This window comes from Epinephelus fuscoguttatus, linkage group LG6, assembly GCF_011397635.1.
Source record: "Epinephelus fuscoguttatus linkage group LG6, E.fuscoguttatus.final_Chr_v1".
NCBI lineage: Eukaryota > Metazoa > Chordata > Actinopteri > Perciformes > Serranidae > Epinephelus > Epinephelus fuscoguttatus.
In genome coordinates this window covers 39949199-40089455 of record NC_064757.1, presented here as the reverse complement: position 1 = coordinate 40089455, position 140257 = coordinate 39949199, and the positions used below count along the sequence as shown (strand labels likewise).

The following is a 140257-nucleotide window of genomic DNA, read 5'->3' as shown; positions in this document are numbered from 1 at the left end:
TCTTATGTTTATGTAATTCTTGAATAAAATGTGTACAAATGTTATATACAGCTGAAAAAAAGAAATGTATACACTGTATTGTTGTTGATGAAAACTAATTAAAAAATTATAGGTGGTCTGGGCCGCGCAATTTTAGGCAATTCTGAGCAACAAGAGGCAAAATAGGAAGACAACAAGAAAGTTGCCATCACAATGTACAGTTTGCATCAGTTGAGGTTTGAACTCACAACCTCTGACACCAAGAAGCATCTTCTCTCTGAGCTAATTAGCAAGTGATAACTCTTCTGTGGCTTCACAAATTGACTAAGCCAGCCACCAGGATGACAGCAGCTGTCAAGGCAGATTTCAGACTGCTGTCATAAATTCAGTTATCAAGACAGAAATCTGAAAATACACATCTTGCATTTAGACAGTGTGGAGGTGTTGTTAATTTGTTTTGAACAATGATTGATTTACTCCGTAAGTGAAAAACGGATGTGTAAAGATGCTCTATCCCCGTTGACAGCAATGGTTCACATAAGAATTTTTTGATTCTGATATTTGCCAAACATCATCTACCATGACTGCAAATTTTTTTTATTTTTTTTTTCCATGAACACTGAAAACTTATTTAGCAATAATTTGCAAGTATATGTTTACAGTACTGTTTACAGTCAAACATCTTGGTGCACTGTTGGCTCAATTTTTGGTAAATCACAAATCTCTGAGGACAGTTTGTGGAGGACTGTCTGAAGATGCTCTGAAGCAAGTTTGGTGTCAATTGAGCACAAATTGTGGGAGGAGATAGGTTTAAGAAGTTTTACATTTTTTGAAAAACAAAACAAAACAAAACAAAACAGAGTGATGGACTTCATAATTTGCAATAGGTTTAAATGTACAAAAGTTTCTCCAGTATTGGGGCTACATTTTGGTGAAAGTTGCGAAGCTGTAGCACATACGGTCAATTTGTTGTGAATTTTCAAAGTTTTGAACTTTAGACGCCTGCTGTAGCGCGACCATCAGGACTATGGGCCCCTAATAAACTCTATGAAAAAAGAATGAACATTTAGATTTAGTATTAAAATTTAATATTTAGATTAGAAAAAACATATTATTTTAACTTTCAGTATTCAGGCTTTCAGTATTTACATTAACATTTTTTTTAATGATTAGATTTTGCATTTAGGTTTAATACTAAAATCGAGTTTCCCCATACACTTAGATTTAACGTGCCTTTTTTCTACATGTAAACATACTGTTAACAGTTATATATGTGGAAGTGCATTGCATTTACTGAATTAAAATAAATAAAAAACATAAATATAAAGGCACCTTATCCTGACCCTAAGCTCACCCCGGGTGGTCAGCGGGAGCAGCCGCCAGAGCCAACGCTACACTAACACTATTCTCACCGTAATAAAAAGCAGTATCAAAAGCAAATTTTCAAGCACCTGAAGAGATGAGGAGAATAACTTGGAAACAGTAGTGGACTAAATGAGTATTTTCTCATAATTTATGCATTTTAAATTTATTGAAATAATGGTGTGGCATTCAAACAACAAAAAATAACTTAATCATATCCAATAAAGTAATTGTTATTCAGTGGTTTTACAAGCTACACTGTAAATGGTAACTTCAATAGCAATTTCGAGAATACACCAAAAAGTAAAAAATAGTTTATATTATCCCTCAAAACCAGATCTCAATTTACTTGGGCTTAAAGACACCATTTCATTTTAAAAGTAACACACATATTGATGAAAGAAACAATTTGATTAAAATGTATTTCCTTCCAAAAAACTGAACAGAACAGTCTTTGTATCATAAAATCAACTGTACCGCTTCCTGGAAAATATATAATGCTTGGCCTCTGCGTCAGCTTTCATTAGTTATTACCAGTTGAAGAAGCACCGAAATCCAATATGAGGAGGTGTGTCTTGTTTGTCCAGTGTACTGATACATGACATGTATGCTGCCATTATTTTCTATATAAACATTTATGTCAAATAAATGAATTACACATTTAAAACCCAAACAAGTGTGCAAATGTTTTTAATCAGTGTTCACTAATATGGGGAAGTCAGCATGAAGGGATTGACAAAAACAGTTTTCAACAGTAACATATTTATGGTCCCTCAGTCACACCCCACCTGTTTAGCACTTGGAGATGTGCTAACCGTCCTCCTGCTGCCAACATGGCGTGTAACTGACATCGCTGGATCCTAAGTGAATGTGTACTGAATATCCAACGTGGCAACCGATGTCAGACAGTCACACCCATCTGCAGCTTGATAAACAGAATTTGCTCACAGCTTCAGACTTCAGGTTGAATTCAGTATTATATACAAAGTCTTTTCAAAGATTTGGGAGATTAATATTGTTTCAAAGAAATACTGATCGTAGGAATATGAGCACTGCAGTAATAATAAGAAAAAAATGAGGTTAATGGTTTCTTTTTATGTGAAGTGTCAATTCATTGCTACGCCTGAAGTCTTTCCCACAGGTGTTGCAAGAATATGGCTTCTCACCTGTGTGGATTTTCATGTGGCCTATCAGGTGAGCGCTGACTCTGAAGGCTCTCCCACATATTTTGCATGTATACGGCTTCTCTCCTGTGTGAGTTCTCATGTGGAATTTTAAGGCACTGCTGACTCTGAAATCTTTCCCACATGTTTTGCACAAATACGGCCGCTCACCTGTGTGGATTCTTATATGAGCCTTCAGTAATGATGGTTGAGGGAATCTCTTCTCACAGGTGCTGCAAGAATACGGCTTCTCACCCGTGTGGGTTTTCATGTGGCCTGTCAATTGACTGCTTGATCTGAAATGCTTCCCACAGGTGTTGCAAGAGTACGGCTTCTCACCCGAATGGATTCGTATATGAGCTTTCAAATCTGATGCCCGACAGAATCTTTTCCCACAGGTGTTGCATGAATACGGTTTCTCCCCTGTGTGGATTATTATATGAGCCTTCAGTACTGACATCTGACTGAATGTTTTCCCACAGGTGTTGCAAGAATACGGCTTCTCACCTGTGTGAATTTTCAGGTGTCTCTTCAGATCTGACTTGTACTTAAAAGCCTTCTCACACATGTCACATTTGACAGACTCTTTCTCTGTGTGAGCGTCACAGTAAATCGTTGTCGTAGCAGGGTTAGACACATTGTTAGTGTGGCTGATGCTTTCGTGACCGTCACCGTGGTCACTTTCATCATAAGTAGGAGTCAACATAAAGGCGTCAGTCTCCTGCTTCAGTACAAGCAGCTCTCCCTCCTGACTGGGGCAGAGTTCCTCCTCTTCCTCTTTAATCTGTGGAGGCTCTGGGTCCTCTTGGTCAACACTGGAATTCCACTCCTGAATACAGAGCTGCTGGTCAGCGAGAACCTCCTCCTCCTTACAGACATGTTGCTGTGGGAGCTCTGGAGGGACACAGGAACAGGATACTAAGGTTACTGTGGTGGTAGCTCATATATACAGTGGTGGAAAAAAGTTTTCGGACACCCCATGCATTTGTGAAATATTGCATTAAAAATCACTCTTAGGTCTTCAAGTGCAATTTCTTTTAGTACAGTCACAGCCAAAATACTAAATAAATCCTAAAAACGCCATTAAAAACTTAAAATTGATTGGTTCCATAAAAATACATAAGAAATTTTGAGTATTGGGTCATTTTGGTACCAGTGATGAAGGTCGATCTTTTTATTAAAAGACACAATTTTTGTTGCCAAGCCTCGTGTCTACATAAAGCCAGCACATTTGAAAGTTCTTCAGACACAAAAATGGCTAAAACAAGGAACCTAACGCAGGAAACACGCCTGAAGATAAAGATTCTCAGCCAGGAAGGCTACAGCTGCCGCCAGATAGCCAGGAAGTGCAGATGCAGTCCTTCAGCAGTTGGATACACTCTGCAGAAATAGCTTGGAAGACAAACCAAGATCTGGGCGTCCAAGGGTTTCTTCAGCAAGAAATGACCGCATCCTGATCCGCATGTGCAGGCAAAACTGCCGAATGACATCACAGGAGCTTCAGCAGCAGTGGTCAAACCAAACTGGTGTCCAGTGTTCCACCCGCACTGTACGTGGCCGACTTTTAGATCATGGCTTAAGGTCCTACAAGGCTATCAAGAAGCCCCTGATCAATGAGAGACAGAGGTTAGCCCGGCGTCGTTGGGCCCAGGCACACAAGAACTGGACACCCAGGAACTGGAAGAAGATTTTGTGGTCAGATGAGTCCAGTTTCCAGCTTTATCTTCCTCCTACTAATGTGAGGGTAAGCAGAAGGCCAGGCGAAGCATTATCTCCAGCATGTACAGTACCTACTGTCAAGCATGGTGGAGGCAATATCATGGTTTGGGGATGCATGAGTGCTGCTGGTGTTGGTCATCTCACTGTCTGTGATGGCACATTGAACTCTACCAAGTATTGGACCATTCTCGAAACCCACATCCGTCGAGGTAAAAACTGGATGTTTCAACAAGATAATGCCCCTTGCCACACATCCAAGGCCAGTAGAACTTGGCTGCAGGAGCACAGTATCCAGGTCTTAGAGTGGCCAGCTCAATCCCCGGACATGAGCCCCATTGAAAATCTGTGGTGGATTATCAAAAGGTCTGTTTCAAAGCATAAACCAAAGAATTTAGAAGAATTAAAAGCAGTAATTCAAGAAGAATGGGACAAGATTACCCCTCAACAGTGTGAAAGGCTTGTGGGGAACATGCCAGCCAGGATTAGAGCTCTACTACGTGCCAATGGCAGGACTACTAAATATTAATTTGATGATGTGATGGTTTATTTATTTTTTGTTCAGTTTTGAACACATTCTCTGTTATTTGTTAACTTTGATGCCAACAATGTTGAGAACTGACATACTGAAACTGTCAAGAATTTAGTTTTGTTAGTTTTTCTTGTAAACAATAAACAAAAAAATATAATTTGTATTTGTTTGTATCTGTCTAATGCAGCCACACCTTTTGAAACACAAAAAAGATTTTTCCACAAATATTTCATGATAATATTTGAGATTGTGTAAAATTTTAAGGGTGTCCAAAAACTTTTTTCCACCACTGTATGTAGAACATAACATTCATGATGTTGCTTTGCATCTTTTCACTGTGCAGGAAAGCCTGATTCTAGCACTGACTTACATTTTAACATCAGTTTGTAACCATTCACATTTCATAGGTAACGTTCCCAACACTTAGCATTCAAGTAACAACGTAATATGTTTAAACCACTAACATCCTACATGCCATACTCCTCTGTGAGAATTCTAAAATAATAAATTTTTACACACCTGTGCTGTTTAGCTTTATATCAGGTTTCCAAAGGACATCCAACAGTCTGCGCTGACGGTCGATCTCTTCTTCGTACTCGACGATGGTTTTTTGAAAAGCTCCAAATATTTCTTGAGCAGCAGTCGTCAGTCTCTCGTTTATAAACTCTCTCAAATACTCAACTGAAGACATTGTTGCTCGGTTATAAAATAGAGTATATCTAATTTAATTTTATCTTACCTGTTCTTCTATTTAGGACAACATTCTCTCAAGCTAATTCAAAACGTCCATTTAAGCTAATGCTACCAGCGCCTTTATTGTTTACTTCCGCTGGATGTCACATTGTTAAGTTCCGGCAGCGGAAGTGGGTTAGCCTCTCGTTCCGCTTTCAGTAAGGTTTGTATGGTTGTACTTTATTTAATTAATTATAGATGTATGTATTTATTTGTTTGTTTGTTTAATAGGGATGATACAATTTAACATAGTTCCAGTACGGATTGTGAGACTGATGCGTTGCACAGGGAGTTAGCCATTGCTATTTTGCTAGCTATGCTAATTTCCAACTGTTGTCCGTAGTCGGGCTTTTTATTTTTATATAAAACCCTGTAATGTTATTTAAAATGCACAGTTTTGGACATCATAAAAGCACAATACATTATAAACACGGAAGGCACAATAAAATACATATACGTACACCTGATGTTATGAGGGTGTTGTGGCATCCTAACCTCTAGGTGGCAGTGTACATGATATAATGACAAGAGCCGAGACAGAGAGGAAGTACTTGAGGGAGAAGACTGTTGTCAAGTTCACAAGAGTTAGTGGAAACACCTCTTCCCAGAAATTATTAATTCAAATGAAGTGATAATTAAGGAAGTTTAAAATGCTCAGGAATATGTTACACCTTATTGGATTGTTACACTGATATCATTTGAATTTAGATTCAGCTGTCATTGAGAAACATACTGGAAATGTAAGAATATCAGGCAGACTGATCTTGTCCTTAAACATTTTTTTGTTGATAGCAATTGTTGCCAGTGTTTTCTGTTGTGGACAGATTAACTCAGTTTAACTCATTTTCAATATGCCAAGACTTCAGTCGATCCAAAGTCCTGGCAAAACATGTGAAACATGAAAGAAAACATAATGAATACAGTGAATTCTTGGGGTTTAATGTTTTCTAAACTAGTTGTTAAATATGCTATGTTGAATGAAAATAGCACACTTGCAATGTAAATGTACAGTATGTATTTCATTATATTCTAAAATATTGTTTAAAAAGCTTGTATGCATATTTTATAATTTTTATATAGGACTACATTTTTTACTTGATTTGATTTCAAAGCCCAGGAAAAATTAATTAATTACTTTTTAAAAAATTTATTTAAAAAAAAAAAAAGTTTGTTTTCTCCTTTTCTCAGTGGCATAAGGAAGTTAAGACAGTCCACAGTGCACACTATTATGATGGGCCCTAGTTGTATGCTATCATGCATGTATTGTCTCCACACAAATAGAGACTTGATATTGGACAACATCAACATCCAGATACATATTACCCAGCAGTCATTACTGCATATCTGACAAAAATATTAAAGAAAGTAACACATTAATCATTTAATTAAATAGTTTTTATAGTATATTCGTAGATTTTATAGCTAATATATAGAAAAAGCACATAATTTCATTGAACAAGTAACTGACTATTTAAAATAAAAAATAAAACCATGATGCAGATGGGTTTGAATTTTTGAGGACATATACAGCAGATGGCTATATAATTCTATGTATTCCTCTTTTTATCATTTATGTTTTTACACAGGTATATTTTCAAGGTGGCACTTGCAAGGGCCCGCTGTACACCCCAGGGGCCCAGTGCAATCTCACTGCCTGCACTGTCTGTATTTACACCCCTGCTTTTTCTGTTTTTGTTTTGTAAAAATTTATTATAATTATATATAAAAAATAATATAATTACTAATCACTTTCATTACATTTACTAATATTATTCTTAATATTATTATTAACAATAATAATAATAATAATAATAATAATAAATCATTTATGGAAATCATGAGTCAGGTGAGGTGTCTAAAATATAAACCCGATTTCTGATGGTCATGTTTCGGCTTTTATTGTGAAAGCTTAACCGGAAGTAGGAAGCGTTTAGCTGCTAGCTTGTTAGCGCCGGTACTCTTCTGCCCTTGACTGACCCACGTGAGTCAGTTCAGCTTCCTACAACCTCATGCTAAGCTGCTAGCTTAACGAACAAGCTAAATTAAGAGAGAAACTGACTTAAACGTCCATTAATTAACCTATTTAAGCCAAGAACCTGACCTGGCAGCCGACCCTGCTCGGCTAATATGTCCCGTCACAGTAAGTCTCTGTTGTTTTTACTGCAGCGGTGTGTCGCAGTTAGACAGATAACGTTACCGACAGGTATCCGAACAAGATGCAGCAGCAGCAGCCTGTCGCCAGGCAGGTGCGGGTTCATTCAGCAGCAGAGTTGGACATCGACACCCCGGGCAGTCTGTCAGCTTCAGTCCGCAGTGAGAATCAGCCAGTACCGCTTCTGTACCAAGGTTAGTCCCATACACAGAGGAGGGGTGGTGACTGGTAACTGTGGGGTACTTCATGTTATACTCCTGCATATGTCTACTTTACTTTATCATCCAGAGGGGGAAGAAGTACTCTGATATTATACTTAAGTAAAAGTAGCAATACCGCAGTGTAGATATGCTCTGCTACTTGTAGAAGTGCAAAAGTGTCAGCTCCAAAATATACTTAAAGCACCAAAAAAGAAATAATCATAATGCAGAATGGTCCATGCCTTAATAATGTATATGTACCTGTATAATCCAAATTACTGTTGCGATATGCTGGGTATTGTGATAAAATATAATGTGATATATTGCAATTTATTACCTTTATTTCAACTGTAAATTATGTCCTCAAAGAAGACTATGCCAACATCTGTTTTATCTAATAAGATAAAGTTTTTAGTCTGTTTATCTCACCTCAGCCATTTGTGTTGCAGCAAAATGTATCCGGAAGACTGACAAAGCAGTTGATTTATTATTCTAGTAGGCAACCTGAAGTTTAATTTGTATATGTAATATTAATGATTTATGTAAGACAAAAAATCGTGTGTGATGGCACAAAACTATCGTAATGTTATGCTGTATTGATTTTTCCCCCCACTCTTAATAATTAGTGATGCATTAATGTGTAGATCACTGTACTGTTGCACTTGGTAAATGTGGAGCTAACTGTTCCTGCATTAGAAGCACTGGTTGGTTTCTGGGTGTGTAATGCAGGGACCATTACTGTATTAACTGGGAAGATGGAGATAACAGAGGATGGGCAGCTCAGACGGTGACCAACAGCACTTACCACCTTGCCCCTTTAAGGAACCGTGTGCATGGTTTAGGGGGTTCAGTGGCATCCAGGAGGTTCAGGATGTTCTTGCTGCTACGTTTACACTCTGATTCCATCACTGCAGCTCAGAATAACACGTGACACCTGTGTGATGAGAACCAGGATACAACAGATAATATTTTATTAGTAAAATAATTCACACACTGTTAATTTGCTCCCGCTATTATAAATACTTGTCACATAGACCTCATCAGTGATTAATGAGGCTACTTTTCCACCCTTTTCTTCAGCAGCAGAAACAGTCTGGTGTCACTTCAAAGTGTTTTATGTGACATATTCAGAGTAGTTTTGTCATCATCCAACTAAACAGTAAAAAATACTCCATGCTAATGTCACATAGCCCCGTGATACCTGCACGTAATTTAAGTCTCAGCTGACGGTGTATTGTTAGATAGTATTGTCCATGTTTCTGTAATAAGATTACAGAGTATCATTTACATCCCACGCCACTGACATTTATCTGTCTCCCAGTCGCAGATTCTTTCAGTCTCCTTTCATCTCATACCATATGAAGCAGCCGAATTCATGGTTCTGATGATGTCGCTCATTACTGACACCCTGCCTCTTTCACGCTCGTGGCTGGATAGGAAAACAGAGAGTTGACTTAACTAGTTGATAACCAGCTTTGTAGTGCCAATGTAGACGGCCAATGTTAGGGTTAGTCAAACCAGATAACGAAAACATATCCTCCTCTCCAAAACAAACAGACTCTGTGATTTAAACCGGTAAACACAACAATTGCACATTGATTTTCCGAAGCTGCTCATCGTGGAGGGGCTGTGAACTACGGTGAACAACGTGAAACGAGAATGGCCCTACATAGAGCTAGTGTTTGGTTTGTCCATTCTGGGCTACTGTAGAAACATGGCGGTGCAACACGGCAATTTTAGACGAAGACCCCCGCTCCCTATGTAGATATAAACGTCTCATTCTAAGGTAACAAAAACACACTGAATCTTATTTTTAGGCGATTATACACTTAATAAAAACATACTTATTATGTTATATATGACCCTTACATTACCTTATATTACTTCGTGTTAACTGAAGGCTGGATTACAAAATACCTGGAAAAACCTAAATATTACCACTTGTCTTTCTGTGGGTGACTTGATCAGTTTACAGCACCATGTCAGTTTGTCGAATGTTTCGAAGTTTGTGGCTGAATAGTCTTATTTTACATCATGTCTTCCAGGCAGAAACACCTTGTGACGATGAGTACCCTCCGCTGCCAGCCTATCAGTCTGATGCAGAATCGGAGAAGAAGGAGGTGTACATCATGCAGGTGAGAGGTCTCCCATGGTCGTGCTCTGCTCAGGACCTCCTGCAGTTCTTCTCAGGTGAGAGTTTGGATTTGGGGGAAAATCTGAAAGTGAGTGCCATACCTCAGTATTTGGGTGTGTGCTGGTGATTCAAATAAAAATACAGTATGTAAGAATGTTAAAGGCCCTATATTTTTTACGGTGTTTTATTTGTTTAAATACAAATATTTATATCTAAGTGAAGTTTGTTGCGCCATGCCACACCACAAAAACTGCTCAGGAATGTTCCGAGGAACGAGACAAAGAGCTCAAGGCATCGACCTGGCCTCCAAATTCCTCGGATCCTGATCTGATCAAACATCTGTGGGACATGCTGGTACCCCACCTCACAACCCACAGGACTCAAAAGATCTCAAAGTAACGCCCCGATGCCAGACACCAAGGGATACCCTCCAGAGGTCCTGTGTCCATGCCTTAACAGGTCAGAGCCAAGTCTGGTCAAAGGAGCACCCACTGTGGATCAGGGGTACATCTGGGGCATCCCTCAAATGTTCGATCAGGTTGGGATCTGGGGTATTTGGAGGTCAGGTTGACGCCTTGAGCTCTTGTTCCTCGGGTCAGTTTTTGTGGTGTGACATGGTGCATTGTCCTGCTGGGGGGCCACTGCCATCAGTAAGTGCCGTTGCCACAAGGGGGGTTTATTTTGTCTGCAACGGTGTTCAGGTGGGTGGAGCGTGTCAGGTGGCATCCACATGAATGCCAGGACCCAAGGTCTCCCAGCAGAACATTACACTGTAACAAGTGGTTTTAATGTTTTGGCTGATCAGTGTAAATGCAATTTAATTGAAATCAAATTGAATTGAACTGCAAGTGTGTACAAACTTCACATATTGGATTTCGTCGCCTCAACTCGCCACCAGCCTCTGTTGGTTAGCTGCGATATTTTAGTGGTAGGAGACCACTAAATAAATGGTTGGTGGATCAACTCTTGTTCACTCCACAACTCCACCAGTTTCTCCTCCTTTTCCACCGTCCACAAGAACATGAGAACTGTATTGTTAACTGTGTTTCAGAGTGTAGGATCCGTGATGGGGTGAATGGGATCCATCTCACTGTGGACAAGATGGGGAGGCCAAACGGACAAGCCTTCATTGAGATGGAGCACGAGGAGGACGTCTGCAAAGCCCTGGAGAAACACAGACAGTACCTCGGCCCGCGCTATGTGGAAGGTTTGTCTCTTTGTATTCAGAGCCGGATGAAAAACAGATGCTGATTGGACGTTTTGACATGATGCAACAGCAGGAGAATCACAAAAATAAATGGTTCCACATAGCTGCTTCAGTTTCAGGGTCGTGCTATTGTTACTCAGACACTTGAACAGGACAGAGCTGCCGTTGATGAAATAATTGACCATAAATGAGGGCTATCAAGCCATTGTAATTGTTAAAAAAAAATCTCACGACCTGCTTGGTGTTTGTGCAGTGTATGAAGTGACAAACAATGACGCTGAAGCCATCCTGAAGAAAGTCATTCCGGCTGGACCTGATGTCGGGGTGGTGCGGCTCAGAGGTCTCCCCTTCTCCTGCAACAAGGCCGACATCGCCCAGTTCTTTTCAGGTACACTCTTCTTACCTCCACATTTACTGGAAACTCTGGATCTGTGCTGTCACCAGTGGTGGAATGTAAATAAGCACATTTACTCAAATAATTAAAGACAATTTTTTTACGCCACTACAGTTATCTGAGAGCTTTAGTTACTTTACACATGCAGATTTTTGCACCATGAAAATGTAAAAGAACAGCTGAGTGATTAATCTATTGACTATTAACTATTTTGGTTACTATTTTTCATGCAAAAATGTGAAGATTTGCTGCCAATGCTTTTGGGTGCTTTATAATTTAAAACCATTCTTAATAATGTTGAGGTTTGGACTGTTGGTTGGACAAAACAAACATTGTGAAGGTGTTACTTTGATGTCTGGGTAATTGTGAGTGGTTTCAACGTGTAGGAGAACTACAGCGGCTGACTTGAAAATGGGAATGGCTCTATCTAGAGTCAGTGTTTGGTTTGAGCAACATGGCAGTGCTGGTTACACACTAATGCTTATACACTGAACAAAAATATAAACGCACCACTTTTGTTTTTGCTCTCATTTTTCATGAGCTGAACTCAAAGATCTTAAACATTTTCTATACACACAAAAGACCATTTCCTCACAAATATTGTTCACAAATCTGTCTAAATCTGTGTTAGTGAGCACTTCTCCTTTGCCGCAATAATCCATCCCACCTCACAGTGTGGCATATCAAGATGCTGATTAGACAGCATGAATATTGCACAGGTGTGCCTTAGGCTGGCCACAATAAAAGGCCACTCTGAAATGTGCAGTTTTATCACACAGCACAATGCCACAGATGTCGCAAGTTTTGAGGGAGCGTGCAATTGGCATGCTGATTGCAGGAATGTCCACCAGAGCTGTTGCCTGTGAATTGAATGTTCATTTCTCTACCATAAGCCATCTCCAAAGGCGTTTCAGACAGTTTGGCAGTACATCCAACCGGCCTCACAACCACAGACCACGTGTAACCACACCAGCCCAGGACCTCCACATCCAGCATGTTCACCTCCAAGATCGTCTGAGACCAGCCACCCGGACAGCTGCTGCAACAATCGGTTTGCATAACCAAAGAATTTCTGCACAAACTGTCAGAAACCGTCTCAGGGAAGCTCATCTGCATGCTCGTCGTCCGGTCTTGGGGGTGAACATGCTGGATGTGGAGGCCTTGGGCTGGTGTGGTTACACGTAGTCTGCGGTTGTGAGGCCGGTTGGATGTACTGCCAATTTGTTTGAAACGCCTTTGGAGACGGCTTATGGTAGAGAAATGAACATTCAATTCACAGGCAACAGCTCTGGTGGACATTCCTGCAGTCAGCATGCCAATTGCACGCTCCCTCAAAACTTGTGACAATATTAACAAAAGGGGCATAGAGAGGGATTTTGATCTTTGAGTTCAGCTCATGAAAAATGGGAGCAAAAACAAAAGTGGTGCGTTTATATTTTTGTTCAGTGTAGAATGCATCCTGGATTAAATTCATCTGTACCTGTCTGAGTGGAGGATGAGTTCGTAAAAAATATTAACAAAAGGGGCATAGAGAGGGATTTTGATCTTTGAGTTCAGCTCATGAAAAATGGGAGCAAAAACAAAAGTGGTGCGTTTATATTTTTGTTCAGTGTAGAATGCATCCTGTGGATGTGCTGGGATGCATGGTCAGTGATGTATCCTGGGGTCATCATCAGTCTTTTCAAACAAAAGACACCCTCACCCAAGGCGACCCAGCTGGGTTAACCACGGGGCTTCCCTCCTCAGTCAGAGCCACCGAGTTGCTCTCTCTGCGGCATTGATGATATTCTTGATGACCCTCTTCTTAGCCAGCCCCACTATCCCCAGCTCTGTGAGGACCCTGCGGAGTGGCCGGCCTGCAAGGCCCAGACATCCCACCTCGACATGCTCACAGTGGGTGTTCCAGCCCTGCCTCCTGCACTGCTCCGTCAGCTCCTGATACTGGCACATTCCCACTCTTGGGTGTCATCTGTGCACTCCTCCCAGGGTACATTGAGTTCTACCATGATCACTTGTTTGGTGTAGTCAGAAAAGATGACCATGTCTGACGGAGGGTTGCTGAGGCGAGGAGGACAGTCGCTGATGTTAGTCGTGGGATGTTTTTTTCTCCAGCCTTAACAAAGGTGATGACCGTCTTTGGGAGATGGTGTTTGCTGGTGGTAATGGCTGAGGCAACCGTCTCTGCAACTGCTTTCAGCATTTGATCATGCCACCAGTGGTAGCGGCCGTCTGCAGGCGCCTTTGGGCAGCTACTTAAGATGTGATCGAGGGATCTTCTCCCACAGCACAGAGCACAAGATGGTGTTTCCCTCTTGCCCCAGATGTGGAGATTATCTGGGCTTGGTAGGCCATCGTACACATCCTGGATCAGAAATCGGACTCGGAAATAGTCTGCCCACAGGATGTTATCCCATGTGACCCTTCACTGCTCTGCAGATTCCACTTCCCACTGAAAATATAGTTATTAATATTTTATTGAATTTCTGTCCCCATATATCCTACACACTGGCCCTTTACGCTTTCATAATGTAACATATTTGTAAAATGAAATTTGCAGACAGTTTAATTTAGAGTTGGAGAGTTTGAGTCAAATGTAGTTTTTACATGACTGCTGAGGTAATCCGATGCCTAAATGGATGTTCGATTGGATTAAATTCATCTGTACCTGTCTGAGTGGAGGATGAGTTCGTAAAAAATATTAACAAAAGGGGCATAGAGAGGGATTTTGATACAAATATTCAAAAATGTTTTTTGAATGATACCACACAGGATAAAAGGTTGAAAAAAGGTTGTGTTTGTTTAATGATACAAGTGAATCCGTGTCTTTCAGGTTTGGAAATAGAGCATAATGGAATCACCATCGTGTTAGATCACAAAGGAAGAAACTCCGGAGAGGCCTTTGTGCAGTTCTCCTCAAAAACAGCAGCTGATGAAGCTCTGAAGAGAGACAGACAGCTCATTGGAAACAGGTAGGATGCTGCACACGCTCACATGAAGGCTTGTACCGACTTTACAATCAAATGTTTCTCTTATTTCTGACCGACAGAAAGTAGTTTAAAGGAACATAAGTCACTGATTTGTTTCTTCACGGGCATCTCCTTAGCTCACTTGTTGCTCACCCTGATCTGTTTGTGTTTGCAGATACATCGAGGTGTTTCCCAGCAGACTTGATGAGATTCGTTTTAGTTGGAGGCAGAAGACGAGGTCAACTTCTCTTCAAATGGGCGTCCATCAGTCGGCGAGCAGGGGGGCTGTCCCTGCCTCACAGACCAAATATGGTGAGGAGATTTTAGGGCTCATTTCATTGACTTTTTGGTTTCCTTCTTCCCCTAAAATAACAGAGTGTTCAAAGAAGAGTGATCAGGAGTGAATTATGACTGCTGTGATCAAGAAGTGTTTATATATTCCTCTTTTTTACATGTCCTTTCGGGTGGATAGCATGCATTAAAGTTTTCAATTTAAGAAATACACACCAATGAAACAAATAATGTGAAACTGTAAAATTATATTTTTAATGCTGTTTAATGCTGCTCCAATACTGTTAAATGCCTGCGCAAAAGCGTGGAACCTTGCCTTTGACTCCTCAGCCTCTCCTTCTCTCTTTCTACACCTCCCCCCTCCCTCATTCAGCTCCTTCCTCTTGACTCCTCAGCCCCCCACACACCTCCCTCTGTGAAAATGTACAAGGAACATTTTCTGAAAAAACACAAATGTCACTGCAGATGAAGTACCAGGTTGCAGTAATGGTATTAATTGTAGTTTAAATACTTCCAGTGCTGCATGATGTCCAGTTAAGTGGACAGACGATTAACAACATAAAACCAATACTTGGAAATTTTAACAACTGTATTACTCCTTACATGTTACTTGATACAAATTTTATTTATCTGCAAGGGTCTCCTCCTCCCTCAGCCCTGAGTGGTCATTACATCCACATGAGAGGACTCCCTTTCCAGGTGTCCGGGGAAGACATTGTTCAGGTAAATAATAAATTAAGATAATGCTGATAAGTTGAAGTTAGTTGTGCTGTTAGACGTCGCACTTGCACATGATTTTATACTTAATGTGTTTTTCTCTTGCAGTTCTTTTCTCCTCTGGTCGTGTCTAAGATTTTGATCGAATGCAGTCCTGAAGGGAAACCGAGCGGCGAGGCTGACATTTACTTCACCTGCCACGAGGACGCCTTGACCGCCATGTCCAGAGACAGAATGCACCTAGGTGAGACTGTCAGAGCTGGGACCAGCTGATGTCTTTGCACATTAAAGCTGGGGTAGGCAGAAATCTGGAAATCTGGAAAATTGGAAATCACACCCTCCTGCAGCTCCAGCCTCTCTGTTCTAAGCCCCTCCCACCAGACAACAGGCATATTGACACTCTTCATACGGGCACCAGGTGTTTCCCATTTATTTAATCTTCCTTCATTGTAGAGCCTCCTTTCTGTTTATCACACACACACAGTTAAAAATTAGCTAGCTAGCCCCTCATAGTCCCCCAGACTGCTTCGTCGGCAGCAACCCCAGAAATTGAGCCTCAGCCCACAGCTGTAGCTGCTTGAATTTGCCCAGTACAACCCCCCTGTCGCCGGTTGTCATCTTGGACTGGTGGCCAGTGGCAGCGCCAGTTGGAAACTGCCTGGATTCAGTTTGCTGCAGACGCTGACTTGGGGTCAGTCTCCAGAGCTGCTGCCCCTTCTCCTCCCGGTTAGGTGGTCTGTAGTGACAGGTAGTGGGGCAGAGAACAAGCTGTGATTCAAGGCTCTAGCTAACGTTAGCTACATAAACATGAACTTGGCTCTGTTTAGCAGAAGGCGAAACTATTAGCAACATATTTTCTCCATCTCTTACACGCTTCAACGATACTGACACATTGTGTTTTATGGTCAGACTCTTTTAGACTCTCTTTTTGATAAGTCCGTCTTCCTTTTTGCGGTTGCTTTGCAGTGTAGGCAGTTGCAGGATTCTCCACCACTGAATCGAGCTTTCACCATAGTGATGTGCACGCACACCTGCATTTAGAGAACAGCCGATGAAACGCCCTCTCTCTGAAATGACCTGTGATTACCAGAGTCTCCCGTCATGGGCTGGATTTTCCAAAGCCTGAAAACGGAGCCAAGAGGAGGTGCAGACGTCTAGTTTTCTCTTAATCCACTTGAATTACAATATGATCATAGTTTATGTTAGAGCCATTTCTAGCAAGTCCTAGTTTCCTATTATTCTTTGAGTCACTCTAATGCACCACCTGACCTGGCATCTCAGGAACCTTTAATTTAAGGCAGGTGTGCTGAAGCGAGTGTGGAGCGTGGAGGATGCCACAGGGTGTTAGAGTCTTTAACCGCTGTGTTTTTGGTTAATCTTAGTTTTTATTGTTTGATGAAGTCGTTTAATACCTCATTGATTTGAACTTTGTTTTTGTAAAGGCCTGTTTATTTGGGGAATGTTTTGGGATTTTTGTCAAGACAATCAGTTCATAGTGTCATCTTGCAACTCTCCTCACATCCTGCAAATCAGTCAACTCTAAAACCAACCAAAGCCCCTGTATAATCAAACTCTGAGTAGAACTAAACCAAAGACAGTGAGTTCATCATATCCCGTTCTGGCGTCTGTGGGTGGCTATTTGGAAGCTGCAGTAGTTCAGTACAGGACTTTTACCCAATGATGCCTAAATGAAACTGCCTACCCCAGCTTTATGTTATCATTGGTGTCATTATGAATAAAACCAGACAGATGAAACAAACATATGTTCATGTATTTATTTTTAAAGCATCTATAAGTGTAGAAAAAGTTGAGTCCGCACACTAGATACAGCTCCCAAGATTTAATCTGAATATCAAATTCAAATCTTGGGAGCTGTATCTAGTGTGTGGACTCAACTTTTTCTACATTGATGCCTCTTTGTGGCCCAGCACCTAAGCTAAGTCTTTTCTAGAATGTGCGTGTCCTTTTGTTCTCTAAAGCATCTATACGGCCTCAAATTTAATATCAGTCTTCATTTTCCATAATTCCCAGTCTTTCTGGTCTCTTATGACTCTGTGTTACTATATAAAAACAACAAGAGTTTCACTGAGCATTTGAACCTTCTCTTATTTTTAGGAGGAAGATACATCGAATTATTCCTGAACTCTGCACCGGACTTTGATGAAAGGAGGTGAGAAACACTGAATTACAGAATTGACAGAAAAATACCCTTATAATACTTTTATATTTCTAACTCACATTTTTAAAGCAGCTGTGCGGAACTTTTCGTTTTTGTTGATTATAGTGCCCCTTTGGTCGAAGCGGTATGACACCCACAGCCTGGTGTCGTAAAATCTCGACTGCAACCGGCAATTACCGCATGCACTTGTTTTGGAGAGCGAGAGGAAAATTATAAATGCTCTGGTGTAGCTCCGAATTTCTTATAAACTGAGGACAACTGCCTGCTGTGTATTTGTGTTCATGGTCACAGTCACAGATAATTTTGCGGCGTTTGTTGTAACGTTACTAGACAAAAGCAGTTCACATCAGCTAACGGTACATTCAGCTTGTTTATAACTTCCATGTTGTCATATATTGAAGTGAAACAACGTCTAACAAGTTGCGGTATATTCTCTAAATAAAAACAAAAATTACATACCTGTCGATTAGGAAAAGGGCCAACTCGGGATCAGTTTTAAAACCTTTCAAATCTCTCAGCTCTCTCCACTTGGTGAATGCCCGACCGAGGTTTACACTCGTTTGGGCTCGAGCCCTATCACTGTCCCGTTTAGCCTTCTTCTGTTCTTTTTCTTTTAGATGGTGCTCCTTCTTTATCCACCATGACATCGAAAGTACAACCAAGTCCTTATAGATACATCTGGTAAAACTGTTATGTGTTCAGCAATGCCCGTTGCGTACCTCTTACTCAAAGAACACTCTCTGTAAACACGGCTCTTCTTCTTCTTCTTCTCTCAATTTATTGGCGGATCGCAAACAACTTCCAGGTGCATACCACCACCTACTGTACAAGAGACTACTCCCTACTACATGTCATTTAGCCTGTTTCTTAAATCCTACTCGTAAACACGGCTCCTTCTTCTTCTATGGTTTAATGGCTGTGGGCCGCTGCAGGCGTGCAGACTTACTTCCGCCTCCAGGTGCTGTATTCTGGTTTGCTGACTTCCGCTGTGTCTGACCCGAGCCAGGCTACACTAAATAGCCATATAGAGAAAGGTTTTTTTGTCGCTGTTGGGTTCAAATAAATATGTGGATCTTCAAGGGGAGGTGATACGAACTAGGGACAGTTTTATGAATGGTAAAAAGTTCCGCACAGCTGCTTTAAGGAAATTACAAAGGAGAAATTCTGCATCTCTTAAAAACAGTTTAGTTGTCGTTTTGGTTTCTCTCAGCTGTAACACAAGAGTCGTAATTAAAACTCACCAGCTTTTTATGGAACAAACAAAAAAACACTGCAGTCTCATGGCTGCTGTCCTTTTCTTAAAGACTTGCATTTTTTTTACTGGTTTTCCCTTCTCTGAGGTTACGTTTCAGCTCCAGACGTAATCTAACATGTTGTATTTTCTCCTGCAGGTGAATGCCGCAACACAGATGCCAAACATACACACACACATAGAGGAATACTGTATTTATTTTTCAGCCTGACTTGGACATCAAACAATAAAAATTCCTGCTGTTAAAAGAAAAACTGCCTTCATTTTGTCTTTCGAACAAAGGTGAGACAACTTCTAATGAAAGGTGTATTTTAACGATTTACTTTAGTGAAGGTTATAAACGTCAAACTATGGCACAAGAGACAGCTTTGTCATGTTTCATCTTAATGCTAGCAAAGACAGAAATCAGCAGGTAATATGAAGATGACGGGTGCATAAGGGTCAAGACATTATAATGTCTCATGTTAATTTAGATATCTTTTGTTTGTTCTTCTGACATGTTATAGGACAAATTGCTTCAATAAATAAACAGAACATTTGTCCTTTGTCGTTTGTTTAGTTACTGACTCAAAATCAAAATCTCCTCTCCGACTGTGGGTTTTGTCTAATATTCCTGTTGATGATACTTTTTTTATTGACAAACAAAACATTTAAGTCCCAACAATATACCAAAAAAAACCAGTGAAGGTAAACCTGCTGTGTCCTAAGTGTGAGAGTTTGCACATTGAGAAGAAAAAACAGTTGAAATAATGTAGTCATACACTGTAAAATTTAATAAAAGTTTATTGTTGCTCTAAGAAGCATTTCCATTTCACCTGTTAATTAGCTTCAACAAGAACGACTACGTTTTATAGAGCTTCTATTCTTTCTATTCTTCATATAAATCACCAAAACACAAGAACAGCTGTTATAAAGATGCACTGATTCGCCCACTTCAAACCGGTCAGGCAGAGAGCCATGCATTTAAAAGTGCCGTCATATGTTCAGACGCCCAGAAGAAGAGATTACCCAGAGACAAGACAAGAATCTAAACATCCAAATGTTAGATTTTATGATTTAACTGCAGCACTGTTTGAGATAAACTCTGATGTGACCAAATATTTACAACCGGGAGATGATTTTAATGTTTGAGCGTTTTTGTTAACTTCTAACTAATACAGAACAAAACAGCAACAGTGAAGAAAGATTTTACCCAGAATATTAAGATGTGTAAACTTAAAGGAATAGCCTGACATTTTGGGATATGCGCTGGGAGTGTGAGCTCCGCACCAGGGAACAGTTAGTGAGAGTTGGCCTGCCTGCCCGCACACACACACACAGCAACAGGGCTGACTGTTAGCATCACACGGCTAACACTACCTAACAGCTATTAATGAGTTTAATGAATGACTCGAGCTATTGTGGTGTGAGTTTTTTGGGACTGTTTAACAGCTCTGTGTTGGATGTTAGCTGCTGCTGCTGTGTTAGCTCATGCTGACAGGGCAGATGGTGAACTGACCGGGAGGAAATTGGCTCAGAGTCTGCGCCTAACCTATGTACTACTCGAAAATGGAGGTTACTTAAAATGGCCGTCTCTAACTGATACCACTCTTCTGTCTGCACTGTAAATATGAAGCTACAGTCCCCCTCCATTTTTTTGTGGTATTTTTGTATTTCATATTTTTCTTAGTCACATCCTGACAATGTTTTTTAACCACACTCACTGTTCACCAAATATTTTTTGACGAATAATTACGTGCTCGAAGCTAAAAATAGAAGGTTGTTGCTAAAACTGGAAGATGACATGGCTGTAAAAGAATCTGCAAGTCATACATCCTCCAAGCTTGTGCAGGTGCACTGTCATAAACACCACAGACATCGTAGTATCTTAGTAGTTTCCCTGCACCTTAGTGTGTCGTTAAATTTCATAATGGCATTTGTAGCCTGTGCCGTCTCCTGGCCTCAGCACACTGCAGGATGGACAGACATGTTACCTAGGTCCACCATATAAAAATGCAGTTTCAGAACGTGTTGAAAGGTTGCACCGTCCACCAGCATCGGCTAGAAATCACAGTGCTGCTCGGGGCAGTGACGGTGCTGACCTATGGCGGGAGGGGCTGATGCTGGTGGATGGCACCCCTCCTAAACGTCCCATAGCTCCATTTCAAACATTGAGCCTCAGCAACATATCTATCCCTCCTGTTATGGACTGTGACTGGCAGCCAAACGGCGCCTCGTTACTACACAACTGATAGCTGCAGCAGGAGGAGGCAGTAAAGACGAGAGTGAGTCAAAGAGAAACTCAGTGTGATGTGTTAATTGCCGTCTCATCTGTGGTCTGATATCAGTAAACCCATCAAAGTAAGTGCCATATTGCTATTTTACAAACTACTATAGCTGCAGTCTGGTTGCTACGGTTAGAGAGAGCGTTAACCATCAAACAGGAAGTAAAACTGAGTGGAGGGGGGCTTTAAATGTACATAAAGAGTGCCTGGCTCAGTCCAGAGAGAATAAATCTGCCACCAGCACCTCTAGGCCGAGCTAGCTGTTTCCTCCTGTTTCCAGTTTTTGTGCTAAGCTAAGCTAAGCTAACTGGCTGCAGCTTCATATCAAACAGACAGACATGAGACAGGTATCAATCTTCTCATCTAATTCTACTTGAGAAAGAGAATAAGCGCAGTACCCAAAATGTCGAACAGCATTATTAACTCTCCCCTCCAGTCTGAACACCAGAGCTCGTTGATATGTTCATGAAACATCGATATCAAGATAAGAGACTAGATGAAGGATTTTGGTTATCGCCACAGTTTGATTCGTCTTTTTCTGGTCTTAAATTCTGCATTACAGTTTTACAATTTTCTTTACTCATTATTACTTCATGTATCATTCATGTTTCTGTATGTATGATTGTTTATAACAATTTTCAAGTGTATAAAAATCTTCTGACAGCACATATAGGCTTTCCTAAAATACTAACACATGCTTAATATCATAGTATAGTATTTGGTCTGAAGTGTTTGGGATATTTTTTTGTCAGTATCGCCCTGAATTAGATGCCACTTTGAGCATACAAGTGTAAAAATTCATGCTTCATTTGAGTGAAATGATGAAAACTTTAATTCATCACTGTTTACATCACACACTGATCTGTGTATGATTAACAGGTGCGTTATATTGGAGCACAGCTGTGGCTTAAACAAGTCCAGTTTTTCCTTTTTTATCTTTTAAAACTAAATTATATAAAAAATATATAATGTCAGTTGACCTTTTAATCAATAATCCACTTAGTGGACCTTGTGGAAAGTCATTTTTTTTAATGCATGAGATGATTCAAGTTGGTTTTTATATCAGCAATCTCCACTCAGGTGCCATTTTACAGCTTTGTTGAGTGCAGGTTTTCACTAAACAAATACCACAGCAGCTTAACACACACTTTCAGCCAGAGCGGGAGAACTACAGCGACACCAGTATTTGAAAAATGAAAACCTGCACCCGAACAGCGCTCACATTTGGACATTCCTAAATTAGAGTAACTAAAATATCGCAAGTCCAGGACTCGCAGGACTCCATCAGATCTTTCGTAACATCATGAAGTCAAAAAGTGCATTTTTGCAGTGCCAGTTGTACAAAATAAATGCCTCTGGTTTCCGTGTGTCTGATCATCGTGTCTTGTAGTAAAATGCGGTTTCATGTTGGCGTTGAAGCGTATTGTTGGAGTAACAGAGAGAAGCAGGCGGTACACACAGTCTCTGGGAGAATGGAGGAAGGCAACGGCAGCTCGTTGGACACACAGCTCTCACAGAAAACCCCGCTGCAGTTCTTACACTGTTTCTATAGACAGAAAAACAGGATTAGGTGATATATAACACGCTGTAACAGGAAATTAATTTACTGAGTGCAATTTAACATGATAACCAAGCCTTACTTAAAATGTGATACTCATTCTTCAAACCATACTTTTTGTGGTTTAGATTTTTACTCTTCAATTAGGCTGGAAAAAATAGATTTTAAAAGATCAAAGTCTTGACTGTTTATTGTCACTGTCCCAATGATATTTTTTGAGATAGCATACATGATGGGTGTCAGAGGGAACATCTGACGGAGTTAAAATCTTATGGAGTTGACATAAAGTTACATATTCATTAATGTCAAAGCAGTCATAGAGAGTAGCCATTTTAGTTTTCAACGTTGCTCAGTTCTCTCAATGCTAATGAACACTTTTTGATTTAGAAGGGCTACGGAGCTGACATGTTATGGTTGAGACAACCCAGTAGCAATATTATTTAACAAATTTATCAAAAAATAAAAAGTTTACCACTACTCAAGAAGCATTCCTGCCTATTTAGAAACCAGGAAGTGAGACAAGAGTCCTTATGATATAGCTAATCCCCTTTTATGCCTGATTAAATTATGTTTTTGTAGAAATCTGAAACCTGGGACACTTTAAAGGGCTAGAGTATAGCAGAACATTTTTACACCACTGTTATCAGTATGCACTGTTAGTTTTAGATTTTGGAGGCTATTAACACAATTTGAAATTGTCTAAAGTTGTGAATTGTTGTCTGAGACAAGGCGGTTTTCTGGCACATGGCAAATTAAAAAAATGAAAGCAGATCAAAATATTTTATAAATCATACTTATTTCATATATATAAATTATTTGAAAACAATATTTCACCGCCAAAACTAAATTGGTGTGTTGATTAGTTGTAATTTTAAGACTTTTTTTGGGGGGTAGGACATGATTTGTCTCAGTTCTCAAGAATGGGTTATCAAAAAATTCAATTTGTTTAAACATTTAATTTATCTTTTTTTTTTTTTTTTTTTTTTGCTTGCTTTTCCCTTTAAAAACATCTCTGTATGTTGGATCACTATAAGCTTTTGAAAACAGCCTTTTCTGATTTATAGAGACATTTAATGTTGTAAACTTTTAATAAGAGATGAGAAGATTGGAATAATTTTCCATCCTCGTACCTTTGTCTTCAGCAGGGAGTCGTCATGTTCACACAGCGTACAGATGGAGGGCTGACTGATCTCCACAAAGGACTCCTACAGAAAATCAAACAATAATATGGTCTTGATTATAGCCACTATGGGATTCATGAGACGAAATATCTAATTGATACTAATGCTACAACATTAGTTGGCTGATACAGGTGTTACTTTTCCTGTATGCACCTGGAACATTAATGAAAGAGAAAGTGATTTTTTAGTTATATTTTAAGTAAATTTTTCTCCTTTTTTTACTGCAATAAAATCATCCAATCATAAGCATATCACAGTAAAATAATTTAACGTTTATTTAGTGCATCGTAGACCTCACCTGTTCATCCTCATGGTGTGACCTTGAGGACCTTAAAAGGAAGAGAAGGGGATAAATAAATTAATTAAATACAAATATTTCCTCAGATTCTTATTTTATTTTTTCTTCTAAACACTGTCGTTCCTAAAACTTACAGGCTGGAGCTCAGACTTGTTTTATCCTCTGCTGCCGTGTTTAACTCCTCATTCTCCCTTTTGACTGACGGGGATTCTGGAGGACGCTGTTGATAAAATACACGCATATAAGCACAATGCAGACTACACCTTTACGCCATCTTTAATTCTGCACTCCTATGGCCATAGGTTTACTTTTGGTATGCTCTCTGGGTGTCTCCTCTCCCTCCGAGGAGTGCTGGACTGTCTGGATGCAGCGTCGAGATGATGCTCACTCCTGCGCTCTCGCTCCTTCCTCAGCTCCAGCTCCAGATAAGACCTGAAACAGGACAAAGAGTGCAGTGAACACAAGTTTATACTCATAACATTCATAATCATGCTTTATCTGATGACAATAGAGAAAAAGGCAAATTAAAAAGGAGAGGACTAAGATGACCTGATCTCTTCTTAAGATAAATATCCTAAAGACATAAAATACAGTAAAACTACAATTTATGCTACATGCAGCATTTTAAAAAATAAATCAGAGGGTTTTTAATTACCATAAACAAAGAGTACTAGTGATTATAAAGTTAGCGCCCTCTATAATGACCTTTGTATGTAACAACAAATATCACCCGTCTTATCCTTTAGAAGAATATACATCATATACACTTTACCTGTTCCTCCTCAGCTGCTCCACCTCCACCTGCAGACTCTCGATTTTGTCTCCAAACTCCTGTTTGAAGAGCCGGTTGGCCTCTAAAGCCAGATCCCTCTCTCTGTCAGCCTGTTTGCATCTGGTTTGGGGAGGGGGGGGTGTTACACAAACTTATGGCAAAATGAAAACTTGACGAAAAGACACATGGTTGGAAAGATAAGTAAATAAAAACACATAAAAATGACAGACCTGGGGACAGAAACTCAACGAGGACAACAGGGAAACTTTAGCCAAAGAAGATGAAGCAGGCTGTGTTTGTTTATCGTTTTATTAGCCTAATGATTACTACAGTTTACACCAATGTTATGTTCACATACAGTTCAAAATTAATAAATTAATTTTGCCCTTTGACTCCTCACTTTATCCTACTCCTGTCCTGGCCTTTGACACTTGAATGTGGATCACCGAACATTTGATACCAGCTCCCTAAACATCAGTTCAGATTCTCTTTTTTTTTATCCTGTCAGTCTCTGTTGGTTGAAAATATTCAAGCACAGTCTCCGGTAGTGGTTTTATTCTTTGGAATAACATTACAGCAAGTCCACTACCTCCCAAATATCCAGGACGTGTTCGTTAGCACATTAATCATCAGTCCATCAAATCTGAAAACTGTTCACAGTGGAATTTTGGACACCATGCCGTCTACTCGTCTTACCTCTGCCTATAAAGCATTAATGCAGTATTTTTAAGAAATGCACGGAGGCTGAGGAAGACCATGCTTGCAATTCATTTTTTTAAATGAAGTTATCTTGACAGCACAAGTTTATTAATTCATTATCTCAAGAACACAAGATAATCAAACCATTATTATCAGAAAGCAAAAGTTTGTTTCCTCTTATTACTTATAATGTTTATCAGAGATTATTAGAGTCATGCCAGTGTGCTTAGATGTAGCGATTGATTAAAGCTGAAGACGTCAGAGGAAAGAGTAGCTACCATTACTGATCAGTGCATCAGACTGTAGGTCTGGCACAGGCAGTTATGAATCAGTCCTGACAGTGATCTTGTAGGCAGAAATCAGGTGTGATAAAATTAACTTCAAACTCATTTTCAAGTTCTCCATAATCATCCCATGACCTCAAAAACAGAAAAACTGTTTTCTCGTGATAAATTCTCTCATTATTTCCAGAGAAGAGGCTGTTGTATTTCTCGAGCATCAAAGTAAATTATCATCAGAAAACAAGCTCTGTTCTCTCGAGATAACGAAATAATTACCTCGTGATCTCAAGTTAACAGCATCAAACAAATAATTGCAAGCATGGCCGTTCTTGGCTCCCGTAGAAATGCCTACCAAATAAAAGTATAAATCTGACCTGTCAGAGAACACAAGGATTTAGGGCTGCTAAAAGGATCGACTCAGTCCACACTACTCGAAGCTGATGCTGGAGAGCCACTGCAGGAGGTTGTGGGAAAATGGTTTTATTTTCAACAACAAAAGGAGCATCGTACAGAAAAGATAACATCCTAGTTTGGTTGTTTCTATATTAGGCAGGGTTGTATGTTTGTATTCAGAGTTATGAAAGTGGGGAGCTACTGCTGCAGCTGCAGCAGCTTCCCTGCTGCTGAGTTCAGGTTTCTGGCCTGCTTCACCAAATGCTTCTCACTGGTTAAATGATTAAAACAAATCATGATAATGAAAAAATAATGAAAGTGGAGGGAGAAAAATGACAAAACAAGACAATAAGATGTTTTTGTAGTTAAGTGATTCTGTGACAAAAAACTGTCTACTGTCGTAATCATTCACTGTGCCAATCATGGCTGCTGTGGGGAACTGCTCTCACCTGGTCTCCATCTGTTTTACAGTCCCTGTCATCTGGTTTATTTTCTCCTCCAGGCGAGCGATGGCTTCACTCTTCTGTTTAGAGCTGGCATCTGCGCTCTGTGGAGGATGAGCCATGTTATTCAACTGGAAACAATAACTCAGTATATATTGTTCATCTCCCTAAAAGCACCAAACTGGAAAGAGTTTGGTGCTTTTTCAATACAAGGATTCATCTGCATTAGTGTTGACTTTTATTTAGTATTAAAGGAGCTGTATGCAACATTTAGAGCATATGTGTGGTTCAGCGTCTGAGCCAGGATCGGCGGAGCTGGCTGAGCCGGCATCTAGAAACTAACAGTGCTAAAGGCCTTCGCAGATTGAGTCAGTTTTTGTCTGAAACTGTTGCACATCTAAAAATAAATAACTTCACGTTGTATCAATCTCATTTACACACTGAGTCTGAAACTTTCATCTGTCAGTACACTTTTCAAAACAGGTTAGATTTTCTGCATTTTTCACATCTGTCTGAAGCCTTTTAAGATGTTTGACCAAGACTCAGTGAGGAGAATGTGGCAGCAGGACACAAGACAGAGGAACTGGGCACACAAAATCATTTCATAACTCAGATAGCTCACTTTCAACAGGTCCGATAGTAATATTCAGGAGTATGATGATAAAGAGGAGGAGGCTGTGGAAGTCGTACAGAATGTAGAGAACAGCTCCACCCCTTCGTGCAGCTGTGGTGCCAAATGAAAGACAGGGAGGGAGTGGTGACAGCCAGATAGGTAACTCCAGCGAGAGAGGCAAAGGAGGAAATGTGTCTTCTCATTTTTTTATACTTAATTACTGCAAATTTTTACAATTAACAGAACAATAAAACACACTAGAATCAGTGTGCAAGGTTTCTGCTGGGTTTTTTTTTTTTTTTGGATGACTGATTAAAAAATGCATCCTAAAAAAACAGACTCAATGTGCAAAGGCCTTAACACAGTAACAGTGCTGACAGAGCTTATGGTGGTATCTGTCTGCGGCCATCTGATACAGAGGGATCAGTATTAAGCTGAGAATGCTTTATAACCGGTTAACAGCTTTGTGTAGTCAGGTTAAATAGCAGTCCACTTCTATTTTGGCGTATTGTGCCCAGGTACGGTACACGGTGTTCACACCAATCAAACAAACTGGACTTTGGGGTCAAGTGTACTCAGGTAAGAGCCAAAGTACCTGACGTGAAAGCCCCTCTAGGTCAGAATAGTTTCAGGCTTTAACTGTAACAGAGTTGTGAAGGTGGCTATAGACGTAAAAGTCCTTTTCTTTTTTCCCATAGACAATGTTGGATGACTGACAGTTGAGCACTTCTACAGCTTAAACTGTCATACAGTTCTTCTGGTTAAATTGTCAGTGCAAAATATTAAAAACTGTGCTCGAAAGTATCGGATTCTTTAATTCAAAAGTTAAAGGTACAATGACAGCTAACAGAGGTGAAGCTAAAGATTGATATTGAATCAACACCCTTCTGGTTTCTGGGTCAATATTGGATGAGTTCAGTCACTATGGCGCCTCTGACTGACTTCTCCTCCACAGCAATTACGGCTGAGGCTCCTGGGTATTGTAGTATTCATGAAGTGGGAATACGGAGTGAGAAAAATTACTTGCAGAACCAGCAGTGCCTCACACTTTACAAATGTGTAACTGGGACAGTTGCAGCCTCAAAATGTTGCACTCAGTTACAGGAAGTCTGTTTTTAGTTAGTTAGTTAACTGCGTGAGTTTTGCCCTCAGTCGGAGCTCACCTCGCACAAGTGACTTTTAGCTTTCGAGAGAAGATTTGACACATTAACATTCCACTGTTATTCCAAACATGACGATACTCTGAGTTTGATTCAAGTCATGTGAACAGCATATTCTGTTTGGCCTTTTTCCCAATGTAGCAATTCCGATTAAGACGTGGTAAATGTCGAGATTATTCTGGCTTTAACAGCATTCTGTGGACATGTATATACAGCACATTCTGAATATTCATCTCAATTGGGCTTATTGCCACAGGCTGCAACACACAACCTCTTGTCAATTCACGGTCAGCTCTGTGCATTGTCATGGATATGTTGTACAAAACACCAACAGTTTGCAAGGCTCAAGTAGAGATGCATGCCCAAAAGAAATCCCCAAATTTCTAGTCAGAAGAAAGACTTGGACAACAACAGGCTTATGTTTATGCGCAGATATTGCAACGCCAACCAAGGAATGAAAGAGGGATGTGTGTTCGTGTGGTCCAACAAACCCGCCACAGAAGCAAAATGGCACGAGGGATTACCACTTTTCAGCTTTTCCATAATTTGATAAACAACATGTTAAGGTACGTTATTCAGGGTATGCGTGGCTGCATGTAAATATTAGTGGAATATTCATAATTACAAGCGTGAAGAATTCCCTCCATCTCTGCTGACCACAGCTGTATCACAGTGCGCTCCTGTTCATTGTGCGCTCTATATAAATTGCCTGGATGCACGGGGAGCACTGAATACAGCTGGATATAAAGAGGAAGCATCGGAGAGCCGCGACTCATATCCTTCTGTCTCGTCCATTCATAATATATTGACTGGCCAATGAGTGATTGCCTCATTCCCTATTTCATTCATTAGTTTGTGACGCAGGGCACTCGGTTTGTGTTATGAATTGTACTGTTCATGTTGCTAAATGTAGAGAACATTAGCAGTTGTTAGAAACTGATTTCCTTTGTTCAATGAATTAATATTTATAAATGTTAATCGCGGCAGAGGTCGCCAATTAATGCACTGTTAGCACCTTGTTTCCAGCCTTTTTAATAATGTATTGGGACCACTGTTTAATGCTAATATCATGTCTTTTTGGGAACATTATGTGCCTGTAAACATAGTCAGTGTTTATTAAGGGTCACTATTAGAAAATCTAACAATTAATCAAATTAGAAAATCTAGATTTGGAGGAAAACGTCTTACAACTTGAGGCATTATGAGAATTAAGTGATGGAATCTGAAGAAAAATTTATATTGTAGCCAAACCCTTAATCACTGGACCCTCTGCCTTAACTCAGTGCAAATATTCCCTATCTTAACAGAAACAGTGATGGTAATTTCCAAAAACTTTTCATTGTGGTATTTAAAAAATAATCCACAGACTTTGTCCAGATTTTGTTCGGTAAAAATCTGCTGACATACAGGAACAGACACATTTGATGTTACAAACACAGGCTGAAATGTTTGTTCCAAGTCATTACTGAGAACTGCAGTGTATAAAAAACACAGTAAAGGCTACTTAGCACCAAAATTTCACAGATTTGACACTCTAAACAAAAAAAGCAGCAGACCAGCCCTTTCAAAATGCTTCCTGCACAGACCTGGAGTGAAGTTAAGGGATCAGAAATGCAGCCTCACCTGTGACTTGTGGCTAAGCTGTTGGTTGATGGCACGAAGGTCTTCCAGCTGCTGTCTGAGCTCCACTAGAGCGTCCTGCTTCTCACAGATGTCTTTCTCCAGCATCTTCATGGACAGCTCCATCTCCTGCTTCATCCCGATCTGCACCTCCAGCTCCTTCTCCACATCCTGCACGGAGATTGACTTTAACTTCAGATACACACCTCACGACCAGAATACCACTGACATTGATTATAGACACAGCCTGGCAACCAATCTGACACTGTCCCAATATGGAGTCAAGCACATGTGAATTTTGATAACATCTACAAATACTCTCATAATTCCGTAACAATATAAAAATCTAAACATAAGAGTAGAGGAGCATCTTTAAGACCCTGAAACGCACCAATCGAAGCAGAGTTTCCTCTTTGAGCTGCTTGCGTGTTTCACCCAGCGCTTGTCCGTCTGGTGCTGAGTCGCTTCTTGATGCCTGAAAAACAGGAACACACATTACAGGACAGAAAAAACACAAGATGTTTATTTTCATTGCAAATGTATACTGTACAAATATCTAACTCTAAAGGAACTGTAATATCCTTTGATTCACTGACACTTGGCTGAATCCTGGACAGCGTCATTCAACCAGGTCATTCGTTTTCTATACAGGGTTCCTACATTTGGAATTTCAAAATTCCATACTTTTCCATACCCTAATTTCCAGACTTCTCAGCGTTTTTTTTTTTTCCCCCTGAGAATATGCGGCATCTGAGTAAATATATCAGTGTGGTTGTGGGTTGAATGGGGGTCACAGACAGGAATACAGCGGAGGCTCATAATGCTCTGCGGCGCAAGATAACGGCTTACTGGCGACAGAGAAGTCCGACTCCATGGGAGGGCGCCGAGGGATGGTTCGCCCAGGGTGTAAAACTAGCCAGGACCGCCTCTACGTCTTCTTGTCAAAGGTGCAGTGTTGGAGTGAAACTTAATACCCGGGGGGCTGGAGGAGGGTCATGGGGCAGCGGACTGGACATACTACTTGTCAATCAGGTAAAAGGGGTGGTATGTTTTCTGAGACCTTTGCTCTCACACAAACTGTATTTGGCCCGGCATAAAACACGATCCGGATTGATTACATTGTTTTTGAAAATACCTAATTTTCTATTTTAGAAAACAGTATTTTTAGAACAGTGGTAATAGTCTGGAAAGAAAAATATTTTTCCATACTTTATTTTTCATTTTCCATACTTTTTAATACCTGGAAATTGATCAAATTTATTTCCATACTTTTCCATACTTTCCATACTTGTGTAGGAACCCTGTCTATATGCCGATCTGACAAAGCAGGGGACTCTGCCGCCACTACATTTGAGCAAGATATATCCTAGCTCATCCTCTACATGTCACAGATGTAAAACACGCACAGGGTCAGTCATTCATGATTTCTGGGAATGCAGAAAACTAAAAACATTTTTGGAAAGAGGTGCATGGATGCTAGACCCCATGTCTGCAAAAAGGATCAGCACAATATCAGATATAGCAAAGAAGTGCTCAACTCCCAACATTTAATTTGTCCAAATATTGAACAATACACTACAACTGGAACAACATCTTACATATTAAAAAATAAGGGGGAGGTCTTCTGAGAACATGGGAACCTCTTACGGATCTCTGACCATCCACTGAGCCTGCTTACTGTACATGTGCTCTGACTCTATGAAGAAATGAACCATTTCCACTGACCATTATTCTTTTTATTTCTTGACATTATTTCATTTTTTTTTATAAGTATTTCCTCCCTGTTAGTCATTACTTTTATAATTTTATCTCGTTTTTACTGTCTGTGTACTTGTTCTGGGATGTTTGTATAATGTTAAAAACAAATAAATATATTATTGAGAAAAAAAAAAGCAGGGGACTCCACCAAGAGACCAAGAGAAGTGGAGGAGGCGTGTGCTTTATTATTATTATAACTGAATTTTTGTTGTGCGTATTTTGGTCTCAACAGAGTCTTTCATGGCTTCCCAGTTGCTTCAAGGGGCACAGAATTTAATGGTTTTTACAGGATCTGGTTATGGCAAACAGTTTGTTTGTGGCGAAATTTAATAATTAAGACATGTAGAATAAAATGATTTTGATGAAATGTCTAGTTTAAGCTTAGGTTCAGTTACATTTCCTGACAGGAGAGTTTGTCACACATGATGCTTTCGAGGCTAAATGGTGATAACTGGTGTAAATGGGAGATTTCTTAAAAGAAAAATGTCCATTATTTGCATGTTTTCTTTCTTCTTAAGGTTTCAAAATTTGTAAACAGAACTGATCGGCCTGCTTTAGTGCAATTTTTATCTACTTTGTTTCATCTTGTTGTCTATTTTCTTGTCTTATTCTATTATTTTTTCTATTTTTGTCTGCATGTGAAGCATGAAAAGGGTGACAAAAACATTATCACATTGCAAGTGATTTTTCTCTTTTATCAGGAGAACTTAACAGTTAAAATGATGACGTGCTCACCTTCCTGGACTCCATCTGATACGAGCTCTCCTCCTTTACTCTCTCCACGTCTTCTTGTAAAGTGATGATCCTGTTATTTGCGACTGCGAGCTGCAGAGACAAAGGTCAGCAAACACTTCTGTAAACAAAGTAAACCAGCAGCTGTGTTGAAAGTTCAGCTGTGAACCACTCTCACCTCTTCTGTTAGCTTCGTGTTGGACTTTTCCAGAGCGTCCACCTTGGCCTGGAGGTTATTTACGGATGCACTGTAAACAGACAGAAGTGTCACATTAGTCGGCAGCTCAATAAACAGCCGAAGAAAGTGAAGAGAGACGGTGAACCGGACAAACCTTAAATGTCTGTTGAGCTCCTCCACGTAATTCTTCTGATCGAGAATTGCTGTGATCTGACCGTCACTGAAGGAGGAGGAGGAGAGGACAGAAAGCAAACATGGTTAGCTGTTAGGTGCCTTGGTTTCAATTAATACATCATTTCAATTGTTTATAATTGACATCAGCCCAATAAAGAATGTCTAATATTTTCTGTGTGAAACATCCGAATACAAATACCCCAAAAATTCTTCCTTTTTTTAGCATCTTATTGAGCCTGGAGGTTATTTCCAAACTCAGTGACATGGAGGTAATGAAACATGTATCAGTAGTCCATGTTTAAAAAAAAAATAGGATGCAGCAGATGGTACAGATATTCAACAAGAGTTACAGCGGATGAAATTTCAAATACTTTTCCTTTATCTAACATTTTAAATCACCAATAACAACCTGTCTTATACTAGTAGGGACACACGGTGACAGGAAATCAACCTGCAACTACTTTAATAATCAATTAATTGTTCAGTTTTCCAGCAAAAAATTTGGGTGTTCTTGTCTTAATGTTTTCGCAAATTGAATGTCTGTGTTTTCTGGACAAAATAACACCTTTGATGACATCATCATGAAAACTGTAACCTGCCTTTTTTTTTTTTTTACAGTTCTCTTATGTTTTGTAGACCAAACGATATATTGGGAAAATAATTAGTGGATTAATCGGTAAGTCCCGTACCAACTACCCTAATGTAACTACTGTTTTTCTTTATTAATATTTGTATTTCAATTTCTTTACTTCACTCATTTCTCCCTCACAAACTTCAACAAAAGAACAAACCGTGTCTGCTACTTAACATTAAAATAATAAGTGGCCTAATCATTGACATTGATAGCCAGTCTAGAAAAGTAGATCAGATGTCACCCACTACAATCATACTGTATTTAAGGGCTAACATAATGTATTACAATTAAAAATAAAATGACAAAAAACAAACAAACAAATAAGTTCATATATCCGTCCCTACTCCAGGCCCAGGCTGTTGACTTTACTGTGGCTACTGTTTAGTGGTTTGAGAGCAATAAAAATCACTGTGGGTAAAGATTAGACAGCAGCACTCACCCCTCTGCACTCTTACTACTGTGTCCACCATCTTTGAGGTACATTGAAAAATCAATCACCCCGACCTGCAGGAGTAATTCAAAAAGAAACAGAAAATCAATCAGAGCTGAAAAGAATGTAACATGACCACATGCTGCTCCTGGACGACCCTTACTGATGTCTGCACAACTTGTACTTTAAAACCAAACAGTTTTGTTGTGGTTCAGATACATTCAGGTCATCTCTCCAAAATTAAGCAGTCATTACAACCTCCATTTAATAAGAGGTTTGTAACTGGAGAGGTTTCACGTAGAGTAATTCTTGTTTACTAGGCTGATGACAAACTGGCAGCCTGCCAGTCCTCCCAGTTACTCTGGCTTTGTTCCCAACTTGCAAACAAATAGAGGGTAAAGCAGATTCCTGAGAAGTTATGAAAAGGCCGTCTGTGGAATTACTACAGGAACAATGATGAGGGTAAAAACCACAGTTAGATCTGCACTGTAGAGAACTTTTCTGTGTACAAAAATGGATTGATGGTTCACAGGTCTGATACTTTTGCCTCTACAAGCACTTAACTGTACATACCCCAAACTGTAAATTCAATGCTTACAGCAAATCAAACTTTATCTATATAGCACAAGTCATATATAAAATGCAGCTCCAAGTGCTGAACATAAGAGTTAGGACAAAATAAAACAGACTATAGTGTAATAAACAATAAAAGTCAGAATTATGAGGTAACAGTAAAAGTGAAGGACGGGTAAAAACACACTAGATGAAAGCCAGGTTAAAAAGGTGTGTTTTAAGTTTTCTTTTAAAGATATACACACTCTCTGCCACCCTCAGGCCCAAGATTTTACCTCTGGAACAACCAAGAGACAGCTGCCAGAGCACGTAAACCCCATACATGATTTTTTTGTAAACATTTTTTTATTGATAGAACATATGGCATTTCGTATAAAAAGAAATAATAGTTGATAAGATAATATTTGTTATAATAAAATCTAAAAAAAAACCCCTACATATGTAAAAACAAATTAATAAATCAATAAATAAATTATCAATAATAATAATAATGCAGTAAAACAAAAAATATATATAGCACACATTTAAGACTGGGTACAGCACACTATCCTCAAAGTACTTTGTGTCCTTTATCTAAGCGCATTTTCAAGACATCTTCAATGTCACCATATTTTACAAAATCCAAAAACATTTCCCCAAATATCACTTAACTCGGAAGCCCCATTTCTCACTATATAGGTGAGGTTTTCAAGAGCCAAACTTGCTGTTAAATCCTTCATAGTTCAACCAGCGTTTTCTCTTTCCTTAATATATAAATAAAACTGTCAGGAAACACGCCTAACAAGCACAGCCTAGGACTTAAAGGTAATGGGGATGAGGTCATCTGAGACACAGACTGCAGCACCGGCCTCCAAAATATTTTGATCTCAGCACACTCCCATAGGCAGAGACACAAGGTGTGTGTTGCACTTATGGCATTGGTCAGAACTATTAAGAACAAATTTGTTTCATGGATATGATGTATGTTCTTATAAACCTCCTACATATTTTTTTTAGTTTCTTGAAAGTGAAGTTACTAACCATCCTGCTGTGTTTTCAGTTATTTGAGGGACAAATCTGACTCTCACTCTTGTTTTACCCACATAAACACGAGCACTATTTTTTTCCCCGTCCTTCCACTACTCCAAAAATGTTCTTGTGTTCCTGCTCTGAGTTGTGGAAGAAGTGACAGTGAAAGCAGAATTACCTGAGAGTCCAAGTCCTCTCCCTTCATGCACAGATTGGCGTCAATGACATTTAGTCCGACGAGCAGGCCGGCGATGACAGCTCCCTCCTCCTCCATCATCAACGCATTCGGCTCATAGAATTCACTACAGAGAAGAAATGAGAGTTAGAATACTGTCACTGACCAGAAAACTGCTTTTGTTCAAGCATTTTAAATGTGCATCACGTGTTAAAACAAAAGAAACATAATCAAGACATCATTTTGATGAGGGTCTATTGAACTACCGTAATGTAGGATAGAGTATTTTGGGAGCTTGAGCCATAACAGGGACTAAAAATCATGATCTCAGCCTCTGCTTCTTTGGTTTTTGACCATAAAATTGTCCCAGTATGACAATGCATCTTTATTTTACTGTGACTTTTCCTTTTATTTTCCCCAAAACTCTGAGTGGAATATGTGTTAGGGATACAGCACATGGTCTAAGCTCAGGCTGAGGTGCCATTTTATCGTTTTGGTCAAGCTGGGAGGAAGACTACATGCACACTCATTTTATGAGGTGATTGAAATCAAATATATTTTATGGATAACATTAGATCATATCCTTGCTTCTATACCATTATTCTGGATGCCGGTAGGCCTCAACACACTGTGACACAAACACACCTGAGCAGGTCCTTTCTGTTGATGATCGTCTTCATGTAGTCAGAGAGTTTCTTCTGCATCAAGGCCAGTCGTAACCAGGCACGCCCTCTTCCTAGAGGAGTTCTGTCACCAAGCACAGGAGAGTTAGATATAAATACACTGAAAAACAACTTCTGACAATATTTACTAATCAATGGCAGAGTTAACTTTCACCAAAAGGAGTAATTCCTATGCTGTTAAATCTATTCACTGCTTTGCTTTGTGCACAAATCTTGAAAATCACATTGATAATATCATCAACATATCTAGTTGTGACTGAGTGAAATCTTCAGGGAATGGATAGAACAGACTCACTTGAGGCCAGGCAGGTCTTTTACGCTGGCGGTTATCTCTCCTGCCTCAGGCGTCAACTTCTCGACCAGCTCCAACGCCCCCCAGAATGACTTGTTCTGCCCCAGGAAGGTCTTCTTGGCTGATAATTGGGACACATTGCTTGTTGAGCTATGTAATTTTGAGGAATTTTGGTCACTGAGTCATCACACTGGGTATGATAATGAGCAACTGAAACAAACCAGGAATAACTTTTTGAGAGAATTGTACACAAGCGACCATTAAGAACATTTAATCAGCAAATTTGTCATTTTAAACCCTTTTACATGTCTTTGATTTGTTGCTGATGGATGGTGTTAGTGACTGGGAATCTTTTTAGAATTCTGGGACTGAACTGTACAAAACATTTTTGTACAGAAACCAAAGCGGTCAAGATCTTAAATTTGCATTTTCAAATTTCACAGACTCAGTGTTTCTCCTTTAGTTGCATAGGCCAGGCAACGGGAACCCCAACTGGGCCAAAAAATAAATAAAAAATGAATGCTACAAATAACACCAAATATCCATTCCATTGTTTCCCCTATACTATATACTACACCATTGTTTCCTAACTAGTAGGTCGCAGTCCAAAAAGTGGGTCGCTGTCACTTTGGGTCACTTTATTTTGTATAGTGAATTCCTGGCACAGAGCTTTTATTTTGAGGTGTCGTTTCCTGCTGTAGAGTGAGTGTCTAACAGACAGCTACCTGACAGAGACAGCCAACTAGCTTGACAACATGGCCAAACCCAAGTATGACGCTGAATGTACAGTGTGGATCTTGTACTAATGCACAAGGAGAAATCTGGACCCTGTGGTTGAACCAGTTAGGAACCACTGGGCTACACTGTATTCATTCAGCAGCAGAGCAACGCACATGTGAACTGTAGCTGTGCACAGCAAGGGTCTGTGGCCAGTTCACGTCTGTAATAACAGCAGGACAGTCCAGTGTCTGTAGGCTACCAGTTACAAATAGCTTCAGTAATAGTAAGTAAGTAGTAAGTAGTTTTTGTGTTTTTAGATAAGCCAGACTAGAGAATATTTGGGACAAACAGATCAGTGATGCTGTTTTGCCCCTTGTGTTCTTCACCACTGCTCTGGAGTGAAAATTATGGGACAAACACACCAACTAGCTCAAAAGTGAAGTATTTTCTGCTGTGAGGTGGATCAAATTTGCCAATGTGAAGAGTCGTTCATGTGAATTTCACAGAGTAACTGATATTTGGAAACGTAGTCTGACTGTTAAGCACCTCCTTCCCCTCCACCCATTCGCCAGGCCAAAGCTGTCAACCAGGGGGAAACACTGGACTTGTAAGGGTCCTGACACACCAAGCCAACGGTCTACCTTTGGTCAATATCAGGTTGTCGGTGAGCACCTGGCATGCTAGTTTTTGTGGCGTGTCTGGCACTGTTGGAATTAGTCGGGCCTTGTCTCTTTTTTTCCCCCAGCTGATTCAGCATGTTAAGTCAGCATCGGAGACAGTGGAGAGCATCGGTGTATGACATCGCTCTGACTGGCAGTTCAGGTCAGTGACCGAGTAGAGACAAAGTCAAGAGGACGTGAGATCGAAAAAATCGTTTGTGTTATTGTTCCCTAGCGCACTGTCAATATAATTTGTTCTTTCAACATCGAGTTGTGTTGTTAAGTGCTAACTGGCTAACTAGCATCTTGAATCCGTCCTGTTGGTCTTCTGGTTTTCCTGTCTGAACTGCCGCCTGCTGGTATGGAGAGTTATTTCCTCTCACGCAGGCGCATAACGTACGTGCTAGTTGGTCGTTGGCGGTTCAAGTGCGACCGGTGAAGTGAAGCGATGCAAGTCAGCCTTTGTCGTCACTACTCCTTTGATGACAGTTTGGTGTGCCTGTGCCTTAAGAGCCACCATGCGGTTTTGAGCAGATGACAGCGTGAATTAAATGCGCTGTACTTACTTTTCAACCCATGTTTCAGACAGTGCTCCATCACGACAAAGAACTGCTGGAGAGGTGCATAGTCAGAGTCCAGTGTGCGTCCGAGGTTGAGGGCGGACTCGATCAGGCCCTTGATGCTCAGTTTGGCCATGTTCATCAAGTTAAGCCTTTCAATTGCGATGGGGTCCTTGGGATCTAAGAGAAGAAAACACAGAAAAGGGTTCTTAGAGTCCTTGTAGTAATGACACTATAATGGTCGAACAGCAGGAATGACTCACGAGTTAAATGTATCGAGAGCTGTTGGGGGACAAGATACAGTGTTTTCCAGGAAGTAAAAGTAAAGTAGTTTTAATATGGAAACACAAAACGATGAGCTTGAGCTGCAAAGTTGGAAAAGAAGACATGTTATGTTTCATCTGTAAATGTGTGAAAACTAAAACTAACTCAAGGACCTAACACAGCAAAACCTTTAATACATATTTCACATAAACTGAAAACGAGTAGCTGTGAAAGAGAAATTGTTGAACTAGTAAAATCCAATACGCCAGCCTACTCCATTATTCATGTAAGTGGATAACAGACACTGAGAGACTTTCGTAGACGACTTCTACAGGGTTATGTTATCCTTCAACATTTGTTTACATTATTAATACATTCATGCATTTGGTCTGCAGTGTGCATGAACCTTAGGTAAAGAATAATCTTGACTTTTCAACACAAAATGACTGCAACTAAAAGGTAATGAATGCACAAAGTTGTTATGTTACTGCTAAAACGTTGTAAATCTACATCAGGAGTATCATTGTAATAGAAAAGCTTTCCTAATTACAAGTTACTGCAACACAAAATTTACATCCCCAGGTTATCAAACACTGAGATGAAACAGGAAAGCTGGTTCATGAGGAATATTCTCTCTTCTGGTTTCTTTAAATTGGCTTCATAGACAAGAAACAACATGACAGCCTGACATCTGATTCAGACTAAAGAGAAAACAAAGTTGAGATTTTAAGCCTGTTACAAGGAAGCATTCATGAATTCAACTGTTACATAAAAAAAGAACAAGCCGGACGTATGAAAAGGGAACTAAAATAAATGTTATGTTACTTAATTGGAATTGCAATATATGCTGCAATATTAATACAGACAACACTAAGTATTATTACTTAACCACAACATGTATTATTCTGGAGTACAATAGTTGTGTGTATATTTACTGGACCCGCTGCAATCAATCATACCGTGTCAGTCTGTACCTCTTAACTTTTCACTTACCCCATAACTTGGTCTTTAAAGACTTTATTAAGACTATTTTGTCATGTTTGCTTAAAACTGTCACTACATCTACACAGATGCAGCAGACACGTGGTCTGCAAAAAACTCATACTCCTCTGCCTACTAAAGTTGTACCAATACCGATACCGATACCAGTATCGGAAATGCCTCCGATACTGCCTAAAATGCGGTATCGGTGAGTACAGCCTATGACCAATCTGATACCACATAATGCCTCATGTCATTACGCATACGCACGCTACGGGCAAACGAAACGGAAACGGAGCAGAGTTTACAAAGCATTCTACTGTAGCCTTTAAAGTGTCTTTTTTACCACATTGTGTGGCTGCACTTTAATCTGTGTCTTGATCTGTGTCAACACTGGATAATAATAAAAAACTATGGCATTCATTCTACTATTATGTATTTATTTCTTAATATTTTACATAGAGTTTTAGGAGTTAAGACATACAACAATTCATATCCCATCCATTTTTATTTTACGCGCTGGTATCGGATCGGTACTCGGTATCAGCAGATATCTAAAGGTTCAGGGATCGGAATCGGTATCGGGAAGGAAAAAGTGGTATCGGTACATCTCTACTGCCTACTCTATTGCCTCGTAGTTCTTCTGATAGCCTTAACGCAGCTGACATTCATGTCACTGCTCATGAACCGTGGTCAAACTGCCAAATTAGACAGCGCTGATCAAATATGACTTAAGATTCTGTTACCGCATTGCCTATTTCTCTTCTCAGATGTTCTCAGTAACATATTTTAGTGTACTGTTTAGCTGTAAAATGAGAAAGTTTGTGATCCAACCGCCATGTTGGAGACAAAGCAGCGGAAACAAACCCACCCACTGGCCGGAGCAACCATTCTTATTTTACTTCTGAACATTCATTCATCTTCTAACCGCTTCGCGGGGGGGCTGGACCCTATCCCAGCTGACATCGGGCGAGAGGCAGGATACACCCTGGACAGGTCGCCAGACTATCACAGGGCTGACACATAGAGACAAACAACCATTCACACTCACATTCACACCTACGGACAATTTAGAGTCACCAATTAACCTAGTCCCCAAACTGCATGTCTTTGGACTGTGGGAGGAAGCCGGAGTGCCCGGAGAGAACCCACGCTGACACGGGGAGAACATACAAACTCCGCACAGAAGGGCTCCCACACCCGGGATCGAACCGGCAACCCTCTTGCTGTGAGGCGAGAGTGCTAACCACCACGCCACCGTGCCGCCCTACTTCTGAACAGTACACTAAAATATTTTCTGAAAACATCTGAAGCGAGACATAGGCAATGCAGTAACAGAATTCATTTTTGATGAGCGCTGCTTAGTTTGACAAGAACATTAATGATCGGCCACAGTAAATTCTAGCCAATGTCTGAGGAAGCAGTAGGAAGAGGAGGACGCACATGATTTTTTCATATTAGCCGTCACATGTACAACTGTGTGCATGTGATTACAGTTTAAGCAAACGTGACAAAAAGTTGTTTTCATAAAATTTATCAACTGTGGCTTTCAATGATTGTGTTCAGGTCTTTTTCTTTGCTTCAACTTTTATACTATATAGGTCTTATTTTATTTTTACTTCCCTATTAATCTGTACTTACTTCTGTCTTTGTGCTCCTGCACAAAAACCTGAATTTCCTCTCTGGAGATCAATAAAGGCTTATCTTACCTAAAATACTTCCAGCAAGCCTCACAGTTTAAGTTAAACAGGTAAAGTCCAGTGGTGGAAACTAGACGTGGTGTTGCAATGAAATGAAAATATCAGCATCCATGATAAGAAACAGTAATCTATCTCATCACATGGGAGGGATTTATCTTACAGAAGCATGACAAAATAAATGTTTCTGTCGGTTACAGCTCCTCTGTAGTGTCATTTCAGTGGAGCTTCAGGTTAAGGAGCTGCAGCGTTGAATTTGCCAACTGGTTGAAGGAAAGTCTTTCTCAGGAAAACCATCAACCTGCTAATCTGCTAGCTCTGTGCTGAGAGAAGGCGTGGCAAGAGATAAGGAAGAGGAAAGCAGTGCTGTAGAGTAAATCATTTGTGTCCCATCAAATTTAAAACATATTATTGCAGTGCAGCATGAATCTGCTTAAAATAGGTTACCAGTTCACTGTCATGTTTAAATATCTGGATTCAGTGGCATCTTGTCCGGTTTTGTTTCAGTAAAAAATGTGCAAATCTATTTCTGTTGTGTGTTAATGTTTTTAGGATTAAAGAAACAGACACAGAATATGATCTATCATTGATATTGATTCGATTCACCGCAAGATAATAAATTGTCACGACAAAACAAGTGGCACTTCCTGGTTGTTTTGTCGCCCAGCCCTGGCTTATTTACAAGCAGCGTCATCCTGCTGTTGACATCAACCCATCTCCCCTGAAATCCATCGTGACACAGCTCAAAACAGGACACATTACCACAGTTCACCAGATGAAATGTGTTGCGTCTGGGAACCTTGTGAATCACCACGCCCAAATAGAGTGATCACACACTGTGCCCACAGAGCTCCTCAAATGATGAGCTAATCTGTCACATTACCTTCATGGGCCGGCTCTGGGTCTGGCGTGAGGGAGATGTCGTTGAGCTCGCGGAGGCAAAGCCACTCGCCATCGACAGACACGCGAAAGTTGCAGAGATAAATGGTCTCCCGGGCGGCCTGGGTGATCTTGTCGGTGGTGGGAGTGGGGGTTTCGCTCTGAGGCGTCAGATCAGACATGATGACTCAGCTGATGCGATGCAAAACCAACACCACCGAGGGGAAAAAAGGCGAAGTAGCTTTTGTTCCAGACACCAGTGAAGGCACCAAAAAAAAAATAACAGTTTAGAGAGAAGAGGAAATGAGAGAGGATGGAAAGAGCATCAAAACAAAGAGGATAAAAGGCCAAAGACGAGGAAGGCCCCACAGCAGCTCTCAGCAGGTGTTTGAAAGGGTGCTGCTTTTCCTCCTCTTTATGCCTGCATCCTCCTCCCTTCCTTGTAACAGCTGAGTAAAATACGCTGCTGTCTTGAGAAAGGCTGCCCTGCCTTCTCCTCCTCCACCTCCTCCTCCTCTTCAAACCTCTTGTTATCCCTTTTGTGCAGACTGGGGATTTAAAATGCAAGGGAGCACCGTGCTGAAAATCACAGCCCTCCTCCGGTCAGCTTAGCACCGGTTCACTCTGATTGGACTGCCTGTGCACCGCAGTGAATGCACTGGGTGGGTGTCGACCAAGATGGCTGACAGTAGTGCTGGGTACAGCAACACATTGTCACGTGAGCAGATGGTGCATGCGTAAAAAAAGGGGGGGGTGGGGGTCCCCAGAGTATCCAGCCAATGCTAATGATGCAGCAGAGGATTCATCTGTCTCTCAAGCATCAACAGTGTCCCCTGACCTGAAACAGGGGCCTGTTATTTGACAATGCAATTATTGAGTTGGCTGCAGCAAAACAGCAGCGAGCAACAAGAGTAATAAAGCCAAAGGTCCTGGATGTAAATGCTCATTGTGTTATCTTAATTCCCACTTGGGAAAACTAGATGATGCACATCGTATAGAGTCAGAAACAAAAGACAAACACCCTTATGTTTGTACAGTTTCTACACGCCTAGTGCACAAGGACAAAATTAAAAAGCTACACTTGGTATTGATGAGAGGATATTTAGGCGATGACTTTCTGTGCTATCAGAGCAGAGGATGAGAAACATACACACAAAACAAATTTGAGGATAACTAAACAATATACCCACATTACATTTGTAATTGTGGTCAAAATGACAAAGCCAGCAGAGCACTCATTGTTCATTTCTCTCTGCTACCACAGTCACATTAACTGAGAAATTTAAGTGCCTTTGAGTGCTGAGCAGCTTCAAGAACCAGGGAAAGTTAATGTTTAAGTGCAGTCATGTTACATGTGTCCGGCTGCTTACAAACCACGTATAAATGTTTGAGAGTGTGGTACAAAAGATCTTATTAAAGTTCACCGTACCTAAAGAGACAATCAAAGGATTTCTTCAACTAATCAATTAGCAGATTTAATTAAAGAATTACTGTAGGTTAAATCACTTCATCTGAATTATTCTTACATCACAGATTAATGATAAAGGATTCCTTGAGATCTAATGCTTATTAAAGGAACACTTCATCCCCTATAAGAACAGTTACTCATCCCACGTTACTCTGATTTTGGGAAAAAAATGTTGTTTGTGACGCATGCCACCACAATGAACAAAGAATCCAAAAACTGAGAAATATCTTGATTAATTTAAGTCATGGGAGACGCATTTGATGACACCAAAACTACATCAAAACATCCTTCTACAACAATTCCTGCAGTGTAATCCAAGTCTCATTTATCCAGTTGTACCGCTAAAATTTTACAATATAAAATATTTCCACAGAAACGTGCGCGACGACTCTGTAACTGAGACAGGTCATGGGTAATACAAGTTTGGTGGGGTTAAGTATTCCTTTAAAGACCAGTGCTTGTTATTAACCAACATTTATTTTCATTACTGATAATTTGAAGATTATTTTCAAGGGCTAGACAAATAAATCATCTGATATATATTTGCTATAGCTGTATATGTCGGACAATGGCTAACACAAAATTGCAACATAAGTCTGAAGTAATTTAAAAACAGTGTCAACATCACATGCTGCTCTGCATGTCTGAATGTAATCTCATCTGTGTGTTGGTGCTTCATGTTTCTTGGATGTCTGCTTGTGCTAACATGCTGTTTGTTGTTGCTGTGTTATTGTACTGTACTGTTGTTTGTTGCTTGTTGCTTTGCATGGCTCCTGTTCTATCTTGATGATTTATAATTGCTGTAGTTTATGTTGTCTTTGTCCTGTGAATTTTATTCTTTTTTTGGTTTCAAAACATCTTGCCAAAGGACTGCAGCTGAAAATTAGCCAGCTGGCTAACACTGGCACATTTACAGAAATGTTGATTAATGTGCATTGCTCCAATAAAATTAGCAATTCAAACATAGTTTGTGCATCAGACAGTGATGGCAAGTTGTACTGCAAAACTGTAATATGTCTGTAAAAGGCTTAAAAACAAATCAAAGGGATCAGTGTCGACATTGTTGTTTATATATATTAAAAACAAATCTATATTGGCCCAAATAGCATTATCAGATGTTTTATACTCCTTGATATTGATGTAATAGTGGCCTCCAAAATCCAGTACTGATCAGGCACTGTAAAAAGTGCTGACCACAATTTCCAAGACACCAAGATGACATAATCAAATTGCATGTTCTGCCAGAGCAACAGTCCAAAACTTCAACAATATTACACTTAAAATTATATGTAATTGTGAATGGATTAAAAGCAAATCTAAGGGATCAGTGTCAACATGGTTGTTTATATGTTTTAAAAAATTACTGTCATTCCAAATATTGTTATTATATTTTAATACTCCCTGATATCGATGTAATTATTGGCCTCTAAAATCCAGTACTGGTCAGGCACTGTATAAAGTGCTGACCACAATTTCCCAGAAACCAAGATGACATAATCAAATTGCATGTTTTGCCAGAGCAACAGCTCCAGACTTCAAGGATATTCAATTTACAATTATATATACCAGTGAAAAGCAGCAAATCTTCACATCTGAGGAGCCAGCACCAGTAAATGTTACGCATTTTCTCATTTCACCAAACTTACATCTTGTCAAAAAATAGCCTAAATGGTAAAAAAGAGTAAATCTAGTCAGCCAGTCGACTAAGAAAAGACAGCTCTAGTTTTGGACCCAAATCCTAAACAATATTTTGTTTTATTTTGCCATTACATAGACAGTCTTCAATGCTTCGGGGCAACACTGACAGGCAAAGTTCACTCATTATTATTTATATCCTTACACATTAGTATGTGGTTACTTACCCTTTTACCTATGATATATGGCAAAGAGATGGGTAATGCTCTTATTATAGTGTAATGAAAGTATAACAAAGTAAAGTTAATCACAGAGGAACCTGGGTGTAAGAGCTGGTAACAGTGCTATAGTGCTCATATTGTGTCTCTGCCATGACTGTTTGGTTAGTCAATGTGAGATATGAGTGACAAACAACATTTAACACGGACACAAACAGCCTGCTAATGTGTCACCAATCCACCGTTAAATTTATACCATGGCAGCCAGTGGCGTTGCAAAGCAATTCACAAAGTCTGTCAAAACAGCACATGACACACACAGGACGTCCAACACAGAGGAAGACTCACAGGACAGCTGGAGGAAGTTTGTTGACATCAGCTATGTTTACAGATTTATTAACTGTGTATGTGTTCAGTTGCCACTTTTGCAAATATTTTAAGTGTGAGAATCAACTGACAAGAGAGTTTACATAATGTATTAGCATCTTAATGTTAGCTTAGTCAGCTATAGAAGTTATCTTAACTCATAAAGAGATAGGAAGTAGTTTGCTTATAGGTAAAGTCAAAAGTTAGCTAACAAGCTAACAAAGCTAAATGCAGGTACAGTTAGTGAGTAGGTGATATAAGAGGATAATGGTAGCTAGCTGGGTAAATTTCTAAACTTGTAAAAGTTCGTAAGCACTCACTTTTGCGCTTTGAATCGATCCTTTCAATCCTGAAGTCATACTGTCGAAGCGGAGTGGGTGACAGCGACTCAGCCTTCCCAAATCTCAAGTTTGAGGAGTGTAAAGCCTCCTTGAAGTAAATCACCGAAGTCGGAGACAGAGTGTCATCTGGACTATCAACGTGTCCGTTTTCATCTGAGGAATTCTGTCTCCCAGAACTTTCTGAAACCTCCGAAGACGATTGCAGAGGGTGGTCTCCCGGTGACATATCCCGCTCCGCCATCCTCCCTCCGGTTAAATTCACTTCATGTGACCAGGCGAGTGGGCTGTCAGTCAGCTGTCAGCTAACGTTAGCTAGGCGCGGTTAGCTACCGCAGCCATATACCGCCGTGGTTAGCAAAGCGAACCAACTGTCGATGGGCCGGTCAGTTTACTCCGAAATCTCTCCAGTAATCACTCCGCCTTTCGTCCTGTCCTCCACAGCCTCCTCCTGACCCGGAAATAGCTATGCATTAGCATTTTGGTCAAATCGGTTGCTAATTCCGCGAGAGTTTGCGCGCTGTGTCAGCGGTACAGCGATCCGTTCACATGACCAGAGATTACTCACACGGAGAGAGATGAGTCACTAGTAGTAGATCCATGATTGAGGCTGAACAATGTGTGCTCCCATGATTCATTGCGATACACGCCGGGGCTCTTGTGCCTCTCTTGTTTCAAAGAGTCTTTGATGAAGTATTTCTATATTTCTGCATTAACGGCAGCCGTATAAGAAATGCTTATTAGGGCTGCAACTAACGATTATTTTCATTGTCGACTAATCTCTCGATTATTTCTTCGATTAGTCGACTAATCATTGTATCAAAAAATTTGTTAAAATGTTGAAAAATGTCGGTTTGTCTCTCCCAAACCCCCAAATTATGTCATCTAATGTCTTGTTTCATACTCACGCCAAAGGGTTTTAGTTCACCGTCATGGGAGAGTGTAAAGCTGCCAATATTTGAACGTAAGAAGCTGCAATAAGAGTACTTTGGGGTACTTTTAAAGTACTTTTCCATGAAAAATGACTCAAACCGACTTATCGTTGCAGCCCTAATGCTTATAGCTTTTCCTGTAATAAAAATAACAATATTACAGTGTAAAAATACTCTGTTACGAGTAAATATCCTGCGTTTAAAAGTTCAAAAGTATTAGCTTTCATACTAAGTAAAAAAAAAATACCTGATTTAATGTCTTTTCTCCACCTAGAAAAAGTACAGTCAGAGAATCTGTGAAAAGATTCCACAACACTTGGACCCCTTTCTCGCCTATATTAACTCTATAACTTTAAGAAAATTAATTTGCTCAGTAACCCTTTTTACCCCCTTTATTTTAAAATTTTTATTTACTCATTTTTATTTTATTTATTCATTTATTGTCTTCTTTATCTCTCCTGGCTTCTACTCAAGAAAAGTGTGATTTGTACCCACTAGGGCATTTTGGAAGATGGGTGGCTGGGAGGGTGATTTCAGGGTGATTGGTTCGTAATGTGTTGTTTGTTTGTTGTAGTAACAATACCTCCACTGTCTATTACTTGCTTTGAAGTTTGTTCAATAAATACAGGCTACTAAAAGAAAGAATAAAAATACTCATTGTACAGAATGTCTAATTTCAGAATGATGCAGCCTCTATTATTGTATTATAATTACTGATGCATTAATGTTGATGTTGCAGCTGATAAAGGTGGATACTCTACTTTAATTTTTTACTTTAACTACTGCTAATGTGTGAATATCTCCTATTATCCTTATCTATGGCCTAATAATACATCATAATTTATATGTTAATTGTATTCTCCATCATTAACCTTAATCTAGTAAAGTGAAGTAACAAGTAACTAAAGTTATTAAATAAAGTACAATATTTGCCTCTGAACTGTGGTGGAGTAGCAGTGTAAGGTAGCGGAAAATTGAAGTAATCAAGTAAAGTACAGATACATCAAACTCTTCTTAAGTAGGCTGCAGTACTTGGGTAAATGTACTTAGTTATCCACCACTGGTTACAAGGATACTTTAAACATTCAGAAATAGCGTGGTTTGCTGGATTAGGATTGACAAAAATGATATGTACAAGACATACAACTTACTTTATTTGTAGTAGATTTATAAATGTTTATTTACAATAGAGATGATTTATAATACAAGGTAAGGCACCCTTTTATTAACCCTGCAAGGTGAGGTGCCGTAGAACATATATAGTTACTATTACATATATTAGTTACTATTTAGAGAGAATGTAAAGTATGAATGGGAAATAAATGTATGAAAAATAGAAACTGGAGTTAAGGTGTTGACAGCAGTGGACTGAGTTGATAATGACATTTGATATTTAATTCAAATGTGTAAAAAAAAGACATGAGCATGTAAACAAGCAGACAGACAGGAAGAAAGTATTTACAAATAATGAAAAGCATAATGAAAATCAGTGTACAGTTACTTTGAGTTACACATTTGAAATGAAGTGGGAGGAAGTACAAACTTATTAAATCCCATTGAGTGAAATGAAAACAGCTTCCTTATATAAATAAACCTATACCTAAGACTTTTTTAAATATATTATTGTTATTACCTTTTAACTTTGTCACACAAAAATATCCCATGTATAGGCTATATGTATAATAGTAATTATCAAATATCTATCTTACAACTACTATCCTAGTTTATAATATAAATTACAAATTATCTATGATTTACAAGTATAAACCAGTCCAAATGTATGCCATTTAATACCAACTGTCTTTGCCTTACAAAAAATAAATATTAATATTACATATATATCTGCATCAACTCATCCTGCTATCTTTTTATATTTAAATATGTGGACATATGAATTATAATTCTACCAATATATACGTGTGTACACCCACATACCCATATATACTTATTTTCATATTCATACATTGTCAATTACAGAAAAAACAACAAAATATATCTATAAATAAATCTTTAAGTACATTTCACATTTTTAACTAGAATGACTAACTCATAATTATAATTATCATGTGGAAGTGAGGAAACTGTACAAATGAATGGAATGACACACAAATACAAAGCAATATAACATGTGCACAAATATAAAACAGAATAACACGGCTAAGAACAATCACATACATAACAAGATCATAAAATACTAAAATATTAAAACCACTCTGGCTATTGAAAATATGTTCGTCTTAAGATTTGTCTTACAAGATGTAAAAGGAGCGATTAAGCTGAGCTGTTCAAAAATATATGAGTCAGTAAAGAATTTAAGGTTGTACAGTTTATAGGGTCTCAATTTGGTTTTAAAGTTGACAGTAATTTTTAAGTGTGACCTATAAAATAGGATTTATGTCACTTCCCTCAGTGTTCTCCTCTGCCACACATGCAATACCCAAAATGGACAATAAGAGGAGATGTGGTACTGATGGTATGGACTCACATGGCACCTGCGGGTCTGAAATTTGTAATGTTTCAGTGCAATCTCAATTAAAATGGAAAGACATACACATTAGCTTCCCATTAAAGTATTTGAAATATGTTTACATTTTTTAATGCAGAGTAACTTTATTTAGATCTCACACATTAAGACATGCTGTGCAATGTTTTGGACTCTGTACTGGGAGAAGAGGCCCCACTGTCTAGTGTTAACCAGTATGACGTCACACAGACTTTTCATTGAAGCCCTGTAAATAAATGTTGTACCACTGAGCAACATTAACCACTACAAAACACAGTGTACATTACATAATATCTTTAGAGCAGGGACAGGAACCAGCACTTCAGATCTGCATGTGGCTTTCCTCTGTCACAGATTAACAGTCAAACGTAGACTAAAACGCTGACTCAGTTAGTTGGTTCACAGATTGTGGGGAATACCACCAGCTAGGAGCTTCATGTGCTTCTGCATGTACATCAGTGTACCTCAAGTGTCCTAACACACATTAATGATTATATAAAACCACCTTGTAGGTAATTTGAAACACAATAAATACATTCTTGACTATGACTTTTAAATGTATTTGTGTGTGAGTTTTTTCTTGAGTGTCACAGTGGTGCAGTGGTTAACATTGTCACCTCAAAGCAGGAGGGTTACTGGTTCAAACCCAGGGAGGGGGAGCCCTTCTATGAGGACTCTAAAGTGTGAATGGTTGTCTGTCTCTATGTGTCAGCCCTGTGATAGTCTGGTGACCTGTCCAGGATGTACCCTGACACCCGTCCAATGTCAGCTGGGACCCCTTTGCAACTCATAACAGGATAACCAGTTACAGAAAATGAATGAAAATGAATTCTTTATATTTATATTTTGGCTTCATATGTGGTCTGTCAGTGAGTCCATCACTTTGGTCCAGACTGAAATATCTCAACAACTATTGGATGGAGTGTCGTGACATTTTGCAGACATTTATGGTTCCCAGAGGATGAATCCTACTGACTTTGGTGATGCTCTGATTTTTACTTTTTGCACCACTATGATGGAATACCATGGATGGAATACCGTGAATTTTTTCGGTATGAGTTGTAGTAACTTTGAAGATCCCTTGATTTTTTAAACTAGCTCCATGTTTGAGTTAATTTAAAATGAATTACCTGCAAAACTGATGACTTTCCCAACAGCCTCAGCTGTACTTTGTGCTCAATGCTAAGTTGCATGCTACAACCCTAAACTACAACGGTGAACATGGTAAACATGACACCTGCTAATCACCAACATGTTAGCATTGTCGTTATGAGCACGTCAGTATGCAGGTGAAAGCACCTCTGCGCTTAAATACAGGCTCACAGAGCTGCTAACATGGCTGCAGACTTTTTTTTTTTCTTTTTTTTTTTTACAGTGCAATGACTGATCAACTACATATGGGATATTCACGCGAATCCAACACATTACAGCAAACTAGGGATGCATGATAATATCAGCACTTCATTGGTACTGGCCAATATTGGCTTTAAAATGAAGTATCAGAATTGGACAATGTGGTTTCTTTTATTTTGCACAATGAATGAATATTAGATACACTGAAAAGTGTTGTATTTCATGTCTCCATCTGCTGGTGGGCAATCACGATGCATGTTAATTCCTTTGCAGAAGAGAATTGATGATATCAATATCGGTATCGGTTATTAGCCAAATAAGTTCTTTCATATCAGCGTATCGGATATCGGCAAACAGTCCAACATCATGCATCCCTACAGCAAACTGTATCACCTGGCCAGCTAATCAAAAGACAATAAACTAATCAGAAGAAAGTTAGGCCTATGTTATTCTTACAAGTAATGTAAAATGAGCAGCTGACTAAAATCAGACTTTTTATTTGTGTTATGTCAAAACAACACTTAATGAGCATCTTATCTTTGCAGAGGTTTGCATTGAGAGGTTTTAAAAATATGTTATTCCTGAAATAAAAGGTACTTTAACAACCCAATGGCCAGAAAATATGTTGGCATTGTGCATTTCTGCAAACCATGCATACGTTACCTTTGTATATCATTATGTAGTGGATATGTTGACACTTCACATTTCAACATTGCTGTGGTTTAAGTTTGTTTAGGCTTAGAAACAAAAATCACTTGGCTGTAGTTAGGAAAATATCAGTCTTTGGTTTTAAATACCTGCCTAATGTCTCAACAAAAAACAATCACTTTTCATGGCACTGTCTAGTGGCAGGTTGCTACAAAACACTCACTTTGGTGCCTAAAAAGCCGCTGGAAACACAACAGTAACTGACTAAATAACTTAGCAGGCATCTTGTCTCAGTGACACACCATCCACCTCTCCAACCCCCGATGATAATGACAGATTATATACTATGTCACTTTAGAAACGTTGATATGATACATTTGTAACCCGCAACTTGTATTGATGGTTATTTATGGTTTGCAGAATAATTCAGTGACAACATTTTCTTCTGGCGACTGTTTTTAAAGCACGCTTAGACGAAGTTGAGCCCAATAAGGGCATCAGGTCACTGCAGGTCAGTGCAGGAGGCTCAGAACAGGTTTTCCTGTTTCTCCTCACAGACCTCTGCCACATAACTTACTGTAAACTGAAACCTCACATGTGTGTGAGAACATCTGCCCCGTAGATGATGTACACATTAAAATATGTCACTTTTTTCTCACTTATCTAAACAACATAAATTTATAACTGATCGGGACAGTAGTATTTTCATGACCCTGTTATAATTCCCTGTCAAACAGTAGCAAGTTGCATGATGGTTTTTGAGGCAGTTCCAGACTCTGTACTTTTCTGAAATTCATGGAATTCTTTGTGTTTTCAGTTTTTCCTTCAGGCGTCCCTATTTTTCCTCTCTGTGGACATTAATCTAGCACTTGTCTCGTCATGGGTGTTTATGTCCTGCTTTCGCATAATCCATCTACATGTCCTTTGCCTCACTTCTGGCCTCCTATTTGGTTTTATTCCAGGGTTTATCGATGGTTATCGGTCACAGAATGTTCTTCCAAAAGTTGTTGCTTAAGACCACTAATTTAATGATTTCAGGTTGAGGGACTTGTGTTTAGGCCAAGTAGAAAAGCAGATGTTAGAAAGCAATTTGTCTCAATATGGAGATGATGGCCCGCGTGGCAGAAAGAGATCGAGGTCAGCAGTTGTATCAAAGTGTTTTTTTTGTGATCTTGGTAGTAAGAAATATTGTACAGAGGATTTTGAGTTTATCTCCAATAACTGTTGTTGTTTATTGTTTTACTGTTATTTCATGACAGTGCACTAAATGTACCAGGTCTAGCTCAACAGCTTCTTTGCAACTAAAAACAGAAATAACACACTCAAAACTTTATATCCAATAAAATCATCTCTAGTGATCCTTACTGGTGTGATCAGTTACCATGAGATCCAGGTAGATGTTAGAATTAAAGAGAAGTAAGGAGGAAACTTGAGGACTATGGAGACAATAAAGATATGTGAAAGGATGGAACTTAAAGGTCTAGAGTGTAGGATTTAGAGGCATCTAACAGTGAGGATTATAGATTGCACAACTGGTTAAGACTCCTTCAGTGATCATTGTTCAGTAAACTAGCCTTTCATGAGCAGGTGTCTTGTGTCAGATGTCTTCTAGAGGTACCGATAGTGGACAGAAATATTTTGAAAAATGGAGAAAATATAATGTATATCTAACTTTGGGCAACCGACATTAACCCATTGTGTTGGTTGTACAATTGGCCTACTTGGAAAATCTGGGGGGTGACAGGGGAACCGGGGTACTCCGGTGCAGGCACAGGGTCTCAGGGAGAGCGTGCGGGCTCCTCACACGAGGGCTTCCCCACCCCGGGGGCTTGAACCAGCAACCCTCTTGTTGTATTTATGTATTGATTTTTGTCTTTTGTAGTTAAGTGGTGTTTGTTATTCATGTTTTGTCTGTACTGTGTTAAAAAATATAGGATGAAGGCAGGTTTGTGGGTTGCCTTTTGTAAAAATGCTCGCCAGTTAAAGTGAAGAAAAAGCCAACCCCAGATTCACTATCATTTGGCGTCCCCCCTAACTATATTTGAGTAGGTACAGCTGCAGCTGGAGTTGCTATGTGACCCGCCCACTGTACCCACATGTCAGTCCATGATCAGCCTCCTTCGCTCCTTGACCATTAAGTCTTGACAAGAATGATGGGTTAGCGATTAGCTAGCTATGAAGTATTAGGTTAAAGAGAGGCGTTAAGGTAATGGTAAGGGTTGGCTCTCGTTATTTATAAAGGGAATTACAACTTGATGTATAAAGATTGATCAAGTGAATAATCGATATGTTTGGCCTCAGTTTTATTCACAACAGTGTTGCATTCATTCAGATAGCCGTTGCGTTGGTGCATTTGTCTTGTACTAGTGCTGGGTGGGTTTGTAGGGGCTTATCATGTACGCTGCAAACAGAATGCGTCTGCAGCTGCAGCCATACGTGTCTCACTATATGTACATTTTCTCAGCACTGTGCCTCATGGATACCTGCTGCTTATGGTCTGGCACCTGGTCACTTCCTTTTTATAAAGTCCTGACCTAACTATAGTCAGCATACATTGTCACCCTCCATTTTCTGTCTGTGCTTTGAGCTGCTGTGACATGTGAATTTCCCAAGTGTGGGAAGTACACGCCCATAAAGGTCCCGAACATAGAAAAGAAGAAAATACAAGCAGAGGGCAGAGAAGAAAAAATACACCACCCACACTTCTAGAAGGTCATAGGTGATGATGACTAAGCGTCAATACATTGTTTTTTAAGGAAAATCCTGCAGGGTTTTTCTGTATGAAGTCTAAATCATTTAAATAAAAGACAAAAAAAGTTTCTCTATTTAAAAATGTTATGCAAAATGATAACACTACAATAAAATGACAAAATAGACAGTATCTCATAATTATTGCCACTGTGAAAATTGTTTATTAATTGACTAACCGGGAGGCCTGCTTAATTGAACTGTTTGATTATAAATCTCAGACAGTTTTGTTTATTTTTATTATCATGATATTGCTTGAGGAATTTCAGAGAAAAGGTAAAGGTTAAACTAGGTTTCCTGGAACAATTTTACATCAAAGGCACGAGCTGGCACGAAATAAAACTCAGTGGAAAAACATCAGGGATCAACACAGCAGCATCAGATTCAAACACATTTCAAACTACAAAGGGTCAACAAGCCGATGCAAACACCTCTCAAATCCTCCTTTAAGGGATAATTGTGGCAAATACTTTATGTTTTGAACCAGAATTTAAAGTAAAGCTGTGGAACTGTGAACTGAAGCAAAACCAGGTCCACAATGTTTTTCTGTCTCCCCATTGCTCTTTCAACTCTGCAGCTTTTTTTTCCACAAATAAGACCTGTGGTGGAAAACATGGAAATGCTGACATGCTTCGGGTTGTAAATGTGTAAAACAGCAGCTGTTTTGCATTATACACTCATGTATGAGGGACGATCACGTCTCACACTAACTTGTCTCAGATATGTCATACTGATGTTAGCCTTAACAATATTTTGTGTTGTGAATAAAAACATAAAACACTGTTTTGAGAACAAATTTCAACTTGTGGAAAATTCAGGTATAATGAAGGAAAGCACATGACAGCAATCTTTTACTTTTGATGTTGGCATGTTTGGGTAGAAAGTGCTGTTTATCTTGAAATGGACACTCAAAGGCATTATGAAAGCATGATAATTAATTCATTCACCAAAGTTCTGTATCTTAGTTTTGACATACAGCCCCAAATACTTTAATTGCACAATTATTACTGATGTTTTTTTGTTATTCACTTCATTATCTTGCCAGACAAAAGTTCAGAAAGGTGGTCTTCTAACAATAAGCAATAAAATGCCTCTCAATTGTTCCATTGTTGTCAAGCACATTAAGACGGTCAGTCCAAATGGCTAATAAGACACAAAAATAGAGTTTAACCACACATTTATTTACATCATGAAAATAATGTTCTCTTTTATAATCATGAATGAATGAAGGCCTTTATTGGCATTGCATGTTCACATACAACAAAATTTGCTGTCTCTCTTAAAAAGAAAACTGTTCCAATTTACGCAACACACACTCACATACCCAATTATTAAAATAGGATAAGGCTAAAATATGATAAATAAGGTGCCATAAAAAGGACAAGATAAAGTGCATATGCAGTTCTCATACATCTGTCCATGGTAGTGCAATTTAAAATTGTTGTTGTGGTGGGGGTGAAAGGAGGATTTGGGGTACGTCTGTGGGGTAAAAACTGATCCTCAGTCTGGAGGTGCGGCATTTCAGGGCCCTGTAGCGTCTTCCAGAGGGCAGCAGTGTGAACAGGTGGTGAAAGGGGTGAGTACTGTTGTTAACAATCCTGCAGGCTCTGCTGTGGCAGCGAGACCTGGAGATATCTGGAGCTGCCCTGTCTGCTGCCGAACAGTTCCCATACCAGGCCGTGATGCAGTACGTCAAGATGCGCTCCAGTGATCAGTGGCAGAAAGACTCGGGTAATTTTGCAGAAGTTGGTCGTCCTCAGTATCCTGAGTAAGTATAGTCTCTTTTGGGCCTTTTTCACCAGAGCAGTAGAGTTTATAGTCCACTTGAGGTTCTCGCTGAGGAACATGTACTACAAGTATTAATAGTGCTCAAAGCACAAAAAAGCCCCCCCTTGACTGTTTAATCTTATTATTATTACTACGTAATATAAAAGCAAGATTTTGACTTCTGTATGGGACTGACTACAGCTATACTCCAAGTATTTTCACAATAAACTTTACCTTTTCTTATAAGGAGTTTTGAGTAAGTACTTAATACATTCAGGTATAATGGGACAATAGAAATTAAGCTAAAATGGGAAAGTTTTGTAAAGTAAAATCAGCAGTTTTTAGGCTACCAGGTGCCATAACATCATGAGACATCACATCATATTTTTGTTGCTTTAAAGATGATGCAGTGAGTCCATGTCAGCCATAACAGGCCAGAATTAGCCATTACGGTTACACGTACGCCCAGACAGAAAAGTTGGTTGATATTTTTAAATAAGTAGTTCGGTTAGATCGATAATTTAATTACATAGCGACTGAACTGACACATGGATTTAACCATAAAATACAAAATACAAACAAATGTGACTGTCCCATTTTACCTTTCCAGCTGTTCCATTTTACCTGAACATGTCACTGGAGTGATGTAGGGGTTCTTACATGTTTTCAGGTCCAAAGTTTCTAAAGTAGGGTAACATTTTCTTTATAGAAATACAACAGAGATCCATAACAAGTTGTAAAGGTAAAACTCAAGGTAGTTTTCAGAATCTTGGGTGTTTTCCTTTGTAATCTACCAAAAAGTTACCTGATTTCACTCTGGGCCTACAGTATTTACCTCAAAAATGGAGCGGAAAAGAAGTAAAAGGTGGCATGAGAAGAACATATTTAAGTTAAAAACAAGTGCAAGTACTTAAGCATTACAATTTTTCACAGAACTAAGTAAATGTAGGCTAATACATTTTACCACTGGGTGGCAGAAAAATAACCAATGGGATACTACTATCGCTCTGTATCTCCTGGATTTGTAGCCTGCGTAGCAAGCATTTTAGCCATCAGGGCTGCCTGTCTGTCAGCTTTCAGTTCTTTTGCCAGTAACACAGTGTAAAGATGTCACCTTACATTTTACTTATTGATCAGGGTGTTATTTCATTGTTGCCTGCTTCCATGAAGGTGCTGCCGCCGGATGACAGACAGCTGTCTGAGAGCTGAGACACGGAAGAGACATGCGTAATAGTCCGCCACACCTTTACTGAGGTACGCATGCGCGAACGGGTACAGCCATTTAAATTTAATGCAGCACTGCCACACCTATATTGAAGTACGCATGCGCGGACCGTTAAAGTTGTTTGACAAGAAGCGCAGCACAGATGCTACAAAAGTGCGGCTTTCCGACAATATATTCTGATAAATATTATCAGTGAAAACATAACCAACATTAGCTTACGTTATTATATTTCACAACAGTTGGTCAATGATATAGAGATAGATGCTAGAATTATTTTTGTGCCGAAGGATGTCCTAGCATACTTTACACTAGCCAGCTAGCTTAGGTTAGTTAGCTAAGTTATAACATTAACATTGCTAACATAACTTTAGCAGATAATGTTATATTTGTGTGCGCGGCATCATTAACAACGTATAAACAGGGCTAATGCTATCTTCTTAATAACATTAGCTACTTTATTAAAAGGATTGCCCCTAAACTTGTGGAGCATAACAGGTACAGTGTTTTTTAACAGCTGTGTTAAGCTAAGCAAAACATTGACCTATGTTAGCTATGGTATGCTAGCTAACTGATGCTGAGTCATGCTTAAACTGGCAAGTGAAAGAGAAGTTCAGCCGGCTAATGTCTTTTTTTTCACTTTCCAAGAAAAGTAAACATCTAACTTTAAATGGCAACCCTCTTTCTTTTCATAATGTCTAATAATACATATGTTGAAAACATGATAGCTGTCTTCTTGTGGATGTTCCTGTTTTGCAATAGGTTAGTTTACCTAAAATACATAAGTTAGTTAGTGGTCTTGGCACCATTTTTAACCCGTTATGGATAACTAATCTCAAAGGCTCATGGTGGAGCTAAAGACATGGCCAGTTTTCTCAGTTCTTGAACGTAAGTTTGTAGCTTCGGTATGAGTTCATTTTCCAACATTTGGGAGGGATAAAAACTTAATAACAAATAGAAAGGGCCAGGGGTGCATTTAATTTATTTGTCCAGTCAAAAGTTGCCCACATTTTTTTCTATTTTTAGTTGTAATAAATGAATGGAGCCACAGAAGCTTTGTATAAAAACCTCCCAAATCCTACTAATAGAAAGTCAGAAAGCTTGGGGATAATTTGAGGCTTGAACTGAAGAAATCCCCAAACCATGTGTAATCCTGTAAAGAAAACAATAGGGAGGAGCATGGACAAGTCTCATAGCTTTGCTTCTAAGCACTTAAATATTTTTGGTGTGAAATAATCTCAATAGATCATTGAGTTGTAGTCTTTGAATACTGATGATCTTTGAGGTATTAATGATCTGATGCTGGGTTTAGTGAAAGCAAAACTGATACATAAAGTAATTTCTCAGTCTTTCTTGAGTAATGACACAGCTTTGTTTTGGACACAGACTGAGTAATCATCATATTTTCATCTGATTACTGTTGCACCTGTTAAGTTTATACATATAAATGATCACTATTGGATGTTTAATTTAAGGTATGCAGGTAATGACAGCTAATCGTGCCTTGTTGCATCCAACAGATGGCGCTGTAGATCCAAAATACGTAATGCACAGCTAAAATAAATAAACAGTCCCATCAAGTGTCTCATAAAAAGACACTGTAGTAATCCTGCAACTCATTGTAGAGGGTTTTTGAGGAACTCTGCGAGTTTAGGAATATTAAAGGGATTTATCTGAACAATTTGAATTAAAAAACATCAAATTATCTATGTGACAGATAGCTTTATGGCCAAAATATATAAAGGTAAGTTTTTACAGGTGCAAGTACCAACATAATAGATAAACAAGAATTTATTCAAATCAGTGATATTTAAAGAAACATTTATCAGGTATTAGTTGTTTTTTAAGAATTTAAGACGCCTTATTGTTGTATGTATGTTCTTGTATTATTTTTTTTATCAACCTGTTATTTTTGTGTGATTGATTTTCATTTTACAAAACTACAAATATTTTAGTATTGTTTATGTTTTCAATAACTTCCACAGATGGCTGACTTCATGTTAACTGTGTGTTTAGGCACTGACCCTGCCTGGCATAACTGTGCAATGACTTGGTCCAACTGTGCGATGGTGGGGGTTTATCTGATAGAGTGATGGTGGTGCAGCCGTGGGGCAGTTTGACCTCCCACCGGAGGAGTGGCGTTGACAGAAGGATGGTCCAGCAGATAGAGGCGGCAGCATGCTCAGCGCAGTCGCCGCACAATGCCACATACAAACTTACCCGAGCTGTGGAAGTAGACATCTTTACCTTCATGCCACCGCAAGGGTGACAACAGGAGCCAAACACATAGAGCCAAAGATCAGAACTACAGCGGTAAGTCAGTCACTCTTGTTTCACCTCGAAGTTGTTGACAAGTGAATTTCCTCAGGCCAGTGCATGTGTGAAGAGGCGTCTCAAGCATAAATCACCCTAATATGCCTGCAGCGTGTCACCGGTGCCTTCAGGGATTGAACGGCTTTATCGTGCTTTATGTCACTTTTTAATGTATTTCGAGTTATGGTGTCTCCGTTGTCTAAAGTTAACTGGAACAATTTATCACACGATTAAAGGGGGGCTTGTGCGTAAATGCGCAGTGGGAGGGTGTTTTGTTTTTGTTAAGCGCTTCGTTTGGCTAGTTAGCATGATTTATAAGGCTGAACTTCCTTTGCTGTTCATTAGTAGGAACCAAAGCAACTGCATCATGTTATAAAGTCTGCTGTTGCTCTGTAAAGTGTACTGAAATTTATCACAGGATTACTACAGTTCCTTCAAGGTGCACAAAGAAAGTGTCAGCATGATGTTGGTTGTATTTCTCCTTTTTTAAGTGTACCTGTGGCACTGCTGTGATCATATTTTGCTGTATTGTGTTTTTGAATAAAATCAGTTATGTTGGACCAACACCAGACCCATATTAAGTCTTACTGTTAGACCTGTGTAGTATAATATCCTTAAGATATTTTTCATGGTGTTATTGTAGCCCAAAACACGTAATTTTCAGTAAAGCATTTGGGTTGCAAAAGATCTTGTTAATGTGCATTGAATTCACAGAAAGCAGAAAAATGACCTCTTCTCTATTTGTTACTTTGTCAGGTCAAGCATCAGCAGCCGCTCTGGTGATCCGCTCTGCTCAGCACATTCAGTAAGGAGATTTATCACACGCAACCTGAAGAGATGAGCAGCGGCAAGAAGTAAGTGACTTCAACGAGCTTTAAAGGAGTGCTTTTCACTCCACGCACAGATACTTGACTTTACATAAATTGAATAAGATGTGTAGAAGAGCCCGCAAACAGATACTGGTACTTTAAATAAGGAGGAATGAATGCTTAGAGGTCAGGTTCACTTGAGGAACAAGTGGTTTGGTAATGAGGCTGACATGTTACAACAGGCTCTGATTGCCAAGAAGGTGAAATGGTCTCAGATACTGACTTCAGTATGTTGGCTCTAGCTGACTTTGCTGTATTTCAAGTTAACTTAAAAGTAAATCATTTCTTATTTAAATGTACCACTTACCCAAGGAACGTCTTCTGTATATGCATACGACAGAGCTGGGTGTTGACAGTTCCCTGAAAGGTCATTTAAAGTTTGAACATGTTAAAGTTTAAGCGTCTAGACATGAACTGCTGTGTAATTGCTTTGCAAGGATTCCAGCCTTGGAGGCATACCTCAGATAGAGTGTAAACAAAAGACACCCACCTTTGAAATCACAGCTTATGGTTATAAGACTGACAGGAAAACGGACATTGTTGGTTTATCTATGCATCCTTTAAAGTGGACTACTACCAAACTGGTTAATAGATTTTTTTAAGTTGATTGCGGTCAGTGGCACAGGTGACACATTGTGACTTTGTGTTAGTCTGGTTGCTGTCAGAAAGCTATCACCAGAAATTTGCCTATGCTGATGCATAAAGAAATTCACCAACAAGAGTTTGAATCATTCAATTATTTGGATCCTGTGTAGTCTCAACTTATTTTTCTTATTTTGAGATACAAGATCCTGTTATAAATTCTGAAAATCTATTGTTCCCCTAATAATGCTGATGTCCTCAAGTAAAGTGATGCAAAAAGGGAAAAAAGCAAACATTATAATTCAGTTAAAATCAGTGAAAACAGCCATAGAAAATTATTGAGTATTTTTTTTTCAAAAATCTATGTGTTGTTATGATATTGGAGGCACAATTCCAGGATGTTAAATCCCAGTTCAGCCCTGCTTTTTGTTTCCCCCCTTAATCATAGAGTAAGCAGTGGGAACTAATGATGCAGAAAGTACAGAAAGTACCAAGAAATAAAGCTTTGAATTTAAAACTTGTTTGCAGTAAAATAAAAAAACTGCTGTCAGTTGAAAATCCTGTGTAGCTATCAGTTAACTAAAACTGTAGGTATTCATTTATTGTGTAGAGAAACTCTTTTGAGGTTCAGGGGAATCTGATATCTGATGACATTTTGCCTTCATCGCATGAGGGATTTGACTTTTCAAAACTTTGACTTTTCTTACAAACTCCAGTAAGACTGGAGAACAGGTCACCAGCTACATGACAGGGACACATTTACTCATATCTCATGCAATGACTGCAATAAATACTGTACACCATAATAACACAATCTGGATGCCTTAAGGCTGTTTGATGTTTCCATGGTTTGGACACCCTGTCGACACTTGCATCAGCTTGGGTACAGAGAACACACTCACCTCTCTAAACAGATAGTGAATGTAGGCTACATGCAGATTACTGTAGGCCCTACAAGGACAGGGAGAATGATACGTTATCTGTCAAGTGAAAGACAGATAGTAGCTAATATACAATCAAGAGTGCAAAGTAACAGCTTGACAAGTTTTGATTGCTTGCACAGCTTGTAATAAGGTTGAGATATTTCCCGTCCAGCTTTACGGGATCTTGATAGTGGAAACTGTTTCAGTGATCTAAAACATAAAAGGCACAGCTGAGACCAAAAATGTCTCTAAATCACAACAAATCCCAAGTAAATACTACCAATTCCAACCCTGGAATTGACACTATAAGGACTTATAACCCCACAAGTTAGTCCTGAACTTTGGCATCAAATCCTAAACATGTAATATTTTATAGCCAATATTGTAGTCAGTGTCACTTAACGCAAAACACACATTTGCCTGATTATAGATGGAAGTACATTAAGGTAATGAAGAAGTTGTAAGAAAAATAGAAAATAAAAGTTAGTCCACATCAGAGGCCTTTTGATTTTAGTGAAGAATGAAAGATTTAAATGAACACCTTTGTGTTTTACTTTGTGTTGTGTAGCATAATATATTTCTGAATTAATCCTTTTTCTGCAAAGTACAAACCAATGACAGCAGTCTACAGTGTACACAAGCATCCAAAGATTTTACACCATCATTAGTTTGTAGTGCTACTGCTTAAACTGCTGCTGTTGTATTAAAATGTGGTTGAATAATCATTCATTCACTCATGGTAGCTTGTATTTCATATGCAATTTAAAATTATGCAAAGAGTTTTTGTCTCCAAGTGATATTCTCTTTGTTGATACTGATATAATCTTTAAAGCCAAAGTTAATCATGTTGGTAGCATTACAGAACCACAAAGAACTCTGCCAACTTTATTTTGTTGTTGTGCCTCAAACTAAAATTAATTCTTGGAAAAATGAGGAGTTCTGTAAAAGGTACTACTCTGTCAAAGGAAACATGGCAATCTGTTGATAGAAGCGAGTTGGAAAAGATATGTTATAAATTGTCTGCTGTGCAGTGTTTTGATTAAGGGTTGAAAAGCATTCTGGGAAAACAGACAACAGGGCAAAAGAGTCAAGGTTAATAAAAAATAAGTACAATTTTATTTTCAAAATCACAGAATTACACCTTGAGTGCACATAACATCACACTCTGTCAATATGCAGCCATGAAAGTGGATTAATGATTTTAGTCTCACATCATATCCAAAGCATTAGCCTTTTTTTATTGCTAATTAAGTTCACTAAAACATAATGTGTTCTAATCCTCTACTCCTCTGACAACATTGTAAGTTCAGTGTAGAAATCTAACTTGGGTGCAAATGTGTGTAGGCGGCAGGCTCATGCAGTATGGAGCTTGGCCTGTTATTTCCATGATTGTTCCATAGGTGGCAATGGAGGAAGTAGGAAGGCCAGTGTTAGTAGGAAAGCTGGTGAAGTCCAGGAATAAAACAGCTCCCCTTTTTAATAGTGGCCGGATCATGGTGTTGTTTTAAAACTCTTTACAGATTGACCCAGAGCAGACAGAGGTACACATTATTGTTAAAGCTTGATAAGCTGGTTTCTTGTTGAGATGCTTCTGAGTGATCAATCAGCCTACTGAATCAGAATCAGAATCAGAAATACTTTATTGATCCCTGAGGAGAAATTATTTATGTTACAGGTACTGTATCTGAGTTTTAGGTAATATTATTAAATTGATCCAGCTTTAGAAAAATGCATGTTTTAGTAGGAACCAACACTTTCTCCAGAAGCTAAAGGTGGCATTTTGATATCAGTTTTAAAAACGTTTTTATGAAAGACTTTAAAGTAAGTAATGTTAGTTAAGGAGAAAATTACTGTCAGTCACACTGATAAAGCACAGAAACATACTGGTAGTGTCAGTGTGTTCTGAAAATGATATAAAGGGGGCTTTATTTCTAGAATAATTGTAGCTTGTGAGTTAATAAGCTCCTACAACCTAACACAGGAAGTGTTCCAGTGTTATTTTTTGTATGCACTTACAAAAAATGTACTTAACCTCCTATTCTGTCTTTGCAACGTTTCAAAACAAGACTGATGAATTGAATCTATTAGTATATGTGACATGAAGATTATGGGGCACGATGCAGTGAGCAGAGAATGTCTTCTCATGAGCAGCACATTGAATCCTGACCACCTGGAGGAATACTGTTGTGCAGCTGACCTTTTGACCTCTGAGACCTCTGTGTCCAGGGTTTCCCCTTGCCGTTTTACTTAGCCCATGCTGTGCAGTCCACTTTGACCTAGAATGGACTAAGTTGAGTTGGAGAACATCATTTGTTTGTTCATTAATTTGTTTTAAATTTTGGTGTCATGCTTATTGGCCCATCCACCATTGGCTTTTAAGACACCATCTTTTTTTCCCCAACCATTTTCTGATCATTGCATTTACAAAACAAAATGTGGAAAATACAAATGAAGAATACATCAAACACAAAACAAAACAATAGTCTAAATGAGCTGCTCACACAAGGACCCACCACCAAATATTCGTCCACCATCTTGTTAAAGAGCTTCTTATAATGCTGACGGTATTAATGACATTATCACATCAAATGTACATCTCCTCAATTCAAGGGATTACCAGACACTGCACTGTAATATTAAATTATAGCCTCATAAATCAATAAAGGAATATTGGTATGTGAATGGGCAAACAAGTCTCACAATATTAATCTTCTACTACAACTACTTCTACTAATATAAATAATAATAATTAATGATATTATCAAACAAGATCTAAATTTCTGTGGCCAAATCTGACTCAAAATTACTGTAGAATTTATTTATTTATTTTTATTTAAAGATAATCATTAACCCTTTAACTTATCTGTGACAAAACAATAAGAATGTGATTGTTTCAGAAAACAAACCAATTTATCTGTGATCCCATTAGGATAAACCCAGGGCTTAAGTATTTCCGGTATTACTTGCAACATGGCACGTGTATTTGTGTGTTTTGGTGAAGGAGTGTTGATTGGCAGTGGACAGCACTGCTAACAATGTTCATCCTGACAAAGTTAAATATGTAAATATGTAAATGAGCTGTTTTGGTGAAAGACTGCAGTGGTTTCCTTTTTCTGTTATTATGGTAGCCACTGAGTGACTGAGAATACATACTCTATCGCCCCCACCACAAAAACAAACAAAACTTCTATTCAGAGCCAGCCTGAATGAAACATTTTTTTGTTTGTTGGGAAACAGTACGGTTTGTTTGAGGCGAGAATGAACGTGTGTTGAGTTGTCTTGAAGCGCAGTGGAGGCTCCGACACGCCGACCTGTAACGGGCTTCAGTGTGTGTTGTCACTTAAGTAAAGCCGGCGTAATCCTGTAAGGGCGGATGAGTAGACAGACATGTGATGCCCCACTTGTTTCTTAGGTGGAGGGTGGTGGAGAGGGGGGCTGGCAGGCTTTACCGACCAGATGGAGAGGCTTTGTAGTGTGTGTAGGCGTGTGACTGATTAGACAACACTAACTGATACTATTTCAAATGTTTTTTCCCCCCCAGTAATCAAACACAACACCTTGATTGAGTGTCTAACATGTGAAGTGTCGACAGAGACAGACCCAGATCTCGGTGGGTTCAAGTCTCAGTCAGTCTGGATTTTATCGCGCATGATCAGCACCAGTCACTCTGGCTATCACACTCAATTAGCAGAGACTTCCTGCCCTCTCCCTCACCCGCCTCCGCCAGATTAAGTCCATTACATCGTACCTATTGACTACGCACTTGGCCCCGCTCAAGGACGACACACATTCTCACACCTGAGGGTAGTTTACTCACTGAAAAGCAGATTTTAAGGCGCTATCTCAGAGCTCTGAGGTAGCCACATAGCGTCTCTGTCAATGAGTCTTTAATGGGTGGAGATGAGCGCTACCAGCAGCACCAGACTGAGCCCCAGTCCGAACCTACTACAGGTGAACGAGCCGAAGCGCTATGGCTCCACGTTGTCTTTGGAGGAGAAGTGTGAGCAGTCTTTCTTCCTCTTTTACTACTACAGGATGGAGGATGAGGCGGTGCTGGACCGGGGGGCGTCCTTACTCAAGCACATCTGTGACGAGGAGGAGGTAGAGGGTAAGTTTGCCTGTTCCCTTCTTTGCCATAACCTCTCGAGCCAGGGTTATGACACTGTATTCTGTTATTTCTTTGCATGTTACCAAAACAGTCTTATTTGACTTTATGTAGATTGCAAAGTAATGGAAACACAAATGGCAGGAAACATCAAATATGGTGCATTATAGATATTTCTCCAAGGTTGAACTTCTTCATGAAATATTTTTCCAGTTCCTAAAACCTCAGGAAAGTTCCTGAAGTTCCTTAGATGTCACTGAATTTAAAAAAACAACCCAGAAACATTTACATGTTAGATTTTTTTCAAATAAGAGATTTTTTTTTTCTAAAACAACTTTGTTCCTCTGAATTGATTTTTCCAAAGTAAGGGCACTCATTGAGAGAGGCAGGAAGCACATAATTTAACCTTTGGGCAAGTGCCAAATTTCACGCACTTCTTGCACGTACACCTCAACTCAGGTAATGCCTCACCTGTTTACCATGCTGGCATGAGAGAGATGTAGAACACGCAGCACGTCACCCTGTGTTTACCTCACTAATCCTCTCAAAGACCTACAAGACAACAAAGAGAAAGGAAACAAACATAGTTAAATTTTTGATTTTTTTTAAGGAGTAAATCTAATACAGTAATATTAGAATTATGTTCTGTTGGCATGTTTATGATTGGGTTAATGCCATCAGGGAATGTACAGTAGTTGAACTGCAAACATTTCAATTTCTTATCATAGTTTCTATCACAGTTAACTGGAAAATTGTATTTGACAAATGATTTATACATTTTATTTGTAAGGCAGATTTCAAAATTGAGTGAACCTTGCAGACAAGCATGTCAGAGTTTCTCACTTTTATTAATACTGTAGTCACAGAAGGCCCTTAGAGTAGTCTTTTTTTGTAGTTGCTTTAGTATTTATAATATTTTTATCCTGTTGGTCTAGAGGACCATCTTTTCTTAACAAGTAATTTTAGCGTTTTTCTTTCAAACTCTAAAATGTGCTGCATTTCTCTCATTTCAGACAGAGTTGCTGTAGAGCTAGCTAATTGCAAATTAATTCAGAAGCCCATTTACTTTTTTCAAAACTCTCCTCACTGCTCATATTGCCTCTTGTTGCCTGGGAGCAAGGTTAGGTTTACATGGTGATGACATTAACCCGCAGCCAACATCATGGGTTTCTTGGTTCTACTCCAGCAGATTAAAGGGCCTGGCACAGAGCCAGTTGAACCATCCAAGAGCCTCATGGTTTGTTGTGATTTTTTTTTTAGGCAGAAGTACTTCAAATGGTTCCAAAACCCATATTTAAGTTCCTTCAACGACTAAACTGGGAAAACTGAATTTGAGGATTGAAAACTGTGTACACAAATGCAATGTTTGCAATAAATTCCATTATTTTGTTTAAGCGGCCCGCTTTTCCAATCAGACTGTAATACCATGCAGCAGTAATGCAACTTAGAAAAAGATTAATGCAGAGTTAATGTGATAGGTTACACTGTTTAAGCAAGCTTTCAAAGCCTGCTAGTTTAGAGATTCTATTTTATTTACTTATTCATTTCTGGTCAAACAATGTCATGGTTTGTTAACTTTTGTTAAGCTGATGAACCAGGTTGTTTTTAACAAAGAACCATCTGAGAATCTGCTAGCTTGCCTGGTGCATATGCCACTTGCAGTGTATGTGGCCCACTGAATGTGAGCAGTGGTGTTTCTCCCACAGGTCCTACCTGTGAGCTCAAGTAGGCGGGACTAATAGAGTCATAATTGACCTTGTTTGCAGTTTTAGGTGTCCTGTCAGCTGTTTTACAGATGTTTCTTTTATTAATGGTAGTCTATGGGAAAAATGCTTTTTGGGCCAAAGAGGATATTTTGGCTGCAATACCACGAGTGACCACTGGAAAAAAAAATTAAAGCAAGGCTTTAGTGGTGTTCCTGGTGGCCTAGTCGTTACACACATCTAAACCATGTCTGTGCCTGCCTTTAGCTCCTCTCAGTATGCTGATTGGTCAGAACCACTGGTGGTGCAGACACAAGTTAATTACTTGAAGCCTGACAAAATGGATTTTTTTGTGATCTCATAATCCCACAATTCTTGCATGATCTCGTGATATCACAAAAATCCAGCTGCTGTGCAAGGTAAGGCTTTTATGTAAACTGTATTTGATTTGTAATAAATGGGCTAAAACATGCAAAATAACTGATATAATCCTTAACTTAGTTGTATACATGGTGAAAGTACACATAACAGAGTCAACTTTTGAATTGCACAGCAATGACCCTCATGCGGGGGGTCAACATTTTGTCAGGTGTCACCTCAGCTTGAACCCAGCTTCGATCTCTGTAACTTCCTGTGCGTAACCAGCGTCTCAGCTGTGTCTGCATGTGTCCAGGTCTGCTGGCTAAATCTCTATTTTGGAGTCTCCACTGAGCTCAGTCTCCTCCCCGCTGCTAGCCCAGAGCAGACAGCCTGACTCAAAGACTGATAAAAAGAACAGAAGGAGATGAGGTAGCTTGACATTTCTCACATTGTACAAGATAAAAGCCTAGACGAGGAACTTTAGTCCAATGGTTTCAGTTATCTTTATCTGACACTGATAAATCTGTCGTCTCACCCAAGCAAAATATTTGGTATCTGAACTCTGCGTCACGGACGGTGTTAAAGCTCAAGATAGACGATTCAGTTACGTATGCACGTGAACACTTACATGTGGCGTAAGTAGGTTAAATGTGTGTATTACTGTGACATAATTCAGGGTTTCAAGGTATTGCCTGTTACAGCTGAGTCAGAACTAGGGAGGAAGGGTGATAATTTATTCTGACAAAAAGCTATTAACATCTCTTCCCCCTTATCCAACAGAGTATTTTTAAAGCTGTTTTGTATTAGCATGCTGTCAGTGCTGTGTGGCGTGTTGCCATCCCTCCCCACTGGTCGGGGCAGATCCCAGCGGCGGGGTTACTGGGGAAACTGGCGGTGGCGTTGCCTCTCCTCAGAAATCTAGTGAGCTAAACAAACCTCCCCGCAAACACAAGGATTTTATTTCATTCAGTGTGCGCTTACAGGCAGCTCCAAAAGAAGTTCTTCTTCCACACAAAAAAAAGAAGAGGAAGTCGTTACACAAAGCTGCTCTGGCAGTGTGCAAATCTTCCTTTCCAGCTCCTTGACTCAACTATTTTTTATTCCTTCTCCATCACTCTCCTCTCATTCTTTCACCTCCTTTCTCGTTGTCGTTCAGCTTATGCAAACGTCTTCACGCTTTGCTTTATTGCTCATCTATCAGCATGGTCGTCTTTATTTCTTTTTGTGTGGCTGTGTCTCTGTTCTCTTTTATTGTCACTGTCCAGCCATCTGCTTCTGGGTCTTGCAGTATGGCAAGTCTGATTGCCTCTTTGGTCGACTCTAATGTTATAAATGAAGCACTATAAAGGATAAAGTTTACACAAATAATTCTGGGCATTTATGTAAAGCTGTTTTTACTCCATGAGTTTGTAATTCTTAGAATTGTGAATGGTGGTGCAATACATAGCTTTGGCCAACTTTAGCCTGAGCATTGATGTAATCTGCTTAAACAAGTGAAAACATCTCCGTTGGTGTACAAGGCCTTCGAAATTGTAGTGTAGTGTATACTTCTATGTCAGTATCATACTTCTATGTCAGTATTAAGTTGCTCATAATGATATCTCATTGTTATTCATAACTGTGTTATTATGACAATGACAAGTAAAGAATTGATTGATTGATTGATTGATTGATTGATTGATTGATTGAATAGTATGTAATGAATAGGGGAGGTTGGTCATTCTGCTTTAACGAGCTGCCGAGCATGTCTTTAGCCATTTGTTTAATCATTTCTGGTGTGTTTTTGTGCGTTTTAGGCTCTGTTTACATGTTTACTGTTAAAGACAAATTTTTACCCTCTGTTAAATTAAAAAATCTGTCTACATGACCTTAATTTTACAAAATATCTCCTTGCTAGAATGCAAAGACGACTCCAAAAGCTTGCAAGCGTCAGCTGAATTCCACAGTCTCCCCTTGTCACAAAGGTAGTAAAGTAGGGCTGGGCGATGTGGCTAAAAATGTTATCATGATAAACATTTTCGTATCAGTCGATATTGATAATTATGGGTATGTATATTATATATGTATATGTATATATGTATGTATATTATAGGGTAAATGTTAAATCATTATTTCTTTTAAGGCTGAGTTTTGTTCCTAAATGACAATTGAAGAACCCATACGATTTATTGTAGTTTAAACTATTCTTTATTGTCAGAACATGTAAACATTTGCCAAACAGCAGAACATTTCACACATCTTAGGTGGATTCAAAACAATTCTAATCATATTTATGTCATAATTAATTAATAATTGTAATTAATGAATAGACAGAAGTCTGGTCAGCAATATGTCAAACTCTTTATACAGACATTGTAAAACATTTTGTAAGTGTTTTCGCTGACAATATATATAGAAAAGAAATGGACAAAAGAAAAATCTCAACTGTGGGCAGTACTTTCTGTGCGAGCTTTAAACCCACAGAATGTAATTTCTGCCATTTGTCTATCAGAACATCAGTAAAAGATGGACTTTGATGATGTCGTGAAGTAGCATGGGATCATTTATGTGACAGAAATCACATTCACAGACGAGGATTATGGTTTTATTCACGTTGCCTTTAATCACATTTTGTCATTTCATTCTAGTTTTGAGTTATTTTGCAGACAAACAGACCAACGGCGGCGAAAACATAACCTCCTTGGCGGAGGTAATAATAGCTGGTTTGTTAGTCACGTTAACCTGATAACTTGCTATTAGCATTAGATGAGTCGACTGTACAGTAACTCTGACTAACGTTACGTGATGAAATAATTGTGAGGTAGCTCAGCGCTGTTATCCATGGTCAAAACAGTCATACTAAAAATAAATTTATGAGCCTGTTGAGTATTGTTATAATGTCATATCATTACCATGCTATTTAGCTTAGTGTCTGGGCTGTCTTCTTCTTTGTCTTCTACTACTACTACTACATCTTCATCTTTATCTTCTTCTTCTGGCTAATGGCGGGTGATGCGGCAACTAGTGTTTAAGGTGCATTACCATCCCCCTCGATGAGCCTGTGGGTGTTTTATATATATAGAAGATTTATTGAACATTTGTTATATTATTATTGAGAATGATTATATTGAGATAATTGTCATTATTGTATTATCGCCCAGCTCTATAGCAAAATGCACAGGCTAACGTTACCTTTTTTCAAAACACTTACTTGAGCTCTCATCACAGTTGATTTCCCTTCAATATAAGGGTGAAGGAGCTCAGTCAAAGTTACAAGTGTAGAGTAGTCATGGGACCATGCGGTGCGAACAGAACGTAAACACACTTGTAGTCTGCCGTTTTTGTTATTATTTCTGGCCCCTGCTCATCACACAAAGCAACAATGGACATGTGTGAATTGCGGAGATTACATCATTGTTTCCCAAACCAGAATTTTACATGTCCACAAAGTTGCGGAGTTTTGAAAAGTTTTCAAAAATATCTGTATGTGTAAGTGTTGACTTAGTGTCCCATGATTGCATAAAGATTTAGAGTTTTTCTCCACTGTGACCCTGACATTCTTTTGAATTAGAGGTTGACTGATTAATCAGTTTGGAAGCGATAACGGCGATTACTCAGCTGTCCCCTTTTCCTTCTCATTATTACATCAACCTTTTAAAAAAAACACTATCAGCAACCTTTAGTTTGAAATTGTAATGTGCCATAAAAATGGACAAAATTAGGTATGCTAAAAACAGGCACAGAATGCCGTGCAAAATCTACAGTTTTAGCACAAAACTGTCAGTATCAGTTCGCAAAACCTCAAACCGATGCAACCATTTGAACATCTGGTATGAAAGATTAAACACAGTCTGCATGTTACACAAGTGCCATGCCATTTGTTTTTATTGTTTCATCTGTTGTCTTCTGGGCTGAACTTTTTGCAGTCTACTCTTGTTTCCTAGAGTAGTTGAATTCTGTCCATTTTTTTTTTCTTCTTTGCCGCCAATGCCATCAGGGTTTCAGCAGCTGATGATTGATCTAATGTTTTTATGTTATCCCATAAACATGGGACCGGTACTGTCTTTGTTGAAACAAAAGCCTAGTGGGCAGCAGCTGTGGTGTGGGTGATGCGGGTCTGTCTCCAACTGTTTGTCTGTTTTCTTCTGGAGAGTTCCTCCGTCTCTGTCTGACTTTCTGACAGGCAGACGGACTGAAGAAGTTATAAAATTACCGCCATTAGTTGTTTATATGTATCTAAGCAAATTTTGTGTTTTGGGAGAAAGTTTGATCACATCAACAGCAATGATACAAGCAAACTACAGGCTGATGTCTGATATCCAGTTTTTAACAACTGGCTTATATCTGTGTATTGGGTCAGTCTCACTAAAAACTCCTGAAAACTACAAAAAAAATGACCATAAACAGAGAAGCATTAAAGTAAAATATTCTCTCTGATTTACAGTAGCCCTTCATGTTTTAGGTAAGGTAGTTCAAACCTCATCTCCCTCGTCTCTAATGCTCAGCACTAGCTTGGTATGCCGAACTGTCGGTGTCAGTGAATTTAGATGAACCCCTAAAAAAAAAACACAAGGCATTGTGGTACCAGTGCATAATGAACGCTGTTGTGCTTCAAGAGAGATCATTGTTTGTTTTGTTGAGGGGTTCAGCCACTTCCTGGTTGGGTCATGTGCAGTGCTTGGCTCAGCGTTACCCGACATGCTCCAAAAGGCGACGTTTGACACTGATCCCATAGAGCCTTTTGTTTTAGGAGGACTTTTGATGTTTAACCTGAAAGGTTGCTTTTTATAGCCTTCCTCTGAGTAGGAAGGAAAAACTTGTGGTAATAGAAACGTGGTCAGGGTTGTGGGTTTCAATGGACAGTTAAAAGAGAAGTACACAGGTGTTGGGCACAAGATGAAAAAATATTATTTACTTGAAATGCAGTATAACATGACTTAAACTAAACCCTGGCACTGAAGAACAAACAGTCAGCTCACAAAGTACTGACCACAGTGGCCATGAGCACATTCAGTACTGTATGTATAGAAAACTAGCATTGAAGCAATACTCCACCCAAAATCATCCTTCTAATAAAAATCAAATACTCACTTATAGTCTGTACTCTTAGTAGTCTCTTAGTTACACCTTACAAGAACGAATGCTGTCCAGTAGTCTGTTTTTACCACCTAGGGATCTAGGAACTGTTTTTGGAACTCCTGAGCCTTACCAGTGTTTTGACAGGAGGACCCGTCCAGGGTCTAAATTAAGTACCTCAGCGATGCTTCCTGATGCCAAAGAAGTCCCAGCTCTGAGATTAGTACTTTCTGATGGTGTGGGAAGTTGGGGCCAAATTTGCACTGGTAAAGACTGTAGATATTTGTTAAAGGCACAGTTCACCCAAAAATACATGTCTTTCTCTTATCTATAGTGCCATTTATCAGTCTTGCGTGTTTTGGTGTGAGTTGCTGAGGGTTGGAGATAACGGCCGTAGTGAGCTCGGCCTTCTCTCTGATGTAATGGAACTGCCAAATAAATACATTTGAAAAAGAAATCAATGACCTGGTTTCTCAAGATAATCTATTTTCTTTCTACCAAACTATACCCACCAACCGTATCACCATGCCGAAGGAAGCAGGCATCTACTCATGGATGAGAGACTTGTGTAAACATTAATGGCGTCCCCCTCGGCTGAGCTGTAACGTTAGCTTGCTCAGTGGTGCTAGGTGAGCTAGCAGTAGATGCACACTTTCTTCTGCATGGTAGACTGATAAATAGCACTACAGTTAGGTGGAAAAATATTTTGATTTTGGTGTGAACTGACCTTTAAATCAAATTGCATCATATTGAGAGGTGTTTCTAATATTCTGTCCAACCCATTTATCAATGTGGGCAAAGAAAATAATAGAAAAACTTCTCAGTGTCGCGCAACACAATTCAATTCCCCTTTGGTTGAAAACAGCCGCTTTGGTCAAGTTGAAATCAATGATTAATGATGGATTGCATTGCTCAGCATGTTGGTAAAGATTCTCAGTCATCCAGGTCATGGTACTCCTAAGTGCTATGTCGACTCGCTTGAGTTTTTTGAAGACGTTTCACCTCTCATCCAAGAGGCTTCCTCAGTTCTAACTGACTGGTTCAAAGCCTGCGACTCCCCACCCGCCAGTTTGCACTGAAGAAGCCTCTTGGATGAGAGGTGAAATGTCTTCAAGAAATTAAACGAAGTACATTTGCCTACGACATGGCACTTAGAATCATTGGTCAGCAGTTGAAGTGGTAGAAAAACTATCATTGGCAATAGAGGTTTGTCAAACCACTCCTGCTGCACAATCCATGTCTTCTCTGTCCATCATTATGAGCAGTGTGTCTCAAGTAACAATTGATTTGCCAAGTATATCACTAAGTCAGCGAGTTCCAGTGGAGCTCCAGGTCTTTGGTATTATTGAAACAAAAAGCATGTTTGCGGTGGGGTTCAAAGCTTTGTATAAACCGACTAACACAATGTATTACCTGTGCATGCGTGGATTAAATTCCCTACCTACACTAGTAATAAATTAAGTCTAAGAATAAATGCCCAGAACCAGATACCTTACCTTAGCAAAATGACCATAAACAGATGTAAGCATGTTGGCATCCTTGTCTATCTGAGTGGCACATTATCAGCAAACAGTCCGGTCTGCTTTGTATTAATGACTCAAAAGCACTAAACTACATGTGAAACTGCACGTCCTGTTGGTGTTTTGCCAACATATGTAGCAGGGATGTAGACACGCGAGCAGTTATGGCGTCTTCAATGCTACATCCTACTTCTTTTTCTGACCAAATATTTGTTTTGACAGTGTACTGCAACCTCTATAACCCTGCTCTGCTACGCTGTCTTGAGAATGTGAGAATGTTCCCTGTGTAACTGAATTGAGAAGTGGTCAAGATTGGGTCAGGGTGATGTTGTATTTTACTCTTTTAATCAGTGCTCACGTCATGATTTTCTAAATGTTGATGCATCTAATTTTGCACTCACTGATAGGGGTTGTGATTGCATGTCATCATTTCTCAGGAAGTCAGCTGTTCAGGTGCATCACTTGCATTGTAGCAGTCTGAATTTGTCAGGATGTTTAGTGTTAGAGAGTTCATCTCCTGTTCTGCTGTCTGCAGGTCACCACACCATCTACATCGGCGTGCACGTACCCAAGAGCTATCGGCGTCGGAGGCGTCACCGCCGGAGAGCTGGCCACAAGGACAGAAAGGAGAGGTTGATGGAGAACATCTCTGACAAGTCCGACACAGAAAACAACGATGAGGCCAGCAACAGCATCCTCAAACCTCTCAGTAAGTTTTGATGGACTTCGTGTCAGGGCTGATTAGGGCTTATGTCTGTCTTTGCTGAACGCTGCTCTCTTTTCCTGAAAAAAGCCCCTGTAACTCTCTGTGACCCCAAAGAAGTTGCTGAGTCCACTTAGTGGCCAGAAATAGCCATGCATGTCCTACTGAGTGACGAGTCTGTTTCGACAGAGCAGAGTGAATTTTTTCATTCGAAGTAATGGCTACTCAGATGTAATTGTACTAGTGCTGATATGAGTTTCTTGAGTACAGTGTGTAAGTGCATGTCATCCTGTACTTTTGTCCTTGGTTGTAGACATAAGTGTTTCTGTCTTTGTGTGCGTGCGAATGGGTTGGTTCCTATATGTGTTGTTACGTTCATGGTTGACTGGAGCGTCCTCCATCACGTAAAGAATGTAAAGTGTGATATGCCCTCAGGTACATCTGTTTTGATATGCAGATGCTCGGACAAAGAGCTCTGGCCACTTTAAGGGAAACTTGACAAAGAAAGGGAGGAGGAAAGGGTTAAATTGGGTGACTGTGACTTGTGAGTTAAAGTGTAAGCCCAACTCCTACTGATGTCAGCATTTTTTTCCTACCATGTTCAAATTAAGGTTTGAATTGGTGTTTGACTGAAGTCCTATTTGTCCAAATATGGTCACTTCTGGCTTTAAAAATCCACTATATATATATCCACATTTTGCTGAAGACATTGGTCTTCTGAAAATGATAACATAGCAATTCTCTGGTTACATGAAGGCCATATGTGATGGTAGTCCTGTGAATAAGGCTTAAAATGTCCTTGCTTTCTGTCAAATCCAATAATGAGGCAGGCCACTGTCATTTCAAGACAATGACGTCTTTTTACACATGCCTGCGAGCACATGAAGTGACAAGAGGAGAAAAATACGCCAGAACTGGATTTTAAAATGTGTGCACATCAGTTGATGTGGGGGATTTTCTTCAGGACATGAATCCAATCAGAGAATAGATTACAGCCAGCCCATCTGGTTGTTGCCACTGACTGTCACGATGCATATACAACAAAAATGGGGAGTTTATAGATTTTCGGTATGTTCCTTTACCACAGTCGGCCAGCTATTTGATTACACAGCAGTCTGTAATAAACCTGGCTGGAGAAGTGATTGTTGATGTTATATTGGTTTTCAGCTGTTAAGTAGCTCACTGTTTTGGATGGAAAGCAGAAGAATAGTGTAATTTGAGCATTTCTGCTACTAATTCTAATGAACTTCCTACATTCAGCTTTAGTCTTACCCAGATATAAAATGCTTGTGGCTATTTAAAGCCAAGCAATGCTCACTAATAACCCATTATGATCATGTCCATAATTTTTGAGCATCTGAACTGGAATTATGTTCACTTCTCACACTATTTCAGCTTAGGCCTGAAGATAAAGCTAAAGTTTGTCTAGCTGAATTCTTCTTCTGTTTATTTGCTATTTGTGTCGCGACCCCTCAGATTTACACTGCTTTGATTAATCCGTGGTGCGTCTCGATTCTCAGAGGGAACCACTGAAGAACCACTACTGCAATCCAGAAAGATATGAAAGAATGTAGGTGACAGATGAAGCAGTTTTCAGTACAGCCTCTTTATCGATATATTTTTATGTTCTGGAAAGGCTGATCTGTCTGATTAACCCTGAAGATGGTTCTTTGCAGCTGGTAGTTGTTGAGTGGTTGTATGCATTTCCTTTTCGCAATAGATTTTAGACTATTATGTCCCTGTTGTCCCTCTCAAAAGCCTTACCCAAAACCAAAGTATTGAGACTGAGAAAGTGACTTTCGAGCATTCGGACTGACCTGGCAGATTAAAATGCAGGTGCACTTGACGAAGCTAGTGGATTGTGTTCTTGGGGTCGTAAAGGCTTCGTTTAGGTTGGGTAAATATATCAACCTGTTGTGTGTAAATAGCATTGCAGTTACTCTTCGGCTTTGCCGGTTCATTTGCTCACACTTGGTTTAACAAGATTAGTCTTTTTTGAAATGTCTGTCTGTATTTGCAGATAAAATGGATCACAGCCTGGACAACGTTTTCGAGGATTGTTTGGGAGTTGTTTGGGAGTGTTTTTGTTGTGCTGATGCTTGATGCTTGAATGTGCAAGATTAACTAGTAAATAACTGCTTAATTGTTTGTTCCTACAAATATGTGCTCTATTGATAGCTGCAGATACAATAAACCAAAAGACCAAAAGAAACATATATTACAAATCAGCCAAATATCCATATATTAGTTCTCCATATTTGAAGAAACAAGTGCAAAACAGAGACTCAAGTGATGTAAAAGAAAATATTAAGAACAGTAAAAGTGAATGGCTGAAGGTATATATGTACATGTATATATATATACATTTATGTGTATTTTACTCCATCTTTTTTGTGTTTGCTGATTACCCTTCAAATCCTGTCTGACATGGCTGCATCAAGTCTTTACCTTTGCATTCAGAATACTAGGTTTCCTTCATTTTCTATCTGCTGAAACTTCATTGCATAATCCAAAAGTATCTGTGTTAAAGGACTTCTTTGATTCCTAAAAAACCCTCTCTGAAGTCAAGCTGAGATGAGGAAATGTGAGAAACCCTACACACCTAGGTTTGTTTACAGCAACACTGGTAATCCTCCATTCATGGAAAATGCGACTATGTTGGCAGGAGGCTGTCAGCATTGACATTTTGTTAACAGTCAACACTGTGGTGCTCTCCTGGTTAATATTGGTGGAATAGCATGAATGCTGTTGATGTTATGTAAAGATCTGTCATGGAATTAACAGAGCAGTACAGTTGATATCATTGTACAGTCAGTGGCTCATTTACTTTATTGTACAGAAACAGACATTTGTACAATTTATATTCCATTTGATGTGAACCATTAAGTACACTGTTGTCACTAGAGCCTTTAAAGTAATGCGCTGATTATCTGGTTTGGCCAAATATAACTGTTTTTGTTCCAGGTTTTTCTGATTGCAGAAGCTATCAAAAGCAAAGAATCTCAAAGTGAAACAAATATTTTCAGCATGCTTTATGCTTTGAATAAGACTCCAGGTACATTTGTTTTAGCAGAGAACAGATAAAGAGAAACCACTGTGGTGCACATACACATCATATCAAAAAGAAGCCGTCACAACAACAAACCCTCAGCAACAGGACTATTATGTCATTTGCTATTTTAGAAAATGTAAATGAGTCCCAAAAACCCAAAACAAAACAATTAACTCTCGCTTAGTGACAGATAGAATGGCAAAGATTTTTTTGTCCTTTTTTATGGCTTGCAAATGTACATGTCATCAGGTGGAACAAAAGATGGCAGTTTTCAGTGTTACTAAAAATAAGTGCAATTTACAGTTATAGGCAGATTCGGTCATGAGAGATGTGGAGAGAAAGAAAAATGTAATGCATTTTATCTGATTGTACAGCTCAAAGATTGACAGGAAAGTAGGAGAGAGAGGGGTCAACATGCAGCTAAGCGCTGTGGATCGTATGCTAAGGACTCAGCCTTTTAGTGAAAGGGGCACAGGCTTTACCAGGTGAGCTACAGGGTACCTGTGCCTTCTTATTTTGCTGCGCTCGTTCTTGGGCACAGCTTGCAGATGAGGTTGGGACTTTAGAAAAGGTAATGACCAGGTGCCAAACCGTAGCAGCGCACATCCAAGAGGAAAAATTGCAGACACAGTGCTGGAAATGAACCCTGCAAATACAGCAAACAAGAATGAACTTTCACTTTGCTGGTGATATTGTTTACAAACTTTAACTGACAGTTTCTGCATAGTATACTTTTAAGTGTCTTTCACAAAATAGTGAAAACCTGTCGTAAAAGCACTCACAGTTACTTTGGACTGAAGCTTAGATACAAAAGGTAACGGGTTAGAGAGAATGAAGCTATTATCATAAAGCTTAAGTGAGCACTTAATGATAAATCTGTGACAAATTTCAGTTCTCCTTGTCATAGATTCTCCAAGTCTTTGAACTCTGCTGGACAGATGATCACTATTCTTCCAAAGATAACCTTTCATTTGGTATTTTGATAATGGTGAGGACAGCGCTCCAAAATCTCCTATAGGTATTCAGTTGGTTTGATCCAGTAACTGTGAAGATCAGAACATAATTTTCAAAATGACATTTTGTTTAGCTTACAGGACCTCTCAGGGTCAAGCCAGCCATATTAGCCTATAGCTAGCTAGCTGGGAAAGCTAGTGAGCTAGCTTACTGACCTTCTTACATCATGAATGTCAAAGTCATTATAAATCAAATTGAAATCATTGCAGTTTAATGTTTTAAAATGTTCTCTTTCTCAGTCAGTTTTCTAACCTTTGCTTCAAAAAATGGTTGTTTATTTGTGTTCTTGACTGTTTGTGACTCTTTAGCAGCTCTGCTTTTGAGAAATATTTGTATAACTAAAGCTGGAATCTGCAGGCAGGCATCGGTCAGGCACGCAAAAATTGACAGGCATGCAGTATACCTAATGTCCCACTGTTATTCACTGCCCTCCTCTGTGTTACTCTCTCTGGGAATCATGGCCACCCCCACGGGGACGTCCCTTGTCTGTTGTCTGGATTGAAATCCACTTTGTTTGGTCAGATGGACACTGCAGGGACTGAGAGTACATCCTCCTGGTTACATGTGTGTCCACTGCAGGGCCATTTGACCCCTGCTCGTTTTGCTGAGCATGTTTTTTTTATTTCAAAGCTTTTCCCCGTCCTTTCAGTAGGATCAAATATTCTCTCAAAGTGGATTACAAAGATTACTTAGAAACTTAGTTCATATGCAAGTGGTTTTAATTTTCCAAGTTCAGACAAAACGAGCTAAGACTGCTCTGATGTATTCAGTTTTTTGTGACTACATCTGTAATTCAATCTTCTTGCTTCACTGGAAGGATACTGGCTTCTCATAGAAATAAAAATACAATCCTGAGATTTATGAAGACTTCCAAAATTGATTAGATAAATGCAAAGGTCGAGGTAGAAACCAGGTTGCTTTTCTTATGGTTCCTGAAAAGATGACATTTTGGAGGGACCCAGCTTTCACATGGCAATATGTGTTACATCCCTAAATATTTACAGCTATCACTTTGAAAGAAAATTAGAATTCCCTTTTTAAAGCGTCTAGATATACTATAACGAGGAAGGATCCAAACTGTAGAGACATCCTAGATTTAGATATTATATATATATTTAGATATTATACATACTATGTAAGGCTCATTGGCCTTCCCTTGATGATTCTGGATGGTATAAGACATTCAAATGACTATTAACATCATGTATCACAAAGAAAGGGCTAATAGGCCTGGAGTTGCGTGACAAGACTGTCTACAGATCAGCAGACTGTTGGAGATATTCTTCAGTGTCATAGGAAAAATGAATTGTATCAGTGGAAAAGGTCTGCGGATATTGATTGGATAAACAATGTGAACCCTTGAAAAGCCATCATTTTGTTTGGCTTTGTGTCTTTCTGGACATGAGTTATTATTATGGTGAATTAATCTTCATTGATTGACTCTTAGATCAACAATGTCCCTCAACCCATCACATCCACAGCCTCTCTTTATCCCTTTGTTCTTTTGTACATGTGAATCTGCTATATTTATTTTCTGATGCGAACAACCAACTTAGTGAATTTTAGGAGTGTAAGACAAAGATAATCTTATTACTCATTCAAGATGGAAAATTGGATAAATTGGCCCTTCACCAAGACTTTAAGACATGAAATCACGTAGTCGCATTGTCAGTACGTTTGGTCGAACTGCCTCATCTAATTTACGTTAGTAAGAGAGAATTTGTTGTCATCGGTTGAAGGTGGTTTTATGGTTAGTAGGTTGGCTGGTATTGCAGTACACCAGTTTAAATAGAAATCCCGAAGGTATGATTTTTGCTGTTGTCAAAAATATGTGATGCGCCTCTTTCTATTAAACTGATACAGAGATGATGTAATGAGGCAATGTAGTGCACAATAAGCACCACCAGAGGTCAGTCTGTACAGGTAAAACAGACAGCTGAGCTGAGAAACATGACGACTGCGAGTTGTGGGGATAACCGTAATGTTACAGGACTATTAAAAATCCAGCCAGCAACGGCAGAGAGAGGCCAAGGGGAAAAACAGCTTTAGAGCCAGCATGTTTCCACATCTGACTTCTTGTCATTTGAGCTTGTGAAACGTAGCAAACTCTTGGCTTGAACACATCTTCAGGTCTAATGGTTAGCCAAGTTTGTGAACATTGCACAGCGCCCATCATGTTTGAAACTGTGGCTCCTCCCTTTATTCGCTGTATTTCATTGAAGAACCAGGAAAATCTGCTGTTCTGAGATTGATTTTGATCTGGTGTAATTGTTGTCATTGATGATGCTGTTTGATTTTTGAGAAACCAAAAGATTTTAAAGACAGATGTTTGGATCATGAAGCATCTTACGTTCAGCTCCTTGAAGTATATGTTGGTACTATTTTTGAAGTGTGTTTGTGGAACTGATAAAACTTTGAATCATTTGGTCCTTGAACAGTCTTTAACAGGCTCTTCTGTTAAATCTTTTCATCCCATTGTCAGACAATAAGCAATTAGACAGAGTCAATTTATTAGACTCACTCTCTTCAATTAACTCCTTTTCAGTTCCACCCTCTGCAGAGTTTTTTCCTAGGATGGCAAAGGCATGCACTAACCAAATTCCACTTCTCATGCCTTAACCTAATAAATCAACCGGTGAAGGCAACAAGTTCTAGCCAATCTCTCCAAAAGGCAGAGTAGGAAGGGTCTTTCGTTCACCATTCAAGGGAAAAAAACCTGGCCTAACCTCTTCTCCAAATATGGTTACTTCTGGCTCACAAAGTGCAAAAATTGAGTCCTCAAAAAGGAAACCCACAAACCAATGGGTGGCATCGCGGTGGCTTTGTAAGTATACTAAGTATACATTAGTCAAAGATTTGTTTACATCAACAAAGCCAGTGACTCCTTTCAATGTTGGGAAATTGTGAAATTCAGTACACCATTACTAAGTCAGTGATATTAAGTCACATAGGCTGGCTTTAAATTTAATTCCATACTGAGATAGATTTGCACACTTGTATACCCCAGTAATTTTACATTTAATTTCTGTACATTAGATACAGGTGGTTTTATCTTGCCTGTGCTTTCGTGCAAAGATGCTGATGATCATTATATGCAAAGTGTAAATATGAGAGGAAAAATAAAATGAGATGAATCAAGACTTGAATGGGTCCACCCTTGTAACTGGACAGAGTGGTGTATTAAGTCCTTTTGTACTGTAAACAAACTTCGAATCATACTTAAACTTGACCCTGCTGTGATGAGTTACATTGTGCTGTTTACAGTGAAAGCACAGAGAAAATATGCCTGTAAATTCAGTACCTTCACCTGCAGAGAGAATAGAGGTCGTTTCATTTCAGGTTGTGTCCCCCCAGCTGGTATTTGTTATGTTCTCATCAGAACTTGCCCACCTCAGCTATCACAACAAAATACAAGAGTTAGATGGTCTGAGTATAAGTACCGTGCTTTCAATGAATCACCCTCTGGTGTTACTCTGCATTCAGCCCAATCCCTGTCCGCTGCCTGTGGTGCTAGCTGCCCTGCATACTGAACGTGAGACTTTGTGGCATGGAAAACATTTCCTGTACTCTCTCAGCGATCCTCTCTTTGCTTTGAATGAGTGACGCGGAGTTGCATTATTATTGCATGTACAGTCACAAACAATGAATGAGCTATTAGACCCCATGTAGCCTCATACTGTGCTGAGTTTTTCCAAAAAGGTCAAAGGAGATGGGAGGTATTTGTGTAGGATGCATGTCAAGAGTGGGACTAAACAGGCCTTTAGTGGCAGTCACACTAAGCTTTCTGCCGGGCAGCAGGCATTCTTCCTCCGTCCCCTATCCCATGAGCCTCTGCTTCTGGGACAAAGTCCCCTTTGTATGCCCATGGCTCTTGGCTAGAGCACACAGAGCTTTGAAATTGCGTTTGAACGATGGGATTTTCATTTCTATCCCTCCTTTTCGTGCTTGCTCTCACCCCTCTTTGCTTTCACTCTGCACCGAGCTTCACCCCTTAACCCTTCTCACCCACCCTCCCACCTTTCTCTTAGCACCAACACTGTGCTTGTTACCAGCTTCAGTATTTGCTGGATAGCATGGATAGGCAGCATCAGTTTCTCATGGAGATTTGAAATATTTCTTTGATGAAATCTTGACAGTTTGAAGGACATTTAGACAATGCTTTATTTCTAATTTTTGTTCGTCAAGGGTTGCTACAGGAATGCTTTGGACGTCTCATGAGTTTTGACGTAAAAATATTTTTCTTTCCTGCCTCCTTCCTTTTGCTACTTATTCCTTAATCATAAAACATTGAGAATGCTAAATTTCAATTGATATTATTAGTGAAATTAAAATATATAGGCTGTAGTTTGAACATGTAGCTTCCAGCTGAGCTGTGAGCACGAGTCCAAGTGTTGAACAGGACTAATGAAAGAAAAAATCTGACATATGGGGTTGACAGTGTCATATACAACACAATATTACTGATGGTAAATAGCTCTGTAACACTACATGCAAGAGATAGACTTACTATTTTTAGCCCAGTAGCTAACGTTAGCCATTGGGTTACTCCAACAAAGTTTCTGGTGTGATCCTATTCCTTTCAGAAGCTTTATAATCCAGCCTTCAACCGTAGTGTCTTTTTGGAGACCGTGATGTACTCTGACACTGAACGTCTTATGTGATTATTTATCTGTTGTCCGATTTAAAATAAGAGATAAAAAATGTTTTACTTGGGGTAAAATGTTGTTTTTGCCAGTGTCACCAGTCCTCCAATCACAGTGGAGCAGGGGTGGGACAAATACCACAAAGTCCAGCTGTAATGTAGGACATTTACAAGTGCTGAACAAGAACTGCCATTTTCAGCTTGGAAAAGAAATGCTTTGGTGAACACACAGCCTTATTAAAGTAACACCAAGTAAGTAGTAAGGATTTGGTCGGACAAGAGCGTATTGGCCAACCAGTCAACCAACTGACCAGAATGTGACAGCTTTACAGTAAACCCTGGGTGTCAGGTAGCTTTTCCTGATCTCATGCCAAAATTTATTTCTGCCAGGATAATGTGTTTCTTCAGCAGGGTATCTCTACTTTGATTTCATGGGGAAGAAAACATTATATTATTGTGCTGAACTAATTCATGCTGTTCTTTGGAAAGAAAACAGCACTGTCCTGCTGTTACTGTGATTCTTTACCACTTTTTATTTAATTGTCTGCACATTTAAGGAAAACGGCAGCGTGCGAGCCAACATCCCCAAGAGCTTTGACCCTCTCATTGCACTGCTTGCTATTGTTTGCATGCAGTTTTGGGCATATAGGCATTTAAAGCTTGTGTTAACTGTTTACTGTAATCAGCATAAATTGCTGTGGATATAAGTGTCAGCTAAATGTGTGAAACGCACATGTAAATTATTCCACCCAAGGTGTTTATTAAATAGGTTGCAGTGACTTAAGCTAGTTACAGCTTGTGGAAGTGTGTGTGTGTGTGTGTGTGTGTGTGTGTGTGTGTGTGCGTGCGCGCGCGCGCGCGTATGAATGTGTGCCAGCAGACAGTTTATCCCCCACCTAGTAATCTTACAGCTGCTTGTCTGGCTCGTACCTTCTGCCGTTGTTATTGAGCTGCAGAAAACATAATAGGGGGAAACATTTTTGAACACTTACTGCTGCTGGCTGACTGAATGAATGAATGGATGGCTCAGTGTGGTTTCTGGTGTAATGTTAAGTGGTGTGTATGTAAATGTCTAAATTTCACCTGCAAAGAAAGGTCCTGTTAAAGACTCAGCACTGGATTATTGTCCTTTCTCTGTATTGCAGAGAGATTTTAATGAATTATTTATGTCAGATTGGGATAGCACAGATAATTTCCCTTTTACCAGGTGTGTGGTCACTAACAGAACCTGCTAGTTATTAATTTTAGGAGTCCAAGGGAAACTGAACTGTATAATGGTGAATAAAGATAGATATGTAAGTGTATTCAGTATCTATATTCAGCCTCCTGGTGCCACAGTATTAGCAACCTGTTATGTAATCAAATCAAGCAGCTTTGTTATGATTACTCACACACACACACACACACACACACACACACACACACGTTTGTGCTCCTGTACTTGTGAGGACCCTTGCTGACATTGTGCATTCCATAACCCTGACCTCAACCATCACAACTATATGCTCATACTCTTAAGCCAAACCTTATTCTAACCCCAATCCTAAAACTAAGTCTTAACCCTCAAAAAGATATGGGGACCAGACAAAATGTCCTCCTTTTCCAAACCAAAAAAACTCACTCAAAGTGGTCCTCACAAGGATAGATGTGCAGCACAAGAGCACACAGCCACAACACCACAATGGTCAATTTGCCACCTAAATCAGTATATTCTAGCAAGTATAGCTAATTGCAGAACATTACGAAACATTTAAAGTTAGTTTTACTGCTGAATTATTGTGTTATTTGTGCAAACTAATACTTCCATCAGATTAAGACAAAATGTGACATAGAAGTTATACAATTTATTAACATGAAGTTTTGAAGGAGCTGATGCAGTTTACTTCCAGTCCTTTTTAAAAATGACAAAACCCAGATCACTGTCTGGTTCCCTTTGATGGTCCCCTTATATAAGGAAGCAAATTCTTACATCACATCATCAGTATGCAGTTTATAATAGGCATTGGACGACATGAAAGCTTTAATGTCACGGTTATCGTGGCCAAAATAATTGTGATTCATGATATCATCACCATAATCATTAAAATATGCTTAAAACTCCTAAAATACCATAAAAACATACTTGATAACTTTATTTTACATGTAGTTAAAAAAAACTAATATTTATATTGTATCACAGATAGGGCACATCTTTTTCTAGTGGACAACCTGAAAACAAGTACTTACTGCATCAGATGTTTCATTATGAAATATGCCAATGCTTGATTAAGAACCTTTCTGTTTTTTGAGGTTGGTGTGTATGCAGTAGGGTTGCAATGGTATGAGATTGTCACAGTACGATAACCGCCTCAGAAACTATTGTGGTTTCAAGGTATCACAATATTACAGAATTATTATCATCAGTCACAATGACCCTTGAAGGACTTACAACAAAGGGGTTATATTTGAAACTTGAAAACATTTTTAATGGAAGTATGTATGAAAAGTCTCCCTTTTGAAAATAGCTATAATAAAGATGAGATTTTCTGTCCAGTTGCCCCCCCCCCCAATATTGTAGACATGGAAATGTACACAGTATGATAACTGTCAATTTTAATATCACATTAAACCTTGAAACCAGTATACAGTTGCAACCCTTGTATGCAGCTCATTTTTGCAGAGTCTCTCAAAGTTGTTATATACACAATTATCCCAAAAATGATAAACCATCGTGATCAGTTTACGATGAGTGTTTTTGCAATTCACAATAAAATTGTATATCCTATTATCTCTGTGTATTAGGTTGAGTTCACATGGAATCAGGCAGTCGGTAAACAGCAAAGCGGCTATTATTTTTTTGAACAAGAACAGGACGGTGAAATTAGGTGAGGCTGACAGAAAATACTTCCATGGTAGCGCTCAATGACATTGCCCTTCAAAGTGAGAATATTTATAACTACCTAAAAGTTATAACTATAACTTTTTGCCATCCTCTGCCATGGAATTTACAACTGGATGTTGCATAACTGCTTCACACAAGGTGGAAACTTATTAATCCTGGCACTTACTGGATATTACCAGAAATATTACATAATATAATAAATATGAAATGTATGTATTTAATATGTGTTTTTCCATTTGTTGTAAAAAAAACAAACAAACAAACAAAAAAAATGGTATCACCATTGCAGCATATCGTCATGCATGTTTTGTGTTATTGACCTGCCATTCTATCGGATTGTTTGTTTTTCCCCCTGTCATTCAGAAGGTATTGTCTGTGTACCATGTGCCATCAGCGTGGTTCCTTGTGTATTGGTAGTACACATTTGAATTTACTAAGGACTTTGGAATGACTGTACGCTCAGACTTAGAACTGGATTTATGAATAACCGATGCAACCCAATCTAGGGCTTTTAATGGAGTTGAGCCTTCATAAATGTTAGAAGTTACACCTGTGCGTTTCCAGCTGTGATAAGTCAAGATGTGTGCTGTAAAATGTCCATTGACTGTTGTTTGGCTGAGCAGTTTGTGCTTGTCAGTTGAATCTTCATTCAATTCAAATAGAATAAGGGTACATGGCCAATGTTGGAGGCGCAGTGAACTGTTTCCAAGCTTAGTTTTTGAAAAACTGATTTAACATCAATATCCATCATGCGACATGTGCATTAGAGATGAGCAATTTTTACCCATTAGCAGTCTGATTGTTTGATCAGATGCCATTGTTTCATCTGTGTAAGCTTTAGCTCCAATGATACCCCATACACTGATGTTGTGTGGCTGTTTGCTGATGATAATAATCTTAGTGTACAGTTTTCTACAGGATGGACCTGCTTTCACTAAAGGGGTTGTTACTTTTTGTAGGCTCTCCATTCAAAGTGCAAATATTGTTTCCACTTGTTGGAACAAGTCATGATGGTGTCGACTGTTTGCAACATGTTTGAATAGCTCTGAAAAGTATAGTTTGTATATCAATCATGTTGAAATTCTATTTGTGTTGCTCTCTAAATATTCAAATGAGAAGACAAGGGGAAGGAAAGCCAAGCCTGTGCGAAAGAATAGGCCAGTTTGTGAACCATTTCCTAATTGTTAATGAGGGGCTCCAGGGCAGCTTGCCAAGGCTGGAGGGCCAATGGCGAAGGCCTGTTTGAACAGCGAAGGGGGGGCAGGGAGGGAGAAGGGGCTAGCTGTGGGGACACTGTCGCTGAGGGGACCCCTAAACCCCATCGGCCCCCTCCTACCTGGTCCACAAAGTGCTGGAGCAGGCAGCTGAGAGCGGCTGTCACTTCCACCCGAGACTTTAATGAGGGTCTAGCTGCTGCTTTGCGACTCTGATGAGCTTGTGTAGCTCTCTATCTGAGGAGCAAACCCTGGGTCAGCTGATTTGGAGAGTAAAGGGGGGGCACTGAGTTATTAAAGATGTCCAACAACAACAATAACCAAGAGGAGAAAGAGGAAAAGGAAGATGACACAGAAGAGAAAGGAGAGGAGGTCATGGTGAAAATCCCACCACCTCCACCTCCTCCTGAGGTCAATGGGAAGGGTCCAGCTGAGGAGGGGAAGCCACTGCCCAAGCCTTTGCCCAATGGGCACCATTGTCAGCCTATGAACCGAAGTATTTTTCCTCTCTCCGCAGTCTCACCAGCAGCCGAGAGGATCCGCTTCATCCTCGGTGAGGAGGATGACGGCCCATCGCCCCCCCAACTCTTCACTGAGTTGGATGAGCTGCTGTCGGTGGATGGACAGGAGATGGAGTGGAAGGAGACGGCCAGGTAAGGACCTCAATCTCAGACTTCCTCTCAAAGTTCCCGTGTGCATCTTTGATTTTACAGTAATAATGATGTTCTCCATTGCCTTTCACTTAATCATTCAAAACGAGTAACAAACCAAATTCTTGCTCTTGTAAAAATTATTTTCTTCAAATTCACCTCAAAAACTTTTACTTCAGTGCTTATAATAGTTTTTAATAGCCAGCCCAGAGCCAAATAACTGAACAAACATTTGTAAACTTTAGCTAGTTGTCAGTCTAAAATCAGTTCTTCTAACATCAGGGAATTAGCTGTGTGCATTGAATTTGAAGCAGGGTAAAAAGCGAGCTCACAAGGTTTCACAGGTTTCTCCTGTGTGGCCCACTAGTGGGATGGGATGGGATAGAAATGGGCTGATTGTTTATATACATCATTAGTGTTGGATGAGTGAAGCTCTCTCAGGGAGAAACTGGATCCCTGCGCTGCTGTTTGAGGCTCCAAATGAGTTATCCTAACCTCTGACCAATTGTGCTGCAGATAGAAGTTACATTTTGGTTCACTGTTGGTTGAATAATTTGCAGAGGAACTCTTGATAACAACTCTGCTGTCAAAGTCTTTCAGTATAGTTAAAAAGTGCTTCTACTCACTCAAGAAAACTTTTTAAGGCCAAGTTTTGATACGTTTGTCCAGCTTGTGTTGCAAACAGGGAATTGATACTAGATTGGTGAAGAATTAGCACAGATGGCCCTTAACTGAGTCATTATGTCAAAATTAAAGTGTGCAGGTATGAATGAACTTAAGTTCAACCTGGATTGGACAAAATAAGCATCATTAAAAATGCAAATGTAATGCAAGTTTATTGTGCCGTTTGAGACTGTGGTCTTGAGAATTATTGACTATGACAACCATCTGGAAAAAAATTCATTATCAATAACTGGCCAACTTTTATCTTTGCATTGTTTTTCAAGGTATGAGAGAGAATTGATTTTTATTCTCATAATATACATTATTCAGCATACAGGGAGAACAAAACTGTGTTTCAGTGTTACTATTTAAATATTAAGGAAAAAAAACCATTTAAATAAAGGCATAAGACAAGACAGTTTCTCAACCAAATGGGGTATCAGTGATGGTGAAAACTGCAGCAGTTTTTCTGCAGCCAAGAGTTTCACCTCAAGTACCACAATAAAATTAAACAAGTTAGAAATCAATACAAGAGGATCAGCAGGGTTCAAGAGGTTAAAAGAGGTCTACAGATCCAGAACCTTTAAAAACGAGTCTGCTACTTACTTAATGTGGATATATTGCTTACAAAGGTGAAATAAATCAATCCTGCATCTTTAATGTCAAACTTGTTATTCTGCAAATAGCTGCAGAGATTAAGACTCGGTCCAGTGTCTCACCAAGTGCACTCAGTGGACTCAAAATGAATAAAAGATCTCACAAGTGCTGGGTAGTACTGGCTGTCCGCCAAGTGCAATTTTGGCAGCCAAAAACTGGGCAAATAAAACCCTGGTATAGAAACAGCTTCTCAGTACCAGTTCAGTTTCTCATCTCCCTGACGCTGAGGGAGGGGGAGGGGGATTGATTAAATAAATACATGAGGAAAACAGAAATTATAATACTGCTTCTGAATTAAACTTAACCATAAAGTCAAGCAAGAATTGAATTCCCGTTGAATGTATAAACATTTGACAATGTATCACGCCTGTTCTCAGTAATACGATTATTTTCCACATCTCTTTACAACCACCAGGTGCCACATACATATAATCCTTACCCACACAAGATCATTTTCAGATGCCCTCTGCTCTTTCTTTTCAATGGTTGCTATGCAGCTGCAAAACCTCAACTGTATGGACAAAGATGACATACATATGTGCATTGCTTACATGTTGTCATATTTAATTTGAAAGGTGGCGAGTTTCCAGGTAAATTGGCATCAACTCTTTTTAACCTGCTCGTGTGTCACAACTCAATACACAAGATGCTTTTTATGATTTAGAAATGACTTCAGTTTATTTTATTATTTATATTTCTTTGATAAATAGAATTGCACTGCTAAGTACTGACAAGATTATGGCATATAATATATTAATATTGTCAACTAGTTCTCAGTTTAATCCAGTCTTTTTCCTCCCTTTTTCATGCCTCTAGGTGGATCAAGTTTGAGGAGAAGGTGGAGAAAGGAGGTGAACGCTGGAGTAAACCCCACGTGGCCACGCTGTCCTTACATAGCCTTTTTGAGCTGCGGACGTGCATAGAGAAAGGCACCATCATGCTGGACATGGAAGCTTCCACTCTGCCTCAGGTTGTTGGTAAGTTGGCTGCAGGTCATTACACAACTTACATCTGCAACAAGATAAATTGCGTTACATTTGGCTGTAGAGTATTTGGATTAGCAAGTGTGTTTTTGGAGGAGATGTAACGATGCCACCCACGTTATGTTCATGTTTTGGTACATTGTAAGACGTGCTTTGTCATTGGTATACGCTGTAAAAGGTTATTCGTTTTTTGGGTGAAGCAAATGATTTTTACACTTTTTAGCTGCACTTCTATAAAGTTTGGAGACTTGAAAGAGACCACTTTAAAAACAAAAAACTCCAAACCCCCTGGATCCTACACTTCCCATAATGCACCTTGATAGAGAGCACTGTCATTAGACTTTCCCTGCTTCATTTGTCTTTCAAACTCTATGTCATCATTTTGTAACACAGGCTGTCTGTTATTAATTTGTCCTCTTTAAACGCAAACTGAGATTACTTAAGTTTTGTCAGACTTGGCAAAGTCTACCAGAGCCACAGAGGACATTTAAAACAGTTTATGTAGACTGAGTATTACTTCCCATGACTACCAAATTAATTTTGACACGTTAAATCTGTGGAGTGTCCTTCTAACTATAACCGAGTGTTAAGTCATCTAACCTTACCCAGACCTCAGCAGTACAGTACCTTAAGAAGTAATGTGTGTAAGATTTAGGGGGATTTAGTTGCATCTAGCAGTGAGGATTACAGACTGCAATCAGCTGAAACTTCTCCCAGTAAGAATTCCTTCACATTTCATGGTTCAAGAGGTTTTTACTGGGAGCTATATTATCTGCAGGGATTTCTTCTCCTCCTAAACAAACAGATCTGGTGATTTAAAACCTCTTCTTCTCCAAAACAAATGAACCTGGTGATGTAAACCAGTAAAAAAAAATGTATAAAGTTGTTTCTTGGAAAAAAAATAAACATTGTTTTTCCAATGTTGCTTGTTACGGAGGGCCTGCTAAGAACAGTGGCCAACACAAAACACAAGTGGCCCTATCTAGAGTGAGTTTTCTGTGGTGGTTTGACCGTTCTGGGCTACTGTAGAAACATGGCAGTGCAATAAGGCAAACACTGTGGACAAAGACCTGCTTTCAATGTAGATATAAAAGGCTTATTCTAAGGTAATGAAAACACAACGATTCTTGTTTTCAGGTCATTATACACTAAAAAGAACATGATAGGTTATTATATTATATCCCATTTCTGCCAGTACACCCTCCTAAATCCTTCCGATAGACCTTTAACATGGTCATGTTTTCCCTTTCTCAACCAAGTGCCTAAACATAATCACATAAACAGCCTTAATAATGCATTACTTCCCAGGAGCAGAAATTATGTAAAACAATTAAACGCCATTGACAAATACATCAATTACAAGATACACTCAGGTAAACATTTTGTTGTTAGATTGTTAAAAAGAAACAGTCTGGTTGCCATTAGGTTCTCAGAAAGATTTAGTTTTAATGTCATAATCATGTAGTGTTCAATTAGTGTTTCAACTATACTGCATTTTCTACATGTTTTTAATGTGTATGCATTTATTTTACTGTTACAGTGACACTGATGAAGGTCAGCTGAGAACCCGTCTGCCAGTTTGATTTGATCTGCTCGGTGATGTACAGTATATGCAGAGCTGCTCTGTAGTGTTGCGTGCAGGTTTACGGATTGTTGCACATCACACACAGGGGATCAGAGGTTTCCTTCCTTCCTCTTCTTTGCTTTAAGAGTAGCAAAAGTTCAGAGCCCCAAGTCAAGTCCAGCCTGCACTGTACTTTATGTTAGTACACAGAGGGACTCAAATAGTAGTTTGCAAATGGTCACACAAAAACGTCCTAATTTGAGGACCCCTTCGTTTTTGTCTGCATGAGGGAGCAGGGGGAAGAGTTATCACTTGGAGTGATTAATGTGAAGTAATTGAGTGCACTGTGTGGACTGTAGAAGCCGAGCGGAGCTGGGCCTCTTGCTTTGAGGCCAACAGACTTGACTGATGGGCCATTAACAGCACTGCCCCTACACAAGTAGAGAAACTCCCCGAGGCTGCTATCTGTCAGCATTCAGGCTTCTGACCTTCTTTTTAAAAATAGGCAGGACCTTTTGATTGAGCTGTTTCATGATGCCATGAATAGACTTTCATACAGGAGCATTACAGTACAGTCTGGGTGGCACTAATTGAGCCCTTACAACTATGAAGAGACTTTATATAGTGACTCAGTTATTTGCTTTGAGTGATGTTGTTGCTAAATTAAGGCTGTTTGGTAAATGCTGCATGAAGGGAAAAAATAGACCCAAAATAAAAACATAATTTAATGAAGAGCAGATTTTAATTTTGGGCAACATGCATCTTTTCTTATGGTATCTGTTCATTTGTTTTTCTTATTATTTAGTGTAGTCGGCCCTCTGAACTTCAGCTGTTTTTGTCTCAAATTTCTTGAATAATGGAGTTAAGTACTAAAAAAAATATTTATAGCAATTCTGATAAATTCTTTATATGCTTATGTTACATGTAAAGTAAAAATACAGAGCATTTAATAATTGCAACATGCTGACATCGAGGCTTTGCTGGCTTTCCTTTTCCAAATTAATGCCATTTTATATGGGTAAATAGGGGATTTTAACTGTTGGTCCAACAAAATAAGAAACCGTAAGACATGTCTTTGGATTCAAGTTGTTTTTGGGTGTAACAGTGTAGTTGGTCCTTTCTTATATTCAGTGTGGTTAAACTCTCAAGTTGCCAAATTTTCTTCTCTCCAGAATAACACTGAAATCATCTTTCCTTCCCTCCCCTTCTTTCTCTGCATCTTCAGAGATGATCACTGACAACCAGATAGAGATCGGCCAGCTGAAACCAGAACTGAAGGACAAAGTGATGTACACGTTGCTACGGAAACATCGTCACCAGACCAAGAAGTCCAACCTGCGCTCTCTGGCTGACATTGGCAAGACAGTCTCCAGTGCAAGTAGGCTGTTTTCCAACCCGGAAAACGGTAATACTGATGCCAGTTTGGTGCAGTCTTCTTTTTTTTAATGATGTTAAAAAAAAAAAACCCACAACATCAGCTATTTTACTTTATAATAGATTTAGCGGCACATTCCTGCAATACAGGGTTAATATAGATTTTTTTTAATCACTTAAATTTAGGACCTGGGGTGTGTAGTGACAGTAGTGAGGAGTGTGTGATAAAGGACACACTGCTGCCCTCCTCTGCATGAACCCACTAATGTGGCACTTGAGAGTCCTAAATAAGTACCAGCTCTCCTCAGTAGATGCTGGAAAACTTTTATTTATTGAAGACCTCATCAGAAATTTTGGGCCTTATGCTATATTTTGAAATATTAACATCTGTGCTACTATGGTAATATTACTTGCTCACTAAACCTGTCATTGAATTAATGAAACTAAAGTTTGTAGATGTCTTTTGCTAATTCATCACAAACATTTTGTGATGTCACTCTAACAGCACTTTTAAAGTACTCACTGTCGAATCCTGTACTAACTGCATTCATAGATGCATTAGACTTAATTGATCTGCCGCTGTAAGAACAAGTAGAGCTAATATCAAATTAACTTTAGCTGTAAATTTCGACACTGTAGAATAAAGTTTATTGCATTAATTTATGACACTAGGTGAGAAAAGTCCAAGGCTGTGCCAGATCATAAAACTGACCAGTAATTGATAGGATATGACTAGTAGAGATGACATTTAAAGCGGTCAGAATCTCTGAAGTAGCTGATACATGTTCATTTGATTCTCACTTCATTAACTTTTAATTTTGTTGACATTTTTGAGAATTCATTTTATTTACAGTAGTATGTAACCCTTCTTTTCCTCACACAGGACGGGCTGTCACTTTGCTTCACTGAAAGTTATCCAAGACAAACTATCACAAAGACAAACTGAGTTTGAATTCATGCAAAAAGTACACAAATAAGTGATAAAACAATAAAAAAAGGCTTAACTGGCTGTATGGAATGGAATTATTATCTATCTGCTGTATTATGCATGTAAGTCTCACTGAAATTCATTCTGTTGCAAAATCCTTTGTTAATGAAATTGAGCAACTAATGAATATTTTCCTCTGACAGCAGCACAGAACTGGAAGTAAAAACTTTGTTAAACTTTTTTAAACAGCAGCAAATAGAATATTGAATTGAACCATATTCACATGACACTAGTTTTACCTGGGGACTTCCAGTAATTTGTAATAATTGTGGCGGTCCTCTGGGATCGTAGGGGCCGTGTCCACCAAAACGTTTTCTCTTTTAACTGGGAATGGGAGCACCGCGTATTTATGCTACGCTACAAACGCCAGCAGCACGATGTGGCACTGAGCGTCTATTCTGTGCTGAGCACTGCACATTTGCCATTTTTTTCTGAGCGCTGAAAGTTGAAAATTATTCAACCTTGGGTACACACTGCGCTTGTCACTGTTATTTTTTACTCAGACATCCGATTGCTTCCTTGTGCTGACATTTTTATTCCATGGATATTCTGTATCACACCAACCAGATGCAACCATAGCATCGCAGATGGAAAAACGCTGCACCTCCAAGGCACTCCCAGTTTTCCTAAGGAGCGCCTGGCATTGTCAGCTAGTGTAAGACGTTTTGGTGGACACCTGTGCAATGCAAATCTGCCATGTCCATTATCTGTCAAGTAGAAACCCTGTTGCGCATTCCCTTTCACATTTTGCCAAACACATTGTGGTGTTAGTTGTAGTCCCGTGTAAATCAGAAACTCAGCATCTCTGTGATTTGGGGTAGTTTTTGAGTTTTTTGTTTTTCTCCCTGCCTCATTCCCAATTGAGACTTGGGGGGGGGGGCTGTGTTGGCAAATATAAATGAAAGTTGCGACAGCATTTTGGGTTCAGGAGGCTTCTCTTGCTACACAGCGTGGAGACCAGTTTGCAGAAAAAGCAAGCTCAAATCCATTAAAACAGGAAAAATGTTGAAAGATGGTGAGATGAATGAAGTAAAAATGTGTGGCTGAACTGGTTCTTTTTGTTTAACCCACGTTGTATATAATGTTATCGCTGTACATCTCTGCTAATGGTGCTGTGCAGTGTTTCTCTGTTGTGTCGAGTGGTGTTACATATCTGGGGGATAATGTCAGTACATATGAGTAAAATGCTGACTTTGCTTTCCTTTATGAATGCACCACACTACTCTCAAATGTGGGTGGGGGTATTTCTAAATCTTATGACGTTCCTGGGAAAGCTAGTCCCGTGTGAGTAGGGCTTTAGTCTCTAAAGAATCGAAATTTAAAGCAAAGTGACAGCCCTGAAACACACTGATGTCTAACTGATTTTAACAACACGTGTATGAGTGCTCTCTCTTACATTGAGTAACTAGATGTTTCTCTGTGTTGACAATGTAATTAATCTGTTACCAGCCATGGGTCTTTGGAAAGTGAAGTTATTTATTACCTGCTATCAGATTTATGAAACCAGTTTATGACTCTATCAAAAAAAAAAGAAGCTCTTTCTCTTCATGATCGACTTTGTGTTCAAATGGAAACCCATCACATAAAAGGCAGAGCCTCTAATCAACATCACAGTTCTAAGATAGAGAGCTTTACTGATAATCATTAATTGATAACAACTTCACAAGGATAAAGTACATTGTTGTCAAAACAAACAACATCCTTATTAAAATTCATTTTGAGTCCTACCAAAGTATTCCTGTCCAATGACCCATGGTCTCCTGAGTTAATAATGCCACTCCTCTTACCTTACTCCTCTGCACAGCTTGTAAAAATACAGATAAAAATGACATACCTTTTAACCACTTGATTGTGTTCTCCTAACAAATCTCATGCTTTGGCTCAATGGGCTTGTCTATCATCTCTTTTTCCTCCTTTTCTGCTTCTCTGGATTTGGTTTGATAACTGCTGCTGCTACTAAAAGCTCGTAGTCCTCTTGAGACCTCTATGACTTGCCTGTCGACTCGCGTGTCAATGGAGGACTTGCAGACCCAAAGGAGTACCAGCATGGACTGGCTTAGTAAGTTAACTGGACCCAGTCTACGTTCACACTGCAGACCACCTATCACTTTCGAATCACGGCTCGTATTTGTAGGCACAGAAACGTTAACCAAAGAGTTTATATTTGAACACTATATAGACTAAACTGAGGCATCTTTAGAAAAAACTAATGTGTAAATTTTACAACTGGCCACTGTCAGCACAACATCTGCTGGTTTCCAATATATTCGCCCTTAACTTTAGTCCTTAGCTGGGAGATGTGTTCAAGTGCCAAGTTAGCTATATTCCACAAGCTCTTTTAGCTTTTTAAATCAAGAATAAAGAAAATAAACTCACAAAATGTCAAGAAAGGAAATATTTTTAGATGTATTTTCCTTATTAAACAGTTGCACACCTTATGAATTTAAGTTACACCATACTAAGAGTAGCTTAACTGCCGTCTTAACTCATCATAAAACACTTTGGTGTTTCATCGTTCCAAGAATCATTTACTCTTATTTGAATTAAATAAACCCCTAACTCACCAAGTCAGATAAGAAAATATGCCAGATCTTCATGCTGATTTTCTCCGTTGTCTCTTTCTGCCATTGCTGGCCTCCTTGTGCTGCAGGGTTAGCTTGCTGAGTGAGAGTCTGTCGCTAGCCAGACCATCGCCCGCTAAGCAACTGCTCTCACTTGTTCTTTGGAGGCAGACCATTAAATTAGCAAAATAAAATGACAGAAATTAATCACAAAACCAGCCGGCACATAGTCAGCCAGTCACAGATATATTTGTCCAGTGGCCTGACCCTAGTGCATTTTTCCCAGTTATCTCGCTGTCTTCCATATACGAAATGCTCGCTCATCCAATCTGTCAAGACACCAAAATTATACTTTTCGGTCAGATGCCTCAGTTCTCACTTTGTAGGATAAAGTCATGCCATGTGACTCAGACAGGAATTGGGAAATATCACTGTGCAGCATTTGTGTCACATGTGAGTGAAAACAGAACTGGAAAACTTTCAGCTGCGGTTTGAACATAGTCATGACCTGTAGTGTAAAATGTCACCTGTCATTCAGACTTAGTGTGTCGAATGCAGTGGCAGTTCCCATCTGTATGTGCTTTATATAATAGTGTAATTAAATAGTTTTTCATTCCTTTCAGTTTTAGTTTTTACCGCCTCCAATACGTAACAGCTATATTTAGCTAAGATTTGATGATTTCCCTTTAGATTTATTTGTTTTCCCCCTTTTATTTCTGTATGTAGTCAATATAAGTACTACAATGTCATCATATATGCTGGCTGCATCATACTGACAAGCAGGTTATTACCCACAATCCTCAGGGGGCAGATTCATGAAAGGCTACAGTGGCATCAGAATTTGCTCTCATTGGGATTTGCACCTCTCTGAATAACGTCTCGTACTTCTTGACAGCTCCGGGGCTGCAGTAAGGTCACGTTCTGCTGTCAGATCTCTGATGCTGGAGTTGACAAGCTGAAACCAAAAGTCAGCAGTGCGTCAATCACAGTCTGCTGTTCACCTGCCTCACATGAAGAAAGCACTTAGACTTTGATGTGAAAGATGGACATTAAGATAATCAGATATTCTAACAGGAAAGCTCTTGAATTTTCACAGAGTAGGGATGGATGCACCAGTTGTTTTTGAGCTAGTTTTGGCAATGTAGTGCATTAAACTCTATATCAGAAACCACTGAACATGCACATTTGAAATGCAGTGTTGTACTAATAGTTGGTAGGGTTCAAGTATTCAAGATGGCTGTACTTTGAACTGCGTAATTACATACAGAATGTAAAACATCCTAATATTTTCTGCGATACAGACTGGAAATTGCTGACATCTAACCTTTAATAGAACAGCTTTAGTCTGGTTAATTTGAAATTTTCAGCAGATTGAATGTAGAGTAGTTACTGTCCCTTTCAGTCAGTGAACATCATAGTGATTTTCAGTTTGACTAAAAGTTTACTTGACTAGTGATCATAGAGTATTAAGGAATTTGTCCTCTGCTGTGCTCCAGCCTTTATTGAAGGTTATTGGTGGCTGAGATCTGTTCATGCTTTTGATCACTCTTTTCTTGTTATTCTTTTCGGTGCTGCATGGGGAGCAAACTATCTGGGCCACTGCCTTTTCTTGGGTGTCTGCCATCCTTTTTCCTCCTCCTTAATTTCTTAGATCCTGGTGAAGTTGAAGCCGATCTAACCACACAGACTTGATATGTTCTTATAGATAGTCCCACCACAACTCACCGGAACCTGACCTCCAGCAGCCTGAACGACATTTCTGACAAACCGGAAAAAGACCAGGTGAGTCAACTGTAGAAATCTATTTTTATTACCTCCGCCAAGAAGGTTATGTTTTCTGTCTGTTTGTTTGTCTGCAAAATAACTTGAAAAGTTTTGAACGGATTTTGATAAAATTTTGGTGGTGATTGGTGGAAGCGAAGTGGATAACATAATATAAAATGGCGGGAAATCTGAGCTGCTTGGTGGAGGTCTGCGCTCTCTGAGTGCTCTAGCTTGTCTGTTTGTTTGTCTTCAAAATAACTCAAAAAGTTATAAACGGATTTTGATGAAATTTTCAGGAAAGGTGGATAACGGGACAAGGAACAGATGATAAAATTTTGGTGGTGATTGGTTGAAGCAAAGTGGTAAAATAATAAAAAAGAGCTAAATAGCACTGTGTATTCACCAGGTTTTAGAATAGACTCATTCCATGACCAGACGTGCGCCACCGGTTGGCAGTTGTTATTATTAGGGGGGATTAATTAATGTTGTGTGTTGGAAAAAAGGAAAGTGAAAAATACAAAAAACATATTATATTCTGTGTTGGTACAAAATAAAAACAAAATAAATACAGTACAGGCCAAAAGTTTGGACACACCTTCTCATTCAATGCGTTTTCTTTATTTTCATGACTATTTACATTGTAGATTCTCACTGAAGGCATCAAAACTATGAATGAACACATGTGGAGTTATGTACTTAACAAAAAAGGTGAAATAACTGAAAACATGTTTTATATTCTAGTTTCTTCAAAATAGCCACCCTTTGCTCTGATTACTGCTTTGCACACTCTTGGCATTCTCTCCATGAGCTTCAAGAGGTAGTCACCTGAAATGGTTTCCACTTCACAGGTGTGCCTTATCAGGGTTAATTAGTGGAATTTCTTGCTTTATCAATGGAGTTGGGACCATCAGTTGTGTTGTGCAGAAGTCAGGTTAATACACAGCCGACAGCCCTATTGGACAACTGTTAAAATTCATATTATGGCAAGAACCAATCAGCTAACTAAAGAAAAACGAGTGGCCATCATTACTTTAAGAAAGGAAGGTCAGTCAGTCTGGAAAATTGCAAAAACTTTAAATGTGTCCCCAAGTGGAGTCGCAAAAACCATCAAGCGCTACAACGAAACTGGCACACATGAGGACCGACCCAGGAAAGGAAGACCAAGAGTCACCTCTGCTTCTGAGGATAAGTTCATCCGAGTCACCGGCCTCAGAAATGGCAAGTTAACAGCAGCTCAGATCAGAGACCAGATGAATGCCACACAGAGTTCTAGCAGCAGACCCATCTCTAGAACAAGTGTTAAGAGGAGACTGCGTGAATCAGGCCTTCATGGTCAAATAGCTGCTAGGAAACCACTGCTAAGGAGAGGCAACAAGCAGAAGAGATTTGTTTGGGCCAAGAAACACAAGGAATGGACATTAGACCAGTGGAAATCTGTGCTTTGGTCTGATGAGTCCAAATTTGAGATCTTTGGTTCCAACCGCCGTGTCTTGTGAGACGCAGAAAAGGTGAACGGATGGATTCCACATGCCTGGTTCCCACTGTGAAGCATGGAGGAGGAGGTGTGATGGTGTGGGGGTGTTTTGCTGGTGACACTGTTGGGGATTTATTCAAAATTGAAGGCACACTGAACCAGCATGGCTACCACAGCATCCTGCAGCGACATGCCATCCCATCCGGTTTTGCGTTTAGTTGACGATCATTTATTTTTCAACAGGACAATGACCCCAAACACACCTCCAGGCTGTGTAAGGGCTATTTGACCAAGAAGGAGAGTGATGGAGTGCTGCGGCAGATGACCTGGCCTCCACAGTCACCGGACCTGAACCCAATCGAGATGGTTTGGGGTGAGCTGGACCGCAGAGTGAAGGCAAAGGGGCCAACAAGTGCTAAACACCTCTGGGAACTCCTTCAAGACTGTTGGAAAACCATTTCAGGTGACTACCTCTTGAAGCTCATGGAGAGAATGCCAAGAGTGTGCAAAGCAGTAATCAGAGCAAAGGGTGGCTATTTTGAAGAAACTAGAATATAAAACATGTTTTCAGTTATTTCACCTTTTTTTGTTAAGTACATAACTCCACGTGTTCATTCATAGTTTTGATGCCTTCAGTGAGAATCTACAATGTAAATAGTCATGAAAATAAAGAAAACGCATTGAATGAGAAGGTGTGTCCAAACTTTTGGCCTGTACTGTACATCACAGTGTCTCCATGGTGAAGGCATATATAACTTAATAATGATAGTGATGCAAATAACCTAATTGTGATGCAGACTGCAAAATCTGATGCAGAGGGGGAGGGAATATCACCTACTTGGCAGAGGTCTGCACTCTCTGAGTTTATCTTGATTTTGTCTCTATTTTTAAATTTTATTTTTTTTTGCTGTAGTGCTTTGCACCAGAGATTTATCAATTAAACTCTGTGAGCAGTGCTGGAACTTTTTTATTTCAACCTTAACTGTATTTAATTATATGGCCCCTTTCATACAAACATGCAGCTCAAAAAAAGAAGAAAAAAACAACAACAATAAATAATATTTTACAAGACTAAAAATTAAAACAATAATATGTTAAAATCATAAATAAAAGTCAATAGAATAAATATATAAAATGAACCACAGAGACAAAATAATGTTAAAACCAGTGATTTGAAACGGAATTAAAACTAAGGCTATAACATCACTCCATATTAAAAGCCATTCTATGTTTTATGACATGCAATATGGAGCTGATGGGCTTCTGTAGGTCAATTTGTTTTATAAGTCAAAAACACAAAGCAAATATTGTATGAATAGTTTTATCAAGTTACATTTTTCTTTAAGATTTAGGTCTAAAAAAATTTCTACAAGTATTTTTGTAGAAGTCAGATACATATCAGATAAACCACTAAGTTGCCAATCAAGTCATTTTTTTGGTTCATTAACAACTATGTTAAAGAAAGTACCGTGGATATAAAACTGGGCCTTTCCAGCTTATCTTGCAAATTGTTTTCAGACTGAAAATCAAAAGCAAAGTGGTGCATCGGTCCAGTCATGTGCAGCAGAGGAACAGTTAGAGTGAGAAGCATCAATCATATATCAAAAAGCCTACTTGAAATGATGTTTGTCTCAAGCAAATGCCTTTCAACTGCTGCTCATCTGCAGTCTCGGGGTTGCATTGCAAAGCTAACATGTTAGTGTGATGTAGCTTCTTTCACTGCAGGGATGCAGAAACCAATCAGAGCAGACTAATGACTGCTGGTTCAAAATAGAGGTAACTCAGAATGGAGATGTCATGAATGACCCGTTTATGATTGGGTTTTTGTAGTATTCTGTTTGTGTTTGAGCATGTAAACACCATGTTCCGTTTATGAGAAACCTGCATATGTTAGCTGGAGTACTCTGGAAGAAACAAGGATGTAATTGGGGAATATGAATAACCTGATTTCTCTCCATATCCCGAATATGATTATAACCAGAATAAGCATCATAAACAGGTTATTCATGTCCATGTCATTGCACTCACAGTCTGAAGTACATTGTTCCAACCACCTGGCCTGCTGCGGCTGCTCTGAACCTGCCACAGCTACATCTGTAAAACTGTATTCAAGTTTCTTATGTAACATCTCTACTCCGCTGAGCAATTTATGGCAAGGCTGTTGAAAATGTGAATAAACTTTTCCTTTAATGGTCAGTGGGGAGATTTTGTTGTAGTGAATGTGACGCTTAGGCCAAGAATCTTTGGTACAATGAATAACAAAGAGAAACGGTGATCAAGTTATATTGGAAAGTACATATCCAAACACACATGTCCACTTTCACTACAACTTTACAGTACAGCTCAGACCAGCTCAGTGGCCTAGTGGTAGAGTGTCCGCCCTGAGACTCGGAGGTCGTGGGTTCGATCCACGGCCGGGTCATACCAAAGACTATAAAAATGGGACCCATTGCCTCCCTGCTTGGCACTCAGCATCAGGGGTTGGAATTGGGGAGTTAGATCACCACGTGATTCCTGAGTGCAGCACTGCTGCTGCTCACCGCTCCCTCAGAGGATGGGTCAAATGCGGAGAACAAATTCCACACACTCAGGTGTGTGACAATCAGTGGAACTTTACCTTTACGTTTACTTAGATTATCTGTCACACCCAGAGAAGAGAAAAGTTCTCACTCCGTAAGCAATGCTGAAACACTTCTGCTCAGATAAATGCACAAATTATTTTAGCAGTGCTTGTTAATAGCCTTGTTCACCATTAAATTAATCAATTCCTGTTTGATTGGATTTATGACATTTTGAAAATAAAATTAGCAGCAGAACAAATTAATTGATATTTCACATTCATTTGCGTAAAGCTGCTGTTTTACAGAGTTACATGCTGTTTGTCTTGGTGTTTTTCTGAATGGTTACATCACGCTGTAAGCTCCACTGATTCTGATTCTGATAGTGGCGTAGTTAGATCACCAGAGTTCACAGCAGCCATTTGTTCATATGGTCCCATCCCAGACCAGGCCTCTGGGAGAAGAGAATTAGGTCAGACCGACCCAGTAAGTCCTCCTGTGGGACAGATAGACAACTGGACAGGAAGCACATCTCCTAAACTGAAGCTCCTCCACACCCACCCAGCCTATAAATACCCCTCTGATGTTTCCTCTGTGGGCTGATATGCAGTGATCATTTCCACATTGCCTCTTGTCTGATAACTTAAGCCCATTTTCCACTGCACAAAAAAACCAACTAACACCTGCTAACGTGCCTTTTAATGTAATGGGAAAGGTATCAATCAGCATTTACACCTGGGTCAAATGACTCTGCAGTAGTCATGCGTATTTATCGGCTCTGGCTCTGATTGGGATTGATGGAAACACAACAACCGGGTAAACATGCTAATTTTAGCCCCTTAACCAGCAAAATGCAGTGACACGCCACCACAAAATACCATTCATCTCCACCTAAGCATTACTCAAACATTGATCCAAATTAGTTTGCACCAAGTTTGAAAGAGAGACTGAATAAGTGAGTGATAGTCTATACGAAAAGAAGAAACCACTGTAAAGTTTTCAGAGGCTACACAAAAAGGCATACTCGTCTGCTTCAGAGCCATCTATAGCCTTTTCTTTTTTTAGCAGGTTTACCCGTGTTTAAAAAAAATGCAAACATACACTAATTTGGTGGAAAAGGGGTATTAGAGAGAGTGATGGAGATTAGGGCAAGTGGCAGTTTCACATTCTGGAGTAAGATCAGGGTGCATAGCTGAATCATGATCATAAAGTTACATGCATTAAAGGCCGAGTCTTCTTCCATGTATTTTTCTGAGTTTTTTAAATGGCAACTCTCACTTAGCCGTTATCAAAAAGCAGTGCTGATGCCCTCGGCTTCCTCAGTCAGTACGATGTCGGACTGTCTAGAAGGCCAACATGTGTGTATTAGATCTAATCTATCTTTGATATTTTAGTATACAAAAGCCTAAGAGACATATATTCATTTTTAACTTCTGTTATTTCTATGAAAACTGCAGTGGTTTAGACTTTTAAATGGCCATTCACAAATTTTGTGTCACATGTCTCTGCTGGTATTTAGCCATGTAGATTGTTTTAGTTTTATTCTCCCGGACTTTGAAAAGTCCATCTCTGCAATATCTCCCTCCACCCTTTACAAGGGAGGCAGCAATGAGTAGTACCACAACATAGAAAACAAACACATGTCATTCAAGTAGTGTCATTACGCAGGTTCAACCTCTCGACTCAATCATTTACAGACAGACTTCTTGCCAACATGGCTCAACAGCCTCTGATGGGATCTGTTTGGCTCTTGCTAGTAGAAGGTCACAGGTTTATGGGATTTCAGTCCTCAGACGTTGATGGCAGCGATCCTGCTAGTGCATGATCTGGGTTTGGCGGACGTGATGACAAGCGATAAACAGCCATTTTGTTCTTTTTAACCTGCCTCTACTTGCTGTGTTGTTGTTTTTTTCCTTCCTTAAAAAATGAGTCAGTTGTCTTTATAGATAATTTCTTAATTCTCTGACTGGTAGAGAACCTTAGTGTTTGTGATCTAATCCAATTTAAATCCTGGCACAGCTGGTTTTAACGCCACATTTAACATCACCTGACACTCTTGCTCAGTTTGGTATCTTAAAACTTATCGGATCGCTCTCTGGACTAGTGATTAATTTACTGCTATCATATAAAGAATAGAATTTTATCTGGCAACTTCCATAGCTGTTGAAATCAGGATATCACGTTTCTTTTCAAGAAAAATGTCCCAACACTATAAATGAAACGTAACAAAACAGCAGAAGCAAAACTGATTTAATTAGTCAGTCAGCCAAGACTAAAGTAAAACTGTGGGCTGCTGTTCTTTACCACCTCGCTTTACTGTTTTATTGTTACTGCTCCCTTTGTATGGGGAAAATAAGTGATATATCAAACAGCCATAATGAAATCATAGGATTTCCACGTGTTTATCTCAACGGGTAGAGCCAAGGTAGTTAAGATCTTGTTAGTACAGCAGTTAATAGATTGTCCTCAGGTGTTGGTACAGAATTAAGGATGAAAATAATCATGTTGTACATCTCTGATGGCATCTCTAATCTGTCATATAATGCAAAACAATCCATTGTGCATGTTCATGTGGTTTTAGAAGCATTGGACAGTATATCAATGACCATAACAGTTCCCATAATATTTACCTGAATGGGCCAGTCTGTCTAGATAACAAGTTATGCCATTGTTTTTGGCTTCTCAGAAAGCTTTGCGTCAGCTGGATGACGGCCCGTATTTGACGTCAGGATTTCTGAATATGTTGGACAACAGGCTTAATCCTTAAAAGTGCATCTAATCCTTCTGCTAATTTGAAAGCATGAAAATCATGAACTGTGAGATTTTTAACACAGATTTTTTCCATGGTGGTCCTACTAGTTGTCCGTCCAAATATAACATAAGGCATTCATGTTTGTTACGGTTAGTTTGCAAATACACACATTAAACTGAGAAGGTGATGATGATTTGGGGTAAAGAAATCTTTACTGTTATAGTTAAAGATGGTACAATAACAACTCACTTGTTGATAGTAGCTGTGAATGGGCTGTGCATTGAGGAGATTGAGGGGAGAACATTTAATTTAAACCTTTATAATACTCAAACAGTCTCGTTTAATGGGGACCTGATTTGTGGTTTTTGGTTTATTGATCAGTAGATTCATCAAGTAATTTTACATGAAGAGATGTTAAAGATTAAAGTGTTACTTAAACTGACTCTGGTGTAAAATGTACTTTCATGTGGTGATCCAGGGCACAGATGTCCCATAAATGTCACTTACTTTGTCTTAGTAAATGTTTCCTCCCGGCTCTCTGCGGTTTTGAAGTTAATATATAACACAGTAGTTTTCCATGACAATCTTATCTGGATGTTTATGGCTCTTTGTCTTTGAAGTTTTATTTATTAATGATGTCTGTCTGCTCATAAACATGCCACTTTTTTATCATATGGAACATCTTATAAAACAATACGATTGTAGAAATGAAATGTGATTGAAAGTCTGTAATAACAGCTCCTGGATTTAAAAACATACAAGAGAGAGTTGTTCAACCCAAGCTGAAGTGTGTGAATGGACATATCTTTTTTTTTTCTTCTCAATAAGATGTGACAAACAAATTTGAATCTCAAATCCTGCAGCATAACATCAGCTTGTTTACCAGTCATGCTCAATTTTCTCAGCACAGTACACTCAGCTGTTGGTGAATTTCACTTAAATTTATGTTAAGTTTAGTAATTGCTCTTGCAGTATCAGGAGATACACTAATATGTAAATAAAACAAATGCCAACATGCCAAATGAATGCTGCTGAAGAAAATGTGTTACCGTCATTGGCTCACAGGTTTGAGGTTTTTGTTAAGTGCAATTTTGTTGCCTATGTCAGCATAAATCTGAGCATGTGCTTCTGTCTTCTCAGTCCATTTCTTATTGCAAACACAAGTACAAAGAGACATTTTTAAGCCACATAACCCTTAATTATATGGAGCACAAACAGTGTATATAGCAACTTCTTGAGTTATATTGCAAGATCTTGCACCGAAACCCAACAAAACATTTACACACACTTCTGCATACAGATAAACCATAACACCAGATACAAGATGCTTCATGAGCTCCATTTAAGTTGGTAACCTATATGATGGATTAAACACCACAGCAAGATTTTTGTTCAAGTTAATTTTCTCACCAAGAACAGAAACTAAACATTCAGAAATGTAAAAAGGAAAAAAGATATCCTTTCCTTTGAAGAAAAAAGGTCTGCTCAAACATTAATTAGAAGCTCAGAGACTAAAGCATGCACAAACGCTGGTGTGTTCATTAGTTTCAGTTGGAAAGCTGTCTTTATGAATGTAAAATGTTGAACCTTTGAAGCTCAGCAGGTGTCTGACTTCCATCTTTACACATCTCACCATCTCCATGACAGAAAGAAATACAGACCTTATGTTACAACTTGTTCTTTACTCTGATACCATGGCAGCCTCCTGGTTTGGTATTTAAGCTGGATGGAATTGTCCTGTTTGATATAGGTTGTTTCATTCAGTGTGCCCTGTAATAAGTGGCTTGCTGGTGTGAACTAACATTAAATGTCTCCTTCTGTTCTCCTCTTTTGTACTTTTTAGCTGAGGAACAAGTTCATGAAGAAGTTGCCGAGAGACGCTGAGGCCTCCAACGTGCTGGTGGGGGAGGTGGACTTCCTGGACGCTCCATTTGTGGCATTTGTTCGTTTGCAGCAAGCTGTGATGCTGGGAGCCTTAACGGAGGTTCCTGTTCCCACAAGGTGGCTGAGATTCATGTCTGAACTCCAGGAATTCATAAATAGGAGATAAAAGTTCTATGTAGGACGATGCATCAGTCCAGAATTTCCATTGAGACAGTTTTAACTGTCGAGGTGCAACTCTGGGTGCCTTACAGATTTATTAAGGTGTCATATCACTGACAGAAACTTGCAAAAAACACTGCAAAATATGCAAGGTGTGAACACATTAGAGTGCTCCAGGGATGACGTTTTTCTGTAGGATGACGTGGAAGTTAGTGTTGCCCTGTTCCCTTGTCAAAAAGCCCATGGGATTTTTCCATTGGATTTTGGGTTATTGCAGAAAATCTTCACAAACGAACACTTATTTAAAATGATTTTTAAAGTGTAAAAGCGATTGTCAGAAATGAATGTGACGGCTATAAATGTACTACACCACAGTTGTATGACTTACAGGGTATAAAATCTGGAGCTGCGCCAGAGACAATGAATAGTGAAAGATGTTGTAGATGACACTGAGAGCACCCAGGAGGAATGTTCTGAGTATATGGGTACATTTCCTGTTTCAGAACTGAGAACGCTACAACAGAATAAAGCTCATTTGGGTATAAAAAAAGAAAACATGTTCTGTGGGTCCACAAAATCAGTCTCCCATTCATCGTCTGTGGAGCAGCTCCAGGCTTTATACCCTATGACATCACAAGTTTGAGACCTACTCCCTTGGGTTCTGGCTTTGAGAGTAGAGAGAGTAGCTCATGTTCACAAATATTGCCTGGTGTTTCCTTGGTCATTGGAATTTTAAATTTAGGTGGTGTTCCCCTTTAACATCCCTAATGCAGTGAGGCTGCAAAGCCGTGCTCGGTGTGATGACGTTCTGTAGCCTCATTTAGCCACTTGTTATCAACCGCCTTTTTAAGATACATGAAAGCTTCAAAATTCACGAGAGGAGTATCTACTGGTGTATAGAACAAAACGCTAAAGTCTCTTAAGCTTGTGTTGACCAAAGTCCTTATTATTAACTATGAGATGAGGGAACCAGGAGTGCCAACTTATTTCCGGGTTTTAGGACTCATTTCTGGAGCACTCTATGAAAATGCTAATATTATAAATACAATATGTTTTTCCTGCATTCACTTTAAAATGAGAAAGAAATCCAATACACCATTGTTATTTAAATTCACAAATGTAAGAGCTAACAGTTTGTGCTGTTGTACAGATAAAATAAAGATGCTTTTAACCTTAACTCAATACCTCACCTGAGGAGATGTAAATATGAAAGGGATGCTAATAATAAAAACTAAACTTCTATTGTATTTCATGCAGTGAGAATTGTTATCTGGTTTTATCTTCAGTTTATACTCTTCTTTCATTCAGAAGTTTATCTGTCACAGAAAAATACAGATAAGTTATTAATACAAATGATTTTGTTCCATTTTCAGGTTTTTATTCATCTTGCTCGGACCCAAAGGCAAAGCCAAATCGTACCATGAGATTGGCAGAGCGATTGCCACGCTGATGTCAGATGAGGTAAAACTACCATTAACATGCGTCATCTGTTTGTTTTTTAATGTTGACAATGAAACTCTGATACACACATCAAAATGAGATCTTTCATGTGATGCAACATCATATTCACTCTTACTATTTCTACTTTTATTTTTAGTTTATTCCCAATCTAAAGTACAGAGCAGACAATATAAGAGGGATCCAGCATAATACCCCCACTATGTTTGTGAACCCATTATTGTTAGATTTTTTCTGACACCCTGTTTTCCAGGCTGTGGTAATTATTTAGACTGTAGTATATGGTATTGTTGTATTGAACTGGATTATGTTGTTTGCTGCTCTTGTATATTTTTCCACTCTGTGCAGGCTGATAATCAGTTTCTTACAAGAATTTTAAAGTTTCAGCTGCCTGCCACTAGTTTTACCAGTGTTTTCCTCCTACTTGGATCTATGCAGTCAAGTTTGTTTCACAGCTTTGTTTATGTAATAATATCTCTGGAAAAAAATGTAAAAATCATTCTATGATTTCTAAACCAAGTACTGAAGAGGCACCATGCAAAGATGTGTCAATAATAAGGAGCATTCTTCAAGTTGTCTGATGGGGAAGAAATTGTTATCTTTACGATTATTGTATTATTTGTCAATATAGAGTACACATAGGGATTGTGTATTTTTTAGTATTTTGGCCAGGTCTTCTTAGCAAAAAATAAAAACAAGCAAGTATAGAAATGTTGTTTTGAAATTAAAAGTCAGATGTGAGCAGGAGAAAATCATTACAGAATTTTTCCAGACACACAGTTTATTCACGGTTTCTGCAGGTCCTTAAAAGTCTTAAATTAATGGGGTTTTTTAAAGATAAATTTTAGGCCTTAAAATTTATGAAATAGTCTGAAATTTAAATTTGTGAAGTCTTAATCACCACAATCATTTAATCCAATTTTATTTATCCATCTTTTAATATCTTTTTGTCAAAATGAGTTAAGCTCCTCTGAGTAAAAGTCCACATTTCTGATGTTACAAATGTTTATACCTGCCATACTGAGTTTCACCTTACACTTGCACTTACCTGTTGGCAAAATGTAGATTAACTGAACTCACTCTAATAACCATATTCCTACGTAACACGTTCCTCTGCACGGGCCACATATTATATACTACTTACATTTATGCTTACCTGCAATGTTTAAAAAAGGACAAGATGATTTGTCCAAAAATCAGTCTTAAATTTGGTTTAAAAATATCTTTAAAATATCTTAAAACGCAGTGACCCTAAGTGTCTGATACCTGTAGACACACTGCATAAACTCTGAAATCCCAGAGCTGTACAGTATATGAACTGAAACTGCATTGCATTCACACTTTATTGACAAGAATGCAGATGTGTTTTATCTCGCTCTCTTCTCTAATAATTAAACCTCAGATCCAATATTAGAGTTTGCAGCCTGGTGACACCACACGCTTTGACAGGTCTCTTTCACACCTGAATGCTTCGTCCCTCTCTGTCTGTGTTCAGGTCTTTCATGACATTGCGTATAAGGCCAAGGACAGACAAGACCTGCTGGCTGGTATCGATGAGTTCCTGGATGAGGTGATCGTGCTTCCTCCTGGAGAGTGGGACCCGGCCATCAGGATAGAGCCTCCGAAATCCCTCCCCTCCTCCGACAAAAGGTCAGTAAACATGATTAATATGAAGTCCAACTTACTGATGCTTCTTTGGCTCAGCTGAATAAACAAGAAACACAGATTACTTTGTTTTACATCTCACAAATTTAGGTTATTAAAGAGCAAGCTGCCATTTTACTAGAAGTACAAACATTGCTGTGTCTTTGAGAGAGTAGTAGATGAGTAGAGTCCACATGCAGCATGTAGTTTGTGTCTCCACTCTGTGTTTCCCCTCCAGCAGTGTCCTCTTGTTGAAAATGAGAAAACTATTTCACTTTCTGGGCTTCATCTTCTTATAACTGGAGGATTACAATATAAAGAGTGACAGTAGCCCGACAGTAACCCCCTGAGGGATTTCCTTGTTGTGATGTTATCTGAAAACACTAGTGTTCACTGATTTTACAGGGACCTCAGGCTTTCTGTCAGTCTGCTGGTCATTTATTAAACTCACTTCCACATACACACAGATGAAACGCTGCATAGAGATATGCAAACTTTAGTTGACACAAATTCTGGTTTACAGTAATTCTGACACCTCAGATATATAAAACAAGAGTTGTAATACAACCAGTGATGGGTAGTGCAACGTGAAGTCTTAGAAGCAACTTAAATTAAACTGTAACGTTAGTCTGTTAAAAGATTTTAACAGTCGAAATACAAATAATCAATGCAGGAGTACATTTAAGAACCAAAAAAAAAGAAAGAAAACTGTGAAAGTGAGAGTGCAAGACTATCCTGCATTATGTAAGATCTGTGCCCTCTCTGAATGCTGTGTGTGCAGTAACTACATTATGTTATAGAAGTGCTGCAGTTGCAAAATCACTGAAGCACGTCCAGTTGTACAGCACAGTGTTCAATTATGAAAGAGCAGCTGTGGGTTTTAGTTAAAGCTGCAGTTTTATGGTACAGTCACACATCAGCGTATGCAGGCAAGTGACCATCGCCTGCCGAGGTGATATTCATGCTGAATGTGGGCAGTGCCTTATGTGACGGACACGGAAAGCTAGCATGCTAACAAATATGTGAAATACGATTTTGTTGCAGCCAGGCAGCATCTTTCACATAGGGCAGTTTGTATTTTCCTGGCTAATATCAGACAATATCGGCTGGTTAAACACGACAACAATCACTGGTTGAGGCTGCGACTTTCCCAGTCAGAGTTTACTTAAATTGAACTCCGTGCAATGTAAGGATACAGGTTTGCTGTGCCACTGGAAGTGGGTGTTTTAGTTGCAATCTGATGTTCACTCGCTCGTTCAAATCATGTCCAGTTAGGAAGAAGTGTAACACGGTCAAGATGGGATGCAAACGAGCAAGCAAACATCATATAATTTCAGTGTTTCCCACTGGAGATCTCCTTACCAGCTCTGTGCCTCAGCAAACAGGCTAAGCGATGCTAGTTTGACAAACCGCTGGCCCTGGCTGGATTTTGGCGACAATTCGTGCACCTCCAACCTATTTTCAGAACAACAGCAAGCCGTTTTTAGGCTCGATAGGCTACCTAAATGTTGTCGCTCATAGAATATCTGGACAATATATCTTGAGTTTGCCGGCTCACTGTATGATGGGAAGAGGTGTGACTAGGTAAAGCACTGATGTTGTAGTTATTGACTGCGTGAGCGCTGATGAATCAGGATAATTAATGATGTGACACAGATATCACCATTGCCTGACTGACAAAAATAGAGGTCGTGATAACATGCTGACACTTAAAGCTTTATTTTCATGGCATCTTAAGGGCCAAAAACTGCAGGCTGTGTCAGCATCAGTAGATATTTGAGGTGTTTGAATATACGACCTGCATCAGATACCTGTTTTCATGTGTTATACTGATAATCAGAGGTAAAGTGTCTGCCAGACTGAATAACACAGTGTGTATTTTGTGTCTTTTAGGAAAAACATGTATGCAGGAGGGGACTCCCAGATGAACGGAGATATGCCTCATGATGGAGGTCATGGAGGAGGGGGACACGCTGTAGGGGAGGAGCTGCAGAAGACTGGAAGGTATGAAACTATAATTTAAAACACATATTCGAATAATAGTTTTTATAAGAGAATGGATGTTGTCTTGTTCCTCATATTTTGGAACATTTGCCACCGTGCAAATGATTCAGTGTTAAATATGTCATGTTTGTAAACCAAAAGGAGTCATATATTGTAGTTTTCTTGGTCTGCATACTAATACTTTAAGTATATATTAAGATGTTGGAGCTTAATTTTACTGGTGCATTATTGTGTTTTACTGCTGTAGATGTTTATGTTCTGCTAATCTTAACTCTTTTATACACTGTTGGGTAGTTCAATCGACAGCAATGTTCTGTAATATCATCATATATTTGTGGCACAGCTGTCCTGTGAGAATCACACATCTTTAGAGAGTTAACTTTTCATGGTGACAAAAAGAGAGCCCTGTTCTCAGTTTTGTGACGATGCATTTTCCAGCTGATCTTAGAGGGTTTTTAAAGAGTTTATTCAGCTCAAGTTGTCGGAGAATTTTCTGAACCTAAACATTTAAATTCTAAATGACCTCATTTGAAAACATTGGTTTTTACTGGACAAATGAGGACAAATGTAGTGGAGTCAAAAGTACAATATTAACCTCTGAGTTGTCATTGAGTAGAAGTATATAGTATTATGAAGTGGTAATACTCAAGTGAAGTACAAGTACCTCACATTTGTACTTAAGTGCAGTACTTGAGTAAGTGCACTAGCAGAAGTTACATTCCACCAACCCTGAAAACCCTGTTTGTTTCTTTGTTTGCAGGTTTTGTGGTGGTCTCCTACTTGACATCAAAAGAAAAGCGCCTTTCTTCCTCAGTGACTTCTACGATGCAATACACATTCAGGCTTTGTCGGCCATTTTGTTTATTTACCTGGGAACTGTGACAAACGCCATCACCTTTGGCGGTCTGCTGGGCGATGCTACAGAAAACATGCAGGTCAGCCTGAGATTTAAACCTGTTTACCAGTTTGTAGATTGTTGGAATATATTTTTAATACAATATATTCTACATTAATACTATTGTAGATTGTTTACCATTTATGTTCTGAACTGTTCCCCTCCATGTGTGCAGGGTGTGTTGGAGAGCTTTCTGGGCACAGCGATCGCCGGTGGGGTTTTCTGTCTGCTAGCCGGCCAGCCTCTGACCATCCTCAGCAGCACCGGTCCTGTTCTGGTTTTTGAACGTCTGCTCTTCAATTTCAGCAGGTACATCTCCATTTTCAGAAGCCCAGTTACTAATTACTAGATGATTCAGGGCTTGAAACATACCTTATCATCATATTAAACTTTGGTTGGTGATGCTCAAAACGCTCCAAACTTTTTTTGTTATGAAATTTATCTTTCATGAAAATCATGCAGAGTATCAGGGCCACTATCGTGGGGAAAAAAAAAATATGAGAATGAAGTTGACATATTGTAAGTCTTTTTATATCTTTAAAATTGAAATATTTTGAGAAAACAAGCCATGTAATTTCAAGATTTAAATACTCAGATGCAGTAAGAAGGTGAGATGACTCAGCTGCCTCGTGACAAATGATGGATTTGATAGTACGACTCTTTCCGTGGAATATTATCCCTTTTTGTAAAGATGTAGATGTGAAAGTTTTGTCTCCCCCCTTGTGGCAGTGACAGTAATTACACAAATACTGTCGACGTGTGCATGTGACGTATGCTTGCAGGTTAGCTCGCAGCATCTTCCCCGCCCCCAGAAGCGCTCTCCTCAATTCTTCCGGTACAAATAATGGCAGAGGGAAAGCAAAGGCAAAAGGGAGAAGTTGTTTGGATGCACAGTTCTCGAGAGAACTACAAGCACCAAACGGCCGCTGTATTAGTATTTACAAATACCAACCTATCCAAGAGCAGTAACACGGCATCTGTGTCTGCTCTTAGTTTCTTCTTGTCTCTCAGTGCCTTCCAGTGAGGAAAAGCTACACCAATCGTGATCCATGTTTTGCCCCCGCCGTCTATCACTTTCTTATTTTGACGTTATACCTTCCTCTTAGCGCCCAGTTTTTTTTTTTTTTGTTTTGTTTTTTTTACTGGAGCATCCACTTCAGATTTTTTGCCATAGCTGCTGTCATACTCCCACCTGCTGCTCCATCGCTCTTGCTGGTTGATGTAAATCACATCACTCCAGTATGCCAGCCCTGGAAAGTTGCCACAGACACCAGACACCACAACTCCGGTATACTGAGAAATACAGAGCTTTCCCTGGCAGCAGTAGGCTTAATCAGCATTATGTGAACTCATTTGGCAAGAGCTTGAATGTAACAGACGTTCATTTATATGTAAAAGTCCCACGCTCCAGCTTAAACAATATTGACTTTTTTTCCTCAAAACAGCTTTATTCTCATGACATCACTGGTTCTGCTTAAAATATAACAACTGTATTCATTATTCCAAACTGTGCCCCTAACACTCTTTAGCGTATAAAACATCAAATATATTTTTCTGACTAGTTCTGAATACTTGCTTTGGTTTGTCTTCATACAGAGATAATGAATTTGACTACCTGGAGTTCCGCCTGTGGATCGGCCTGTGGTCTGCGTTCTTCTGCCTGGTGCTCGTGGCCACTGACGCCAGCTTCTTGGTTCAGTACTTCACTCGGTTCACTGAGGAGGGCTTCTCCTGTCTCATCAGCTTCATCTTCATCTACGATGCCTTCAAGAAGATGCTCAAATTAGCTCACCACTTTCCCATCAACTCAGACTACAGGATCGACTACGTGACACAATATGACTGCCTCTGTATGGCCCCTGCTGTTCTAGGTGAGATGTTGTCTAACCTTCAGGTGTTTAGCTGAAGCAGTGTGTGGTTTTTCCCATGGATGCCAATATGACACTTCAATATTGATTAGGTTGATTAGGTTTCGTCAGCATTTTGTAAACCAAGAGGACATCAGTTAGTTTAATTTGATTAGAAGGGTTAAGGGGAGGGTTTATAAATAAGTTTGTAATGGTGTCATTGTTTACGTGATCATGTTGGCACTAAAGATTTGCCATCTCTCATGGAACGTTTGGTTGTAAAGAGTAATTTCAGCATTATGGGCTGCTGAGTTTTAGTCAAAGACAGTATAAATAATGGACGTAGTAGCTATCATGACATAACTCAGTGGTATGTGGAATGTTGTTCGAAGCCTCGCGGTCGGCATTTCAGCCGTCACCATCTTGTTTTTTTGGAGCCAGAAGCAACTACATTTGTATAAGACGCTGGAGCTGTGGACAAGCAAGGGGTGGCTTTGACTCACAGACTGTCATTCAAGCAGCCCCGGCCTTAAATATGCATAACTTTGGGCCTTAATAAAGTGTAAGCCCGTCTTTGTCTTGTGTGGCATGACTGCTAATTTTTTTCTATGTGTGTCCATAACAAAATGCGGACAAGTGAGGCTGGTCAGGCTTTAAAAAGACACAGGGTGCCTCTTTTTATTTTATTTTCTGATGGAGGATGGGAGATGAAGTAGGGGGCAACCCTGAATTACTGCTCATCCCCTGCTACTATACTTATTAGGACACTCATTGACATTATGCATTCCCTGGCCTTTAGCCAAACCTAAACTTTATACTAACTGGGATGTAAAAACCAAGTCTGAACCCTCAAACAGGCCTTAAAAGGTTGTTCTGAAGGGGGGAACAAAATGTCTTCACTTTCCAAAAATGTCCTCACTCTCATGGTCTAAAACTCAAATTGGTTCATGATATAGAATAGATGTACAGGTACACACAGACACACACACAGAAATATGCCACTCTACGCAGAGCACAGCACATACCAGGGGGTGGGAAACAGCTGTTTGCTTTTGATGGGTGAGCAGGCGGGTGTAATTCAGACAAATCAGGTAAACTCTTGGGTGGTGGTTTTGATTCATGGATGGAAATGTTGGTCAGTCGGTCGTTTGGTCTTTTAAATCAATGCTTTGGCCCAGAGTGAAATATCTTTACTCTTAATTTTGTCTTTTGGGCATTTTCCCTCGTTAACTGGAAATGAGGGAAATGCAGCAAAGGTCCTGAGCTGGACTTGAATGTGTACTTGGTGGTTCACAGTCAGCGGGTTAACCACTGAGCCACAGAGACGCTCCCAGACTGATATCTCTTTACATCTGGATTGTCTTGAAATGAACTACATTGGTGGCACTGAGATTAGCTTATATGCTTAATGTAAGTGTGATAGCATGATACCTACTGTTGGGACAGTAACATGCTGGATATATGCTAAGTAAACATGCATGCTACATTGAACACATTAGCATTTAACTCAAAGTAAGACCAAGCCTGAATACAGCTGAACAGAAACAGTACAACACAACTAAGATTTATGAAAGTTTAGCAGAGTGTGTCAAAACAGAGCTGAGATTCAGATGTCATAAAATGGACATCCATTCAACAGTGTCGGCCACTGCAGCATGTGAAGTGTTAAAAACTTGCATTTTGTTTTGTGATGTTTTTGCAGAGAACAGTACAGACATCATTGAGGATCCTTTAGAAGGTACCTCAGAATGGATCTGGAACAACACTGATCTGGTAAGTGTTTCCTGTTTTTATAGCTGGAAAAAAAAGATTTATCATCTTTGACATTTTTTTTTCAACATTCATACTGAATAGAAAAGCATTCGTATTGGTTGTTAATGTGATATCTCATCACCAGTGGTGGATTAAGTACTCAGAAATTGTGGTTAAGTAAATGTAGCAATACTACTTAATGTAAAAATACTCTATTACAAGTAAACATTCATCAGAAGAGTGGCCCATTTCAGATGAATATATATTATATTACTGGATTATAATTACTGTTGCATTAATGTGTTCATCACTTTAATGTAGCTGCTGGTAAAAGTGGAGCTCATTTCAACTAGTCATTATACTGCTGGATAGATTAATCCATAATAAAGCATCATAATTTCATATTTTGCTTTAATAATCTGAATTGGTAACATAACCAGTAACTAATATTGTCAGATAAATGTAGTGTAGTAGCAGTATAGAGTAGCATACAATGAAAACACTTCACCTGTTTACAGTAGTTAGTCACATTGTACCACTGTTTATCATCTATGCTAATGTGTGCTGTCTTAACCATAGCTGTAATAAACAGTACTGTAGTTTATAAAAAATTTTCAAATTACTGTAAGCATTGTTTCAAACTGAGAGTCTGGATGCTGCTGGAATTCTTTGACAGTCTTGAAATACATCTGGGAATTGGGTCACAAATCACATACCAGCCACAGCTGGCGAGATAAAGACAAAATTAAAGAAGACAGTTCAGCAATGTCACAATGAAAATAGTACAGTCCGATAAGCACATTGTTTCCAATTTGAGGTTTTTGTGACCCGCAGTTGGCTCGTCTTTATCTCTGTTTACTCCAAAACACTGCAAGTCTGAGACAGTTATCAGTCAGCTTTGCTCAGCCTCAGTGTCACCGTCACAGCTTTGGTGGGACGCTCAGTAGTATTTATAACTGTTTCATGGTAACCTTTTTAATTTTTCTGTAAAATCCAGATAATAAAATATAATGTGTGTGGAGAGGTCAGGAAGCCACAGGTCGCATACCATGGTATGAAAATTATCAGGTATTATATAAGAATCTTAGTCACTTTCAAATGGAGACTTTTTCATATACTTCCATGAAATATGGCCTCAAGTTTGAATTACGGTAATTAAGTATTTGTTCAAACAAACCAAAAAAAAAAAGCTTTTATTCTCGTTCCTTTGAGGCTCATTGTTAATGATAATTATTAAAACTGTGTATCATTGTACTGTGACACCGTGATATTTTCTGAGACGGTTATTGTATTGTGTAAATCTCATACTGTAGCAGCCCTACTCTCCTCAATGTAAAGTAAGGAGAAAAACAAAGAATAACCAAATAAGGGAAACATAGATAAATTAAAAAATAAGGTAACATAAGAAGCACTCAAAATGAAGAATGCAGAAAAACGAAGCAATCAGCAGACAACAGTTCAATAACAATACAGAAAAACATGAATAACAATATGGGGGAAAAGTTGGGATAAGCGAAAAAGGTATTATATATATCTATAAAATAATTCAAAATAATTAGACATCATTAATCAAATGTGATGACAAGAACATACATTATATTTAAATATACACAAACATCTCATATAAAGATGAAAATGTAAGTCATAGACTGAAAGAAAGAAACAAAGGCCTCGTTAAAGTTTGACAAAGTTACCAGTCTTACAAACTGTTATAGCATTAAATAAAGTTTATGAAAATTTATGGGGTACGTATTTGCCCAAAAATTATTATTCTAAATCAAATAGGGACATAGAGGCATTAATGAAACTTTGAGTTCACTGATGATCCTCTGTGACTTATCATGATGGTGTTTGTTTCCCCTGTGCAGCCAGCGAACGCCACATGGTCGTCCCTCACAAGGACGGAGTGCTTAAAGTACAAAGGAGAGCTGGTGGGGAAGTCCTGCGACTTTGTCCCCGACATCACCCTCATGTCCTTCATCCTGTTCTTTGGCACGTACACCTGCTCCATGTGCCTGAAGAAGTTTAAGACCAGCCAGTTCTTCCCTACCACCGTGAGTCACACTAAGAGAACTCCACCCGACAGCTCATCCGTCAGGGAAATGAATCAGGTGTCCAAATGTTTGAACAGCAGCTTCCGGAGAACAACTTTGTCAAGTGTTTGTGTTAACTTTCACCCAGGTGAGGAAACTCATCAGTGACTTTGCCATCATCCTGGCCATCCTCATCTTCTGTGGAGTTGACATGCTCGTAGGAGTCGAAACTCCCAAACTCATTGTGCCATCTGAATTCAAGGTGAGTCCCTCTCCTGCCTCCTAACTGCTCATAGATACAGTCAAGGTGTAGTCATAGTTATGGGTTGTGATGAGGGCGGAGTCAGCAAGGGGGAAATGCTGGGAAGGTGTTTTTTTTCTCACGAGAGACACTTACATTTGTTATAGGGATGTTTTTTTAAACTTACCATAATATGAGTGCCCTACAGCCATTAACACTTTGATGTCATAGACTAGCATCATGTTTCAGTAAATTCCATGCATGTTTCTTGACTGCATAGCAGAGCTAACGTTACTCAGTGCCACTAGACTACGTTTTGACGATGTGCTTTAACGTTAGCATGCAGGGAATTGCAACCTCAAAGAACTACAGGTCCCTGAAGGCTTACAACTTTTTTATTAGTTGGCTAAACAGTCTAAAAGTTTGGATAAAACCTTAGATACTTTTTCTGTAACCAGAACAGCCCCAAAATCTGGGTGAAATAAGAGTTTGTTTCAAACAAAATAGAGCTGGTGATTGTGAAAACAGTGGAAAGATGAACCAAGATAGTTACTGTGAGTTTTGTTTCTACTGACTTTGATTGAAGTGTGATAAAATGACTGCGTTTTTTAATGGAATCTGGTTGGTTTGGTGATTCAGGGTCTGTTTCTGGTTAAACAAAGAGAATCTTACTTTAACATAAAGGTCTATCTCTGTAGGATGCATTACAGAACATTCTCAGACACTTAATGAACAATCTGGGCCTGTCATTGGCCAGAACAAGCACTTTTAGTGGATGTAAACTGATAGTGTGAACATGCCCTGAATGTTTACATCGCAGCCTGTTTCCTCACTGCTAGCTACAGCCCTCTTGCTCAGTACTTGACCAAGTTCCTTCCATTAGTCACTTACACACAAAAACATAGAGAAATACAGTCCAGATTGAAAAATACCCTCTAACTTTGGATTTTTAGGTTTGTTTGACGTGCAGCCACACATCAACTCTTCAGCATGGTAGTGAGTGCCTTGTTTTCCTCCTCAGTGTAAAAGGATGTTAAGTGTTGTGGGCGTTCCCATAAATACAGACTGCATCTACGCTGCTCTGCTTCATGAAACATAATAAGATACCAGTTTGCTTGTCAAAAGGTTTTAATACAAAAGAAATCTTGCATTCACAGTGCTATGTGACAACAGCATAATGGGGACCCCTTTATAAGTTAATGACTTACAAATTCATTTGAACCATCTCAAATGATCTCCTTTTGGTGCCAGGAAGTGTGCATCTCTCCTGACCAGAGCAAGTTTGGGGGCAGGGTAATAAACATCTGACCCGCCTGAGGATGGGCTTCTCGATGTGCCTTCACACACATCACAGTAAAATGAACCACAGCCTTTTTGTTTATTGAGTTTTCCACAGGTAACATTCATTCAGTGACAAAGCATACATATGTAAACATGATTACAATTGTTTGTCACAGTTTAAGTTGTTGTAAAGTGAGAATTTATAATGATAGAGACAAAAACAGGAACAGTAAAAACATACCCTGAAATAATCGACAAACAAAAACCAAACACGTACACAGAAATTCGGAGAGAGAAAAACACAACAACCAAACAAACAATTAATCAAACAATATGTTAGATGTGCAGTACCACATCACAATAAATACACAACCACCACTCTTTGAAAAAGCTCATTACATAATCTTATGTATTATGACATAAGATTATGTAAAATGTAGGATATCTCTTATCCAGCAGGTATGAGAGGGACAGTGGCTGTTTTCAAAGGCAGGGAATGACAACAGTATCTTAGGTGGTGGAAAAGTTGTTTTGTCTACATATTGAAATTACTTGAGCAACACACTGAGCCCCCAAAGTGCTCTGTGCAGAGAGATTTTAAGTCACTTTGGACTAAAACATCCACCAAATAAATGGAATGTGAATCAATCTGATGGATTTGAAAATAAACAGCAGAAATGTAAATTAATTTATAGTTTATGAGCTGAAAGAAACAGTAAAAGACACAAATTCTCTCTAGTGTGGTGAGCACCAATGCCACTTATTTGTCTTGTTGACTAATGTGCCAGAGCTTCTGTCTTCCTCTCTCGCAGCCAACAAGTCCTAACCGAGGCTGGTTCGTGCCCCCGTTCGGAGGAAACCCCTGGTGGGTTTACCTGGCTTCGGCTCTCCCTGCTCTGCTGGTCACCATACTGGTCTTCATGGACCAGCAGATTACTGCTGTGATTGTCAACAGGAAGGAGCACAAACTGAAGGTAAAGAGGAAACAAGTTCTTGATAAAATGTGTGTTCTAAGTAGACTTGCACCGATTACAATTTTTTGGGCCGATACCGATTTCCGATTTGCAGAGTGTTTGGATGGCCGATTCCGATTTCATTTTTTTTTTTTCAAACCACTTTACAGCACACAAGATACTGCAATATTTTCTATCTTTCCTTTATTAGAACATTTTAACCAAGATACAACCAGCTTTTCAATAATCATCTTAAACAAACAAACAAACAAACAAAAACAATGACACAGGTTAAGAAACATTTTCCTTTTTGCTCAAATATAACTTCAGGTATAGTATTTAAATAAATAAGTAAAAAAGGCATACATGAATAAAAACATAGATAAATAAAATAATAATTCTTGGTGTATAGCATTTGTGGATAATTTCTTGAATAGACAAAAGTAAAAATATCTCCTGTGGAAAATTCACACAGGTCTTCAGGATGCGCCTGCCAGTAAGTGCACGGACACGTGCATCTTCGGCACGCGGACACACGCCTCATCAGTTTCAAACGGCACATTGCAGCAGTGAGAGCTCTGCAGTTCAGTTTAACACGGACAATTAACAACTTTCTCCTTCTCTCTTTTGATGTGTGTGCGTGAATGATTAAGGTGAGAAGCCGCCCATGTTTCACTTCTTTACATCGCCTAAGCCCTGAGTTGCACATGTGCGTGTGTGTGCACTGCTGATGTTACCCAATGTGCGGCGAAAATTTGACCGCCGTTTTAAATCGGCATATTTTAGACTGACGTCGCAGGTCATGGCCAATCACGTGAAAACCAGCCCGATTCTGAGCACTGCCGATTAATCGGTGCAAGTCTAATTCTAAGTCTAATTTGTGAGGAAAGTCTTCAAAATGTCATTGCTGTGTCAATACTTATATAGTTGATGTACTGTACTGTATGTGAGTGAGGCAGCAGAGGGGTGGGAGTCTTTCTGTTCAGTTCTTGTTCTACAGATGGGTGGATCTGTGTTACAACAGTAACTGGATCAAAATTTAGTGCAGCATATGATTTTGCAGTGTAACTTGCATAAAAAAATGCTGTAAAATCCTTGAATATGCTTTCTTTACTTTGTAGAATGCAATGTGTGAATGTTATGCAGCTTTTCACTGTCATGATAAATAATTCAACAACCAAAAAAAAGTTTTCAGTGTCTAACTTTGATTTATACGAAGTGAGGATTTTCATGTGTTTCCCACAACATGCTGCAGTTTGTGCAGGACACCGGCTACCTTCACACTGTAGTTAAATATTGATGTCATTCTTCTCACGGGAGTGAGAGATGTTTCATGGCAGTGACTGAACACAGTTTAGTTCAAAAAGCAACTGCTTGAAATGTTCAGAAAGTCAAAGCGGCAGTAATTTCTTTGAATTCAAAGGTGTCACTTATCCCTTCAAAAAAATTAAAAACTTGGTGTTTCACCCAGATGGATGTGATTTTTGCAGGATGTAGCAGTGCATTCTTTGGCGAGCTCTGTGACTCTCTCCACCCGTGCTCTGGCTCTGAATGCTCGCTCATACTTTGTATGATAACCCTGGTGCACCTTTAAGAATGCAGAATAAAATCCTGAATTATTTTGGTTTGATGACAATGAGAGATTGAACTAAGTGGTAAAGTATAGGCTAGTTTTATTTACAAGTATGAAGACATACAGATTATATTGTTCATGTTTTCCTATAAGTTGTATATTTGGTCTTACACTTACTTACATGGAAATTGATAGTCTGCCTTGTAAGCTCGTTTGGGCATGTGTTGATCCAAGATACTACATTGATATTGGAATATGGATCCACTCCACATCTGAGGAGATTTAAATATCAATATATTTTAGCACTATTAAAGTCTAACGTAAGACACAGTTGCAGCCATGTCAGCAGTACAAGGAGCAAAAATCTAATTGTATCCTTAGAAGTAAAAAATAGGTGTCAGTTGGCTGCAGGTTTAATCTTGGGGTAAGGCAAATATTACGTTACAAAACAACTTTTAAGGTTACGGTTTTGTGATCCAAAAAGTGACAAGCTGACAAGACAACATGCTCGTCTGCTTCTGTATTAATCAGCTATCATATGATCAAACCACATAAGGGCTGCTTGCTGTGTTTTAAGTTTGCCTGTGTGCAGCCGTGCTCTGTTATTTCCCGAGCATGTCCATACTGTGCATGACTTTTGACCTTGTGTTTGTTGTCTGAACCAGAAAGGGGCAGGTTACCATCTGGATCTATTCTGGGTGGCCGTCCTGATGATTATTTGCTCCTTCATGGGTCTGCCGTGGTACGTGGCCGCCACCGTCATCTCCATCGCTCACATCGACAGTCTGAAGATGGAGACAGAAACATCGGCCCCTGGAGAGCAGCCGAAGTTCCTGGGTGTGAGGTAAGACTGTTAAAGAGTGCAAACCATAAACTTAGTACTTTATTACAAGATAGTGTTGTGAATTTTTCACCAGGATCCACATGAAATGCAATGTCAGACAATCATAATGATGGCAGGTATGATTTTCAGAGAATAACAAAATTCATGCTCTCAAGTGTTGTTGCTGGGACGCCAACTTTTCAGGTGATGAAAAAGGTTTTGAAGGTTCAGTCACCTTTCAAGTAGCCAAACCACTTCCAAATTATTGATGTTGTGTAACCTTTTTTTTATCCAAAAATTCATCTGTTTTTTGAGGATAACCCAAGCTCTTCCTCAGCTTCGGCGCCTCTTTTCTCCTCACTTCCACGAATTTTCCCCTCTTTTCGTTATGTCCACGCTAACTTTCAGTTCCTCTTCACCTCAGCACAAACTTTGGGGTGAAAAATGGGCGTGTACAATGACGCACATCCCCAACACTGCAGACTGACTGATAGCTGTCTGTTAACTTCTGCTGCATGACAAGCTGTTTGGATCTATCTAGGGCTATCCATATCTAGTAAAAATGACTGTAGTTTATCATGATCATCGGCATACATTTTATTGCGATGCATTTTATCGCCCAGCCCTAGGTATATGCACCTGTCACTGAAGTTTGACACTATAATAATAAGCTGAATATCATATAAAAACGACAATTGACAACCTTGAAGACTCAAGAGTGCATCAGGGATGACGTTCTTTTGACGTCAGCATCACTCTGGTTCCGTCAACAAAAAGCCAATGGGATTTTTCCATTGGATTATTGTATTCTATTGCTTCACGACACTTGCGCATTTTATTTAGTAATATAATCTTCACTAATTGACACCACACTTCTAATTTAAAGTGTAAATGCAATCGCTGGAAATTAGAAGCTAACGTTCGGCGGAAAGCGAACAATACTGCGGTCGCATGACTTAACGTCGCCACCACAAAGAGGCTGTAAAGCCGTGTTTGGCATGGTGACATTTTGTAGTATATCGTATAGCAACCGCCTTTTTTAAGACTTCACTGAAAGCACCAGTAAACACATCTCCATTAAATTAAAAAAAAAATACTGCATTAATCTGTTATATTAACTGTATTTTAAAGAAGTAGTCAGGAGTAACAAATCATCTCTTCTTGTCATCCCCTGTAGGTTTTAAAGAAACATTCCCCCTGCTGTCCATTAGTGACTGCATGAACTCAATAATTAGCATCATTAAATCATTTTTATGTCTTTGTACATGTGCCAGGTTTTGTGTTCATTATTAGATGTGGTTCAGACACTTTGTCATTTTCTTGCTGTTTTTATTGCAGCTTGTTTTTGTGTTTGGTGATGTCCTCCAAAGCCTCCTGATGTGTCAGCTGTAAGCTGAACTAACAAACTCCTGTTAACATCCACACCAACTTTTGAACTTCCTTCAAATATTGGGTTCTTTGTTTTGGCCAAACTGAGTGAAATTTGGTACATAATACAAATAACATAAAATAATTAATATACTCAAGTAATAACATCATCTTTGAGGCTTTTCTGGGACTTTGTTATTGTAAAGAAAAAAGAGCCGAAGAAATACAGACAATAGAGTTTTGTTCATGTGATAACTGTATTTTTTGTTTTTGTTTTGCAGAGAGCAGAGGGTGACGGGTGTGTGTGTGTTCATCCTGACAGGACTGTCTGTATTTATGTCTCCTATTTTAAAGGTAATTCATCCTAGAATGTTCTCTGTTTTTTAGCCATTGTAAGTCAGTCTAGTTTCTTAAGTTTTAATATTTAAATTAAAAAACTTAAAATTAGTGATATCTGTTAGTTAAAGCAGTGGTGGATAAGGTAACTGAAAGCCACACTTGAGTAAAAATACAGATATCTTTCCATAAAATTACTTAGAAGTTTAAGTTACCCATTGTAATATGGATTGAGGAAAAGTCTTAGAGTATCTGGGGCCGTATTCACAAACATCCTGGGAACACTCTCAGAGAGTTCCTTACTCAGCCTAAAAACTTTTAGTAAGGAGACCTAGCGTAGGAGTGATTTAGGAAAGTTCTCAGAGCAGCTCTGAGCAAGGAAGGGACAGAAACTTGTACCCTAGTGGGGAGGTGTGGTTGACCCTGTTGCTAGGTGTGATGCATTCTTTTAACAGATGTGATTGGTTGTCACAGACACACCCTTTTGTGATCCTGTAAGGTGTGGACACCCAGTGGAAATGAAATGCTGACTGTGAAAGTGTTGTCATTGTTAGTGTGATCACTGCTTACTGTTGTGTTTTTCCAGTTTTTCAAGTATCTTAGTGTTGTGATCGTTGTATTTCTGGCGTTATTATGATATTGTGTTAGATGGGAAATGCGTGCATACCCCTAATTAGATCGACCACAATTATCCCTGCACAGTCTCATTTGTAGCATTTCATTTACTCACTGAATCCAGTGTTAGGAGAATATTTTTCCAACCTCTTTGTGTTTCCACCATTTTCGTCTGATGAAGAAACTCTACTCCTAACAGTTTGCACCTTAGGAGCTCTTTTAAGTGCTAAGATGGGACCTAGCCTTAATTTTAAAGGAAATTCTAAGAGAACATCACAGTTCTAAGAATTTTCTTAGAATTTCATCACCAGGAGCAACTCTTAGTACGGGGAAGCTTTGTGAATACAGCCCCTGATATTTATTTTACTTAACTAATACTGATACTTAACTAAAATATTTTTATTGTAGTTAAGTATCAGAAGTCATTTTATAACATTAAATGTAATTGACTATATACGACAAGTAAATGCTGTTAATAAAACAGCAGGGTGTGAGGATTTTGAGAGTTATGAAGTTTATTTCTTCATAAGATGTATACCACCTTAAAAATGGAGCCTACGTCACACTTGAAGAAAAACAAGGTGTTTTTCACTACTTAAAGGATTTAAAGAACAAAATCCAGGTTTTCCTTCCTCTTCTTTCCTCCATTCTTCTGTCCATTCCCTCCTCCCTCCCTACTCCCTTCCTCCCTTCCTTCCCTAATTTGAAGTAACTAAGATTCTTAGGGGAAATGTATTGGAGTAAAAGTGAAACCTGACAGAAAAGTACAGATAGCCTCAAAAAATACGTAAGCACTGTAATGAAATATGACTTTGTAACATTACATCACGAGTTAAGAGTTTTAGGCTGTTCACCTGTAGTGTCTCCATGTAATCAACACACTACATCACCACAAAAACACTACTTAACTTGAAGGCTACATCAAAATGAAATGACCAAAATAGCTTGACACCAGGTGACAAAAAAATACTTGATCTGGTAATAGTGGTTGTACTGCTGAGTACTGGTATTTTATTACGAAGAGGACTTAAAATAAAATTGAAAAAGGTGATTTGCTTCTTCTTACTGTCACTACTGGGTTTATTTTTTGGGTTCTCTTTGAGTAACTGAAACAAATAAAGAGATATGTCTGTATCAGTCAGTTACAAACCTCTAAACTATGCTGTAGTTCATGTGTGAAGAGATCAGAGGAGCAAGAGATTTGAGCATTGATGAACTTCCAGTGCCATAACTGACAAAAATGGAATATCTGATTTGTATTTTTTTGTGTCCACATTTACTCAACATTCAATAATCTGCTTTCTTCGTTGTTTTTTTTTAACTAGTTTATTCCCATGCCTGTGCTGTATGGAGTCTTCCTATACATGGGGGTTGCCTCTCTCAATGGAGTGCAGGTAAAAAAAAAAAAAAATTCTCGTTTGTCAACATAACATAAAATGAGTAGGATGGAGTGTACAGCAATAACCTGAAATAACACACACTTACTATTATTATCCCCTAATAGACATGTCATGTTAACAATATTTAAACTGTCTTCTGTTCGTCTGCAGTTTATGGATCGTATCAAGCTGCTTCTGATGCCAGCGAAGCATCAGCCGGACCTGGTTTACCTGCGACATGTCCCCCTCAGGAAGGTCCACCTCTTCACCTTCATTCAAGTCCTTTGCTTGGCTCTGCTCTGGATCCTCAAGTCCACCGTGGCCGCCATTATATTCCCTGTCATGGTAAGAAATGTTTATGTTGAGATTCAGCAAATGAATATTCTATTTTTTCACTGACCTGTATCTTTTAAGATCACAGTTTTTATGCTGCTAAAAGGTCACCAGTCTTTAGTGTCCACGAGCCTAATTTAGTGTGTGAAATATTGATGCCACAGTGAGGAAATTCTCCCACTGCTAATAAACTCATGACAACACAGGTGTTACCATTTAAACCAGTATGTTAAAAGCATTAAACTGGTGAAACATGACCTGACGTTATGAAGTAGTCACAGGAAGTGCAGTGTATTTGTCAGTGAGATTAGCTCTACAGGTATCATCATCAAGAATCTGTCTACAAAATGGTCATTTTTGGGCAGCAGCTCAGTTTGATTTATTTTAGGGAGCAACGGACTAAGGAGGAGCAGCCACAGTGAGCTGTTAGATAAAGAGCTGCAGGCTACAAGCTACACACCTCCAACTCCTTTTCCCTCATTAACGTCATCAGAGTTTGTAACTGTAACCATCAGTCAGTCTATTTAGAATTTAGAATTAGTTTTCTGTCAGTGAACTACAAGAGGAATCAACTTGTCATTTTAAGGAAGCAGTGTTTAAATAAAGAGATCGGAGATAAAAACAGCTCAGTGAATCCAGTCGTCTCGATGTTATCAGACTGAATTATGGCCACATCGAACCACTCTGTGTACAAATGATAAGCTTAATTTATATGTCAGATGATTCTTTATAAGAGCGATAAACCAGCGGTGACTGCTGTGGTGTTTTTGTAATTATGGTTCAGGGTCACAAATCCAGCACTCAAGACTTTATTATGCAGTTTATGGAACTTGTGTACTTTGTGTTGTAGTCATTGTTTTTACACAGGAAGTGCACTGCTTAATTTATCATTTATATTCTATATATGTTAGGTTTGAAACGATCAATAATCATTTTATAATTCTTGGCTTTTGTGCCATTGGAGATTGAAATAATGTATTTTTAAAGTTGTGTATCGAACTCGTTATTAACCTTACTTTTTTACTGAAACTAATATTTCAAAAAAATGTCTTGCATATTGACAGTAAGGTAAACATTTACAATATTAAGAATTGTATTTAAACTCTTCTAATTTAAAGGGTTTCAGTAGATCTGACTGATTATTAATTCAGCAAATAAAAAATTATCCCCCAGTCCACCCTAATTGTCTTGGTCCTCTGTTTTAGATCCTCGCTCTGGTGGCCGTCAGAAAAGCGATGGACTACATGTTCTCCCAGCATGACCTCAGCTTCCTGGACGACGTCATCCCAGAGAAGGACAAGAAAAAGAAGGAGGATGAGAAGAAGAAAAAGAAGAAACGAGGAAGCATAGACAGCGACGCTGAAGACGTAAGAGTTCAGAGTTTACAGTTTCAATTCAACAGTATTGTTCTGGAGCTTCTTATAATCTGATTTACATGACAGTTCATTCCCAAGCCTGTGGACCTCACCAACAACCTGCAGCCCTGCTCCCAGTTTTCTCTTCCTTTGCAGCAGCATGTGCTATTTGAATATTTATCCGCCAGCAAACCGAATATCCAACTCTACAGGTGCATGTTTGCGTTCCCGAAGTTGTAGATTTCTTTCCCTCATTTTCAGTTGATGTAAAACAGTTTCCCCAGTCATTAAAGATGAGAAGGTTTGAGGTGTGCGACAGGCTTGAGGAAAAAAATCTAGAAACCTTACAGACAAAATGTTTCATTTTCAGTGATTATTATATTAAACATGCTACAGATTTTGCTTTGTGCTTTGACAACTGAAAGTCAAATTTGACAGATTTTCATTAGATGTATTTTTTTGTTTGTTTGTTTGTTTTTATTGACAGGGAGCACCAAATGATGTTGCATGAGTGTTTATTTTGTTGCATTTCTAACATTTAAGACGATTGATGACTTTCTTAAGGCATAATATACTATGACTATTTTAAAATTATTTTTTAAGGCATAATATACTATGACTTTTTAAAATGATTTTTCAAGGCTAACTATACTGCTACTTTTTTATAATTACTTTTTGTGGTGCACTGTACTTTGACCTTTTGACATACTATACAATGATTATTTTAAAATTATTTTATGACGTACTATACAGTTACTTTTTAAATTGTTTTTATGGCGTACTATAAAATTATTTTTTAAATATTTTTATGGCATACGTTTCTTTGACTTTTTTTAAAAGTATTTTTTATGGCAGACTTTACCATGACTTTAATTTTATACTATGACTTTTTTAATACTTTTTTAAGGCATACTATACTTTTTTTTATTTTTTTTTATTTTTTTTTTTTTATTTTTTTTTTTTTGCTTTTTAAGGCATATTATACCATGACTTTATTCTTGAGGCATAATATACTTTGACTTTTAAAAATATTTTTTATTCCATACTATACTACTACTTTTTTTATAACTACTTTTTATGGCATACAATATTTAGACTTTTTTTTTTTTTTAGTCATTTTTTTATGCCATTACTATGACTTAACTTTTAAGACATACTATATTCTGAAGTTTTTGAAGGCATACTATACTATGAGTATTTTAAAATTATTTTTAAGGCATGCTATACTATGACTTTGTTTTTATGGCATACTATATTATGAATTTCATTATTTTTTGTGGCATAATATACTATGACTTTTAGGGGCATACATAACTTTTTTTCTATTCTACTGTATTGGCATTTTTCTATTTTTCTAGAGTCTCGTCGAAATAAGTCATTTCCCAAGCTGATCACTACTGAAGCTGGACAACAATAGGTTAAACTGTTATTAAATTTAAGTACAGATGCTCCTGAAATAAGCTCTTACCCTTTGATTCTTACAGACAGGCAGAAAGCTTTATCCAATAACTGATTTTCTCACTGCACCAGAAACCTCTCAGTGCTGTGCTGCCTCGTCTCTTTTACCTTTGGGAACCAGGAAAGTCTAAACTGGTCCCAGAGATTCAAGGTGCATCACCAGCAGCTGTTCTGTAACCAGCAGCATTAGGGAATGCAGGTCATCCCAGGTTTAGTAATCTGAATGTGTGTGCTGATGCTAACTCACCAACAGCCCCAGAGGTCCTGTCTTAGGATGTGTGTTTCCTCTCTCCAACAGTCTGACTATCCTTACAATGAGAAAGTTCCCAGCATTAAAATCCCCATGGACATGATGGAGCAGGAGCCTTTCTTAGGTGATAAGGCCTCTGACAGTGAGTAGACTCAAACTACCTGCAGCACTGGAGGAAAAATACTTCTTCCTCTGGATCCTGACTGACTTTTTTCTGCTCTGCTTCCTCATTCAGTGTCTCTGAAGACTTCCTCTATTACTAAGAGTTGACGTTGTTGCCTGTTGTCTCCAACTCACTGCATGACATTAACGTTTTTCCTCACCTTTCTCTTTCTTAATCCTCCACTCTGCTCCAAAACATGCATGAAATTAACTCACTTTTTTTTTCGTAGATTGTGATGCTATGATATTATTTCTTTCCCCCCTTTACAATTTTGCTTGCTTGACCTAATCCTTTTGTTCTTCAGTTTACTATTTCACTCTACCTGCTTTAAAATATTCATTGCTCATTTCATGGATTTTGTTGTAGACACCACTGATTTAAAACGGATGCAGCTTTCTAAAACAGCCTGACAATTGGCACACTTACATCTAACTTTTGCTTTTAACATGTAAATATGTTGGTCAAGTAACAGTTAACATTTGTACCACATCAACTCACTGGCTTCTCATCTACTTTATTACTGCATACTAAAGTGAAAACAATTTCATTCTCACAAAGCAACTGCAGAGAATGATCTACTACCAGTAAGTAATAATAAAAATATTTTATCATAAAAGCTTGACTTATAGAAAGACTTCACCCAAACAGTTTTTTTTTTCTTTAAATACATCTGCATACAGTTTTTGTTTATCCCTAGCATGGGAAGCTGTCAGGGCTGGGCGATATATTGACTATGTACGATATATCGATATATTTTCAAGTAAGATATAAATTCAGACAACACAGTTTCTATAACACTCACAAGTTCTCCATCAACACTCAAACAGTCAACAGTCAAAAATTAAACTTAATAACTTAAGTAGACAATCTAGTAGATTCTGTACATGAGTCTGCAGGTTGTCGATCCTTTCAGACCCTCGTAGCAGCTGATGTCACTACCTGATTCAACCTGCCAGACCAAACATATAAGCTCGGCTAAATCCACATGCTAATGACTGTTTTTTCCTCCACAGGAGACAAGTCCCCATCATTCCTTGAACGACACACATCGTGCTGAGCAGCTTCGCTACTACAAGGCCAACTGCTTGTCCAGGTAAGATGTGTGTGTTGAGTGTGTGTGTGTGTGTGTGTGTGTGTTATTGGCTAACGGGCCAAATTAAATGTTAAAGAGGAACAAAACTAAATATAACTGGTACTGAGTGTCTTTTAAATTAATTCTTTGATGACTGTGGCATCAAAGGTCGCAAAACATCAGAGGGCGAGCTAACTAGCTAACATATGATGCTGGTCTGAACTTTAAAGGTCAGCTGGACTAATTACTTTACCTATGGCTGAGATGCATGTTTCCAGTTGGGAGCAGAGGCACCATGCTTCAGCTCAGACGTCCCTCTGGAGGTTTAACATGCAATAACTCTTTTTTTTTTGGCCACTTAGAGGCAGCATAAACAACTTGTGAATACAACATTGATCTGTCATCACCTTTTAAGTTGATATGGTGAAAACAGTTGTCATTTACACGTCCTGTTGTTGTGGAGAAACACTATCATTCATTTGGAGTCGTGTTTTTGTCTACCTGATGAGGATTTTAGACTTTTTGCAGGTTTAGATTTTATCCAGACAAACACAAGAAGACATTTAGGGGACAGGAGTCTAAACACAAAATCAGGGAGAAAGACATCAGTCTTTAGTTAAGCAAAGCGTCTAAAGACTGACTTGTGAGTCTAAGGGGACAGTGAGGAAATAAAAATGGTCCAAAACGATCTGAGTCTTTGCTTCATCACTGACCTCGACACCGTCACTGTATCAAGACGAGTGATTGTTGCGTGTTGAACACACATTGTGCCTCACTGATGTGAGCTTTAGAGGAGACAATCAGTCTTAAAGAGGCGGAACAAGCCTTTTTCGTGCAGATATTTACAGGGATGATTATGATGCTCAAGAAGAGATTACATTTCTCCATCATGCCCCCAGCCTCCCATGATGACCAGGATCCACTGGTATGGTCCTGCATTAACCCATCTGCTCTACAGTGCTGACGAAAGAGGATTATTTTTTTGGGACAATGTGTGAAAACGCAGCTGTGATCGCAGCACATCTGTGATGCCAACAAACAACTTACGAGATTTGTTTGTTTTTTAATAGACTGACGGATTGGCTTTTGTTCACATGGCTGGTGACTCAAAACATATTCTGCTGACAGATTTGAATTTTCTTGTACACAGTTTTTTTTTTGAGTCACACATTTGCCTAATATAAGTTAACTGGCTCCATGCTGAATAAAAAAACAGCCTTAATTTCATCCCCTGGCAGGAACTGCAGATAAACGAGAGAATAGGGACATTTTATCCATGCTGTTGGACTTTAGTGCTTTTTGTCTATATATTTATATACACAACTATTTCATAATAATCCTGTTTCCTACCTTTACTGCCCTTCTTCTTACCTGTTATGTCTTTTTTGTGTAAGTACAAGAATCTGTACATGAACTTGTCCAATAAAGCTGATTCTCAGTTTCATCTCATGTTACTTTAAAGACCTCAGACATTTCAGTGATCTGGGCACGTGTCCATCAGAGTCAGTGATGTTAGATGGGGCATGAATCTGGTAGTGATGACATTACGCTGCTGCCTCCCCCGCCCCCAAAACTAATCCTGTCCCCAGTACGACTGAAGTCAAATTGCTTTGAGCTCAGATGACCTCAGGAACGAGACCAAAACTGCTGCAATGCAGACAGTAATGATTTATCTCTATAATGCCTTCATAAACACATCAAATTATTACTAACAGCCCACAAAAGGCTACTTTATGATCCAACCGCTGCACCTCTAAGGTTCAGCTCAATCAGTGAGACTAAGTGACACTAAATATCAGCAGCACTGTCAACGAAATGTTTGTGGATCTACCACTTAACCACTTTTCTGAAGATTGGACATTAATAGGGATTTTGCTTGCCTGAAAGTACAGAGACATTTCAGGATGCTTTCAGACCTAGAGTTGTCTTTCTTTCATCTGAATCAGGGACTAATTTTGCTCCAAAGTTGCATAATTGCCTAGGGTTGGTTCGTGTTCTCATGGCAGCCTTTACAGGCATTCAAGACCAAATGCGTTCTGCGAGAAAACATCTCCTGATTGGTCAGAATTGTGTCCTACAGTAACGTTGAAGAGGAGTACACTTGCAAGACAAAGTTGCAGTTTGGTTCAGAACGAGGTCGAAACACGTTCTCGCCACAAACAAACCGCACCAGAGTTTGTTACCGAACCGAGACCTTCTCTTTTTGTGTACACCCGAGTGTGATTGCCATGTTCACACCTGCCCAAACGAACCGCACATAGGGGGCAAATGAACTTGAGTTAGATTGAACCAAACCAAACAGGGCAGGTATTAACATGTGTCCCAGGTGACTGGATCACAAGTGGACGTGTTTATTTGCATACAGAGCAGAGAAGGTGGATCCGATCACAAGTGGACACTGGAGACGCATGTGGAGGTGTTAACAGACAGACATAGAGCTGTCCACCTATGATCCGATTACCCAAGACGCATGTTAATACCAGGTGTAAAGAGGCTCTAAGACTATTTATCCTCTACTAATGTAAGGAGGAGTCTAAAAGTCTGATTTAGATTTCCAATTGGACACTTTGTGTTGCTTAAAATTCAAAGATATCAAAAAGATGTTCATCCTGCAGAGCTTTGAAAAAATTCTGAATTTTTTTTTTTTTTTTTTTTTTTAAACTAACAGTAGGAAGTCTTTATGATGACATTAATAATAAAACATTGATTAAACTTTATTTAAAGGATTATTTTGGTCTGAGTTTTACAGTTTGGGCCATTTTGTAGTTTTGGCAAATTTTCAGTATTGATGTATCCAAGTTGTAAAACAGAATTATGCTTTGAAAGGACAAGCTAGCCAGCTGCTGGCTCTAGCCACAAATTTTACAATAAAGACCCGAGAGTATCAAACCTTTTCTGGAGGGAAATGTGAAGTGGGAAGTGAGTAAGCCGATGTATTTCCCCAAACTGTCAAAGTGTTGCTTTAATTTAACTACCCTATATGTAGCATGCATCATAACAATGAAATCTCTTTGTGTTTCAGCCCTGAGATGAGTCCGCTGAAGCCTGTGCCTCAGATTAGAATAGACATGGACCCAGACGATGATAATTCTTTCTACTGGAGGGGCAGAGGCTCTGAAACGTCTCTGTAGAGCACCAAACCACCGCCAGGCGACTCCTGCAGCACCCGCAAGACAACTTTTACTTTCCTTTATAAACAATATGCTTTTTAATCTCAGAATCCTCTTCATGATTTCAAAACTTTGTTCTGAGTTTATCGTACAGAAAAGAAAGGTCTTAACACAACACACAAAAAAAATGTTCTGTTTCTAATGATGAAGCCATTTTAAAACCATTTCTTTGCTCACAGTCTTGTCGGTATTTTTTCTCACAGCTCCACAGTAAACAGATAAATGTAACTCCTTACTACTCATCTATGCAACTCTTCCCACATATCAACAGTAAATGCTGCAGCTCTCTCTGACCGCGCATGAAATGCCCTCCCTGCTCTTTTTTTTTTATAAATATATATAAATATCATCCGTCTGAATTTTTATATAAATCAGAATTACTCTAATAACGTTTTCCTGTAGCAGGAAAATTATGTTTTTATAGCTCTACCTCTTGTTTTAGATTAAATGCTTATGAACAAATGCAACATGTTGATTTTTGACGCAGCATGGGGTTTTGATATTTTCTCTCTGTCTTGTAGAGTTGAAACGATTCAAGAGATTCACTGTATTATAGCTCGTGAAGGAAACGTGTGCAAATAGATTAAGTTAATTAACAGTTAATTAACAATGCACATTTGTATGTGCAGATGAGGTAAATATTTTTATTATCACTTTTTGATGCAGTTTTGATCGCTCCACTTTCTCTTTCTAATTTTCTGAATCTTTCTTTTATGTGTTCACTTCAGAGCTTTTGTTACTCTTTTAAATTCAATCATTTCTTTTTTTTTTCGGGTTCTTCTTTTTTTAATGATTATTTTGTGTGTATGTTGGTAACTTTTTCTTATGTCCTTTTCTTTATTTTTTTGTGGGTAGAAAACAGTTCAGCGATTCATAATCATCTGATTTTCCTCAGCCAAACTTAAACTCTAACTAGAAATGCATATCATATAAATCGCTTGTGCTGCACAAACTACTTTACCGAAGTGGCTTATAAGAGATCGATCCAGACTGAAATTATTACGGTAACGATGTGATAAAGGGATTAGGAGGGACTCAAATCCACATAAGCTCCACGCAGCAGGTTTATTTCTTTTCGTGTCAGCTGCTGTTGGAATGATCTGATGTGAAAATGGGATCACACATTTCTTTTTGTGTTATGTGTAAAATGATGGGTTTGGATTTTTTATATAAAGAGTTTGTCTATATAACACTCACGCAGTACTGTATGTACACTGAGGAGTTATCGATCGCTGTCATCTTTTTTTTTCTTTAAAAATTACTCAATCCGATTAATTGATTCTTGAATTATTGGCTGATTATTTTAAAAGTTTTAAAGCAGTTCTACTTACAAGCCTGAAGTTTGCAGCTTGTTCATGATAATTAACCCATGCTCCAATTGGACAGTTACTTTTTCAAGTTGTCACTATTGCAGTGCACATTGAAGTAGTTGTTGTGTCACAAAGAAACAGTGTGAGAATTTCGGATTAAACAGACCATTTTGGAGGATACCCTCTTGATTTGGCTCAAAAGACTTCAGCTAACTGTAAAATACACTTTTGCGAAATGATTGTAAATTTTGTCCCCCATCTTTTTACAGTGAAGTAACAGTGGAAAGATACTGTTTCACAGCCAGTATGGAGAGGAGAAATGATAACAGCGTACGATAGCTTAATATTTTAGCGTAAAATCCAAAAAAAAAAAAAAAAAAAAAAAATCCAAACTCATCATTAAAACAAAACATCCACAGTTGTTTTTAGTGCTTAATTTCAATCTGCTAAAATGAGGCAGAGGATGTTGTATGAACTATTTCACTGTATTTCCCACAGAGTGACCAGTGAGTCCACAGTCACAAAGAAGAAAAATCGAGCCTCTTAGATCTGACGACTTTTTCTGGCCAGTATTACTAAAGCACTGTTCATCATGACAGTACCCACACTTTATCCGTAGAGGGCACACTGAAGCACTTTCTCACTTGGATATTTAAGTCTTCAGTGGAAGTCCTCTCTGTCTTCATCACCACTATAAAGATAAAATTAAACTGTGTGATAAATGAGCCGCCTTTGTCCTCTGTAAATCATGTACACAAAGGCATGTGGGCTCAAACCAAAATGCAACAACTTTGTACCCTCATGGTTCATTGTGTTGAATTTGTTTTTGTCAGTTAATTTCAGTTCATTAGCTGAAGTAACGACGCAATTTATTCTCCACATCAGTGTTTTTAGTCGTCAACAGCAGCGAGTGGGAAAAAGTGTGACTTAATGTCTGAGACATATTATATGTGGGGAGTTGTTAGTTTAAAGTGTGTCGTACTGTGTGTCAGCATGTCGGACAAAAATCTACAACATCAAGTGAAAAAGTTGTTAATGATGTTAATTTTAGCATATGGAATAAATACTGATACATTTGTTTTGATTAACTTTTTGTGACTTTTTAGAAACAGGTGAAATGGTTTATTTTAGAATTTATATTTTTCAAATGAAATGTATATTGAAAATAAACAGAATTATCGAACACTGATTGTGTGCTGCTTTTCATTGTGAGTGGAAAACTGAATGAAACATTTTCTGAAGTAAGAGAAGAACAAATGAGTCATCGCTGGGACAAACATTGAACTACCACTTAAAAGTTCAAGTTTTTCAACATTTCACAGTTGAAGGTTAGCACTCTTGGATGAGGGAATACCAGCTGGACTTACTGCTGGGATGTAATTACCATGCTTTCGGGAAGTATCGAATTGGGCCCCCCAGTGTTGAACCGATGTACATAGTAAGGTCATGTATAGTCACACAGTAAAGTCATGTGTCAGTATGTCGTCCACAATTATGAAAAAAAGTCATAGTATAGTATGTCGTCCAAAATGATGAAAAGAAGTCATAGTATAGCATGTTGTCTAAAATGATGAAAAAAAGTCATAGTATATATTGTTGTCTAAAATCATGTAAAAAAAGTCATAGTATAGTATGTCGTCCAAAATAATGAAAAAAAAGTCATAGTATAGTATGTCGTCCAAAATGATGAAAAAAAAATATTATAGTAGTATGTCGTCCAAAATGATGAAAAAAAAGTCATAATATAGCATGTCGTCCAAATTGATGAAAAAAAAACATAGTAGTATGTCGTCCACAATTATGAAAAGAAGTCATAGTATAGCATGTTGTCTAAAATGATGAAAAAAAGTCATAGTATATATTGTTGTCTAAAATCATGTAAAAAAAAGTCATAGTATGTCGTCCAAAATAATGAAAAAAAAGTCATAGTATAGTATGTTGTCTAAAATGATGAAAAAAAGTCATAGTATATATTGTTGTCTAAAATCATGTAAAAAAAAGTCATAGTATGTCGTCCAAAATAATGAAAAAAAAGTCATAGTATAGTATGTTGTCTAAAATGATGAAAAAAAGTCATAGTATATATTGTTGTCTAAAATCATGTAAAAAAAAGTCATAGTATAG

At 38.9% G+C, this 140257-nt stretch overlaps 4 protein-coding genes across 11 annotated transcripts; 2 read left to right on the top strand and 2 right to left on the bottom strand.

Moving 5' to 3' along the window:
• Nucleotides 1–1501: 1501 nt before the first annotated feature.
• Nucleotides 1502–5568, bottom strand: LOC125890124 (gastrula zinc finger protein XlCGF8.2DB-like). Its single transcript, XM_049578608.1, has 2 exons — nt 5272–5568; nt 1502–3398 (listed from the first exon to the last, which is right to left on the bottom strand). Exons 1-2 carry the CDS (start codon nt 5441–5443, stop codon nt 2422–2424), a joined length of 1149 nt encoding a protein of 382 aa, XP_049434565.1. The 5' UTR covers nt 5444–5568; the 3' UTR covers nt 1502–2421.
• Nucleotides 5569–7442: 1874 nt separating this feature from the next.
• On the top strand, nt 7443–19524 carry grsf1 (G-rich RNA sequence binding factor 1). 2 transcript variants are annotated; one of them, XM_049578605.1, is made up of 10 exons: nt 7443–7830; nt 9882–10026; nt 11022–11177; nt 11431–11565; nt 14402–14540; nt 14713–14849; nt 15484–15551; nt 15654–15789; nt 17661–17715; nt 19116–19524. In XM_049578605.1, exons 1-10 carry the CDS (start codon nt 7612–7614, stop codon nt 19117–19119), a joined length of 1194 nt encoding a protein of 397 aa, XP_049434562.1. In that variant the 5' UTR covers nt 7443–7611; the 3' UTR covers nt 19120–19524. The 2 variants fall into 2 exon arrangements, with proteins under 2 accessions (XP_049434562.1, XP_049434561.1); XM_049578604.1 differs by having other exon boundaries at nt 15466–15551.
• A 217-nt stretch (nt 19525–19741) lies between these two features.
• Nucleotides 19742–47235, bottom strand: rufy3 (RUN and FYVE domain containing 3). Of its 4 annotated transcripts, none has more exons than XM_049578498.1 (18): nt 46663–47235; nt 38841–39014; nt 36899–37016; nt 36566–36667; nt 35924–36047; nt 34174–34238; nt 33081–33146; nt 32927–32996; nt 32752–32841; nt 30650–30733; nt 30262–30429; nt 26872–26969; nt 25050–25169; nt 24586–24709; nt 24412–24497; nt 24278–24308; nt 23929–24003; nt 19742–22786 (listed from the first exon to the last, which is right to left on the bottom strand). In XM_049578498.1, the coding sequence occupies exons 1-18, from the start codon at nt 46922–46924 to the stop codon at nt 22643–22645; spliced, it is 2001 nt and encodes a 666-aa protein (XP_049434455.1). In that variant the 5' UTR covers nt 46925–47235; the 3' UTR covers nt 19742–22642. The 4 variants fall into 4 exon arrangements, with proteins under 4 accessions (XP_049434455.1, XP_049434456.1, XP_049434457.1 ...); XM_049578499.1 differs by lacking the exon at nt 46663–47235 and adding an exon at nt 42660–43300; XM_049578500.1 differs by lacking the exons at nt 19742–22786; nt 23929–24003; nt 24278–24308; ... (1 more) ...; nt 24586–24709; nt 25050–25169 and adding an exon at nt 25176–26693.
• Nucleotides 47236–59962: 12727 nt separating this feature from the next.
• On the top strand, nt 59963–138525 carry slc4a4a (solute carrier family 4 member 4a). Of its 4 annotated transcripts, none has more exons than XM_049578480.1 (28): nt 59963–60166; nt 60923–61020; nt 66575–66648; nt 75819–75992; nt 89307–89442; nt 91576–91736; nt 94532–94711; nt 97632–97727; nt 99935–100011; nt 108621–108778; nt 110194–110281; nt 111774–111928; nt 113816–113926; nt 114687–114861; nt 114997–115130; nt 116418–116692; nt 118371–118441; nt 120289–120474; nt 120602–120715; nt 122788–122949; nt 125167–125345; nt 126974–127046; nt 128969–129037; nt 129194–129367; nt 130561–130722; nt 132467–132560; nt 133595–133674; nt 136676–138525. In XM_049578480.1, the coding sequence occupies exons 2-27, from the start codon at nt 61004–61006 to the stop codon at nt 133636–133638; spliced, it is 3339 nt and encodes a 1112-aa protein (XP_049434437.1). In that variant the 5' UTR covers nt 59963–60166; nt 60923–61003; the 3' UTR covers nt 133639–133674; nt 136676–138525. The 4 variants fall into 4 exon arrangements, 3 of the variants coding, with proteins under 3 accessions (XP_049434437.1, XP_049434434.1, XP_049434436.1); XR_007449499.1 differs by lacking the exon at nt 97632–97727 and adding an exon at nt 132654–133165 and having other exon boundaries at nt 59965–60166; XM_049578477.1 differs by lacking the exon at nt 97632–97727 and having other exon boundaries at nt 59994–60166.
• Nucleotides 138526–140257: the final 1732 nt, after the last annotated feature.

Coding starts and splice junctions, on each gene's coding strand:
- rufy3 (XM_049578498.1), bottom strand. CDS start 46,924: ATGGCGGAGCGGGATATGTCACCGGGAGACCACCCTCTGCAATCGTCT. Junction 32,842..32,926: donor ACACGAAGCTAACAGAAGAG/GTGAGAGTGGTT, acceptor TTGTCTCTGCAG/CTCGCAGTCGCAAATAACAG. Junction 30,734..32,751: donor ATCAGATGGAGTCCAGGAAG/GTGAGCACGTCA, acceptor CCTGTTTTTCAG/GCATCAAGAAGCGACTCAGC.
- grsf1 (XM_049578604.1), top strand. CDS start 7,612: ATGTCCCGTCACAGTAAGTCTCTGTTGTTTTTACTGCAGCGGTGTGTC. Junction 14,541..14,712: donor AGACAGCTCATTGGAAACAG/GTAGGATGCTGC, acceptor TTGTGTTTGCAG/ATACATCGAGGTGTTTCCCA. Junction 15,552..15,653: donor CCGGGGAAGACATTGTTCAG/GTAAATAATAAA, acceptor TTTCTCTTGCAG/TTCTTTTCTCCTCTGGTCGT.
- slc4a4a (XM_049578480.1), top strand. Junction 113,927..114,686: donor GAGCTGCAGAAGACTGGAAG/GTATGAAACTAT, acceptor CTTTGTTTGCAG/GTTTTGTGGTGGTCTCCTAC. Junction 132,561..133,594: donor AGGTGATAAGGCCTCTGACA/GTGAGTAGACTC, acceptor TTTCCTCCACAG/GAGACAAGTCCCCATCATTC.
- LOC125890124 (XM_049578608.1), bottom strand. CDS start 5,443: ATGTCTTCAGTTGAGTATTTGAGAGAGTTTATAAACGAGAGACTGACG. Junction 3,399..5,271: donor TATAAAGCTAAACAGCACAG/GTGTGTAAAAAT, acceptor GTGTCCCTCCAG/AGCTCCCACAGCAACATGTC.